The sequence below is a fragment of the Enhydra lutris genome, unplaced genomic scaffold (genome assembly GCF_002288905.1).
Source record: "Enhydra lutris kenyoni isolate GAN:26980312 unplaced genomic scaffold, ASM228890v2 scaffoldscaffold64, whole genome shotgun sequence".
NCBI lineage: Eukaryota > Metazoa > Chordata > Mammalia > Carnivora > Mustelidae > Enhydra > Enhydra lutris.
The window spans coordinates 5,049,490-5,193,668 of record NW_019154148.1 but is presented as its reverse complement, the minus strand read 5'-3'; the positions used below and the strand labels follow the sequence as shown (position 1 = coordinate 5,193,668).

Below are 144,179 nucleotides of genomic sequence, written 5' to 3'. Positions count from 1 at the left end.
CTTAATTTTTCCTGCAGAGCATGTAATCTAGCTGAAATTACTGTATGGATGTCAGTCTCCCCCTCGAAGACAAGCGCCCCAAGATCAGAGCTTTGGGGACATCGCTGCGGCTGCCCATCACATGGTATGCTCTTGGTCAAGACTTGTGGAAGGAACGGATTCTCCAGCTTCTGAGGACAAGGGTTTCTCCCGTGAGCTACTTAGGAGTCCAGGTGTCCTCCCCGAGGAGACTCTCTCTCGAAGGCTGGAAGGTGAGGAGGGGTGTCTAATGGGAAGGGACCCTGGAGGTCCCAATCGTGTCACCGAGGCTCCTCTGTCATACCAGACTTGCACGGTCACTGAGACGGTGACCATTCCAGCAATTCCCTACTGCCTGTGCCCTAACGGTCTTTGGCAAGAATGCACACTCACTCGAGAACACAACACACCGGGAGCACCTGCTCCTCAGTGAGGGAAACCAGAACTCCAGGCCCGAGTTCGGACGTCACAGACTCTGTCCGCCCTCCCTGGCTGCTGGCGCCTCACCCTGACCCTACAAACTCTACAAACGGGAGCCCATCATGTGGGAAGGACCATGGCAGGAAACCTGCATTGTGGGTCAGAAAATCTAGGTTTGAAGTCATGAGCACTGACACTCCCAGCCTGGTGACTTTGGCCAAACGTCCGACGAGCTTATTCCCTTCGCCAGGCAGGGGAGATGATGCCACCCATGTTGCAGGTTCTGCGGGGGCGCCGGCAGGATCTGGCCGCGGGGGAGCCCAGCCCACGGCTGGAGCCCAAGAGCTCAGCGCATGGCAGTGCCTTGTCATCCTTCAGACCCCATAGCTCTTTTCCCTCTCTGTCCTTCAGACACTCGAGAAAGAAGGATCTGGCAGCATGCCCTCTATGCTTTCTCATCGATATCTAGGCTTTTCAGGTTTGTTTTCTTAGTTTCACATAATCAGATGAGTTATGCCTAATCAGCCAGAGATGTGGTGTTCTCTGGATAGTAACAGCTTTCGATTGTGCAAACACATTGCCTCTGCTGCATTTTATTCTCAGCGCAAGCTGCTTGCCTCAGAATGTATCAGGAATTCTGTTTCTTAGCAACACCCCTCCCACAGGCCAGGGAAGACAGAACATAATTCCCTCTGGGCATTGGGAGTCGGCTTGGAATAGGGAAAATGTGGCCAATCTCCCCTTCGAGGCAGAATCAGGAATCAGTCGGCCACCTTTGAAAGACAATACAGTGGAGACCCTTCAAAGGAAAGCTTTTGAAAAGCTTAGCACATTGCTCATCCTGGTCCCTGTTGTTAGGGGGCTGATTTTTTAGAAGGATTACAGAATTTTAGTGTATGAGTTTGAGCCTTATTCTGCCTGATTCAAAATTAAGAATGAAGCTTTTCTGGTGCTGAGCTCTTTCCCATTACTACCTCCAAGTCCATCTTCCAGGAAAGTATAACAGCTTTCTTAGCGGCCGATATCGGCAGCCCTCTTCAATTTTATAGTCTGGATTTCAGAAAATAAAAATTTTACACTTGCAATCAAGTATAGGATAAGCTCGTCGTGCACGTCCAGTTCACCTGAAGGTTAAAATTCAAGCAAATCTAGTATTTATCTTCTCACCTACTTCTCCACCAGCTGGTGATATTAGCTTCTACATATGAGCAAATTATTATGTCCCAGGCGCTCTCTATTTAGCTCCTTAAGGGCTTTATTTCCTCCTCCTAAGATCCGTGTGAGATAGTTATTATCAATTCTCATTAACTGTAGAACTGAGGCTTCCAAAAGTTAAGTAACCGGCTCAAGGTCACCCAGCAAGTAGGAGACTCATTCACTTAAGTGATAACGTTAATCTTTACTCTCCTGTATTTTACTCATTAGTTCCCTTTGTGATTTTGTGTTCTGCTCATCGCTGCCTTTTACCTAGTCTGCGGCATCCAATCGAGGGAATAAATAAACCCATGTGTGATTTTTACATTTCTAGAAAAGGCAGCGTTCAGTTGTGCACGCTAAGGGCACGTGAACACATAATTACCACTCAACCCCTTGACGCTGCACTTGGACGCAACCTAGGGGATATACTGAATGAATCCCACCAGGAAACAACCAGCCAACAAAACAAGAAATTCCAATGAGCTCTGCCTTATTTTCTGAACCGACCAGCTTCTCGGCCACCAGCGTCAAGGCGTTTTGTCAACTGTTTGATGATCAGGGTAATTTACTATGTCTTCTCTGTGTCTGCGATTCTGTCATGTCCCCTGGGTAGCTAAGAGACCGGCAAAACAAATGTGGTCACGATTATTTAAAGTGTGTTCCCATCTGATGGGTCTAATTTTCTCTTAGACACCTGACGTTTGAATGGCTATCATATTCTATGACTAAAAACAGCCTTGTGATTATCATTTAATAAGCCAACCTTAACTTCAGCACAAATACGCCAGCAAATACACTCTCTGGTTGCTGTCGACCCAGGGCAACAAGCACGTTACCATTTCACTCTGCGTTCAATAGTGTCTTGAGAGGGCTCTATTTATATGTGTGTGTGTGTGTGTGTGTGTGTGTATAGATATATCTGTAGATCTCTAATATATAAAACATGTGTGTAGGGGCACCTGGGTGGCTCAGTGGGTTAAAGCCTCTGCCTTCGGCTCAGGTCATGATCTCAGGGTCCTGGGATCGAGCCCCACGTTGGACTCTCTGCTCAGCAGGGAGCCTGCTTCCCTTCCTCTCTCTCTGCCTGCCTCTCTGCCTACTTGTGATCTCTGTCTGTCAAATGAGTAAATAAAATCTTTAAAAAACAAAAACAAAAACGTGTGTATATAGTATATATCATATATAAATATATATTTATATACTTATTATATTAATATATTTGTGTATATATTTAACATAATACACAATTTATACATTTATTTATATATGTATTTATATTATATCATATACATATACATTATATATTTATTTTATATATTTATATAAATATGTATTTGTATATTATTATATGTGATTATAATTATATATAATTATATATATACATTATATTATATATATATTATATAAAATGGAATCCCAGAATTCCAGTATTCCGGCCCAGTGGAATGATGCAAGATCCATTAAATACACATTTCTCCTTCTTTCAGCTACCCTGAGATATCAGCCCACTGTTAGACGTGTATGACACTCTTAAAGGGTCATGAAATGCTTAGTGTTTCACAGACATGTAAATCAGAATAAAAACAGAACTTGTACTTTGAACACCCAAACAGCCCACGAGTGAATTTTTCTAGTAAAGGAGAGAAAACGCGCTATGGGAAACTTTCACCCCCTCTTTTGCCCTCGACGTTGCAGGCAGGCTCACGGGAATGAAGTCTATGGGCTGTGACGACAAAATGAAGACCTAGTACCTCTCTGTGGGGCAACAGATTCTCAGCCCCAGATCTTGGCCTCATTACAGGTTGCCCTAAGCAGCTTCTGTTTTCTACGGTGGAGGAGGGAAAATGATGTTCTCATTCAGAAGTGAGTCCCGTGGGCATGCCCAAGGTCGTCTAGGATTCTCAGCACAATTATAATTCCGTGCTTTTCTGATCCATTGACCAAGTGTAACTGACTACCAGCGAGAATATCAATATAAGAATGACCTTGACTCACCTCTAACTGACAAAACGGGACCCCCGCTGATCCCCCTCAGACTTGCCACCCATTAGGCTGAACATGAGGCTGGTGGTCTTTCTTACTGCAGGTGTTCTCTAATTACAAGCACCTAGAGATAAATCTACCACCCCTCCCCACCTCAAAAAAATTTTTGTTTTTTAATATATAGCCAAGCTGGAAGGAAAGAAAAATTCTCGGGGTGTCTGGGTGGCTCAGTCAGTTAAGTGTCTGCCTATGGCTCAGGTCATGATCCCAGGGTCCTGGGATCGAGTTCCACATGGATTGGGCTCCCTGCTCTGCCAGGAGCCTGCTTCTCCTGCTGGCCACTCCTCCTGCTTGTGCACCCGCTCTCTCAAATATAAATAAAATCCAAAAAAAAAAAAAAGAAGAAGAAGAAGAAGGAGGAGGAGGAGGAGGAGGAGGAGGAGGAGGAGGAGGAAGAGAAGAAGGAAAACTCTTTAAGTTTCAGAAATAAAGAGGGGATGCAAAGCCAGAGATTAAATGCATGAGCTAACACCAACCAGATGGTGGTAGGGGGTTCTCATGGCTGGGGACTGAGGGTTCCACACCCACAGAAGGCAGCTCCTTGAGTCCCATTCAGACCGGGAACTGGATCTGAATTTTTCACATCATGTCCGCAGCCCTGGAAGACTAGTCCTTAAGTATAGGAGACCAAGAAAACCTCAGCCTCAAGGAGCCTTTGTGGTATGTTCATTACTCCGCATCAGGTTAAATAACAAAAGGTTCTCCCGTGAAACTAACTTGAAGCCAACCCACTGTGCACAGGATTAAAATTAATTTCACCTTCTTCTTAGAGGGCGCTCCAGCTGAAACTTCAATGTGAAAATGAATTCTGGAACCCCTGGGGCCCTGGTGGCTCTGTAGGGGTATTTCCTAGATGCAGAAGTCTCACACCTGAAGAACTATCACCTGCTGAGGACAGCTGTAAAAATAACATTACCCTCTTCGGAAGGAAAAGAGGCGTTACCAAGAGAAAGCACCGTAGACCGGAGAATTTGCCCACGAACTTGAGACAATTTAACGAAAAGGAATCATGAAGTAGGAATGTTAACACAGGGGTCAGGAGAAACTGAAAAAGGAACAAGAATACTTGAACAAAAGGGAACTTCTAGAAACAAAAAGAGATGCAGTAAAATTTAAGAACTGGACAGGCTGGATAGCAGATGTATCTAGATACAGATGTATCTAGATAGACGTATCTATCTGTACTAACAGAGACGGTGAAGAGGTAAGAAAAGAGACGAAGAAGAGATCACAAAAGTCGAACAGGTCCCGTAGGAGTGCCAGAAGGGAAGATGGCAGAGAATGAAGAAGAGTCAAGTCAAAGATAGAACAGGGGATAATTTTCCAGAACTGAAGAAAGATACGAGTCCACGGGTTGAAGAATCACACTGAGTCCCAAGCAGGATAAATACATAAATCCCAACCTGGTCACATTGTCAAGAAACTGCAAAACACTGAAGACAGAAAATAACAGGGTAAACGTGAGAGAAAAAGACACCAAATCCATCACCCATAGTGGAACAAAGAATGACCGAACTTCTCACAACTTTAGAGGCCAGAAAACAATGGAAGAGTATCTTAGAAATGCAGAGGAGGGGAAACGCTGTCCATGGAAAAGCTGTTAATATACATGTTTAAAGTGTTTCTGCATGGGGTGCCTGGCTGGCTCCGTCGGTTAGGTGTCTGCCTTCGGCTGAGGTCATGATCCCAGGGTCCTGGGATCCACCCCCATACTGGCCTCCCTGCTCAGTGGGGAGTCTGCTTCTCCCTCTCCCTCTCCCTCTGCCCCTGCTCCTGGTCTCTCTCACACGTGCATACTCTCTTATAAATAAATAAAATCTTCCCCCCCCCAAAAAAAAAGTAAGCAAGAAAGAATTTTCCCCAAAAGGAAAAAAAATGGGCTGCAGGTAATGAATAGTACTGTTTGCAAGACTGGTAAATAAGCCCGTTGGAACACAAAGGAGAACAAGAAAGTGATTCGTGTGTATGGGAGGAATGTTAAATCCCAGCTGACCCGTCCTTGGAGGTGGGCAATGACTAGAAATTCCAGAGGGAGGGGACAGGTGTGCAAACATCCCAGGGCGTGCAGAGCTCTGTTAAGCCGCCGTACATGTCATATGGGTTTTCTCGGGCTGCTAGAGATTAACCACAAGCTTGGCTTCCAACCGCAGCGATAGACTACCCCCACCACCACCACCACCACAATTGTGGCAGGCAGAGTCCAAAAGCAAAATGTCAAGAGGATTAGTTCCTTCTGGAAGGTCTGAGGAAGAATCTGTTTCCGTGTCCCTGTCCCAGCTCTGGGGGGCTGCCCCCAGACCTTGACAAGCCTTAACCTGTAGCTACCGCCCTCTGATCTCTGCCCCCATCTTCGTATGACCTTTGCGTGTGGCTCTGACTTCACATGGCTTCACATGGCTTCCTGTCTCTCATAAGGACACTCTTCTTTGGATTTAGAGCCCATTCTAATCCAGGATGATCTCATCTTGAAACCCTTGCCCTATAAATATATCTGCAAAGACCCTTATTCCAAACAAGGTCACATTCTGAGGTTCTGAGTGGACATATGTTTGCGGACCACAATTCAAACTGGTTAAAAAAAATGTAAAAGTAGTCACTAACGAAGTTTTGTTCTGTTTTGTTTAAAGTGGAATGTAAAAATTCTAAACAAATAGAGGGAATAAGAAATAAAGAGAACAATCTCCCTGAAGGTAGGAAAGGAGACATAAAGACCAAGTAAAAGTTTGGGAAAAGATGATGGTTGAGGGGGCCTGGGTGGCTCAGTGGGTTAAGCCTCTGCCTTCAGCTCAGGTCGTGATCCCAGGGTCCTGGGATCGAGCCCCGCGTAGGGCTCTCTGCTCCACAGGGAGCTGCTTCCTCCCCGCTCTCTCTCTGCCTGCCTCTCTGCCTACTTGTGATCTCTCTCTCTCTCTCTCTGTGTCAAATAAATAAAATCTTTAAAGAAAAAAAAAAAAGATGATGGTCGAAATCCAAATGAACGAGAAATTACTTTAAAGGTAAGTAAGTTGAGACGCAAATGTTAAAAAGATTCAGATTTGGTTAAAAATGAAACAAACCCAAAACAACATATACCATTGCCAATGAAAATATTTACAGACCTGGGTAATATTCTCTTTACTATCTTGTCGGCACCGTAGCTTCACAGAAGTACTACATTCTCATTGGATTAAGGTCCTAGAAGCATTTTTACCTGGGTCAACATGAAGAACGGACTATAGGGGCACCTGGGAAGCATACTTGGAGAAGCGTCTGACTCTTGATTTCAGCTCAGATGGTAGTATCAGAGTCGTGAGATTGAGCCCGGCGTCAGGCTCTCTGCTCAGCACAGTCTGCTTGAGATTTTCCCTCTCGCTCTGTCCCTTCCCCCTGCACACTGTCTCTCTCTCAAATAATAAATCATTAAAAAAAAAAAAAAAAGAGCAGACTAGAAACAGAGGCTACAGAACGGAAAAAAAGGAAAAACACTGCTTTCAACTCTGCTTCCCCCCCATTCTAATGGTAGCTAAGAAGTCACTTTTTCTGGATCAGTTTCAGGATTGTTGAAAAGTAGTTTTAGATGGCTTAAAAGATTAACAAAAGGTTCAAGCTGTGAGATTTATTTTTTGATCCCTCACTCATCTTTATTCTTCTTCCAATTCTACATCTTAGTTAAGAGAAAGAAAAAAAAAATTCTCTGAAATTCCAGGCTACAGAGAACAGATCTCGTTACTGAGCCGGGTAGACTCTGACTGATTTTCAACCGTGGTGAGCACACATTCTGAATGCACAGTATGGGCCAGATTTAACGAGCTCGGAATACAAAAAAGGTCACTTCCATGCACGCACACACACATTCAAAGGATAGCTCCTACGATTTTATGTAAGAAAAAGTACACATTGCAAATAAGATATAAAGTACAAATTTTAGCACAATAATGATGTCAAAAAGATGAAGAAATTCAGCTGCACTGTGTACTTTTCCTCTAAACCTCATTTCAATCAAAAGATGAAAGAGCCAGTCCTAACCGTGTGAACTAGGGTTTGATGGGGGGTGGGGGGCAGGGGTTAGCGGGGAGGGAAGGGGCACAAGTAATATAGAAGCAATTTTCATTCAAGATCTCTCTCAGTTTTGGGGCGCCTGGGTGGCTCAGTCGTTAGACATCTGCCTTCAGCCCAGGTCATGATCTCGGGGTCCTGGGATCGAGCCCTGCACTGGGCTCCCTGTTCGGTGGGAAGCCTGCTTCTCCCTCTCCCACTCCCCCTGCTCATGTTCCCTCTCTCGCTGTTGTCTCTGTCAAATAAATCCGTAAAATCTTAAAAAGAAAAATCTCCATTTTTATTAAACCTGAAAGTCAGAAACAACCCCCCACCCCCCGCGCCGTGCTCTCCAGATCTGTTGAAAATTGGCTTTGTTTGCCTCTCCCCCAAAGACTGTTTCTATCCCTGGCTCACTGCATCAGGCTTGATGGTCAACTTATTTACTGAATGTTTGACTTTATGTGTAAAGTGCCCCCAAATTTATTTTCCTTCCTCCATAAAGGCTCTTTCTCTTAACTTTCTGATACATTGACAGGCTGGAGGAGTTAAGTTCTGCGAGTCGGACCCAAGGGTCCCTTTGTGTCGTAGTGTGTGCATGATACATTTAGTTGGGGCCTAAAGAAAAGCCATGTGTTGTGAGGATTATTACCACTTCCCTTATTTGGGCTTTCAGCACAAATTGCCTAAGGGGTTGGAGTATGCAATCATGGAGCATAATATCATTTGAATAAACACCCTTGAAAAGCTAATTCAAAGAAAGACTCCTCCCTAAACTTGCCCCCCACCCGCGGCCAGCCACCCTCGAACATCACTTCGTTTGTAAGGCCTATTCAAGTGGCCGGAAGACCAATTTCAGCAAGTGGAACGTGTGATTCTATTTCAGGAATCACAGCGTCTAAATTTAACCCGAAAAAGCGGGGCAATGGGCAAAAGCAGGGAGAAGATACCAGAGTCAGATCAGCTGGCACAGGGAGAACAGCGTGGGCTGGCAACAGGTTAAATGCTCATATTTCTACTTTTGTACATTATGTCTCTTCTCCGTTTCCTTGTTTTGGATGGTGAGCCACAGCTTTGCAGGCAGAATCTTCCATCGCACCCAAGTTCTGTTGCGCACGAAGGGTGCTGCCTTAAGTAACCTTGGAGAATGATCGTCGGATTGGAGACGGCAAGGCCGAGGATAGAGAGAAATTTTTAAAAAGAGAGAGAAATGCATTTGAGCCCTGTATTCTGTGAGGTCGATTTCTTGAGGGGGTACTGGATTAGCATTTCTGAAACTGCCTTAGATGTACACCAGGGTTGAAAAAAATAATACGTTATAGATAATAGGAGTCGGGTTTCTCACAGACAGAGAAAGAAGCTGCAAAGAAGCGAAGGGAGAAAGCTGGGATGAATTCTGGGGTGCTGGATGAGCAGCTGCAGACAGAAGCATGAACTCAGATTTATTTTTCAGCACTACAGACGGAGAGGTAACTGTAGATCGGGGTGTGTGCCTGGGACGATGTATACTCAAGCACTTCTGACCATCAAGTCTTGGGTTCTGAATACCATTCCCCAATAAAAGGAACGGGGCTCCTTGGAGAAACGGCGGGTTCTTTAGGGCTGGGGTGAACAGATGCAAGACGAGCCTGGTGTATTCTGTCGTGACAGAAAGTAAGGAAGCCTTGGGGCGCCTGGGTGGCTCAGTCGCATTAAGTGTCTCCCTTCAGCTCAGGTCATGATCGAGGTCCTGGGATCGAGGTCCTGGGATCGAGCCCCACATCGGGCTCCCTGCTCAGAGGGGAGCCTGCTTCTCCCTCTCCCTCAGCTGCTCCCCCTGCTTGTGCACGCTCTCTCTCTCTAATAAATAAAATTTTAAAAAACGAAAAAAAAAAAGGAAGGAAGGAAGGCTCAAAAGGAAAAGAAATTCAAAAAGATGTGGCTCCCAATGACCAAAGCTGGAACGATCTGAGCAATGAAACATAAATTATAGTATGCGATTATAACACACAGAAATACATATCCATGAGACTATGGTGAAAAATGACTAAATGAGGGAGAAGGGACAAATTTCCCTTCTATTAAGAATTCCAAATAACAGGGGCGCCCTGGGTGGCTCAGTTGGTTAAGTGTCCAACTCTTGATCTCAGCTCAGATCTTGATCTAAGGTCATGAGTTCAAGCTCCGCTTTGGGCTCCATGCTGGGCATTGAGCTTCTTTAAAAAAAAAAAAAGAGAGAGAGAGAGAGAGAGATAGAATTCCAAATAATATATGTAGATATCCCCCTCTAGGAAGTAGAGCTTAGTTCCCTTCCTCCTTGAGCAAGACTTGAGCTTAGCAACTCACTTCCAAAAAATAGCCTATGGAATGGAAAAATGGAAGGTGCCCAACAGAGAAAGAAATCTGGCAGATGCCATCATAACCAAATGTTCAAGGTTAATATCACCATGTTGGCATCACGTAACGCCGGATGAGACGTAATGAGAATGGTATAGCACCTCTGTGGTGGTCTTCCCTAGAAAATCACACCCCCAGGAAAACATGAGAAAATACCAGATAGATCCACACTGAAGCACTTTCTACAAGATATCTGACCCATACTCTTGAATCATATCAAGGTCTAGGAAAACCATCAGAGGTTGAGAAACTGTTACGGACAAAGGAGACATGATGACCAAAGGAAAGGTGGTATCTTAGACTGAGTGAGTCCAGGGACCGGAAAAAGGACTTCAGCGGAAAAACTGAAATACAAATTAAGTCCATAGATTTGGCTAACTGTATTGTACCAACGCTAATTTCTTAGTGTTGACAAACTAGGTTTCCATAAACAGGTACCGCGTACATCGGATGTTAGTGTTAGGGGAACCTACATCATAGGGACACATAGGAATACTGCCTACCACCTTTTCAACTTTTCTGTAAATACAAAATTACTCCAAAACATTTTGTCGGAGTATGCAAAGAAAAATATCCTATAATCCTTACTAATTGGTACACGTCACCTGTGAAATAAACAAGTCACAATTCGACTACGTACCGAGACCCTGAGAGGACTATCCCTAATTCTCCCTTAACACTCCAGTATAAACAGGTCACACTCACTTAAATTCATTCTTGACCTAATTCTCTTCTCAGCATCTCCTGAATTTTAGCTACCACCCACTATTTTAAGAATTTGCTTGTCCTGAAAGAATTTTGAGATTTAAAACGGAATGGGAGATCGAAAACACAACTTAGCATTAACTGTGTATAACAGGAGGCAAGAGGGGTGGTTTTCTTTTTGCTTAGCTCCCCAAGTCTTCCATAGTGAGTGGATATAATCATCATCATTTGGCATAGTGCCTGGTACAGCAGAAATTCGATATTATCAACTCAACAGTGCACTGGTATGGCAGGAACTATTAAAGAATCAAGGTGGAGATGGCTCCCAGAACCGTGCCCCAGCCTCCAGCCATAAAGGATGGGGCCCAGTGGGGGGTGCCATCAAGGCTCTGTGGACCAGAGGCTCCAGTGGGAGCTGATGATCCTCACGAAGTCTACCAACAAGGGAATTTCAGCCTCATCTCTGCAAATGGGTGGAAGGCATCCACAGAAGTCTGGGGAGCCCTGAGGTAGCAGCTTTTCCTGGGGTTCCGTAGTGGCCGCTGTCACAGCGTGCCCGTGGGGGGAGCCTCCAAGCCCTGCAACTCCCCACCACAGGGACACCACGGTCACAGCTGCCTGGACATCTTGGAAGACAGGGGAACTGCCCTGTGTAATGTCAAGACCATCCCACTCTCCAAGCAGAGCCTGCTGGGAGGACCCAACACTGGCAGCCCTTTGTGAACATAGGCATATGTTCATAGTGGTAAATATACGAAGATAGTGATAATAACACATATGAACATAGTGGTAAATTCTGGAAACACCCACAACTTTGAGGTACCTGCAAGAAACGTCCTCAGAGCAGGTGTCCCTGTAAGAGCCTTGACCCTGGCTGTCTGGCCTCACTCCTTATGTTGTCTTTGTATTTTTCCCTAGATGTTCTGTTATTTCAAGGTATGGTGCAATTTTTTCTCTTCGGTTTTTTAATAGTCTCCAGTTCAGCCCTTGTAATGAATATATTAAATAAATATATATATAACTTTTAGAAGATTTTATTTATTTATTTGAGAGAGAGAATGAGAGAGTATGAGAGGGGAGAGGGTCAGAGGGAGAAGCAGACTCTCTGCTGAGCAGGGAGTCCGATGCAGGACTTGATCCCAGGACTCCGGCATCATGACCCGAGCTGAAGGCAGCCACCTAACCAACTGAGCCACCCAGGCGCCCCTATGTTAAATAAATCTATTTTTAAAAAACAAGATAATCAAGGTGTCAGGTATATAAGTTTTTTACTTTTTAAAAAGATTTATTTGCAGGGCGCCTCGGTGGCTCAGTGTGTTAAAGCCTCTTGCCTTCGGCTCAGGTCATGATCTCAGGGTCCTGGGATTCTGCTCAGCAGGGAGCCTGCTTCCTCCTCTCTCTGCCTGCCTCTCTGCCTACTTGTGATCTCTGTCAAATAATTAAATACAATCTTAAAAAAAAATTTATTTGAAAGAGAGCTCATGTGTCGGGGAGGGGCATGGAGAGAGAGAGAGACGGAGAGAGGGAGAGGGAGAAAGAGAGAAAGAGAGAGAGAGAGAATCTCCAGCAGGCCCCACGCTCAGCACAGAGCCGAACACAGGGCTTCATTGCACAATCCTGAGATCATGACCTGAGCCCAAATCAAGACAATCTTTAACCAGCTGAGCCACCAAGTGCCCCGCAGTGCCTGCTAAGTTTTAGAACTAATTATCATCACAAGTGGTATCATCTACAGACACATTAAATTATAAGGAAAAAAAGATTTTAAAAATATCACTCCTAGGGTCAATTAGTCCTGGTTATCTGTTACGTAAACAAAGGAAACCGGCCATGAACAAAGCCGTATTTGGTCTTTTGGAGAAGAATAAAGTAATAGATAAGGCTCACATAGATATAAAATAACCAAGGAGAGACTTCACATTACAAGAGACTGATTACTGAGAAGTTGTGCATAAAACTTTTCTGTAACAGATAAAATCATTTTTTTTTTTCCATATTAGTTTCTGGCAATCATGACATATACTTTAAACCACTCCACTCCCTGATTCACACTAAAGTATACAGCGGTTAATAACCACCCAAGATGTTTTAGGGGAACTAAACACCAAATCCTTCCTCAATATGAATGTGTGTCTTAAATGTATGCTTTGTAAGTTTACATTTTCAATTTTTTAAAAAAGATTTTCCGAGAGAGGGAACACAAGCATGGGGAGTGGGAGAGGGAAAAGCAGGCTTCCCGCAGAGTGGGAGCCTGATGTGAGACTCGATCTCAGGACCCTGGGATCATGACCTGAGCCAAAGGCAGAGGCTTAACGACTGAGCCACCCAGGCGCCCAAAGTTTACATTTTCAATTTTTTAAGGCAGGGCTCTGTGTTCATTTTGCAAACCAGACATAATTATTAGATTAGGAAAATAAAACTGAGATAATTTTATTAAGCTGAGTTCAATTTAGAAGAGCAAATCTTAAAAGTACGTTTACAATAACACGGTGGCATCCAGGAACCAATGATTTTACAACTCCCACAACCCCAAATTACTTAAGCATGAACATTCTTGAGGGTGTTGTGCTAAGTGGAGTTAGTCAGAGGAAGACAAATACCATATTACTTCATTTCCACATGAAATCTAAACAAAGCAAACAGATTCTTAAATGCAAAGAACACACTGGCGGTTGCTGGGGGGAGAGGGGGATGGGCAAAATGGATAAAGATTAAGGAGAAAGAAAAAAAGGGACATTGATAGTACAGAGATGGAAAAAAAGGACAGAAAGTATCTTGAAGAAACAATATCCTTAGGACGGAAGACTTTTTCTTTATCAAATTCTCAAAAATGTAATTTTCTTATCCTTACACATTTGGAAGATTTCCTCTTGAACGCTGATGGTGGACACCCATAGAACCAAGGGATGGAAGACTAAGGTTTAAAAGGATTCTGTTGGGAAGATGACAAAGTCTGTACTTGTTACTGGTAAAGCAGTTTAATGATTCAAGCAGGGAAATCCTATACAGCTGGATATTTCAGTTTATGGTTAGAGGTTAGATATTCTAGTCGGAGCATTTTTGGACCTACTAAAACTTTTTGTATTAGGAAATTTACATACAAGACGACAAGGACTACCCAGATTTGACCATCGAAAAGTGGAAATGAATTGATGAAATTTACCTTCATGGTAAATTGTATTTACCTATTTTATAAATACTTTATAAATATTTACATATTTGTATTTAAATATGTATTTCTGACATACTTCTGATACCTAATACCAAACCAGTTAAAATACAAGAGTTAAGAGTTAAAAGCAGCCACTCTCCCATGCACTGAACAACAGAAGTCTTTCTGTAACTTAGTTTCTGTGGTCTTCACTGGAAAAGAAATCAGAACAAACTGTACAAAAACCATCTTTTTTTATATATAAGTATGAACAATAAATGCTATCTCTAACACTTTTCACGGACCGTAAATTACCAAGTAGGTATTTTTTAAAACAGAAGCACACCATCAAAGCATTAAGACGTCATCAATCAAAGATGAAGAGTTCATACAAGGGGTGCCCAGGTAGTCGTAAACCTGACTCTTGGTTTCAGCTCAGATCATGACCTCAGGATCATGCGATCAAGCCCCACGTAGGGTTCCATGTTCAGCACAAAGTCTCCTTGAGGTTTCTCCCTCTGCCCCTTCCCCCCCCCCCCCCCCCCCCCCACACACTGCTTTCAAATAAATAAAAACTTTAAAGAAAAAGAGTTAATACAAATACGCTTGTATTTGGTGCAAATTTAATTTTATTAGACCTTACAATGAATGTTGGCGTATCATTTTCCATTATGTGACAATTTATTGGCTGGCATCTGAATACAGTACTTCTGAAAAATACACAATGGGAAGTGACAAAAGGGAGAAACTAGTTGTTTAGTGATATATGAAGGCGGAAAAAAGAAGAAGAAAAAAGAAAAATGAAAAAAGGATGAGGACCAATTAGTTTCTTTAGGATCTAACTCTAAAATGGTTAAAGTTCCAAGCAATAATGCTGCTGTCGCAGTGTCCAAGAAGATGGTTATTATCTCATCTGGCCCCCACAATTCTGATAACTACAAGAATCGTTTTTCCTCTAAAAGTCAACCTAAGGTTTTAGCTGGGTGACAGGATTTTGAAGAGCGACCTTTTCATATATAATTTAAAGAATTTTCCCAAGTCACAGTAGATGGGGGGTCTCTAAAATATTATACAGTAAGGTAGTCACTTTACAAGTGAGCACGTAACTTCAGAGTCAGAATGGGCACCAGGCTTATTTTTTGCTGATTTGGGTTTTATGCCCCTGTCGGTTTACAGGTAAGAAAATGACTCTTTTTTAAAAAATCTAGAATCCACTTGTCTTTATAAAGTAGACTGGTATCTCATCTGAGCAAAACGACCATTTCTTTTCCAGGAATGATCACGAGTGGAGCATCTAAAATTCAGCAGGCCTCACGAGGCATTTTTACAGAAAGGGAATCAGAACTTAGAAACTCCAGCCAACATCACTCGCTACAGTGTGGTTTAGTTCCACTCACACCAGTACAAGTAGCTCATTAAGTATTACTCACTTGTGGTTAAAAAAAAGTAACAAACGGACATATCTTTTTTAATTCAGTCAACAACAATTGTGAGAATACTTTCTGACAAAGGCCTTAACAATGTCTGAGGTCACCTTTTATCAACCAACCTCCTCCAGAATGAAACTGTGGACAACTCTGAGCTATCAAACCACTCGATTTGTCAAGAGCTCCTAACAGCATCTGGGGAGATGGCAAACAGAGGAGAGTCGTATCCTAACTGAAATAAGGCATTCCAGTTCTCGAGACTGAAGAACACTTTGAAGTGATCCATCTTTAGCGGTGGAAAAATGCTACGTGAAGAAATCCTGAGTTCCACTAGAGCCGCACGATTTCGGTTCACCCGTTGGATAGTGTGAAGTGTGCAGTACCAACGAGCATGTGAGCCCTCTTCTCCCCGCCCGAGAAAGGAAGGGGAAACGTCAAATCACTGGAAAATTCCACTGCTCATCTTTTACCCCAAAATTACCGGGATCCACTAGTGTTGATTTACTGCACGTACAGAGTTTCCCTTAAAAAAAAAAAAAAAAAAAAAAAAAAAAAGGTTGCCCATGCATATGTACCAGAGGGTTAGAAGCAAATGATTTCAAAATGTTGATGTCTGCTATTTCTAGAATGTATGTCTAAATCACAAATGGTTAATATATGTGGCAGTCCAAACTTTTCACCAAATTTGCCCGCGGTAAATACGGGTTTCGAGGCTCTTCATCAAAAGGCTGGAGAGCAACCATGATCAGTTACATCCCATTCGCCCTTTTCGACAGTGAAATGCAATTCAGAACCTAGTAAAAACAGGATACCTTAAAAAAAAAATTAAACTTCAATTACTTACCCAGAAAGTAAGTCTAATGCTTTTTTATTTACTACTTTTCATCACGAGTTTTTTTTTTCTTGTTTTTTGTTTTACTGAATAAAGATGAAATAAACCTAAGGCGATTCTTTGCAGTGACGACTCTGTAAAGACCATGACATCAACCCTCAGGATAAAATGCAAGCAAAACCCCAAGTGGACCCAGCTCATTCAACTCACAGGTACACTTGAGTCTGTTTTTTCCTCAAACAGATAAGGAGCTTTTTATTCAGAACAATTTCATTAAGACGTTTGCAGGGCAAATGTGCCATCATACATTTTATCCTGAATAACAATAAAGTGCTGAAGGATAACTACCTGAATCTTTTTTAGTACTTTTCCCTTAATCTTTTCTTGAAAGAGCCCTTTCTGTGGCTAGCGAAACTGTGTGGAAGGAACCGACAGAACCCAACCAAAAACAAGACAAAACAGAAAACCGTAGGGAAAGAAGAGCGGAGCCAAGCTAACTTTCAGGAAGGGGACGGGAAGCACTGCAACCTTTTGTGTTTAACTAGGGTGACGAATAACCAAGACCAAAGTAATCCATGCAAGTTATTCGGAAAGGTATACCGAAGCTGGAAGGACGGACGGACACTGGTACTGACCTTGGATACTACGGCAGTAAATTGCATACGAAAATACCTTAATTATCCTAGATGCCTAGATCGGGCTTGGCAAGCACCATGCCACTGACATGCTGTAGCTCTTTTTTGTAACTAAAAGTGATCTGCGGTCCAATCGCGGAAGAGTTCAATGTGACTCGTTAAAGCTGCGTGATACACTCTGAGGTTAAATTGATGTGAATTCTCTACACCTAATCACATCATCAGCCCGAGCAGGACAACGCTGGCGGCATGAAAGGTGGGTCACTTTGTCAAGAGTCTTCCTTTTACTGCAGGATATATTAAGACAACAGACCTAAATTCCAACTGGGTTAATGAGTTAGGAGAGATTTGTTTCCCAAATTTAGCACACAATAATTTCAGTGGATTAGAGAGAGAAACCTCAGAAGAAGAAGGAAGAAAAAGAAAAAAAAAACCCCACAAAAACAAATAAACAGAAAAGCCTGAGCTCAGGTAGCTGACCTGTAGCTCTAAAAACTGTCATGCTACAAAGAGTACTACTTTCAAAAAAAGGAACTTTGTAACAAATGTAACAGGTTTTGAGTTGAAGTTGACCAACTGCTGCATAGAAAAATGTGCTAACATACAACAGTCAAGTTTAAGCCGGTGCATAGAGAAGATAAAGCACTTATGGTAATTGCAAATGGTAACAGGTCCATAAAGGGTGTACAACCTAGCATGGGTCCGTAAGGGGGGAAAAGATGGTAAGTAGAAATGGGGAGGAAAAAAAAAATCAAGTGGAAAGAGTGAAGAAGCTTGGACAAGAGAAGGAAGAAGCAGGAGAAAAAAAAAAAAAAAAAGACCTTCAATTGTATAAAATTCACAAACCAGTAAAGTATAAAGACACCACTGAAGAACAGTGAATTTTGTCCCAAACACCCAACAGCAAACAGAACCAGAATAGGTAAGCCTTTGGCAGACAATTTAAGGAATTCGAGTAGGACATTCCATTTCTCAATAATACACAAACAATATATTATATGGTGTATTTATATTAAATACTGGGAAACCAATCCTGGAAAGCTGATGCTTCTAATGCTTTAGCCAATGAGAGCACGAGGTGTCAAGCCAAGTGAATGCTGGTGTTCTCACAACAGTGCTCACTTACGAGGCAACTGTCAGCGATCCGTGCTTTCGACAGTGCGCCGAGCCAGGCAGATTATCATCTGTGAAGTGAAACAAAGGTCTCTAGCTTTTCTGGGATATGCCCTTTGTAATATATTCTATGATTCACTATGACGCGAGCAGCAAGACACTGCAGGGTGGTGTGATTGATGGGCTGGATCAAATTTTTCGCGATCTCTTTCTCATCCAGCAAGTCACTAGCAGTCTGCTTGTGCAAGTTTGTGGCATCGAAGTGTGCACCTGATTTAATAAGGAGATTCATGATGTCGGGATGGTTGTTCAGAGCGGCGATGTGCAGGGGGCTGTTGTCGTCAGAGTCTCTGACGTTCACGTCGGCGCCACACTCGATCAGTATGGCCGTGACCTGCAGAGACGGGAATTTACACACGGGGTAGCGCCCTACGCAGGTCGTGTTCTTGTCCACAGCCAGATGAAGGGGGCTGAAGTTATTCTTCCCCCTCGGATGCAGCTTCAGAAACCTGTAGATAGTCTGCTTTTTGAAGTGGTCCTGTTCTAGAGTACAAGGAACTTTCTCTAGCAAGCAAATCAAGTGCAAAATAATGGACAGAGCCTTATTTAACTGCAACGGGTCAGCTGGACACTGAGTTTGCTTGATAGCTCGCTCTATTTCAAGGACACTTTTGCACAGGATGCCCATAAGATCATCAAACGTAACGGTGGTGCCCAGCAGGCCTTTAGCCCTATCCTGGAGCATAAAGGAGAACAGTTCCGCAAAAGACAGCAAGCTGCTGGCGGTCATGGGGCTTAAAGGGTCCAAGTTGTTCTGCTGCATATCCAAAGCATACTTCCAGAGGTTGATGCATCGTTTGAAATTTCCAGAGTCCGCATAGACAGCGCCTCTGTATCTAATGTAATAAGAGGTATCGGGATGAGAGGGACCAAGAATACGTTCTCTGATCAATAGTGCCTGCATTCTCATCTCGTCGGGGTCGGCAATAAGACCTTCTAGCTCTTCCGCACTATTCACCTCCTTGGCATAATCGTAAGCCATTATCAGAGTTTGAGGTACCGGTTTGCTGATGATATTAGTCCTATCACTGTACCTCATGTTCATGGCCTTTTTCCAGTATTTCAAGGCCCCAAGCAGATCTCTCTTTTTGTCCACAAACGTAGCTCCCAGGAGCTCTAGAGCATTGATCCGTTCTGTCTTGCTGGTCTGTGCGTGGTGAGTCAGAAAATCCACAATATTTGTGTGACCGGTGACACTGGCCGAAAGAAGGGGAGTCATTCCATAACCATCCTTTTCCATCTTGGCACAATACATAAGCAGCATCTTCATGATGTCCAAACTCCCAGACTCTGCGCAATCATGCAATGCAGTATTACCTTAAGGAGAGGAAAGAAAGAGATAACAGATTTTGAGGGAGCAGGAGAAAATGGAGTACATGTATGTAGCTTAGGAACCTCATGAAAAGCAGACAGCTCCAGGCTGACCTTAACGGGACTTTTTTTTTTTTTTTTAAAGATTTTAATTTATTTATTTGACAGAGAGAGAGAGATCACAAGTAGGTAGAGCAGCAGGCAGAGAGAAAGGAGGAAGCAGGCTACCCGCTGAGCAGGGAGCCTGATGCAGGGCTCAATCCCAGGACCCTGAGATCATCATCTGAGCCTAAGGCAGAGGCTTAACCCTCTGAGCCACCCAGGGGCCCCTAATAGGACTTAAATTTGAAAACAAATGAGAAAAAAAAAATGATCCACAGCCCCCGGACTAGCGTGACACATTGCAGGGTTTAAATAAATACTTAAGTTTGTTGAATAAATGACCAAATTAGGCATGAAAAGATCAAAGTCACTAATGAAATTCAACATAAATCCATGTCCTCTTGGGTTTTTTCAGTAGCATTTGCAAGTGCATATTCTATGACTAAAAAGTGATGAAATGCAATTAACCAGCTAGTCAGCTTTGCAGACTGTCACGTAACTTTCTGGGTAAGGGTCCACGTTTATAAGTGAGAAATCTAATCTGTAACATCTGAGATTCTCCAGTTTGATTCTAACAGGAGTCAGAAATTGTTTTTTCCATATTTCTGATTGCCAAGTGAACTTCAGCTGCCTTAGTCAAAATTCTCGGTGACAGAGTACTTTTCCTCAGAAAGCTCCCAGGAGAAAAACAAGTCCGGTAAAATGTGAAAAAATATGTGGGTGGTTCAACTGGAAATTTAAAAGGAGACATCTGAAGTGTCCTTTGTAATGGATAACTTCCCACTGTAATTTAATTTTGTAAACATTTCTGAAGCCATACTAATTGTTCCAATGCCGTCTTGCTCTTCCCACACATGGATTCAAATGGACAACAGACCCTGGCACATCAGGAAACGCCCGTATGCAACATACCAAGACATTCTGAGCACACGAGTATTTTAGCTGCCAAAGTTTCATGCCAAACATCTTACTACTTATCGTAACAAAAATTATCACATAGACCTTTGGTATCACCCTACGGTGTTTACAGAAAATTTCAGCAGTGAGTCACCAGAGGCTGAGTGCAGCAGAGTTCTCGCAGGCTGGCACTGGTGTCTTTAGAAAGAGCTGCCTACCCGGGGCCAGCCCTCGGTGGACATCGGAGAGCTCGTCTGTTCCAAAAACTTGCCCTCCAGGATAAGGTGGAATCACAGTTTGTACAAACAATACAGTTTGTGCTTAATACCTGCTTTCCTCCCAGGGGTATCTCCAGGAAGGGTGCCCACCCTGAGCTCGGAGTCTCCTAATGGGTCTCCCCCGGGGCAGAAAAAGCCTGCAGATTCCTCTAAGCCTCACGGTGCCTTTCCCCTTAGGATCCAGCTCCACGTCCCTATCATACCGTAATTCCCATGACCAGCTGACTCACCTCCAGAGACAGGGAAGGCCTTGGGGGACTAGAAAGTAGCTGAAACCTGCCCACTTCCCATAACAAATCTGTGACTGAAATTTGAAAGAACCAGTTACTGCACCTTGGGACTTGACTCTCCCCAGGGTCATCCTGTGGAGACTTCCACAGCACCTACACAACTACAGCACTACCTGCACACATTTACTCTGACTCAGGATTTCAAAGTTCTATAATGGAATGGTGTTGGACGGACATTTTAGCCATGCATCTGTAAGCAAGCACTGCGAGAGCCCAGAGCCTCTCCCTACTAACACTAACGTTCATTTGTTCAAAGTAATTTCAAGTAAACACGGCTATTATGAAATGTGTTTTTAAAGCTCTTTTAAATTAAGAATCCCTTTTCCTCTAAGAGACAATATAAGAGAAACAGGAGATTTAGATGGCATTCTTCTCTGTACAATCACATAAAATCAAGAGTAAGAATGCAAGAGAAGCCAGTTTTTTAAACGACTATAAGCCAGTTTTTTAAACTACTGTATTAGAATACACCAAACACTGAAAAAAAAAAAAAAAGAAATGGTTTCTCTTAAGATAAAAAAAACCTACAGAATAGTTTCATATCTAGTAATGGCAGAAGCGGTATGATCACCCTCCCCCGTAATAACTTCAAAAGCTGAAAATTTTATTTTGAAAAATCTGTTTGACAGCATGTAAAGAGCTAAAAGGAGGACAACATCCAGAAGAAGAAAGAAAATCAGAGAAGTCCAGAACTAAGGGAAGCTTCCTCCAATGTCCTCTTCCGATTCTGGAACCAGTAGCTAAAACACTGAGTGGAGCTTTTGACAGCTAGGCAGGGCCAGAAGAGAAAACTAGAGTCCAGAACCCACTAAGAAGGGAACTTTGAAACCCCCCATATACTTTGAGTTAGAGCTCTGAAGAACTGCACCCTAGTCCTTAAAGACAAATTACAAACCAGCTATTGGAGGAACCAAAACCCAATTTAAGATCATATCAATACTGAACTAAAGAAATTCAGGGGGCACCTGGATTGCTCAGTCATTAAGCATCTGCCTTTGGCTTGGGTCGTGATTGGGTTGAGCCCCACACCAGGCTCCCTGCTTGGCGGGAGGCCTGCTTCTCCCTCTCTCCACTCCCCCTGCTTGTGTTCTCTCTCTCACTGTATCTCTCTCTGCTAAATAAATAAATAAGTAATCTTAAAAAAATAAAAAAAAAAAAGAAGAAATTCAGGATTGCTAGTTGAAAACAGACAAAAGCCAAAAGCAAATACAAATGCTACTTACAGAAAATATTATCTAGACAGTACCTATTTACTAGGGTTCAAATTATTTTTCATATTCTATCTAATGTTTGATACCCAATCAAGGAACCCCAACACAAAACCAAAGGAAGTAAGAGCTGATGGAAAAGCCCAACAGAAGATCCTGATCATACAGTCATCAGACACAGACTTTAAAACAGTTAATTATGCTGAGCTAAGTAAGAGAGATTAAAAAACAATTCTGAGAATTAGAACACTGGAAACTACAAAAAGGCACAAAATGGATGTTCTAGAACTGAAAACCTCAGTGGGTGGCTTTACAAGCAGATTAGGCATAGCTGAACAGAGAATGAGTGGCTGGAAAAATCCGTCAGATGAAAATATACAGAGAGAAGCATGGAGATGACAGGCTGGCAAAGCAGAGACAGTGAGAGACAGAGGGAACGATGTCAGAGGGTTAATACGCGTAAACCAGAATTCTAGAGGAAGAAAATGGGCTCAGAGCAATACATAAAAGATAAAGTCTGAGAATTTTCTGAAGCTGGTAAAGTATTAACGTATAAATTTAATAAGTTTTACAAACATCAAGAAAGAGAAATACAACGAAAATCCCCTCGAGGCACACTCCAGCGGAACAGCTCAGCGCTCAGGCAAAGGGAAAAACTTTACAACCAGAGAACAGGTGGAAGTGACCTACACAAGAGAAACAATTTGGCGAGTGGCAAAGCTCTCACCAGGAACAGGAAGCCAGAGGCCAACAGACTTGAAAGCACTAAAGGAGAATAACTGCCAACTGAAACTTTTATACCCAGAGCAAGAATCAATGTGAATGAAGTACTGTTTCAGGTGAGAACGAAACAGAAAACCCAAGGTATTTATTACCAGCCGACCTAGTACTGGCAAAAGGATGAGGAGGCACATGGAAGCACAGAGATACCGGAATAAGCATCAACAAGAGGGGTAAATCTGGGAGAAGAAATGACTTCAAAAATTAGCAAGCGTCTCATAGGGCTTGAAATACACAGACAAGTCAAATGCTTGACAGCAAGAGCATCAAGGTAAGGAGGGCAATTGGAATTAGAGTATTCTAAAGATTTTAGCATTGCTTGGACAGAGGGAAACTCAGAAATTTATGTTATTCCTTTGGTAATTCAAAGTAGTACAGTAACCACTCAAATAACAGAGGATATGCATCTCATCACTACATACCCTCTAATACAGAGAAAAAAATGAAATAAAAAATAATTCAAAGGCAGACAAAAAAAATCAGAGACAAAGAACACAAACCAGGTAGGACAAATAAAAATCAGAAAGTCAGAGATTAAAACCCAAATAGATCAGTAATTACATTAAATGCAAGCAAACTAAATGCTTCCTTAAAAGACACAAACTGTAAGACTGAAAATAGAAATATGTACAACTGCTTAGAGGAGACAAAACCTTCAACACAGGGATAGAAAAAGGCTGAAGTGAACAAAATAGAAAAAAATTATACCTTATTAGACCCTATGCAGAAGCGAACCATAAATAAGAAAGCTGTCTGATACAAGGAGACATTAAGGCAAAAGGCATGGTTAGAGATATAGGGAAACATTTTACAAGGATATAAATAAAATCCAAAACAATATAAAGATACAGTATTTCTAAATTCGTTTTTACCTAAAACACGGGTTTGAATTATGCAGAGCAAGAATCAACAGAACTACGAGGAGAATCAGGCAAACCCACCATCACTGGACACTTGAGCACACGTTTCTCAGTAGCGAAGAACAAAACCAATACCAGTAGAGAAGATGTGAAACCATGAACAAACTTAATTTAACTGAGGTATATAAAGGAACACTGGACTCAACACCTGTGGAATGCCATTTTCTTTCTAGGATATATGAAAAAACAGACACAGGGACCACATTCTGGCCACAAAGTGAGACGCACAGAAACGGCAAAGGACTGATACTACTGATTCTCTTCTAGGTCAACAATGCAAGGTAGAAAACACACACACCCCAACAGCAGCAACAACAAAACACTGGAAAAATCTCCACAGTTTTGAAAATTAAATACATACTGCTAAATAACCTATGGGTCAAAGAAGAAACCCAATGGAAAAAGAGAAAATATTTGTAACCGGATGAAAATGAAGACCTTAAGTAACAAATCCTGTGTGACATGGCTCAACCTGTGCTTCAACGTGCACCCTAGAGAAGAAGGGCTTTAAAAAGATGGCTCAGTTTCCATCTCAAGATACTAAAGGAGAAAAACATTAAATTAAACCCAGAGAAAGTTGAAGCAAATCATAAAAGCAAATGTAATGGAGAAGAAAAAGGTATCCATACGTTAGCACAGCATTTTTTCTCTTTTCCTGAGTCTTACATATCAGCAGTTGCCCCCTCGTTATCTTATATTCGTAACTAGGCAAAGCAGAGAAAATACTTCTACAAATAGAAAGCAGGGAAGTTGGCAGTAAAACAGAAACCCTTGTCTCCCAATCGCCAATGTAGTGTACTGTGCATTCCTGGGGTCATATTTTAAATGCTAGTCATACTAGAATCTGATGATTAAGTTCTACCTAATAGAAGCCAAACCTCATAATGGAACTCCCCCATCATGTGCCTTTCCAACTCAACTCCTTCCGTGCTTCCTCTAAAGATACAACTGAAAACCTTCAAGATGGCTTTCAAAATTCTACAACACTGCTTCTCAAAGCATTATCCCTGTAAGGCGGGAGGGCAATGAGGAAGAAAGCCAGAGCTTCAGAAAATGTTATGTGAGTAAAGCTTAATCTCAGTTAGTGGGAACACACACAAGTACACTATCAGAAATGGATTTGAGAAGACTGAGATCTTATTTGCCTACCCTACCTGCCCAGCCTCATGTCTCATCATGCCCAAAGTGAATGCTGCACTGTGAATCTCTCCAGGAGCTGGCCAACTTTTTCTATGAAGGGCTTGATGGTATTTTAGGAGGCTGTAATGTCCCCGCTGTAACCACTCAGCCCAGCCGTGGCCAGGAGTATCCATTGGCAATACATCCAATTAATGGAGATGGCCTTGTTCGAACAAAATGTGACTTATGGACGCTGAAATAGGGCCTCCAGGGCATCTTCATGTGTCATAAAGTATTCATCCTCATTAATTTTTTCCCCCAACCATTAAAATACAAAAACATCTTAGCAGTCAGGCAGAACAAGAATAGGGGGTGGGCAGGCTTTGGCTACTGGGCCCTAGTAGGCCAACACCTTCTCGGAGACATCGTCAATACCTGCCAATCACACAGCTGAGACCCTACTTACACTTTCTGTCACTCCATCCTAAGTGTCCCTCCCAGCACTGGGGAGAGGCCTGCTCACTTGCACCTCCACGCCTCTGCTCTTCGTTTTTCTGTACTCTTCTTGTTTTTCTGTAATTTTCTTCTTTACCATTTTAACTTCTTGTCCTTCAAGTTTCAACAGCAACTTCCACGGCCTCAAGACACTTCACTGTTTATAGCACACCAACTTGCATTTTGAGGATGCCTAGTGAATAAATGTGTCACTCATTCTGGTGGTTATTCCTATTACATGAACTATGATGATATTATGTAATACCTTTTAACAGTACAATGTTACTGCCACACACATCAGTTTTCTTACCTAAATTGGTCTTCTAGTCCTAAAGTCCACAGATCCTATATAGTTTGTCCTTTATATCCCAACTAGCAGTTACCACACTATTAAGGCTAAGGCAAGAGTCTTAAATTTTTAATACTTCATCATCACAAAAAGTGATTCAAACTTAGCTTCTGAGAATAAAATAAGTTTAAAAAGTAAAGTCTTAGGAGAGAGATCATAACTACTCTAACAAGCATATGACCATCACACTTTCACACCCTTGAAGCCTGAAAAAAGTTTCTGAATACAAATATAGTGATCTGAAAGGGCACGTGCACCTGAATGTTTATAGCAGCAAGATCCACAATAGCCAAACTAGATGCCCATCAACAGATGAATGGATAAAGAAGATGTGGCATATATATATATACACACGCACACACACACACAGTGGAATACTATGCAGCCATCAAAAAACCCCACGAAATCTTGCCATTTGCAACGACGTGGATGAAACTAGAGGGTATTATGCTTAGCAAAATAAGTCAATCAGAGAAACACAATTATCATATGATCTCTGATATGAGGAATTTGAGAGGCAAGGCATGGGGTCATGAGGGTAAGGAGGAAAAAAATGCAACAAGATGGGATCAGGGAGGGAGACAAACCGTAAGAGACTCTTAATCACAGGAAAAAATTGAGGGTTGCTGGAGAGAGGGGGAGGAAGGAAAGGGTGGCTGGGTGATGGACACTGAGGAGGGAACATGCTATGGTGAGTGCTGTGAACTGTGTAAGCCTGATGATTCACAGACCTGTACCCCTGGGGCTAATAATACATTATGTTAATATAAATAAATAAATAAATAATAAAAAATTTTAAAGTGCTTCTGAATTATAGCCTAGACCTTGACTCCAAAGTTTAGAAAAGAGAAGCTTCAGAAACAAGCGAAAAAAAGTTTATGAAAATAAAACGAAAAGTTTATGAAAATAAAACGAAAAGTTTAATTTTAAAGCAACTATAACTTTTGTCTCAGGTCCAAGTCTCTCTATAGAGACGTTTTGATAAAGTTAAAATCAGTCCACGGACGACTGTCACATGCTTTTCTCCCACATCTTGGTCATTTTCTCCTGTTAAGTGACAAGTACGTAGTCTCCATGAACTTCACAGATACTATGTCATCATTCTTAATGGCTTTATGGTAGAAGTTCAAGTAAGGAGGCATGGCCAAGTTCACATGAACACTCCCCTGGCCAATGGACATCTGCGCTGCTTCAAAATTTTCACTACTAAAATGAATGCTTAAAAACCTTTAACGACAGATAACAGGTGATTGTCAGGGGGTAGATTCTGGAAAAGGGGCTGACTGCAAAGAGGCATGAAGGAACTTTCTGCTCCATCTTTGTTGCACTGGTGGATAAACTACAGTATATGTTTATCAAAACTTACACAACTATATGCTAAAAAGGATGGATTTTATTGTGTATAAATTATACTTGAGGGGCACCTGGGTGGCTCCGCAGGTTAAAGCCTCTGCCTTCGGCTCAGGTCATGATCCCAGGGTCCTGGGATCAAGGTATCCGGCTCTCTCTGCTCAGCAGGGAGCCTGCTTCTCCCTCTCTCTCTGCCTACTTGTGATCTCTGTCAAATAAATAAATAAAATCTTTAAAAAGAAAATTATACTTCAATAACTAAATGACAAAAAAATTAATGCCTAATTTAGAACAAAATCACAAGTGTAAGACAGCATAAGATACATCTCCAAATCATTCCAAAGGAATCAGGCAATCTTTTAAAAAATCCACTTTTACAGTATTCTTTCTGGCACTAGAGTTAATTTTGAATTTTAATTTATATTACTTCTGTACCTAGGTATATAGGACATTTTTCCATGTCTGTTCACAAACTTTTTTTTTTTTTTATGACAAGTCTATTTACGTTCCAGTTTCTGGAGTTATTAGTCTGAGTTTCATCAGTTATCTGCTATATTTGCTCTATTAACTATTTCACTCAAGAGGGATATGCTTTCAGGAGGAAATGCAAGTTCTCATGAAAAAATGTAAAAAGATGAATTTAAAAATCAAGTTACTATGTTCTTGTGACCAGTCTGTGCTAAGTTACATGCCAAAGACCAATAAAATCATATTTATTTTTGCTAGGTAACATCAGTGATTTAGATTTTTGGTGCATAATATCGTATGTCAAATACTACTGAATATTCAACTCGAGCATTTTTCCTCAGTTACGTGCCTCTATGTTTCCACAATATAATGGAAGATTCAGTAGCTCTACCTCATAATGTCTTAATTTTGTATCCTCAGAGTGAGAAAGATAATTAAAAACAGAACTCATAAAGTTCAAAAATAAATACTACCAGGCATCTTAGATGAAATTAAGGATATTTAGCACTGAAATTTAATTAATCCCTTAAGAAAAAAAGAAAGAAAATAAACACTATCTTATACAACTCTCAGCATCTGACTCAGAACATGTTCATTTGGAGAAAAAATAAAATTTCTGACACTGAATTCATTATGGAAAATTCTCATGATTTCTCAAAAGACATGCTTGTTAAATGGACATGTCTTAAAAAACCAAGCTAATGGTCCATGAAGTGTTAATTCCGTTAAAGTACTTACACAGAAAGTTAAAATAGTAAGATCTAAATATACTAATTTTCAACTACATAACTTAACCTTGAAATAGTGCTAAGAAAATATGGAAGAATAAAAAGTAGCCATATTCACGGAGATGCTTCTGGGATGGATACTAAGGGAAGGAAATGACACCAGTGCTCATGGTTACCAGAGGGAGGTGGGTGGGGGATGGGGAAACAGGTGACAGGGATTCAGGCATGCACTTGTGATGAGCACCAGGTGATGGATGAAAGTGTTGAATCACTGTATTGTACATCCAAAACTAATATTATACTGTATGTTTATACTGGAATTAAAATACTTAGTAAAACAACAAACCAACAAAAAACATGGTAGTATTTCTCAAGAAGACCCATCTGAAAGCGCCAATCTCAGTTGCTGTTAATTCTAAAGAGACTTGTCATCTTTTGACAGCAGCCACATAAAAGATAGGGATTCATGTAGGTGCCTAACAAAGGGATCAAGATTTTCCTAAAATAAGTAATCCAAAAACACACCAGTATTTTGAGTAATAACTAGTTGGAGCCCTAAGAGTTCCAATGCTCCAAACCAAATGTTTGGGTTTGACTAAACAGTAAGTAAATGATTGTTTGCATAACATTGTTACCAATCGACTAACTACTTAAATCATATGAGAACGTCAACACATAATTTATAAATATCTCAATTTGGGTAAGATTACTTAGATACTCCAGGATCAGAATTAAGTCAGTTTCTAAGCCTCTCCCAATTTCTATTTTTAATGATACAAAAACGTTCTCTCAAGGGCTGTAAAATGTTTTACAAATACAAAATGTCTATTATAATTTAAACTGCTTTTTCTAGAAATATCAGTTCAACAGATTCAGCTACCTCGTAAAGTCCTCACACAGTTTGAGTTTTGTGTGGGTGTGTTTTAGTTAAATACAGTCGTGCTTCTCAAACTTTAATGTACACAATCACCTGAGGATCACAGTAAAATGTGGATTCTGACTCAGCCGATCTACGGTGGGTCCAAGGGACGCCTGTGCTGCTGATCTTTGTTACTTGGAGCACTAAGGAAATAGATGAGGAATATCTAACAGCTATATCATGTAATACGATAATAAGGTTAAAAGAAAGGTTAGGTCACAGCCTGTTTTACACCACACAGAAAATGAAACTTCACCATTCCTCTTTATGCTAAATGAGAACACCAGATGCCAGAGCATGAAAAGGGTGTGCTGTACAACTAGATTCCACAGTCTGACCCACAGAAACGTGCCTGTCTAGGTAGTAAAGGGTAGCAGTAAACCCTGCAGTGTTTTCTTAACGATTTTCTTGTTTAAGTCAAATCTAAATGAGCTACAGTTGCATATTTCAAAAAAATCATCTTGTAAAATAAAATCCAAGTTGTTTGTAACCAATAACTTCAAAAGAGCAGGGAAAAAAACCAATGTAAACTGGTGCAACCACTGGGGAAAACAGTACAGAGGTTCCTCAGAAAGTTAAAAATAGAAATACCACACAACCCAGTAATTCCACTTCTGAGTATCTCTACCCAAAGAAAACAAAAACACTACTTCGAAAAGATACACGCACCCCTATGTTTATGGCAGTATTATTTACAACAGACAACATAGGGAACAACCTAATTGTCTGCTAACAGATGAAGAGATAAAGAAAATGTGGTGTATATATATACAATGGATTAATATTCAAATATAAAAAGAATGAAATTTTGCCATTTGAGACAAATGGATGGGCCATAAGGCACCTGTAAGTGAAATAAGTCAGTCAAGCAAAAAACAAATATATGGTTTTGCCTATATGTGCAATCTAAAAAAAAAAAAAAAAAAAAAAAAAGAACAAACAAATCAAAACAGAAACTTGTAAATACAGAGAATTGGTGGTTTCCAGACAGAGGGTGTGAGGGAGGATGGGTGAAATAGGCGAGGGGGATTAATAAGTAAAAACTTCCAGCTATAAGATAAGTCATGAGGATGAAAAGTACAGCAGTACAGCATAGGGAATATAGCCAATAATTCTGTAATAACATGGTATGGTGACAGATGGTAACTACACTCATTATGGTGAACACTGCATATGTTTAACTCAAATTACTATGTTGTATACCTGAAACTAATACAATATTGTATGTCAACTATACTTCGATAAAAAGGAAGGAAGGAAAAGAAATGGGAGAAACATTTCATAATTATGTCAGGTTTTACCAAAAAAATTAAGTTGGTGACCAGTACTCATTTCACTCATTCCTCTTCTTTTTACTGGTATATCTGACACTCTTTCTGTTACTCTTAACTTCCTTCATTTTCTTAAAAAAATTAAATTTACTTAAAAAAAAAAAGAAAGTGAAAAAACAATCTACGGAATGGGAGAAAATATCTACCGATCATGTACCTGATAAAGGACTTGTAGTCAGAATATATAAATTACTCCTACAATTGAGTAATAAAACAATAACCCAATTTTAAAGATTTTATTTTTATTTATTTGACAGACAGAGATCACAAGTAGGCAGAGAGGCAGGCAGAGAGAGAGGAGGAAGCAGGCTCCCCGCGGAGCAGAGAGCCCGATGCGGGGCTCGATCCCAGGACCCTGAGATCATGACCTGAGCTGAAGGCAGAGGCTTTAACCCACTGAGCCACCCAGGCGCCCCAATAACCCAATTTTAAAGCATGCAAACAACAAGAAGACACTTCTCCAGGGAAGATAAACAAATGGCTAATAAACACATGAAGAGATGCTGAACATCAGAACCCTGAAGAAATACAAACCAAAACCACAATGATACCACTTCACACCCCCTAAGACGGCTATTCCCAGAGAAGAGTAATAACCCATGTTTGTGAGGGTGTGGAAAAACTGGGACTCTGTCACACTGTTGACAGGAATGTGAAATGGCACTGCCAAGCTGTTCCTTAGAAGGTTACACAGAGAGTTGCCATGTGACCCTGCAATTCCACTCCTCCATGAACGCCCAAAAGAAATGAAAACTTACAACCGCCCAAGAACTTGCACATGAATATTTTTATCAGCCTTATTCCCAAGAGCCAAAAAGTAGAACCAATCCAAATGCCTGTTAACTGATAAATGTGGTCCATCTACACGGGAGTTTATACAATAAAAAGACTAAAGCAATAAAAAGAAATCAAGTACTGACGTGTGCTATAAAATGGGTGAGCTCCGAGAACATCACACTAAGAGAAAGAAGCACACCACGAACCACATACTATGCTTGCATTTACACGAAATATCCACCACAGGCAAATGCAGAGGGACAGAAAGATTTAGTGGTTGCCTGAGGTTACTTCAGTCGCAGTGGGGGAGGCGGGGAAATGAGAGTCCGTATTACTGGATATGGGTTTTGTGGGAGGGGGTGATAAAAGGTGGCTGAGGCGACGGCCACACAACCCTGTGAATACACACTGATTTGAACACTATAACGGGTGAAGGGTATGTGAATTGTGTCTCAAAGCTGTTTTAAAATCAAGGTACCTGTGTTTCTGGTAAAAGTGCAAGTTTTGACCTTTAGAAGCAACCACTAAAGGTCTCTTACTGTAATAGACTTGCTGAAAATGCATAAAAAGAATTCTCACCTCTCCTCTTTAGCCTACTGTGCTTGCCATCCATTCTTCTTCAACTCTAGCTGGGACTTCTAAGAAGCCACTTCTAAAGACGGGGAGGGGCCTGCGATTCAACTGCAGAACAATGCTGATCCCAAGCATTTTACTCCTGGAATAACTAAATGGTGCGTGTTAAGGAAAGAAGTGAGAAGGGGTAGAGAGAAACACTTCAGGATATCCAAGGAGCACTAGAAGGCTCCTCCACTTAGGATGTATTTTAACACCAGAGACACTCAAGGACAGGAGTTCCAAAAAAAAAGGAATCAGAACAGAATCAAATACGAACTGTGCCACGGTTACCATGTGCCTTCCCTTCATTCATTCTCTGTGTGAGGCAGTGAGCTGGGAGCATATGGCAATTTAACAACTGAGGCCCTTGACGCTCATAACAAAGTTAAACGCTAAAAACATCTGCATCCAGAGGTAAGTTGAATTCTTATGACTCGGGGAAATCAGAAAGCGCCTGGGAGATGGGTCTTGACATCTAGTGGAATTTTAAGGCCAAGAGGAACTGAACTAAGGGATGAGGACTACAGCAGCCAATATTTAGTGTAACTGGGTGAAAATTACAAAATGTCAAAGCATCAACATTGTAATTCAGACTTCATTAAACCTCCCTTTCTGGGGGCGCCTGGGTGGCTCAGTGGGTTAAGCCTCTGCCTTCAGCTCAGGTCATGATCTCAGGGTTCTGGGATCGAGCCCTGCATTGGGCTCTCTGCTCTGCGAGGAGCCTGCTTCCCTCTCTCTCTGCCTGCCTCTCTGCCTACTTGTGATCTCTCTCTGTCAAATAAATAAATAAAATCTTTAAAAAAAACAAAACAGGGGCGCCTGGGTGGCTCAGTGGGTTAAGCCGCTGCCTTCGGCTCAGGTCATGATCTCAGGGTCCTGGGATCGAGTCCCGCATCGGGCTCTCTGCTCAGCAGGAAGCCTGCTTCCTCCTCTCTCTCTCTCTCTGCCTGCCTCTCCGTCTATTTGTGATCTCTCTCTGTCAAATAAATAAATAAATAAATAAATCTTAAAACAAAACAAAACAAAACAAAACTCCCTTTCTGGCCATTCTTCCCCAAGCATGGGGGACAAAGGCAAGACAGACGTTTCTGGCAGAGGTTCCTTCACGTGACTTCTTTACCTGGGCCTTTCCTCACCTCCAGCTTCCACCACGTATGTTCCTAATGTCTCGATAGCATTAGCCTCTGGAATGCCAAGGGCTTCCTGAACTGCCTTTTACTGAACTGTGTTTTAAGAAACAACGAAAATCTGATAAAGATGAACTCGGTGAGGGAACCACTTGTCCCCAACGGTGAGTGAAACACACTTCATGCAGTTGAAAGGGCAGGAGGGCTCAGGAACTACCTATTTTCTCCAACTCCAGCTCAATTCACAGAGGATTCACAGCTCCAAATCCAATCTCCAGGCCTAGTGGGACATGGAGGGTAATTCCCCACTGCACCCAGTCTACACACCTTCTATTCTACCCTGGGGACACGGAGAAGTGTGGCAGGGGATACAGAAAAGATGAACGTGCACACCTTGGAGGGGCAACCTGATGCGGCAGGATGAAAATGTCAATGACTTCAACCAATAAGTCATTTAAACATCATTATCAAAACAAAACACACACAGGCCACAGAAGAGAAGATTATTTAAGGCCCTCTCTCTAATTGTTCTCTGAAAGTAGCTGTGTGGAGGCTGACCAGCAGCGGAGAACACTGGAAAGTCAAGAAAGAATGGACAACTTGCCTCCAACACACACAGAGTCCTCAAGTATAGTGAAGCCTACCAATGGGACAAAGGTCATTTTCTTTGTCCCTAATCTTAACACCAACCGTTCTTAATTTAGAGGGGAGATTTTTCTTACCTGAGATTCCTCTGCACTTATAGTGCCTTAAAAAAGTAGTAGTAATAGGATTTCTTTTCACATTTTCTTGACTGAAATACATCCATACCCTAAAATGCCTATACTATGGGAGACAACTAATATAACATGCCTGCAGTTTGCTTTAAATGACTGCAGAAAACAAAAGGAGAGGAGAGAGAAATGTATTTTTTAAATATGTTTAAAATTTTTAGAAACAAAGTTTTAAAAAACTTTGGCAAATGCGGGTAACTACTGAAGCAAGGTGGTAAGTTCATAGTGGTTCCAGTCATATTCTTCTCTCCACTTATGCAGAAATTAGAAAATTTCTGTAATAAAAAGGCAAATAAACTGCCTGACCTAGCTCTCTCTCTCTCTCAAACCCTTTTAAAGCCAGCTCTACTTATGGGCCTACATGAATTCTCCCATTTCTGAAGACTAGTAATGCTCATTTTTCACGATTACGGCTTTAACTTCTTACTTCACATCTGCATGTACGGATTTTATTTCTGTAGTGAAAGAAGAACAAAACAGTTCTTGCCCTCAAGGAGCTTATAATCCTTTCCCTCTTAAATCCAACCTACTTCATTCAACAAACTCATTTCCCAAAAACCCACTATGGCCGGACACTCTAACACATGGATACAAACACCAGGTGTCTAGCCTTAAAGAACTCACAATGTAATAGAATTAGAATGCAGTTAAAAAGAAAGAAAGAAGAAAGGGAGGAAGGAGGAAAGAAAAGAAAGAAAGATCCCAGTTATTTCTCAGCTGAAAACTTCACTAGCTTACCCCAACATAAAGAATCAAACTTCTTTACCTAGAAGTCAATGTCCTTCATAATCTAGCCCTGAGTGCCCTTGGGTCCAAATATGCCGACTTTTCCACTTCCTGGCCCTCCAAGCATATTTCTCAATGTGCCTTTCCTTAGGCCATTTCCTAAGCCTTTAAAACTGTATCCAGTGCACTCTACAGGTCTGAACCCTGACAATCCTTTCAAGGCCCAGTTCAACGTCCCCATAAAGATCACACCCCTAAAATCCATCCTGCACAGGTTCACATTCTTCCTTCAGCAGTTAACAAACGCGATGTCCTGTACCTTCTCACAGCCTCCACAATGTTCACCACGGTGTCCTGCCTACAGAAAATGCACAGTGATTATCTTATTACCAATACCCTAATTACCTCTGGATATTTAAAAAGATGAACCCATGCCAGAGGGTAGCCTGTTCTCTGAGGGCCAGTCTTCCCAACCCAAGCCAGAGCAGCTCTTCTGCTGGTCTCTGGTACTCAAATCACTTTCAGCTGCTCAATTCCCAACAGAATCTGGGTGCAAAAACAGAACTGAAGGGCTAAAGTCTCTTACCATGGATCGTATTCTGAATCCACCAACATTAAAACAAAACGAAACAACAAACTAAGTGGAAGATGACGGTAACCATGATGTGGTGAAATCAATGTGGAAGCTCTGAGATGAGCTTGCTGAATCACTTCTCATTTGGCATCTACGTTTTTTGTTGTTGTTTTTTTAAAAGATTTTATTTATTTATTTGACAGAGAGAGGTCACAAGTAGGCAGAGAGGCAGGCGGGGGCGGGGAGCAGCAGGCTCCCCGCTGAGCAGAGAGCCCGATGTGGGGCTCGATCCCTGGACCCTGAGATCATGACCTGAGCCGAAGGCAAAGGCTTTAACCCTCTGAGCCACCCAGGCACCCCTGGGGTCTGCGGTTTTAAACAGCAACCCCACTCTCCTGTTTCACAGATCAACCACTGTGCTCAACTGGAGAAGTACTGGTAAACATCTCCAAGGTTTTCTCCTCTTTGTGAATGCCAGGGGAAAAGAGTGAGTGCAGAGTCCCCTCAAGTACTGGGATGGTTGGGGATAAGGTAATTCCAAAAATCAAACACAAGGAAGCACTGGGGCCACGCTCTGCATACTGTGGCGCAAGGACCTGCGGAGGAGCCTGTCTCTGCAACGAAGCTGTGAGCTGGAGAGCGAGGAAACAAGGACTGGTTATATGGTCTTACTCAGCTCTGTCTATCCTCAATCTAACAGCCTGGTATGCTGAGGGACTCAGGAAGTGCTCCCTCAATTAGGGAATGAATTCCACCTTTGGTTAAAACCTGTTCGAAATGCCAACAGCCTGTTAAAAAGTAATGGAATGTAGAAGTCACGTGCATTTGGTATTTAAGCACACCAAGCAAAATCTACTGGGGTTTTCCTTCTTCACAACCATTTCCAACAGCTGACATATACCATTTCCTAAGAAACGGTTCCATTTCATCCCTCATCTCATCACTCTTTTCTACTTCTTGGATAGAGCGAAAATGTGTGTGGCGGGGGTGGCGGGGGGGATATTCCTTTCCTGCTGCCCTATCAGATCAATCCTTCACCAGTGTTCCTGCCTCAGTTTTAACCGGTTCCTGCTTTTTTATTACACATTAACCTATAAAAAAAAATCTAGAGTCAGTGAGAGAGTGATTATCAAAGAATGGAAGCTTCGGGATCAGAGTGAGGGTGGGTGCATATACATCCTAATCTGCCTCCAATTTAATTAAGAGTCACTGTTGAAATTAAAAGGGACCATAACAGGTAAAAGCACTGCACACAAAATTATATATATATATATGTGTGTGTGTGTGTGCGCGTGTGTGTGTAAATGTATATATGTATGTATGTACACACACACACACACATATATCATATATCTGTATGGCCATAAAATTGAGACTATCTGAAAATAATTTTTTGAAAACTGTTTTCTCACGTTATGTGTAATTTTTTCGAAAGACACAAGTACTAAACACTGATGGGGCCAGGGGGTGGGGGAGGTGGAACAACTCTAGAATTAGATCATTTGACCACATCCTCACATACAAGGCTGTATGAGGATGGTGATGAAAGGAACATTCGTCCAAAAAAGCAAAGGTAATCAATCAAGTTAGATACCATTCAGTTCATTAGGGGGAAAGAGGAGGAGGAAAGGGAAGTAGTACTACTGTTCAGGGAAACAGTACTACTAGTTAGCTCTCCAATGACCCAAGAGTTTTTAAAACAACTTCACCTGAATACGTAAGCTCGACAATCTGTAGGTTATTAGGCTAATGAATGAAAAGCCCAAAACAAAGGAACAAAATATCCAACAAGCCTCAACAAACGGCCGTAACTTTTAATGCTTTCTCTACTAGTTACGATTTCAAAGCATTCCTCATAGTTAACATGGTCATGTAAACAGTAACTGTTCTCTTAAGACTAGCATTCTTTAAAGGAATGAATGTTTAAAACAAACAAAAATGTCACGCTGTACTCTAAGCCAACAAACCACCTCAAAGAGATGATCAGGAACAAATGAAAAAATGTCTAAGAAGGAACGTCTACGGAAACACGTTGTCTCCTACTGAAAAGCCAGAAGCAACAGAGAACTCCATTGCGAGTATGCGGCTATTAAAATTGGGGGCTAAAATTAATGCCATTAAAGACATTACTGATTAAGCTAAAAAAAAAGATTATAGAAGAGCATATAAAATAAAACACATACATGTATCAGTTATCTCTAAGTGGCATTTGGTGAGATTTTTTAATGTTTTCTCCAAAAAAAAAATTTTTTTTTACAGAAAATCACAATGAGCCCGCATCATTTTGTATCAAAACTTTGAAAGAAAAAAGATTCTAATAACTTGAGTAAATTCTGTCCAATAACTATGTCCTGTCCCATAATGGTGTACTTTAGCCTCTCTGAAAGGCAATCAGACACCATCACAACAACAAACGCACTCTTTGAGTCAGCAATCCCATTTATCAGTATCTACCCTACAGCTCTTCTCAACCAAGTGTGCGAAGACACACTTGTGTTCAAGAATATTTACAGAAGCATGGCTTACACTGGATATGCCCTAACTGTCCATCAACAGGGCCTAGATAAATTATGTAGATTCATACAATGAAATACTGTGCAGCCGCTAAACAGAATGAGGTAGCTCTGTGTGCTGGAGTTCAATGCCATCCAAGATAATCTAAGGTTTAAAAAAAAAAAAACACAACCGAAACTGCATGTATCAACTAACAGAAGGGAAAGGGGGAAGAAAAAGACAAGTTTCTGCGCAGACCATCTCCAGGACACACAAAACCCCATAAACAGAGCTTATAAAGAGTGGCTGCCAGTGGGTTGGAGGTCTAGAAGTCAGAGGTGGTAAGATTTGTCATTGGGAACACCATCAATCAATTTATATAGTTTGAGTTTTGTTTTTTTTTTTACCATATAGGTAGGCTACTTTTTAAGTTTTAAGGGATTTTCTTTTTTTTAATGGGGCAGTGAATTACTTTGCTGTTGTATAAATAAATACGCTGAAGGGGAAAAAAAAAAAAGATTTCCAAGTATCAAAACAGGCGATCAAAACACCTGTTTTTAAAAGTTTCAAAAAAAACCTCTCAACTATCATTTTGCTGCTTTAGGCTTATTACAATCCCTGAAAATTACACACAACTGTAAACCTGAGCTCTTCTTTTGGACAGAGGTGTTTACACTGTTGCTAGCCAACAAATCCACTTCTGTCTAACCTAGCGCTTGTCTGGCTCTCAGGATTGTAGCAGTTTTTAAAATCTCTTTTCTCTCCTGCTATATTTAATACATGTTCTAATGTGAAAGGATTTTCTATTGGCCACACAATAAATAGAGAATAAGGGAATGGATTTTCTCCTTTTCCACTGGTATTAATCCTTTCAGGTCAGTGTGGCCTGGCCTTCCCCGACAGAATAACAAACGCAAATGCCTAGCTAAGACACATAAGACAATGACTCACTAAATATAGTAGTTTCTACTCCACCGGTGTTCTTAGAAAAAAAAAAAAAAAAATCAAAGCTAAGAAAATACATTACACTTAAGTATATTCTCAAGTGGATTCAGTGCAAGCCTAAGGGCTCCGATCAACTGCCACTAACATGCCCTGTAACTCTGGGGAGCCCAGGAATTGGAAGGGCCTCCAAATCAGAGACAGAAAATGCTCCTTAACATCGTGACCGAGGTCCTTGTACCGCACTTGCGCAAAGAATTCTCAAACACGGGAGAAACGACCAACAAGGTTTGCTGGAAGGGACACCTCATCAAAACAGGTCAATGCTGACTGACTCAGCAGCCGCTGTTTATAGTTAGGGACCAGACTTCCTGAAAATAATGGTAAACACTTGGAAAGCCAAAACGAAGAAGTTGGACTCACCTTTCACACTTTTTCTATTAACATCTGCCCCCTTTTCAAGCAAATACTGAGCAATCTCTTTGTGTCCTTTGTAGCACGAAATCATCAAGCACGTATGCCCGTGTCGGTTGGATACCTCCAAGTCGGCTTTGTGTTCCACGAGGTACTTCACGATTTCCAGATGGCCATCGAAACAGGCAGCTCGAAGAGGAGTGGAATTGGTTAAAGTTGTGTTGTTGACAGACGCTCCATGGTTTAACAGGGACTGCACCACCTTCAGATGTCCCGCTGCAGAAGCGGCCCACAGCGGGGGAGCCCCCTCGATGGTTTCGCCATCAAAATTGACGGAGCCCCCCACTTCTATGGAGGCACTGCACTGTTCGAGGAGGAACTCCACCATGTCAAGGTGCCCATACCTGGCGGCCATCAGGAGTGGCGTGGCTCCGTTTGTTTTTTCCGAGATCAAGGAGGAAACCTCCTCTTTGGATTTGCTGGCCAACAACTTGGTGAGAAGCCGCAGTTTGCCATCCCGAGCTGCGTTAAACACTGCTGTCTTTAGATCCATTTATGTCCAGTGGAAAGGCTGCGCTTTCTTTATCCCTCAAAGCAAAGCTCTGGCTTAACTCTTATCGACACAGGCAAGAGTGACAGGAACCAAAGTTCACCGTCAACCGCTGCACCCCAAACGGATATAAAACCACGGAGAGTCTGTCGCCTTACTGCCTTCCGACATCTGACCACCAGAGCACCAAACTAGAAAAAGGAAAAGGAAGGGGAAAAGTAGCAGTTTCGAATTTTCCAGAGGTGAAGGCAAAAACACTGGGTTTTCTTAATTCTTACTCCCAGGTGGCAGGGGTTGGGGGGGTGGCGTACTTTAGGGACGACTCAAGCCACCCAAACACGGTGGGAAAGAACACAAAAAGGTGCACACCGACCCCAATGTTCTGCTGGCAGGCAGTTTCTCTTCTATATGCGGTAAATTGAACACTCCAGGCAACCGGTTTTCTCGCCTCCTAAGCAGCCAAGCTTTGTTCTAGTTTTTGCTCTGCACACGCCCAGGGAGAGTACAACCGAAAGAGGCAAGAGCCGCGGGTCCAGCAGTGTTTCTCTCTCTCACATCTGCAGAGGAGAGCAAGCCAAGGGCGCCAGGCTCGAGGCCTCGCGGTGTCCAGAATGGGTTTCGAGAAGGAACAAAAAGGTCGGACACAACAAACCGCGGCCAGCCAGCGCCAGAGCCCTCGCCCTAAAGGTTCTCTTTCCTTACAAACTACTCGAGGCTCTCAGGAAATCCGGCCGCCTTCTAGAGAACTTCGCCCGCCCCATTTCGATCCGTCCCCCCACCCCCCGCCAGGGATCGCAGGTTCCCCAGACCTCCGTGGCACCCCCCCCATAACCTTCACCGCCACCTTCTCCAGACCCGGGTAGCTCGTCCCCGTCCTCCCCGAGCGACCACGACCCCTGCCCGGCCGGCCGCCGAGCCCGGGCCTCCAGCCCGCAGCCCGCCTTCCGCGGCCCGGGGGCGCCCTCCTTCCCCTTCCCGCCCGGGCCTCCCCGCGGGAGCCTCAGGCCGCAGCCACTACCTGCCCGGGGGCTGGTCCTCTCCGCCGCCGCCGGCCGCTGGGGCTCGGGTCGCCGCCTTAAATGGAAACCGTTGTCCGCGCCGCCGCCCGGGCCGGCCTGCTCCGCCAGCAGCCGCACAGCTCCTCCATGCCCCGCGCCCCACAGGAATGAATCCGGCCGCGCCGTTCGCCCCGCCCCGCCACGCCGAGCCGAGCCGCCTCCCGCCCTCCCCGTCCGCGCGGGCTACAGCAGCTGCAGCGGATGCCGCGGCGGATGGTGTAATGGGCTGCGGGCCGGGGGCCGGGCAAGCCTGAGCGAGGTTTCACATCACTGACGCGGCAGCCGCGCCATTGGGCCGGGGGAGGGCGGCGGCCGCCGCGAGCAACCGCGTAGGGGCGGGGCGGGGCGGCCAGCCCGGCGGAAGACGCTCCGGCGTGAGGCACGCCGGGGGGCGTGGCCCCACGAGGGGGCGGGGCCGTGGGGCCCCATCGCCCCGCGTCTGCTGGGGTCGGTGGGGGTCGGTGGAGGTGGTGCGGGCGGGTCGCGGGCTTCTCCGCTCGGGTTTCCCCGCGCCTGTTTCTCGGGAGGCTGGTTGGCGGGACCTTCGGCTCCCACGGCCAGAACTTCCAGAAGGGTGGCAGTTCCTATTCCTCTCTCACACCCATAAATGCTCTCGGACTACTCTTTCTCTCCTTTGGGTAGAAGCACACCGAGCTCTCAGATCTTGGAAAAACAAAAGACCAGAAAAACACTGGAAACAGAAATAGGAGAAAAAGATCCGTTGGGGAGGCTGCCAGACATGATTTGTTCTTTCTTTCTTTCTTTTTTTTTTTTTAATAAGGACTCTAAAAGGTACAAAATTTACGAAAAGTGGTAAAATTTCAGAGCAGTGTTAAGTCAGCAAGGTCGAGCTCCTGACAACAGTAAAACCAGCACATGGAAGCAGCACGAAGAAAACTTACCACATTTATGACGTTAAGACAGGGGATGTAAGAAACTAGCTTGAAGAAGAGTGTAAGCATGTTGGGAATGACTCCGTAGTGAATCGTGATGAGTAAAGAGGGTTTGAAAAACTGATCAAAAAAATTTTTTTAAAAAGGGAAAAAAAACCTGATAATCTCTTGAACACTTTATTTTGGGGAACTTAAACTCAAACCCAGTTCCTTGAGTACCACTAGGGGAAAGAGAATATTAGGTTAGACAGATTATCGGACCCCAGCCTCACAAAAGTAATCATTATTTTTGAAGTCAGACATTTCTCTCTCTCTCTCTCTCTCTCTCTCACACACACACACACACACACAGAGAAAAAAAATCACAGCTTCATTTTTGCTTACTGACTCACAGTGTTGTTGATAAATTTATGTACTTTTGTAATTGATGTAGTTGGGTTGTAGTTGTAGTTATAGTTGTAGTTGACATAGTTCAGTGCATAACTGAAGTCTAATTTTCATACAACTACATATTTGCTTTTTCCCCTTACCATACTCTAAAGATTTCTCATGTTTTTACAGTCTTAATAATCATTTTTTATTTAGGTAGTCAGTACACAGGCTCTACATTGGTACCCCAAAATTCAGGTTACTAGCATTGAGAAGAAAATATAGAAGAACAGAATATAAAAGATCAGGGCAGCCTTCTTTAACAATCAACCAGCCCAGAAGACTAGCTGTTTTATCCTTAGTGTGCATGTCACAGTTCTATACTCCTAAGGTACGATAAACACCAGTCACAAACCCCAACCAAGACCTAGCCTGAGCTGATTTGTCTCTCTTACAAATTCAGTAAGATGATGTAAGTGACCCGCAAACCGAGATGTGCACCCCCTGGGGGATTTTCAAGGGGCAAGTGCACACTTAAGATCATTTTAAGATTGCTTGTTTTTCAATCTTCAACTTGCATCCATATTACTTCCAGAAACTGATTTGCTGCTTTAAAGAATGCGGTCAAGTTGTCTGCCTGTTTCCTTTCCCAACTGTATCACCACAGGCATACATTTTCCAAATTGCAAAAAAAGGAAGTGGGGGAGAGGGAGGCATAACTCTCATTCACTGAGAATCTTAAAAGGGTGCCTTATTCCAGGGTATAAAAACTTCAGGGAACCTGTGTCAGTTTTTTATCAATTGAAAAGACTGGACTGTGGAGAAAGTATATACTTCTAATGGCTGTGTAACCAATTCTTCTACAAGTCATATGATTTCCAAATAGTTGCTTTCAATAAAGGATGGCCTTGAGATCACTAAATGAGTTGTATAAGTTAGAAGGAGTTCAAAGAATTGAAAAGTTCAAAACGCCTTACAATCCCATCTACTTATTAATGGTAAAAACGGTCTTAGAATTTACAAAAATGAAAAACAGAAAACCCTGATGCTAAACTATATCTCTTTCTTGTAAGAAGTAGTATTCAACAACAAACACATGCAGTAATTGTAAAAAAAAAAAAAAATACTTAGGTCTAATTTTAAAACTTTGTAATATATTTCATATTATTTTGAATACTTGATTATTACTAATAAATATATCTCAATCTAGAAGAAGTGTTTCAGCACTTAGTCTTTTAGCCACAGGAAAATTAAAAACTGAAGTTTAAATGTATATATTTTTTCACTGCAGAGAAATATAGTAAGGTGATAGAAAAAATACATTCAAACACAGAAATGCATGAAATTAGGATATAATCCTCAAGGGCAAGAATGTGAAATGGAGTTATAGTGTAAAGAGAAAAATAAACTAGGTAAAATATACTGTAGGTAAAGAAGAGGCTTTTCTTATATTTTTAAAACGGTGAGTAGTAGGCATAATGTCTATGGTGTTTAGATTGTATTGGATTTATTCAAGAGAGTGACTATTCCATTTTAAAATGTCAGTGTTTACAGTATGCAGGAAATTGCATTCTTTGCAACTACTTAAACTTCGGATGAAATATTTTAAATGTTAACCTAAAAATATGCAAGAGGGTAAATAGTATGTCCTATAGTAAGCAGAAATGTTTAAGGACCCCTAATGTTACTCATCAATCCCCTATTGGAAGTCGTCTCCATTTCTAAAGATTGCAGCAATATTTGTTCTTCTAATTTTTTTTTTTTTTAGTTTTTACTTTTCTTAAAGAACATCAACTAAAATTACTTTATTTTGTCGTGGTTAAATGATCTTACATTCTTTTTTGAAACACCTGCCTCTTCTCAACCCTTTCTGAATAGAGAGGAAAAGCTTTTGGTTTGGCTGGGTTGGTTGGATAGGGATTGGTTTGGTTACTAAAGCTTTGGATTCTGGTTTAATCAGCAATTATTGTCTTCCTAAAAGCCTCAGAATGCTCTGGGGGGTATATACCAAGAAGAACGTTGGACTCAAGTTCTAAGGAGCCTTCAGATGGTGCAGTGGGAATCAGCGGACTGGAAAAATGGGGAGAGACCCAGAAGGCTGGGGCATAAAATGAGGAGCCACTGCCAGGAGGCAAGGTGAATACTTGGTCTGCTCTGAGGGGAGCCTGGCGTCACCTGTACCCACAGCTCTGATTCATCGGCCTTGTGGGAGACCCAACACTTTACAAATGCCTGGGAGGGTACCTCCCTAGGAGGCCCCCAGGACACTGGGAGCCCAGAGGCAGCATGACCCCATGCCTGAAAGGGTGATGGCGACCAACTGGACTAGCAGAGGGAGGGCGCTCTTATTACGAGAACAACACACACTTTCAGGCGTATAGGTTTTCTTCTTTTCATGTATTGCTTTGGGACGAATTTCCAGGGGCTGCATTATGGAATTTCCTTCTGGCTTCTCATATATATTGTCACTCCTCTTTCCCAAACAGTTGGGCCAGCAGCAAAAGAGTATGCTGAATTCGCCAAACCGGGCACCCACTGCAGATTACGTTTCTTCAATTCTTGCTAGAATGCGGAAAATGGTGCATCAAATTTCCCCAAATTTGCCTGGCCACCCTTGTGATTTGGTGGGGGGGTGTCCATATAATCTCCTGTAATTAGTAGGGTATTCCTTTTACAGTTTTCCTTCTGGAGATTTTTTTTTTCTTAAGTTTATTTTTTAATAATCTCTACACCCAACGTGGGGCTCGAACTCATGACCCCGAGATCAAGAGTCACACACTTCACTGAGTGTGAGGCAGGCAGGCGCCCCTCTCCTGGGGATTTTCGAGTGTTTACCTCTTGCTGGTCTCTGCTTAAACCAGAAACCTCCATGAAACAGTCCGCTTGCACGGTTTTGGTGATCTTCATTAATTTGGTCTGATTTGGGTGAACAAAAGAAGATACTTTTTGTTTTTAGTGACGAACTGAACAGCAGTTTAATTCAGAAAAGCATGAAAGGAACCTGTTTCAGTGAATAGAAAAGTAACGCGAAAATAGCACGGAGGCGCCCCACGTCATTGAGAAACCTATTTAATCAACACCGATCATGTCTGACCAGGGTGCGAAGGATTTTAATTGTTATAAATCCACTCATCGTATGCATAGTAATCGAATCGTATTGTGTATTCTGTTGGAGGCTGAGTGAATATATGATCCCTGCTTTCAAAGAATTCATGGTCTGTGGGAGAAATGTAGCTATAAACAGATCGGAGTGAATGAGATATGTATATAAACAGCCACGAGGGCCCAAGGGATGGAGCTGCCAAGGCTCCCAGACTCCTTGGGCGAGTCTGGGAAGGAGGTGTGGTTAAACCGGATCCCGAAGCATGAGTGGGAGTAGACCCAGCCAAAAGGCAGTGGGAGAAGGGAGGGAGCCCAATGGAGAAAGCAGGGAGCTGATGGCCCCTCCCTTCTTCCCCACTCACCCCCCAGACACAGGTGGGACCCTAGGCAACCTTCTGAATGTGCAAAGCCCTCACTCCCCCTCTCCCACAAAGTACATCAAAGCTCACCATTTCCAAGTTTTTGGAGGAGCTCGGCTGGGTGGATGCAATCTACTTAAAGCAAGAATACATCCAGGGGGTACTCACCTTTTCCAAAGGAAACTCAGGAGCTCCGATGAAGCTTACGGTGGTAGAAGTAAGACAGAGCAGAATTCTTTCAGCCAGAGATTTCCGGATTCCCCCTGTGTATTTTGGCCTAGCCTCTCTTTCCTTCCTGAAACAATGCAAGAGGAGGAGGCAGCAACTTGATCACCAAATTCTGATCATCTTCTCTTGGCACAGTCTCCCTCGCTGGTATGGTGCCATCATCTTACTCATCCCATTATCACAAGCTAGAAATCTTGTGTCATTGTAAAAGTATCTGTTTCTTTCCTCTGTTAAGCCCGTTTCCTGAAGTTTTCAGGGCCCTGACTCCAGCTCTCTACAAGCAATAGATGAGAAAAAGCCTGCAGATTCTCCAGAACTGGCTTCCAGCCTCTGATAGTCTCCCCCTGATACATCCCAACCCAGCCCACCCAACACTGTCCAGAAGTTCTGACCCAGCAGCCCAGATTTCTCAAGGAGGTGAGGATGTAATTGGTCACTCAGAGCAGGAAGTCTGTTCTGGGGATCTCGAAGAGCTTCAAAGAGGCTCCCAGGTGTGGGCAGATGATAGAAACCAGAGTCAACCCCAGATATGAAGCCACAGTCAGAAACACAGTCCTGTCCATCAAGGGCAGCTGGCAATGATCCCTGTGTGTTCATGACCTTTAGTCTCGGACCTTCTTCCTGCCCTGACCTCTGTCCCTGCCCCTGCCTGGCTGCCCATGCCTGTGTGGGTGGCCATTAATCAACCAGGAATAGCTGCTGCCTCACCAGGAATTCGCTGGCCTCAGCCCCAGTCCCGTGGACGAGTCTAGCAATTATCCGCCCTGAAAATTTATCCATCTCACCTCTTTTTTCTTTTCCAGATGTCAGCCTTTTAATTCCTTTTGAATATCTGAATACGTCCCTTTTTGCAAGCTAGGAAGCAGAATTAAACTAAGGCATTCTGGTCCTCTAGGGATTCCGACAGAGTCTTGCGATCTTCAGCAAAACGACATCATAATACAAGGTGCTAACAACGGGCTTCTAAACTCTAAATAATAACCACCTTCCTACATTGTTTTCCTTAGGAAGCAGCCCAAAGTCCAGTCCTTAAAGGCAGGATATACAGAACATCTTGATTTACAAAGTACGGGATGACCAAATGATAGGCTGGCTAATTTACGGGTAGACCAGATGCACGCTGACCAAGGACTGGTGAACAGGGAAAGTGTTTACCTTTCAGAAACGTGCTCTGAGGATGAGTCTTGCCTCCTGTGAATAAGGGAGTAGGTAGAAAAATATTACAGATGCACCCACACGGGCTTTTGATTTTGCTGAGGTCTTCCACTAGAACGCAGAGTCAGGGATGAGGGTAGAGGGACGATGCTTAGATTGTTTTCAAAATAAATGACGAGTAATAGGAAATTTGACCCACTGGATTCTTCCATTTGCCACAAGACATACTGCCCAGGTGGATGATGTTAAAAAAAAAAATTGGTGAACTCTGAGGGACGCCTGCGGGGGAACAGTTGGTTGAGCCCCTGACTCTTGATTTTGGCTCAGGTCTGAAGACCACCTCTCTCTCAGACACCTTACAACAGCATCCAGGCCATCATGACTGAGCCAAACGCGGTGGGGGGTGGGAGGGGGATTTCATACAGTCCTCGTAAGATGAAAATCCATCTCTACTTCCTGCAGCAAAATGGGCCTCCACATCATTGTTTCCTAGAGAATGGGACAAAGATCTTAAGAATATGGACCACCTAGGAAAGTTATTTAAGGGCCAGAGTCCTGGAATCCATTCTTGGAAATTCAGATTCACTAGCTTCAATGTGAAACACAAGAGGCCGCGTTTTTTTTTTTTTTTTTTTGATTTTTTTTATTTATTTGACAGAGAGATCACAAGCAGGCAGAGAGGCAGGCAGAGAGAGAGGAGGAAGCAGGCTCTCTGCTGAGCAGAGAGCCCGATGCGGGGCTTGATCCCAGGACTCTGAGATCATGACCTGAGCTGAAGGCAGCAGCTTAACCCACTGAGCCACCCAGGCGCCCCAAGAGGCTGCGTTTTTAACCAATCCAGGAGATGATTCTTCTATCCTCTAAGGTGGAGAACATGGTCTTATGGCTTCTTGTCCTCCAACTTTGTGAAGAGAATATGACATCACCAGTGTGCATCCCAGCCCTGTTTCTTTCCAATTACCTTAGCATCTACTCAGTAGGACTCACTGGAGAGAAAACCCAAGATAGCCATTAGCCAAGAGGAAATTCAGCCCAGGCCCAAGGATGTTGGCTACATGACTGGCAGATGACCCCACCGATGCCAATAAGAATTGCTTATGGGGCAATTTACCAACCTGGTTTACACCCTGATGAGCCACAATTTAAGTGAGAAATCCTGGCACTGAATTCTGTCGCTGCCCAGACTGATGTCACATAGGCTGGGTTCTTGTCAGTTGCGAACACATGAGACTCCACCCAATGTCTTAGGAGCCACACTTTTACGTAAGGAGAGGGAGGAGTCAGACCACTTCTAATCTGGTAGCATGCCCCACCCCGCCCTGGGTCCTGGGCATTCCTCCCTGCTCCCCCAGCCCTGGGAACAGAGCTACCACACCTGTCCCTCGGCCCCCGAATGATCTTCTGGTGCCTCAGTTTATGCAGAACCCTGGAAATGAATTTGGCTCTCACAACCCTCACCCCTTTGGTGTTTTCACATCCTGTCTCAGTTCCAGAATCTACTTCAAAGCTGCCTTCTCTCACACCCCCTGATGCACCCCGATACAGAAGCTCCCAGTTGCCTCCTTGGACACTCAGCTGGAAGGTCCCCTTCCCCCCATGCATTGGGTTGAATCATTAGTGATGATTCTCTCTCTGCCAAGGGAACAACCCGATTTCTAGAGTGGCTGCAACATCTTCCAGATGCTCACGGCTCTAGAAACCACAGGCCACCCTATGTCCTGCTGGTGGAATCCGCTATGTCCTAGTGTAGAATTCTGTAAGACGATTCTCCCTGAAGGTCTGCCCACCTCATTTCTCATCCCTGTGACTTCCTGACCATCTAGGGACCCTGTCCACGGATTCTGGGTCAGCCATCCCATCTTTTGGTCCTTCCTGTGAGCACTTGCATTGGTTCAACGCTGACCTCTCTCTGAAGAGGCCTGTGCTACAACAGAGTCACTTTCTCTGACACCTCCCACTTACTTCCTGCTTCTTTCTCCTGCCACCAACTGGTAGATCCACCATGACCTTGTGCCAAACCCAAATCTGAACTCAACCCTGACGCTGAGGATTCTGTTCCTTTGACACTTGCTGAAGCCACTCATGGACACGCCTTCGAACTCCCCATTCTTCTGATTAGAAACCCTCTGGCCACAGGCTGCCTGAGTCCTTAACCAAAGCTGCTGTGTTGCCTGGTAAGAGTGGGTCCCGTCTGGCTCTTCGAACCACCATCATTCTCTGCAGTGAAGTTGTTAGATCTTCAAAGCCTGGCCCATGCTGGTCAGTAGGCGCCATGCGAAGTCTCAGCCTCTCTTCCTGCCCCCGCATGGCCAGGATAGCCCACTGTACTTATAGTCCAATTTTGGGTGATGCTCCTGGTCAGAAGGGGAGAAGGCCCTAAGTGTCAGTTTTGTGAGTTCAGCGCTCTACCAGAGCTCCCTTGGAGAACTGTCTGAAGACGACATTGGTGGTAGATCTGTGTTCTAGATGGAACTTCCCCTTGAGAAGTATGGACCGAATCCTCGGGAGCAGGCTAGCAGAAGCGTCCTTGAAGCTGAGGGCCACTCATGACAATCAGTCACTTTCCTAGGATTTATTGTATTTTGGCTAAATCAGTCTGCTATTTTATTTTACTTTATTATTTGACCTAAGAGTTCTCCCAGGCCTTTTGGACAATTTTCAGTTCCTTAGTCTAGAGTACCCAGCCCAACAACACCCACACACACTGACCTTCTAGGTCCCACCCCACTGAAAGCAACCCGCAGATTAGTCATTCATGGAGCATAGGTATATTTCGCCCATCCATTCATTCATGGCTTCCCTCAGTCTCTTCGTCTCTCCACATGCATCTCTTTGCTGATATGCGCTATGCCCAGCAATGAGACCTGGGACACAGTGCGCATGAGCGAGTTCACCTCCCACGTGTCCACCTCCCATGTGTCCTCCTGGAGCATCGGAAGCAGCTCACATGGGTTCGGGGGAGAGCTCTCTGGAGGCAGGGTTGGTTGAAGTTGTCACAGAGGAAGAGGTGAAAAAAGTTCCAGGAAGAGTAAATGACCGAGAGGCAAGAGGGGGGCTGGGTGCTGAGGAACAGACAGAAGTTCCGTGTGGCTGGGAAACAACCCAGACAGAGGAGTGGTGAGGTGTGAAGGTGGAGTTCAGAAGGAGTGAGGGTGTGAAGCAGCTTAGGAAACCACGCAAGAGAAGCTGAACTTGAATGGTACGGCCATGCAGCTTTCCTGCACAAGCTGGGCAGGGCCGCGGTTAGCCTCTGCTGGCTGAGGGCTGCCCAGTAACCATGGACTTCTGTTTCTACTGAGAGCCAGCAGCAGAGGATGCTAAGAATGACCGGCTAAGTCCCTGGCCCCACAGCCCGGGGGCTATCCCGAATACAAGTCTTTCATCCAGGTCTCGAGCTCTGCCTTGCGGATCAGCGAGTCAAAAGCCTGATTTGTCCATATTCCACTTTCCTCTCTAACGACAACATGCCGCTAAGCAAACCCACACCCTACCTCTAATCCAAGGCATCGATCTCTTCAGTAGGTTCTGGGGCTAGAGTCCCATATTATTCCTTCCCACAAGAGCCCTTCCCCATCAAAATTCTGCCTCTTCTGCCCTTAGAATAAACAACAATATCCAGGGTGTGGGTTTTTTGGGGGGTAAAACCACCAGACTGGGTCTCCTAGTTAGGATCATGTAACTCACCACTGAGTCTGAGTCTGTTTCTACATCAGGCCCCACGCGGAACCATGGGCAGGAAGACTCAGCCTCTGCCCTAGTTCCCAGACCAAACCCGATGTGGGGGCGGGCAGATCCCCACCTCTTCACCTACTCCTCAGAAGGGAAGCCCCAACCTCAAAGAAGGGGAGCGCGAGCCAAGACCCGAAAGGAGGCTGGGAGGTTGTAGCCTCGTGAAGAGATGGGAGAAGACGTTCCAGAAATATGGAACCAAGTATTCGTTCCTCAGTTTCCTTCCTCATTAATGAGTACTAGGACACGCTGTCACTGATGAAAACAGTGAGCATTTTTTTTAAAGAATTTTTTTAAAGATTTTATTTATTTATTTGACAGACAGAGATCACAAGTAGGCAGAGAGGCAGGCAGAAAGAGAGAGGGGAAGCAGGCTCCCCGCTGAGCAGAGAGCCTGACGCGGGGCTCGATCCCAGGACCCTGGGATCATGACCTGAGCCGAAGGCAGAGGCTTAACCCACTGAGCCATCCAGGCGCCCCGACAGTGAGCATTTATCTCTTGTTTCTCTGTGTAAGGGGCTGTGCAGAAAAGCTCGAGGCTGGTTGCTTTATTGATTTTCCTAACACTGGACGCCCTGGGACACGGAGGGGGAAACTGAGGGATGGAGAGGTGGAGTAACTTGGACGAGACCACACGGGCAGTCAGCCAGTGGCAGGTGGAGTCGGTATCCAGACAGTCTCAGCGCAGAACCCAAGCTCTGGGCCATGGACCATGATGCTCCCAGTCATGCCGTCCCTGTCCCAGCCTCCCCGTGCTGTGAACCAGTGCCTCCCTCCTGCTACCTTTTATGTTGGCCTTCAGCCCATTTGAGTAAGATTTCATTCATTCGCTACTCAAAGATTTTTGAACAGCAGGAACAATTAAACATAATGTATACAAACAGCGATATGCACCTAGGAAGGAGAAACACGGGATGCCTGTGAGCGAGCACGACAGGGAGCTGACGTGTTCTTGGGCGTCAGGGTGGGTTGCCCCGAGGAAAAGACATCTGAGGAGAAAGCTGGAGGAACGAGGGTTAACTGGTGGGAAGGAGCAGAGCAGAGAGAAAGAGTGGGGGTGGGGGTAAGCAAACATCATTGATCAAGGGCCTGTTGCAAAATTAAAAACAAAAAGAAAAGCTGAGAAGAGCCCTGGGTGTTGTACGCAACTGATGAATTATTGAACACTACGTCTGAGACTAAGTATGTGCTGTATGTTGGCTAATTGAATTTAAATTAAAAAAAAAAAAAAAAGGAAAGAAAAAGAGCTCAAGGCACTCAGGAAAGTCAAAGAATGCCAACGTGAGTGGAACATAGTGGAGGAGAGAGTCTGGACGGGATAAGCCGCAGGAGTAGGCAAAGCCAGCCCGCCACCCACCTCACTCTAACCTCAGGAAGTGTCCAGACAGACTCATGATGGATGCAAAGTAGGTCTTGCCAGGCAGAGAATCAACTGGGTGATGAATGCAGTCCTAGGGCTTCCCAGGGCAGTCCTATTAATCTTCACAGAGGGAGGCTTTCCTCCCCTAACTCCCTACATGCTCTCTTGTGTCCTTCAGCTCATGCTTCCCTCCGCTGCCCAGAGAGGAAGGCACGTAGATCGGGCTGTTCCTCGGGGGCTTCTCACTGATCTTAGGGAGAAAGCTACAAGGAGTAATGTGGTTGACAAGGCACTCCAGAATCTGGCCTCCATCTGCCCCCGTCCTTGGTTCTTAACCATATTCCTCCTCCAAGCCTTCAGACCCGCCATCTTGGTATCCTGACCCTGCCTCCCTGGCACACTCTTGCTCTGAACTTGGCTTCAGGCCTCACACACCACCCTTTCCGAGGGAATGCCTACTTCACCGTGCTGCCTGGAGGCCTCTGAATTTTCCTCTGTACTTTATCTACCTTGAAAGACTAATTTGGAGCGCTCCTGGCTGCTGTCAGGCCTTCATTACTGTCTGCTCATCTGCGCGTTCCCTGGGCCTGCATCCCATCCCCTTCTGCTACCTGGTGACGAGCAGGAATGCCAGAACACAGGACACATGAAACAACTATTTGCCCAATTTCTTTTGTGATTCTGTGTGCTCTGGGAGGTAGAGGGGAGAGGATGTTAGAAGAACAAAGAACTTCTGTAACAGTGTCTCTATAACAATAGTGTTGTTCATGGAGTCCAGTTTCTCCTCATTATCAAGAATTCGCATGAACGGGGACACCTGGGTGGCTCAGTAGGTTAAGAGTCTGCCTTTGGCTCAGGTCATGATCCCAGGGTCCTGGGATCGAGTCCTGCACTGAGCTTCTTGCTCAGCAGGGAGCCTGCTTCTCCCTCTGCCTGCCACTCCCCCTGCTTGTGCTCTCTGACAGATAAATAACATCTTTAAAAAAATAAAAAGAGGGGCACCTGGGTGGCTCAGTGGGTTAAAGCCTCTGCCTTCGGCTCGGGTCATGATCCCAGCGTCCTGAGACTGAGCCCCGCATCGGGCTCTCTGCTCAGCGGGGAGCCTGCTCCCTCCTCTCTCTCTGCCTGCCTCTCTGCCTACTTGTGATCAATCTCTGTCAAATAAATAAATAAAATCTTTTTTAAAAAATTTAAAAAAATAAAAAATAAATAAAAAGAATTTTCGTGAATGAAGGATTTCAAGAATGACTTCCTCTGAAGAGCACCTAGGTCATTTGTAGCTGGCGTTCTAAAACTCTGCACTCTCCTTGCCTCCAGGCCTGAAAATTGTGTCCCTGCCACACTTTTACAACATTCCTAAGGCTACTAAGTTTGGGGAGTTAGCACACCTGCCGGATGACAAGAACACAGGCCTCAAAGGCAGAGAGTTCAGGTCAACACCCACGTATGGCGGGTACCAGGTGCAAAATAAGACAGAGTCCCTCTCCTCGGGCCCGACAGTCTGGTATGAGTGACAGACTTGTAACAGATCATTTGGATTTAATGGACAAGCTATGAAGAAAAGTATACAGAGAGCTACAGAGCCAACCACGCTCAACTAATCCTGTGTCCTCGGGCCAAACAGCGGTAGCTCTTGGAGCTTCAGTTTCCTGAACTGTTCAATGGGCTGAAAGTTCCTACCGCCAAGGGATTGCTTTGAGAACTGAATGAGCTAAGATTTGCAAAACACTCAATGTAGTGTTTTGTACCCAGGAGGGACTCAATAAAGAGTATCCATTCGATTATCTAAGAAGGCCAAACCCAGAGTTCTTGTCCTGTCCGTGCTGGCTAAATGTGTGTGTGTCTCCAACCACACGCTGAATCCTCACAGAGCCTGACACACGGTCGTAGCTGCAACAATGACCCACTGTCATGCTTGCCCCCCTTTCACAGGAGAGACTGGACCAGAAAATATGGTTATATTAGCACCAGTCCACGACTGCTACTGGAGAAGTGCCCCAGAGAACATTCTGTGCTGACAGGGGGCCCAGACCATTGTTTTATGAAGAACGAAATGTCCACATTATCACTGTCACATCTCCGCTCTGTCCTCTCCTCCTTCTGTCCACTAGTCCGTTTTCTGCTCTGTTGCGAACGTGATCTCTGGCCTGCTGTTCCAACACCATTATCCCCTCTACTCTATTCAGAAATCTCAAAGATTCCCTCTGAATCAGAATCGTGATTATGCTCTAGGTTTCACTTACTAGGTGGTCCTTCCCTTTACTCTGTCTGCTTTAGATACTTAAAGATCTCTCTTTTTGGCCTGTATCAGTCTTCTCACGACTTTGTCCAAGGGTCCCACCCAAGATGCTCTGCATGGAAGTGCTCTCCAACATTCTAGGATTAAACTAATGCCACTGCCCAAATTCCCCTCTAAAGAGCCTTCCACGTGGGGACACTGTGCCTAGTGTAGGTCTTGGTGATTTCTTATTTTATATTAGGAAGTTAACGACCCAGACACAAATGAGATTCAGTTGGCTTTTTCTTATTGATGAGATTTGACTATTCTAGAGAATCCCTGGCTGAAGGAAATGGGAGTGGACTTTGTTTAAGGCATTGATTGTAAACTTCTCTTTAAGTGCTTTGATTTCCTCATGTTTCGTTCTTGAGATAATCACCTATAAGATGACCGTTCCTGGTGGAAGTTCCTTACTTCAAGAAGTTATCGTCTTATGAGTATGAGCTCACTGCTGGTGGGGGAGTGACTCATAATCTGACATGTGGTGGTTAATATCACTGTGCTTGAAAACTGGGGGACCATTTTATCAGCTTTACAAACATTTGGGTTGTGTTATGCTTATCACTGTATCATGTGTTCCTATGTATCTGCCATAAATTCCTCAAGGTAGCTGAACTGTGGGCTACACAAAAAATCATATCATTGCTATGGGAGGCTGCATTCTAAGAATGACCTTCAGTGACCTGCCCCCAGAGGGCAGAACCAAGGGCTAAGAGGAAAAAACCAAGAACCTGGAGAGTGAAACAAAGAATCGGGGATGATTACTTCCAACCCTTGAAACCCAATGAAATTGGCCCATTTGGATATCAAAACTGCCTTAGACTGGGGCACTTGGGTGGCTCAGTCAGTTAACTGTCTGCCTTCAGCTCAGGTCACGATGTCAGGGTCCTGGGATCGAGTCCTGCTGTCGGGATCCCTGCTCAGTGGGGATCCTGCTTCTCCCTCTACTTTGCCTGTCTCTCTGCCTACTTGTGCTCGGTATCTGTCAAATACATAAATAAAATCTTTAAAAAAAACTCACAAAACTGCTTTAGACAGATAGTTCGTACATGCCTTCATTTACCCCCTTGCTGAACAGAAATGCCCGTAACTGTCATCTCTGGGGCATGTGTGGGTCAGAAAACTTGTCTCTTTAATTTCACAGATCCACAGATAAAAGGAATTACACTCAGAATTGTTTATATCCAGGAGGTTCATCAGCATCTGACTCAGATGGTGATATTTTGGACTTCTGAGCTGACCATTTTTGGACGAGATTTGGGACTCTGAACTAACACTGTAAAGGAATAAAACCCCTGGAAATCTTTGGAGGAGGTGCATGTATTTTGCACGTGGGACAGACATGAATGATTTGGGCTTGGAGGGTAGACAGAATCCCTCCACCCCAATCCCTGGCCAGTGTCCCTCAACCTTGCGCAATCATCTCACCTCTGAGTGTGTATGGGACATGTAAGCGCTACAAGTGTTGCTCCCATGATTAAGGGACATTAAATATCCACCGGGAGATGATGTGACCAGGCTTTATCTCATTACATAAGCCCTTTCCAAGCAGAGAGTTTCCTCTGGCTAGTGGAAATCAGAGAGGGTTGAAGTCAGAGAGAGTCAGACCAAGAGAGGGTGTGACTCGAGGGAGCGTCTCACTGGCCTCGAAGGATCCCTTTGCTGCCGTGTTCCCAGATTGCCTGTGAGAAGGAAGAACCGTGGTCTCTGGGAGTGGACAGTGGCACCCAGCTGCTAGCAAGAAAATGAGGACCACAGTCCTCTGGCCAAAGGTAACTGACCTCTGCTGACACTCTGAGTGAGCTTGGAAGCAGATTCCTCCTCCAGGGGAGGGAGCCACAGCCAGCGAAAACTCTGAGTTCGGCCCTCTGGGGTTGAGCAGGGGACCCTGCTCTGCTCTCTGGACCTCGGACCCACAGACCTGGAAGCTGACAGGTGGGTGTTACTTTACAACAGTCATTGTGACAATTCAGTATGCAACAAGAAAAAACTAACACCATTTTTTTAAAAGATTTTATTTGAGAGAGAGAGAGCGAGCAAATGAGCAGCAGGGGAGCGGTAGAGGGAGAGGGAGAAGGAGACTTCCCACTGAGCAGGGTGCCCGACGCAGGACTCAATCCCAGGACTCTGGTATCATGACCTGAGCCAAAGGCAGACGCTTGAGCCACCCAGACGCCACAAAACTAACACAATTCTTAAATCCACATTGATTCTGCCCTATCTAAGCTTGCCTTTGTAGAACTCAAGCCATTTATTACTCAAATCATCCACTGCTCATTGTCCTGAAGTTATGATGACTCAACAGCTAATCATCACTTATCCCCACTTCCAAACTCAGTCAAAGCACACAGTCCCATGTGCCTGAAATCCCTCGGGGAAATATTTGTTATAATCATCCCAGCCGTGGAACTGAACGAAGTCAGCATTCTATAGGTGAGAAGTCTTCTGAAGGACTTGAGTGACAGCAGAACATGGCGGGCCACCAATTGTTCATGCCAACAGAAGGGGGGGCGGTGGACAGGCACCACAAATCATGTGGGTGCAGGAGGCAGGTTGGAGGGAAGGCCAAGAGAAGACGTTTCAAGGATCCAGAGCCCCAGGTGAGATATTGGAGAAAGAAAGGCCCAGGGACATGAGCAAAGAGCCTGCGAAACTGGTCAGGAACCAGCCTAGGAAGACTGGGCTTCAAGACTCAGGTTCTAGCCAGGAGGTCCAAGAAGCCCACCTGGGGACTAGCCACAGGAGGAGACCTCACACTGGGTGCCCCCCGAAGTCATCTCATCATGGTGAAAGCCTAGACCTGAAAGGAGGAACATACAGCCCACGGAGGTGGGGGTTTCAAGAGATAGAAAGTTATCAAGAGAGTGAAGGTTTTTGAAGCGTGGTCCCTGGATCCGCAGTGCCAGGAGGCCTTGGGAGCTTGCTGCGACCTAAGGAATCAGAAACTCTTGGGTGCCGGGCTCAGCAACTGGCATTTTAACACACCCACTGGGGCACTCCGGGGTGCAGTAAAGTGTGAGAACCACACAACGGTGTGTTCACCCTTACTGTCCACTGACAAGCAACTTGAGGTCCGCAGAGCCAAGCCATGGGCCTCGCTTCCTCTGTTTTCCCACGAAAGCCTTTCTATCGGGACACACGGAAGGGCAAGGCAGCAGTCAGATGCTGTTCATTTTTCTTTTCATCTTGAGCATATCCTAAAGCAGACCGTCACTGAGGTGAATATGAATGCATATGAATTCCAGACAGGTTTATAGGGGAACATAAACGATTACTGCAGGAACACGTCTAAGCGGAATTATGATCCAGAAGGCAAGGGGGCGGGGGGGGGGGGGGGGGAACAATTAGCAACTTGCTATGGCCAGGCACAAAACAAAAAAGCAAAGCCATGAGAAAGCTCGAAGGTAATCCTCACCCTTGAGATCTCCCGCATGAAAAACAAAAGGATATTATAATGCGCTGTTTAGTTTCTCTGAATGAAGAAAATGGTCTTTGCCACAAAAATGAAGTAAGAAATAAAATCCTGCCGGGGCGCCTGGGTGGCTCAGTCGTTAGGCGTCTGCCTTTGGCTCGGATGATCCTGGGGTCCTGGGATCGACCCCAGCATCGGGCTCCCTGCTCGGCAGGAAGCCTGCTTCTCCCTCTCCCATTCCTCCTGCTTGTGTTCCCTCTCTCTCTGTCTCTCTCTCTGTCAAATAAATAAATAAATAATAAAATCTTAAAAGAAAAAAAAGAAAGAAAGGAAATCCCGCCTAAGTTAAAATCACATAGATTAGTGTTGCTGTATGCGTGTGAGAGACAGTTTGATGCCCATTTCGTATACATTTATTCAGCAATCCTCTATTCCCTTTATTATCCAAGTACACTCTTAAAAAAATGTTTTTTTCAGAAATGACATTTGCCAACATGCTTTTATTAAGGGTCTCCTTGAATAGTTCCTACATGATGTATTTCCCAACTTGCAAACCAGGATCGAACTGCTGCTTTTATTGTAATGATTACTGCTATGTCTTCAGAGTTTACCATTCATTTGCAAGTAGACATGTGGCTCTAGAATATTTCTAGAACCTGGCACCTGGGTGGCTCAGTCGGTTAAGCAACTGCATTCAGCTCAGGTCATGATCCTGGGATCCTGGGATCCGGGGACCAGTTCGCATAGGGCTCCCTGCTCCTCTGCTGCTCCCCCTGCTTGTGCACTCTCTCTCTCTCTGACAAATAAATAAATAAAATCTTCAAAAAATAAAATATTTCTAGGACTGAGAACTGAATTCACAACGACTGAGGCTCATCCTTGATATAGAATACCAGTCCCCATATGTTAATTAACAAGTTAGTACCATGGTTTTTTGTCATCTCTTGTCAAATATATAAACAAGAATAAATACCAAGAGAAACCAGACAGTCAAAGCATTTTCCAAAAGGTAACCCTGGATTCTTTTTTTTTAAAACCAGGAATGACAATGGAGATTTGACTGCCAAAAACTAAGCGTAGATGAATAGCATACATAGTGGGAATTCCTTTTTAATCTTTGGTACCAGGAAGAAGGAGATGGCCAGTCTATACTCTTCCGAGGAAAAAGTTTCATGCTCTTGGTGGGGTATCCCCAGGCTACCTCCTTAAACCAGCCAAAGACAATTCCAGAATTTCCCCAGCATGAACCATTAATAGAAACCACAGCATTCCCCTCTCCTTATGTATTTTTTAAGATTTTATTTATTTATTTGACAGACAGAGATCACAAGTAGGCAGAGAGGCAGGCAGAGAGAGAGGAGGAAGCAGGCTCCCTGCTGAGCAGAGAGCCTGATGCGGGGCCTCGATCCCAGGACCCTGGGATCATGACCTGAGCCAAAGGCAGAGGCTTTAACCCACTGAGCCACCCAGGAGCCCCTCCCTCTCTTTATATTAAAGCACCATCCCCTTACTGCCTTTCATGCTGAATTTTGAAAGCCAGCATTACACAGAGAATGGCATGTCTTCTATTGTTGCACTTGGCACTGAGAAGGAACAGAAATGACAGCCCCTGACAGAAGCTTGCCTTACACTCATAATGGGTCTGGGCTACTCCCCTACGAGACATAAATCACCTCACAGAACATCTACCTCAGCCAGTGTCACTCTAGGACCATGATAGAGTGGAAACAAAATAAGGCCCCTCCGTAATTTTGTTTTCTCTCCGTAATTTTGTCTAAGTAGAAATAAAAATAAAGTCACTGTGTCATCTGAAAATACCAAACATTGGCTAAGACGGACTGACTGCCGCTTATTAGCCAAGGGCAACTTTATCCTTGTTTTAACCTCCCCTCACTACAGGTAAGATTTATTGATTCCCAATTATGGAATAGGCCCTGCTTTCTTAGAGCATCTGACCCAGAGCAAAGCCCTGCCTTCTTTTAGAGTCCCCCTGAAAATTGCCCATTCCAAATCCCAATCCTATAACAGATTCTTTTCTTTTCTTTTAAAAGATTTTTATTTATTTATTTGAGAGAGAGTGAGCCAGCGAGAAAGAGCATGAGCGGCGGGCAGTGGGTGGGGATGGGGGGGGGGGGGCGCAGAGGGAGAAGCAGGCTCTACTGAGCAGGGAGCCCCATGCGGGGCTTGATCCCAGGTCCCTGAGATCGTGAATGACCTCAACCAAAAGCAGACGTTTGACTGAGCCACCCAGGTGCCCCTAACAGGTTCTTTCAAATACGCTTTTACGGAATGAAATGTTCCATCACTCCCTAAAATGTATGTTCTCCCTGTCTGCAGCAGGCAATAAGTCCAACCTGTCTAATTAACTACAGGAGCGTTTGCTTCCCTCATAAACAACAGATACATATTTCTTACAGTTCTGGGGGCTAGAAGTGTGAGCTGGGGTATCAGCACAGTGGAACTTGGGGGACCGCCCTCTTCTGAGTTGTAGACTGCTGACCTCTCACTATATCCTAACATGGCAGAGAGTGGAGCTACAGGTGCATTCCTGATGATCAGTTAGGATGTCCGTAATCCTTTAATGCCAACCATAGAATGAGTCTGGAAAGCAATGAATGATAGATTTGGGTCCTCATCTAATTCACCTAGTTGTTATTTTGCACTGTTTAATCCCTTAAGAAGTCAGATGGATTGACTATTTGCTTTATACATTATACACATGCTTAGATTTGGTCAATTTAGTTACGAAAAAATAGAGAATAGGGGTGCTGGGGGCTCAGTCAGTTAAGTGTCCACCTTCAGCTCAGGTCATGATCTAAGCGTCCTGGGATCGAATCCCACATCGGGCTCCCTGCTCAGCGGGGAGACTTCTTCTCCTCCTGCCTCCCATTCCCCCTGCTTGAGCTCTCTCCCTCCCCGACAAACAAATAAATCTTAAAAAAAAAAAAAAAAAAGAAAGAAAAGAAAAGAAAGAGAATTCCATATTATACTAATAATCAAATGCTACAAAATAAAAGTCATGAGAAGATAATTGTGACCAAAAAAGGCTACTGCTGAGCACTTACTACATGCAAATATTATACTAAGTGCCTTGTACAATTTAGCTCATCTAAAACTCAATAAATAGGCTGTATCTAGGAGTAACAAGTAAAAGTGGTTTAAAAAATGTAGGAAATGTATCATTCACGGTGTCCTCGGTGCTCGGTGACATTATTGGCTCAAGGATGTCAACAAGGATGGATGGCTTTGCTTCCTGTGCTTTCTGAAGCTTTCCTCAGTGTGTCGATGCCATCCCTCTTTTTGCCCACAAGCCGGCTAGAATAGTACTGGGCTTCATGCCACATGAAAGGGGAGAGACAGAAGGAGAGGGAGAGAGAGAATCCCAAGTAGGCTCCAAAACCAACACGGATCCCATTGTGGGGCTCGATCCCATGACCCTGAGATCATGACCTGAGCTTAAATCAAGAGTCAGATGCTTGACCGACTGAGCCACCCAGGTGGTCCTCTAGCTTTAATTTGTATCAGAGAAGAACTGTTGCTCTCACTGAGTGGCACTGCTCAGGACTTGGTCATGTGTCCAGACACCAGCGGCAAGGGGGCAACCAAGAACAGGAGTATGTAGAGTTTTCCGCCTCAGTAATCGGTCATAGGAGTAATCGGAGGTGGGCTCCATCAGCGAGGGAGGGAGAGGCAGCAGCTGTCAGAAAGGGGCAGCATTGTTCCCAGGTGTTACAATTATCTCCATTTTATAGGGGAGTCACGTTCAAGCTCAAAGAGGTGAAGTAATGGACCCACAGCTACCTGGGTAGATGGTACGTTGCTAAAATTCGAATCCAGCTCTGTAGCATCCCAAAGCCCTCCTTCTTTACCGGCTGGGACGCCATGTCAGATGGACCCAGGTTTGTAGCTCAACTTTGCTTCTTTTCATCAGTGGCTTCAATCATTAATTATTTTATTAATTAATAAATTAAAATTAATTAATTAAAAATAAGTTATTAATTATTTGATTATTAATGAATTATTATTATTGTCCTAACCTACTCCATTGGCTGTGGTGAAGAGTAAGTAGATGATGTACAAAGTACTGAGCACAGTGCCTGGCCCTGTTATCATCACCGTCTTCATCATCAGTCATCAGCATTATTACCACAGCACACTAAGGATGCCACTCTCTAGCTGAAACTTCGAGGTGGTTGTTCAGTCCAAGAGCTCCTCTTCCATCCTCCCCAGTACCTGGTACATGGCATTTCCTCTGTTACTGTGGCCATACTTCTCCTTGACTTGTGTCTTCCACTCATAGGAATGGTCCTTGAGAACAGAGACCATCTTCCTTATCTTTCTATTTTCAGCCTCTTGCACAATGTTTGGCATGTGGTATGTGCTCAGTAAAAGATTCTGAATGGCGGTGAGGGTAGGAATAGCCCTCTATGACAGTTAGGAAGGAGGAGTCCTATTTCTCAATCTGAGAAAAATCAGCACTTCCCAGAAAAATATGTGATCACAAATATACGGGGACATCTAAATGAGAGGCTCAGCACTGAGTGGAACTGCCTATGTTCAGAGAAAAAAATTTTTTTGAAGATTTTATTCATTTATTTGAGAGAGAGAGATAGCAAGAGAAAGCAGGAGCAGGGAGAAGAAGAAGAAGCAGGCTTACCTGCAGCAGGGAGCTGACACGGGGCTCGATCCCAGGACCCGGGATCATGACCTGAGCCGAAAGCAGACACTTAACCAACTGAGCCACTCAGGCGCCCCTTTTTTTGTTCAGAGAAAATTTGTATCCTCCCAAATCCACAAACGGAAAGGCTGCTAGTCTATAAGTCTTCTTTCGATTCAAACCTTGATGTATGTTCGTTGATTAAAATTTATAGTGGTGTGTCTACAAAATTTCAGCTCAAAGAAGTCATTCAAGTGTCCAGAAAAAAAACATATATATCATAAATTTGAAATTCTTAGAAAAATTAGGAAGAACATTTAGAAACTCGGCAGTAAAATACTTTGAGACTGAGAGGAAAATGCATTCTAGAACGATTTCAAATAAAACCAAACTTAAGAGAAATGTTCATTTCTGAACGTTGCATTCCAGTTCTCGCGTTTCCCTGTCATCTGAGGACAGTAACCGTAATTCCTCAGCACAGGACGTGGAGCCCACAGTGTACAGCACTCACCTCGAGAGCAGAGAGATGCACTGTGGGACGCGGATGCTGCTCTGCGTGTGAGAGATTTCAGAGGTAGTGAAAATCAGGCAGCCATCCTGCCATCCTCCCCGGCTCACAATCCCCCTCAAAAGCACAGCTTTAGCTTCTTTTTCCTCTTGTTGACTTGTGGGTGGTTAAAATTTTTTCTTTGGACAATAAAACTCTAACTATAATTGATTTCTCGGGGCGCCTGGGTGGCTCAGTGCATTAAGCGTCTGCCTTCGGCTCAGATCATGATCCCAGGGTCCTGGGATCAAGTCCTGCATTGGGCTCCCTGCTCAGCGGGGAGTCTCCTTGTCCCTCTCCCTCTGCTGCTCCCCCTACTTGTGCTCTCTCTGTCAAATAGATAAATAAAATCCTTTTAAAAAATAACTGATTTCTCTTTCTTTGTTGTTTTGGTTTGTAACAAACACATGGTCAAGCTACTGGCAAATAAAATTGTTGAATGGCTATTCTTCATTTTAATTATGCACATTTACCTTTACTAGAGTGTTTCCTGGGAAAAAACTTTTTCCTGCCAGCCACCCTATTTAAAGCTATGATTTATACATATCAGCCATTAATTAATGGCACCATGATTTCAATAAGATTTCCTTCAGGCAGGGCAGGTCTATCATAAATAATACGGAGGGACATTAGCATTTGTAGGCTGCTCCGACTTCAGAAAATATTTCAATCACCAATACACCTCCTATGACTGTTATCCACTGCAACCTTGTGACACATGCAGATTGTAAGATCTCCATGTACAATTACATCATGTATAAAAGTCTATTGCTTCCTAGAAAAAAGTTGGAAAATACAACAAAACACCAAGAAAAAATTAAAATTGCCCACCATCCAACCTTGTAGGTGGCTCATGCTAACATTTTGGTTTACTAAACTCTTGTCTTTTTTCAAAGTATATATAATACATACTCAGTAAACTTTTTTCCCCCTACAGTCAACTTTTAAAGCAAATTAGGGCCATACTAAATATACATTGGTTTCTTGCTTTTTCACTTAAGCTTATAACTGGGATTTTTATGTTAATAAATATTTATGAGAAGAAAAAATTTTGAGTCGTGGAATGGTACTTCAAGACAAGAATTACCATAATTTAATCAAATCTCTACTGCTGTACATTTACATAATTTGCAATTTTTGTTATTACAAAAATACTATAATAAATCTTTTTATACCCAGTATACACAATGTTTTCTATAGATCTCTAATAATTTGCTTGCTTTGGAACATAATTACTAGAATGGGCATTTTTGAGTTTTTTAATACATATATTTATTGCTTTTTATTAATTTTCTTTTTTAGAGAGAGAACGAGTGAGCTAGGGGAGAGGGGGAAGGGAGAAAATCTTAAGCAGGCTCTGAGCTCAATACAGGCTTTGATCTCAACACAGAGTTTGATCTCATGACCCTGAGATCATAACCTGAACCAAAAATCAAGTTGGACACTTAACCGACTGAGCCACCCAGGCACCTCTTAATTCATATTTTTAAATTTAAAGCGATTACTATTAATTTTAGAGACATAATCACAAAACACGGATTTAAAAAGTTTTTCCCAAGTCCTAAAGTAAAAATTTTTGGTGCACCAGTCCAAGACCTGTTTTAAACTCTGACATATACAATGTACACAAAACCTTGGTTGGCGTTTTTGTTAAAAGTTCCCAGGACGGCACATCCATGTTGCTTCTTTTTGTTGTTGTTTTTAAGGGCTTTTTAAATTATTATTCATCTATTTGACAGAGAGAGAATTAGTGAGGGAGGGAACACAAGCAGGGGCTTGGGCAGAGGGCAAGGGAGAAGCAGACTTCCTGATGAGCAGGGAGCCCAGTGTGGGACTCGATCCCAGGACCCTGGAATCATGACCTGAGCTGAAGGCAGCTGCTCCATGACTGACCCACCCAGGCACCCATCATGTTACTCTTTGGCATAAAATGTTCTTTAAGGGGAAGACACCCATCTTCAAGATATCAAATATCCTTAAACTAAGCTATAAATATAATGTGGTCCTCATAAAAGTAACAAAAGGACTTTTGCAGGATTATAAGCATATTTTAACATTAATCTATTAAAACTAATGTTTTAAGAGTAAACATGCAAGTAGAGGAGAAGAAAATTCTGAAAATGAGCATTTCTCGGATACTAAAGTATATTATAAACTGACAATGATTGAAACAGTGAGACGAGTAGGTGTGAATAAATGGACAGATTAACGGAAAACACTATGGAGTCTAGGAAGAGGCCCAAAATACATCCATGAACACTTACAAGGTGAAGGGATGGCATTTAAAACTATCCGAGAGGGTGGGGGCACTTGGCTGGCTCAGTTGGTGGAGTTCGTGACTCTTGACTTCAGGGCTGTAGGTTCATGCCCCAAGTTGGGTGTAGAGGTGACTTAAAAATAAAAATCTTGGGCGCCTGGGTGGCTCAGTGGTTAAAGCCTCTGCCTTCGGCTCAGGTCGTGATCTCGGGGTCCCGGGATCGAGTCCTGCATCGGGCTCTCTGCTCAGCGGGGAGCCTGCCTCCTCCTCCTGTCTCTCTCTGCCTGCCTCTCTGCCTACTTGTGATCTATCAAATTAAAAAAAAAAAAAATCTAAAAAAAAAAATCTTAAAAATATAAATGAAAAATCAAAATAAATAAAACTATTGGGGAGAGACAGAGGATCACAAAAGGATGTTTAGAGCAACTAGAATAAAAGTTATTATACCAACTTCACGCCTGACACCAAAATAAATTCCACAAGGATTAAAGACTTCAATGTGGATGATAAACCCATAAAGAGGCTAGACGAAACCAGATGATAATGTTATTTTATTTATTTATTTCTTAAAGATTTTATTTTTAGGTCATCTCTGCACCCAACATGGGGCTCGAACTTACAACCCCGAAATCAAGAATCACATGCTTTTCTGGCTGAGCCAGCCAGATGCCAAAGGAAGATAATTTTAATTTTAATATCTTCACATGGGAGAGAGCTTCCTAAAAATGAAAACAAACAAACAAACCCTAGGGAAAGAAAACTCAGGAAAAAAAATAAAGGAATAAATAAAGGAAAAAATTGATGAATTCTATTACTTACAAATAAAAAATGTTTACATGGGGAAAAAAACTACCCAAAGCAAAGTCAAAACTACACTGAGAAAAATATTTTCAACTTCAATCACAGACAAGGGCTAACTTACCCAACACATAAAGAGCTTATACAAAGCCATATGAAAGACCAATAATCCAAGAGAAATGTGGGCAAAGAGTGTACACAGTTCACAAAAAATGGAACACCCAGACTCTTACCCATGTTTTCTTTCTTAAAAAACACAATTAAGGGGCACCTGGGTGGCTCAGTGGGTTAAAGCCTCTGCCTTTGGCTCAGGTCATGATCCCAAGGTCCTGGGATTGAGTCCCACATCGGGCTCTCTGCTCAGCAGGGAGCCTGCTTCCTCCTCTCTCTCTGCCTGCCTCTCCGCCAACTTGTGATCTCTGTCTGTCAAATGAATAAATAAAAATCTTTAAAAAAAAACAAACAAACACAATTAACACTTCAGGATAAGATAGTACTTTTGAGATCTATTTTTTTTTAAACCGATTAGATGGGCAAAGATCACAAAGTTTCCTGACCCTCTCAGAAGGACCTGGGGAAACAGACCTTCTCATATAACGTTGGTGGGAATGTAAGTTGATGTAGCTTCCATGAAGAGAACTTTGGCAGCGTCTATTAAAATTTCACACACACATGCTCATTAACTCAGCAAGCCTACTACTACGCTTTTATCTTACTGATATAACCATTCGTACATGTGCAAAATTTCACAGGTATAAAGTTGCCATAGGAGCATGAGAAGAGCAAGAGACTGGAAACAATCTAAAAGCTCATAAATAGGAACTGGCTTAAATAAACTCTGATCCATTGAAACAATGAAATATTAGATGGTCGACAAAAAGAATGAAACGCGGAAGCTCTTCCTGTATCGATAAAGGGATAGCTTCTGAGATGGACTGATTGACAGCTATGGATAGGTACATGTGTAATATATGCGGCGATGTACACGTGTTAATGGTGTATGCATAGCATACCTTTGGGAGAACTCCCACGGGGCTGGAGTTGGTTAATATTAGTTGGCTTCAAGAATAGAAATGAGGGGCACCTGGGTGGCTCAGTGGGTTAAAGCCTCTGCCTTCGGCTCAGGTCATGATCTCAGGGTCCTGGAATAGAGCCCTGAATCGGGCTCTCTGCTCAGCAGGGAGCCTGCTTCCTCCTCTCTCTCTTCCTGCCTCTCTGCCTACTTGTGATCTCTGTCAAATAAATAAATAAAATCTTAAACAAAAAAAAAGAATGGAAATGAGATTGCTTCACTCTACTCTTTGAATTTTGAAACATCTGAACGTATTATCTGTTTATAAAATTAAATGGAACGAAACTAAACTTTTTAAGTAAAGTAGGTCTCTGTGACCACAGAAAATAGCTTGGGTCCTAACAAGGCAGCCTGAAGAATGATCTTGGCAAAAGGAAAATGATGTTCCCCTAAGTCCCCGACTGTCGGGCAGTCTGACTTATCCGTTGACCATCTTATGAGCAATGCTTGAATATCCCTGGCAGCTGGGGCAGGTGCAGGGTTACTCCCACATTCTTCTCCTGGTCACTAGCACTGCAGACCCTACTATAACACAGTTCGCCTGACCCATGGATGAAGGGCTGGGAGCCTTCCAGGCCTTCAGCAAATATAAAATCCAGTGAAACAAAGTAGGTATTAGAGTCCCTGGGGCCAGCGACTACCGATCCTCCTTGTCACCTCCCACTTTAGGGCACAGCCCCTAGGTTCTCTCCCTTGGCTTTGATCCAATGAATGGATATTGGGACAGCATCAGCCACCAGACATGGCAGCCGGCATGAGGCCCCCAATGAGGGGAAGGCATCTTTTTTTTGCACTTGACATCTTTTTTTTTTTTTTTTAAAGTTAAAAGCAATAAATCTGTTCTTGTTTAAGTGGCAGATGGATTGTTCCTTGGTTTTTTGGCAAAGTTTTCAGAGAAAAGTGAACCCATATGGTGTGGAAGGGGCGGGGGGAAATAGGGCAACAACCAAGATCTGGAGCTAACTGCTTAGCTAATCACTTAGCAGTCGGCCAGAAGTCATGGGCCGGATCGGGACGAAAGTGACTTCCTGGAATGCCTCACCCTGTGTCCGGCGTTTTCCCCGGGTTGACTCATTTACTTTCCACAGCAGCTCTAAAACATGAACTTAGATGATGTGGCCTCACGGGCTGACCTGTTATCAAAATACACGGCATTCTAGGTCGTAGGAATTTTATCTGTAGTACCATTTGCTCATGAAAAATAATTGGCGTTACAACGAGACCCTCTTGAAACTCACAGATCAGAGTGTACGTGAACGTCTGTGTTTGCTCCCCGAGTTGATGTTTTGTGACACGGCAGAACCACTCTGTCTTCCTAAAGGGACAAAGAAACAACCCACAGTTAGACGTTCCCTGAAATAAGCATGAGGCCCACTTATCCTGGTCCTCTCCTCCTTCTTCTTTCCTCTAAATCAGTGTTCCATTTACCATCGGTGACCTCTAGCGCGCGCAAAGAAAACAAACGAGGCAAAGCGACATGAAACAGGGGTCCTAAGCAGAACTGAGGACAAAAGTTCAGCCTCGTGAAGACAGAAGACTGAGAAACATTAGGAGAGACGGCTCCGTGGAGTCAGGACACATATTTTCCTGACTCCCAGGCGTGAGTTATTCACAGTAGGCAAAGACGACTAAAAATAGGGCAACCTCACCGCACACAGACACCAGGTTTTAACTTAGAAATTGCTATGGTTTTTTCCTTTTTTCTTTGCAGCACTGACCTCTCTCCTAAGAGTCTCCCACGGTGAAAAAGCAGGCAGAGCTGCTGAGAAACAGCATTCCGGAGCCTAACCACCACCAGGCTTTGGAGCCAGACCATGGGACAGTCTAAGGACTCCATCGTCTTCCAGCCTGTGAGTCTGGGACTTAGGACTTAGTCCAGCCTAAATTTCCTGGGACTCACATTGCACACGATCAGAGCAGGCATTTAGAAACTACAGAATATTGCACATAATGTCAGTTCAGTGCCTGAGACCATAGGTGATAAAAAATGAAACCTATTATTAGCAGATCTTTTTCTAAACTGTCAAGTCTTTCTCTCTCTGTTTTTCATTCCTCAAATCATTGTTGCTTAAGGAAGTTCCTATAGCATTGAACACGACTGCAGGTGTTTGCTAACTGAAAAACAAAACGATTATTAGCTATTTCCAACACACAGGAAAACACAGAAAATAACATACCGGCACCTGTGTACGTATCCGTTAAGAAAGAGTGCCACCTTGTGTGTTTTAAGACTTTATATACACAGTTATCAGATGGTCTATATTATTTTATAGTTTGCTGCACCCTCCGCAGCACTGTGTTTTGGGGACTTAACCCAAGTTGGTATATACAGCTTTGCTATTTTAAATGCTCTAAAGTCATCAGTTGTAGGTACCCACCATGATAGATCTCTGAATGCTTCCACCGTTGGGAGACTTTGATTGCTTCCAGTCTTTCATTAGTAAAAGAACATTGCAACAGGCATCCTTCTTATACGTGTTTCTTTCAATACTTGTGGGAGACTTTCTCTAGGGTACAACTCTACAGCTCCAGGAGAAAAATCGCCTGGTTCACGAGATCACCCCATTTTCAACCTCACTCACTACTGCCAAGCTATGTTCCAAACCACTACAGCATTGTATTGTTGCAGTTTGTGGGGAGGTGGTGGGTGCGTGGGTGGGTTTGTTTGCTCTTCATTCTTTACTGAGCTGTATCTCATACACCATAAAATCTACCCATGTAAAGTGTACAATTCAGCAGCCTTCGTATATTTGCACAATTTGTGCAACCAACATCACAAGATAATTTCGCATTCATGTTTTCATTTATAATAGAGTGAAGAAATCTGTAAAGATGCTTACCCATCCTGGCCAACATGGCCACAAAATCCCCTGGGAGGAGCTAGTTGGTGGAGATTTCCTTGTTTTAAACCTGCTGTCTGAGGAGGTAGCTGGCAAGAACTTTCCTAATTAGATTATGCAAAAGGAAAAAAAAAAGAAGAAACCACCTCGTTAAATGCAGGTTCCTGTTACTTGCTAAAAAAAGCATTCCTATTTATTCACCTCGAGTAAAGTGACTCAGAGCTAACTCTATTTGAAGACAAGGAGAGGAGACTCCAAATGAAGGCGTTATTCACCACCCCCCACCCGCCCCCCCCAACAATTCTTGCTCATGCCAGAAAGGGAAGGAGGTGTGAACGGAGTATGGATGTTGGAGTAAACAGTTGTGAAAGCCAGTTCACTGGCAAAGGGAGCATCTCTCTTATTTCTCCCCACAGCTTCACTTGTTGGGCTTTGGATCAAGTAATTTTTAGGGCTCTGAGTTACTCATTAATGGCACGTTCAAGTAAGTACCCTTTACTCCAACTCTTTAACTTCATGTATTAATGTGGATCGCCAATTAGGACTTAGACTACACATTTAAGAATATTGTTCTTGGGGTGCCTCAGTGGCTCAGTGTGTTAAAGCCTCTTGCCTTCGGCTCAGGTCATGATTCCAGGGTCCTGGGATGGAGCCTCACTCACATCAGGCTTCTGCTCAGCCGGGAGCCTGCTTTCTCTTCTCTCTCTGCCTCTCTGCCTACTTGTAATCTCTGTTTGTCAAATAAATAAATATTAAAAAAAAAAAAGAATATTGTTCTTAGGCAGCTGTGGAAAGTTCAAAAATCGAAAGCATCTCTCCACTCGGAGGCAACTCTCAAGAAACCTCGGGTTCAAGGACAACGTCCATTCTCTTCTGCTAGTTCATTCCTGTCTGTCCCTGGCTTAAGGAAGTCCATTTTCAGAGGCTCTGGTTTCACTCTGTCAAGGGTGTGGCAGCTTTCTGAAATTTCCTGCTTGCCCTTTGGACCTTCCTGCAAGTACAGCAGGAGAGTCACGTAACTGGGACGTTCTGGACAGCCCAGCAGCAGGTGGCAGGCCAGGCTACATGCAGGAGGAGACGCAGGGATACAGGGACCCGCTGCCGGGGGGCCGCTGTGGCCGTGGCTTCTCCCACGCCCTACCTGGGCCAGCCCCACCCCAGTAGTGGCCCCACAGACTTTACCTGAAGTCGGAAGGAGCTGGACTCCACTGTGAATTGCGACTTGGGGTTTCTGGACCTGCACCGAGCCAATGTCCCCACAGTGGCCGTTTATGCTGAACCACCGTATGTCCTCGGCAGCTCCGGGTCCCAGGTCAGACTTGTCTGTGATGAGTCTGTGAAAATCACTGCAGTGTCCTGTGCGGAGGGAGGTGGTGTGGCAAAATCACCAATCGCATGAGAATTTAGTCTTTACTATTGGGGGATTAAGTGACTCGGCGTTTTCAGACTTTGTCACAGTGCCCACCGTCAGCAGCCAGCTTCAGTCCTCTCGGAAGTGGTCCTAAGTCCTGTTAACTAGTTGGATGGATCCCTTGCCAATGCACAGAGGCCGGGGGCCCTTGGGAGAGGTCAGGAAGGTGCCCCCCCACACCCCAAAGCTCTGTACAAATGAAGGACTCAAGAGGGGAACAGCTCTGACCCGAACGGCAAGGCACTGAGGCCAGCCAGCAGCCTTGAGCTCAGGGTAGAAATCCCTGGGCAGGGCAGGAAGGAGCAAAGCAGAGGACTGTGTCATTTGCTCACCACCCTATCCACCCACCCCGAGGGAGAAGAGTCTAAGCTTCACCCAGCCAGTACTCCCAAAGGAGGCAAAACTGGAGTTCCTGAGTCCCAGAAGGGAGCTGGAGGTGAGTGGGTGACCCACCTCAAATTCAAATGTATAGGAAATGGTGGGTATTCATCCTTTCTGATGGCTGAGTCAGATCCCATTGTTTGCATCAACATGGATGGAACTGGAGGGGATTATGCTCAGTGGAGTCAAGCAGAGAAAACACAATTATCATATGGTTTCACTTATCTGTGGGACATAAGGAACAGCATGGAGGACAAAAGGAAGGAAGGAAAAAATGAAGGAGGGGGGAATCAGAAGGGGAGATGAACTGTGAGAGACTGTGGACTCCGGGAAACAGACTGAGGGTTTCAGAGGGGAGGGTTGTGGGGGAAAGGGTTAGCCCAGTGATGGGCATTAGGGAGGGCACAGATTGCATGGAGCACTGGGTGTTCTATGCAAACAATGACTCATGGAACACTGCATTAAACATTGATGACAGACTGTATGGTGACTAACATAATAATACTAATAATAATAAAGTGTATAGGAAACGTATCCACCTCTTCTGAGTGTTAGAAGCAACAGAACACAGGGTAGGAGGTGTGCCCTGGGTCCTTGCCCTGAACTGGCTTCCGGGCTGGCATTCCCAGACCCCGCTTTGCTGCTCTTGGAGCAGATGGCCCTACTCCTCCCACCTGCTACGGTCATGGGGCCCCCCCACTCTGGCCTCCTGCCAGGCACCAGCCTGTCCACAGGCTCGACCACCATCGATAGCTCACACACTCCTGCCTTCTGGGGCTCCTCAGGGTTTGGGATGGGATCTGTAGTGCATGTTGTGGAGACAAGGCTGGTTTTCTTTCTTTACAATCTGCTCCCTAAGAGTTCCCAGGGTTCCAGAAGTAGGGTTGCAGGCAATCCTATTTGCCCTCTCCCTGCCCCCCCCATCTTACTGCAGTAGCATGGCTGAGCGGGAGGTCCCTCCCCTGCACCCCATGTGCTTTATTTCATTCAATCCTCAAAATAATCCCACCAGCCAGGGATTCTTAGCTCTGTTTTTGGATGAGGACACGGAGACCCAGGAAGGTGAGGGGTCTCGCTTAAGATCACAATCTATCGAGGGCAAGGGTGGGGGTCTGAGTCCACAGCAGTGGTGTTTCAGGGGGTGGGTGAGGGGTCCACCGGGTGCAGGTACAGAAATAAGTGTTAAAAAATAAAAAAACTCTTAAAAAATTAATTAATTAAATTAATTAAAACACCAGGATGCCAGGGTGGTGTAGTCCATTAAGCATCTGACTCTTCGTTTCGGCTCAGGCTGTGATCTTCGGGTTGCTCCGCGCTGGGCATGGAGCCCACCTGAGATTCTCTCTCTCCCTGTGCCTCTGTCCCTCCCCCCTACCCTCTCACTCTCTCCTTCTGTAAAACCAATCAATAAATTTTTTAAAAAATAGTAAAACCAGCTAGAAGTCAGATGGCTTTTTATCATCACCCCATGTAATTTTCAATAATGCAGTGAGGACACATGGGTCCTTGCTTGGGTGAACCGGTCGTTTCCTCTCATGAGACTGAGGCTCCCCCAGCTTTATCAATGGGGCCTAACGCCAGAACAGCCAGGGTTCAATTCTGAGGAGGCTCAGCCGGGTCACTGACAACGGCAGGACCAGAGGATAAGAAGAACCTGGGTTATTTTTATTTATTACTGTGGTAAAATACACATAAAAGTCACCATTTTAAGCATATAGTTCAGTGGCAGTAAGTACATTCCAAACGTCGTACAACTCATTTCCAGAACCTTTTCATCACCCCAAATAAAAGCTCTGTACCCATTAGGCATGACTCCCTATTCTTCCTTCCCTCCAACCCCCAGTCACCTCTGTTCTTCCTATCGCTATGAATTTGCCTGCCCTGAGCACCTCATAGGGCAGAATCATATAAATAGTATTTGTGTTTCGTGTTTGTGCCTGTTTTTTCTTTTTCCCCACTTCACATGTTTTCAAGTTCATCTAACGTTGGAGCATGTATCAGAATTTTATTTCTTTTTAAGGTAGAATACTATTCGGTTGTTTATAAACTTAGGGTTTTTAATTTTTCTGAAGATTTTATTTATTTACCTGACAGAGAGTGAGAGATGGTGTGCACAAGCAGGGAGCAGCAGGCAGAGGGAGAAGCAGGCTCCTGGGCTGAGCAGGGAGCCTGGTGCAGGACTCAGTCCCAGGACCCTGAGATTGTGACCTGAGCCGAAATCAAGAGTTGGATGCTTAACCAACCTAGCCACCCAGGCACCCAAGAACCTGGGTTTTTAAGGACACCTCGGAGACACCATACCTTAGGGGACCTCTTGTTAAGTTAGAGACCCTTACCTTAATGGTGTAGGTCATGTGGCATTGGGTTTTCTGTCTCCTACAGCTGGAAGAATCCCAACTGACCTGTTAGGCACAACTCAGGTTCTTCTGTGAGGTTCCAGGGTGGGCAGTGAGGCCCAGAGGGTCCTCCCCATGGACACCCTTCAATGTGTGGCAGAATGTTAGAGAACTTCCTTGTGTGTGCGTGTGTGTGTATGAATCTCATCTACACGGATGTGTACACACACACAAACACACAACTAAGGCCACACCTTGCCTTCTTGTCATCCTCGGTTTAGTTATTTGGTAATTCTTTCTAAGGCAGTTAATTTCAACATGCATCGTTATTCAGGACTTCACGTTTTTCTTCATCACAAAAAATATATTTCACTCCAGATTGAAGGAGGCGCTGTGCCTGGTACTCTAGGGACGAGTACAGACGAATGCCATTTTTTCAAAATACTTTCCCACGATCTTCCCTGGAGTTGGAAATAATCAAGGGTAGTCAAGGGCAATGAATAAAAACATTTATTTAAAAAACACCATCGAGGGCCCATTTCAGCAGCACATATATTAAAAAAACCACCCAGCGCCCATAGCTCCCACTTTGGTAATAAGCAGAAAGGGTGGGTTAATGCTGTTTTACTGTATGAAATTGGAGACAGACCACAGGGGGGGGGAAAAGAACACCATTAAAACTGAGAAAGAAAAGTAAGTAGTAAGCGACTATGACAGAAAGGGACTTTAAGAAAATGTCCCTGCACGACGAAATCGATCTCTTCTTCAAGGAGTACTAGTGAAGGAGGAGGTTTAACTTACTTGCAGGATTACGGGAAAAGTTCCTCATGGAACATTTGGTGATGGCTATGGAGAGGTGGATGGAGAAAGATGTGAGCAGACCCCAGCGCCAGGAGGAGACACGCAGAAGTGAGGATAAGGAGAAAGAAATATTAGGCAGACCGTCTTCGCTCAACTGTCCCTACAAAAAAATGTATTTTAAAAGAATCTGAGGAGGCAAGTATTGTAATTCTCTTGGTACTATTAAAGTGTAACAGATAGCATCAGAAATCAATTATGCTGTAAACACATTAGCGTTTCCTTTCATTGGGAGCTGATCTCACGCCTCCTGAAACTTATTACACATCACACTACAAAATTATTATTATTATTATTATTTGCTTGTTCCCTTTTCTGGTTCCTACTTGTTCACATTCTGAGAGAGGACAAAGGCCCTTTAGAGCTCCATCAATTCAAGCCTTTCATTTCACAGATAAAGGAGGGGAAGGTCACATTCAGCCTTGGAGGCAGAGACTAGACTGGAACCAGGTCTCCTGGTCCCCCAGTGGGCGCTTTCCTAGTTACCTGGTGTGACTCCCGCCCCATCCCATCTCCCATCCATACCTGATGGCTCTCCTTCAGCCACAGGTGGCGCAGGAGAGCAGGAGGGGAAGCAACAGGGCTTTGTGGGCCTGTGTGGTGTGCTGGGAGTGTGGGACACAGAAGAGGAGGCCACAGAATGCGTCTCCTGCTTCCATCCTGAGTCTAGGAATAACCAACAGCATACATGCACACGGTCAGGCTACTCTGATCACCGAGCTGAGGAACACTTCCTGGTAGGGCACTGGGAGTGAGAGGAATTTCTCAAGGCTGTCCTAAGAGAGACGAAGGAGAACTCAGTCAGGGACACAGAACTGTTCAGAAGCCCCACACATAAAGCCCTAGTTACGGATAACATCACAAGAGCTTGAGGCTCCAGGGGACCTCACAACATGGCTCCCCGGCGTCCCTAACAACAACGCCAGCAAATGGGTGGCTAGTCAGGGCTAGGCACTGTCTCCAAATCCCCCAAGTCCAGCAGAAAGAACACAGTTGGCTGGATTCTTGTAAAACACCCCACCGTTCTCGCATCAGCTTTTTGTTTCGCAAGTATCACTACTCAACGTTCTGAATGTTCTCATCGGGCTCTCTGTATTTCTGGGCGATGATACCAGTCACCCTGGCTGCGACATTTCTGTCTGGGGCCTCCTCAGGAAGGGTGGTCAGATCTCCCGGGGACCTTCTCTCCTGCACATCCTTTGCGAACAAAATGAAAGCATCATTGTATCTGTACAACGTCTCCCACAGAAGTCTATGTTCAAGGACAGATACCAGGGCTATGAACTAAGGCTATCCTTTGTGATATGCGTGGACCAGGAAAACCGTGAGAGGAATGTTCTCGAAGCTTGGACAGTCTCAAGTTTATCCAAGGCATCAAAGAGCACCTCCAAAGTCTATACAATGTCCTGCAGAAACGTCTCGTGCTTGAGCTCCTGTGTTTCTGTAAAATTCTGCCAACCTCTTGCCAGAAATGTGCTTTCTCATGTAGAGATGAGGGGTCGGCTTTCCCAGACGAGAGCCAGCCGCGTGCTGGAGGCTCTGTCTCAGGCAAGGACCTGCCTGCGGAGGCTACTTCGGGTGTCCTTCCACAGAGACTGCTGGATCTGATACACGGACTCCTGAAAGATTCTCTCAACTTGGGTGGGGAAGCCACGGCTGTCCTCTTCCAGGGCGTTGATGGTCCGCAGAGCGAAGGGGGTCCTCTCGCGGGGCAGGGGGTTGTGGAGAGGCCGCATGGGGATGACCGAGTTGTACTTGTGCTGCCTGTTCACTGAGTTCATGAGCGACGTGTAGAACTGGAACTTGCACCAGGTGTCTCTTAGGAAGTTCTCGGTCAGCAGCAGGATGGTCCACGCGGACCCATTCACGGCGTCGTCCAAGTTCTGTAGATGCTGCCGGCCGGAGGGCATCTCGGCAAAGATGATTCCGGGCTTGATGCCGAAGTCATTCTGCAGCAGGTTCTGGACCCTGAGGGCTTCATCTGTGTCGTCCTCCGCGTGCAGGATCACGAACTTGAGGAACACCTCCTCCTCCACCTCCTCCTCCTCCTCTTCCCCCTCCAACATGTCTCCCTGGCCCTCAGCCCCCTCATGTTCCCCAGCAGGCACCGGGGCCGGGGTCGTGGGGCTTGGCTCAGCCAGATCGTGCATGGGGTGGTCGTCCGGTTTCTTGGAAGCTGACTCCTGGAGTCCCTGACTCTTTTCCACCCCGGGGCTTTTCCCCAAGGAGAGAGAGAGAGGGCAGGGGTCTATTTTAGACTTCCCGACACCCATCATCAATATCCAAGGGAGAGGAGGACAGCTTCACTTCTTTCTTAACATTTCTTTTCATTCTACAAGGAGAAGAAATAACACAGCAGACGAATGTTGTAAATGTCATCCAAACGTTACAAACGGAAAAAAAAATTTTTTTTCACTCAACCTAAAAGCCTCCAAGAGACTGTAACATAGAGGTCCTAAGAAAAAAATGCAGATCGGATCTTGGGGTAAGATCACCCTCCATGAGTTTCACGAGGATGACTGCGGATGGTCAAGGGGGAGTGGAACAGGGAGTCAGTGTAACGCTAACAGGAGACATTTGGAAGTCTGACATGGAATTAGAAACCTCCAGAACAAAGTCAACTGCCTTGGTATTTGAGGGAGACGAGTCGGTCCCATGCCAGTCTGTCCATATGGAGTTTAAATCCAACTTCTTCATTATCGAGTTATTGTGTAAACTAGAAACAGAAAAGTTGAGAGCAACAGAACACTCAAATAGTAAATAGACAACTCATTTTCATATCAAACACAATTACAAAACAGGACACAAATAAGATGACCAGCTGGCATCGTGACTAAGTCAGCACAAAGAGAAGATCTGAAACGTCAAACGAAATGACGTGCGGGGTTCACGGCCTTGGAGCTCTTCTCCCTGGCTGGGGTCAGGCACTGGTGTCGGGGCTGGTGAAGCAAAACCTTTTCTAGCTAATCCTGGGAATGGTTCAAAAGACTGAGTATTTACCTCGGGAAAAATTCACTTCTGGGTTCGGGAGTGACTCTGGAAACAAAGGCTAGGGATCTCCTCCAGTGAAATCAACAGAGAATCATTAATGTCTATCCTCATTCCATTATTTTATTTCGTTTATTTATTTATTTTTGTAACAGAGAAAGAGAGAGAGCGCACACGTGAGGAAGAGGGAGAGACTACCAGGCAGGCTCCACACTGACCAGGGCTCGATCTCACAAACCCCCAATTATGACCTGAACTGGAATCAAGATTCTGATGCTTAACTGACTGAGTCACCCAGATGCCCCTCCTTCTATTACTTTTAAAAATTTGGAAGTCAGAGTGGAAGAATTAGATCAGCTGCGAGAGAAAAGTGCTTCACGTGAACCCAGTTTAAACAAATCTTCAGATAATGTTGGCAACGTTATTAACAGAACCCCCAAACAGGCAGTTTCAAAAAGGATTCTTTTATCCAAAGATAGAAAATTCAGAATAGATAAATACGGGTTTCCTATTTCCAAAAAAAGGGGAGGGGGCTTTATTCCAGAGCTTTTAAATTTATTGTTCCTGAACAAAGACTAGAGTTCAAGTCAAGAATTTAATTAGGCTTGGGATCATAACGGCATCGATAACACAAGCTTACGAGTACCAAAATAATTCAAGGTTAAAGAAAACCGCTCAGCAAAAATGGTGAAGAACTGTTACGGGGAGAAAAGATGAGGAAAAACAGAACATTTCCTTCTAACGTACCTAGGGAGAGAAAGGGTTTGCTGCTGCTCTGAACAGTGAAGTGACTGCTGGCTACCCCGATGAATGTATTATGTCTGTACTTGAGGTTCTACTCCACAGCCAAAGCTGGTGCAGAAGCTGTTGTGACAGCTTCTGAGAGATACCTGAAGGCATAATTCTAAAATGCTAATACATACATCCCCAATGGCAAAACTGACTGAATTTGGAGACTCTTCACTGGTTAGGATTCACTGCTGACTCCGTTGTGTCACGAAAGAAAGGTGTCACTCTGCAAAGCCGCAGAGAGAAGCTTCTCCTGTATTAAAAAAGTAAAAAATCGTTGAGCGATGTAAAGAATCGTTGAATCGCTATATTGTACTAACTAACACAACACTGTGTGTTAACTACGTCACAATTTCAAAAGAATTGTTAAAGCGTTCAGAAGCATTTACGGTGTGAATTTAAATGATCTTCACTTATGCACTGAGATTAGTTTGTTAAACCAACTTAACACCATGACCTTCCTCGCTAGCCACTACAGGTCAGTACACTCGAAGTAAGACAACAGCTCTTCATAAAAAGTGTCCCAAACTACTGGGGTAAAATGATGTGTCAAGCCAGGCTCAACGAAATCTCTTGACGTGAACAAAAATAAATAACAAAAGGAAAGAACTGCAACTTTAGGTCTCATTTTTCTTTCTTTTTTTCCTTAAAGATTTTACTTATTTATTCAACAGACAGAGATCCCAAGTAGGCAGAGAGGCAGGCAGAGAGAGAGGGCAAGCAGGCTCCCTGAGGAGCAGAGAGCCCGATGCGGGGCTCGATCCCACGACCCTGGGATCATGACCTGAGCCGAAGGCAGAGGCTTTAACCCACTGAGACACCCAGGCGCCCCTAGGTCTCATTTTTCTTAAACACTGATCAAAAACAAAGCAAAAGCCTCCAGAAATCTTTGACAGTGCTGTTCCAGGCCCCTCCTGAGCCCTCCTACCCAGCCCAGAGAGAAGAGAGTGCGTGACAACATCTGGAAAACTTCACTACCACCTTCCATGTGGAGGGGAAGAGCAAGGAGCCGGCCTAGGGGAAGACATGTGGAAAGCTGTGAGGTGGAGGGCAGCCTCTGCTGGCACCATGGTGGTTCCTAGATGGGCAAATGGTCCCCATCCTGGACTGTGGTGCTCAACGCTGGAAGGATGGGAGAGAACAGGATTGTGCTCCCACCAAGCCACTGACTCTCTCTACCAGAGGGCTTTCCCACAGTGCAAGGCAGGCATGGAGGGCTGATGGAAGGAGCCTGGGAAGCCTCTGGAAGGTCCCCTCCCCATCAGGGACAGGCAAATGTGGGTGAAAACATTTCTGTGAAATGGAAGGAGTATGAAGGTGGCTGCTGAGGAGCGGCACACAAAATCACTAGTCACGGAATGAAGACATCTGTGTATATATATGTATTTTCATTTACTTTTTAAGAAAAGGTAGTGGCTAAAATACCTAATGACTTTGAAAATGTTCACAGGGAAAAATCTCCTTTCCCCATCCCACCTGTTATCTTCACAGCCTCCTACCGGCGACCACTTCAATTAGTTCCTTCAACATCCTTCCACTGTTTCTTTATGAATATATGTATTTTTCTTTTCTTTTCATAAAAAATATCACTGATATATATGTATAAAAAACACACACACACTGCAAAACAGGAGACAGAGATACACTGCTTTTCCCTTTAAGACTAGAACCTCAGGAGGACCTGGGTGGCTCAGTGGGTTAAGCCTCTACCTTTGGCTCAGGTCACGGTCTCAGGGTCTTGGGATCAAGCCCTGCATCCGGCTCTCTGCTCAGTGGGGAGCCTGCCCCACCCCCACCTGCCTCTTTGCCTACTTGTGATCTCTCTCTGTCAAATAAATAAATAAAACCTTTAAAAAAAAAAAAGACTAGAACCTCAGAGCTTTCCATGGCAGCAATGACTTTTTTTTTACAACACAATCTTGCAGCACGTGGTTGTACCATAATTGTCCCCTGTTCTCAGATATGTGAGCTGTTCCCAGTAAGCTACTAGGACGAACAACGCTGCAGAGAACAGTTTTGTATAAAAGTCATTCCATTGATGTGCAGCTTCATCTGCAGAATAATTTCCCCAGATGGGATTTCCACATCAAAGGACAAGTGCATTTGCAATAATGAGATATTAGGCCAAATTACTCTCTGAAAGACTGAAACTTGTGTGTGTGTGTGCGCGCTTTTAACTTGATAGAATGACATCCTTACCTCTACCCCTCGTCCCAGAAAAGATCTAAGACCGAAGCTACTGATCACCGCTACAGACAACAGCCCCACTGAGCCAATGACATCCTCTCAGGGCAACGATCCCATGGAAAAACTCAACCCAAGAGAGTGGAGCTCTTGAGCTGAAGTTCTCAAGGGAAGATCAGCAGGTCTTAGATAAGGAAGGAAGCAGAGTCCAGAATGTACCCACCTCATATCTAGCCCAAGAGGGTCCCAATAGGATCCCCCACATTAAATAGGAGTAAGGTGAAAAGAAGACTGACAACTGTGCATTCTTGGCAGGTAGCCACACAGACTACAGGAAATGAAAACGAATATTAAGAATAGCTTGCAAACGCCAAAAATACTCTATTTTCACGAAGACTATGGAGGGCGCCAGGGGGGCTCAATTGGTTAAGCAGCCAGCTCTTGGTTTCAGCTCAAGTCATGATCTCAAGGTGGTAGGATGGAGCCCCACCTTGGGCTCTGCACTCAGCAGAGATCCTCTCTCTCTGGGTGCCTGGGTGGCTCAGTTGGTTAAGCATCAGCTCAGGTCATGGTCCCAGGTTCCTGGGATCAAGTCCTGCATCTGGCTCCCTGCTCAGTGGGGAACCTGCTCTCCCCTCTCCCACTCCCCCGCTTGTGTTCCCGCTCTCGCCTTTTCTCTCTGTTAAATATAAAAAAAAAGAAGAAGAAGAAGAAGAAGATTCTCTTTCTCTCCTTGGGCTCATGTATGCACCTGCTCTCTCTCTCAATAACCTTCAAAAAAAAAAAAAAGGACTATGTGCTCTGGAATCTGACTGCCTGAATGTAAATCCCAGTGCCCTGCTCTAAAACTACTGTGTGACTTAGTCCAAGTTACGTGGCATTTTTGTGCCTTAGTTTCACCACGTATAAAGCGGTGACAATTCCGGTGCCTTGAAGGTTTTTATGAAGATCAAAATGGCCGAGAACCGTTCTCATACATGTTGGCAGCCGTTATGGTTATTAGAGACATAACAAGGGAGATAAGGAAAAATTTACACCAACAGTGTGTAGGCTCTAGGACGGGATGGCTCCAAGTGCTGTCTGGGGACAACGGCCAGTCTCTGGATGGTCTGGAGCCAGCCCGGGACAAAAAGCAGGAGACTGTGCCAGGATATAAATCAACCAGGTAAGTGCTTTTCAGTTCAGCTAACATTCTTCTCAGAGCAAGACATTCTTTCTTTTCTTCCCCTCCCTCTTTCCCTTCTTTCCTTCCTTTTTTCTAAGATTTTTATTTTTAAGTAATCTCCACACCCAACATGGGGTTTGAACTCATGACCCTGAGATCAAGGGTTGCACGCTCGTTCGACCAAGTCAGCCAGGCATCCCTGCAGGACATTTTTGATGAAGGAAGTCACACAGTTTCCCTTTGGTGCACCCTTCTTGTATTATCACAGACAATCACTCTAAGGGATGAAGTCCTCAGACACCCTAAAGAGACTGTAACCAAAGAAACAGAAATAAAAGCGGGGAGAACAGAATCACATGAAGAGAGAGACTATAGATGAATCGAGGGTCCAACACCCTTAGGAAAGAACAGAGAAGGCAACGAACGGAATAAACATGATAAAGCCATAACAGCAGAATATGGTGGAAAGGCTTGGAAAAAATCAGAGAATATAAAATGACAGTAAAGTCATTTAAAAAAAAAAAAAAAAGCTATGGAGATTGGGAGGGAAAAAAAAAGCAGAGTAAAAACCAATGCTTCGGGGCACCTGGGTGGCTCAGTGGGTTAAGCCTCTGCCTTCAGCTCAGCTCATGATCTCAGGGTCCTGGGATGGAGCCCCGCATTGGGCTCTCTGCTCACCGGGGAGCCTGCTTCCCCCTCTCTCTCTGCCTGCCTCTCTGCCTACTTGTGATCTCTGTCAAATAAAAAAAAACCAATGCATCTGAAATAGAAAATCCGATGAACGTAACACAAAATTCCAAGATAGAACAGATTCGCCGCCCTCCATCAAATGCTCAGCCTCACTGATCACAACCAGACAGTGTGTGCCTTTTCTGATGCCATTCGCCAGCCAGCAAAACGTATGACGCAGTCTTGCCAAAAATGTTTAGCCTGACTCTGACCAAGTCTTTAGACACAATTACCAGTTTACAGAAATGAGGAGGACATGTGAAACGTCCACCAAGAGGGGAAGGGAGAAACAAACTGTGTGATGTCCAGACCGTGGAAGGCCTTGCTTGGCAACACGAAGGAGAGATAAACGATAAACGCCCTGACGTGGGTAAGTCCCAAACTCATTATGGTGTATGAAGGAGGCCAGACCGGAAAAAAAAAAAAAAAAAAAAAAAGATTTTGATTCCATTTATATCCAGATCCAGAAAATGCAAATCGATCTACAGGGACTGAGAGCATTCCTTCAGACCTGTCAGAAGGGAGCTTGATCACCCCTCTTCTGCATAGTGTTTCCTCCTTGTCTACATGGCATCCTTTTTTTTTTTTTTTAAAGATTTTGTTTATTTGACAAACAGGGACCACAAGCAGGAGGAGTGGGAGAGGGAGAAGCAGGCTTCCCGCTGAGAAGGGAGCCTGATGCTCAATCCCAGGAACCCAGGCCGAAGGCAGACGCTTAATGACTAAGCCACCTAGGCGTCCCTAAATAAATTTTTTTTTTTTTTTTTTTTAAAGATGGCTGTTTGCTATAGAGAAAGAGCTAGTGGAGAGGGGCAGTTCAGCGATGCTGGAAAGACAAGGACTGCTGGAGGGATGGCTTGTATAGGGAAGCGGGGGGATCCGGTGGGCCAACAGAGGGGTCTGCCTTTGTTGGGGAGAAAAGTGACCATTTTCCCCAGTGAAAATGAGAGAGGGCGGAAGAAACAGATACAGGTACAGGTACAGATGGGTACGGCGGGGGACACCCACGTTCGTTCCCTTCTGACTGCTTCAACAGTCTCAGTAAAATAGGAAGCCAAACCACTTCCTAAGGACTGTCCCAAACCTCTACCTCGTTTTGGTTTTTTCTTTTTTTAATTAGCATGATGAAGCTATATAGCCCTTTAACCGCACAATTTCTTTCTTTTTTTAAAAGATTTTATTTATTTATTTGACAGATAGAAACCACAAGTAGGCAGAGAGGCAGGCAGAGAGAGGGGAAGGGAAGCAGGCTCCCCGCTGAGCAGAGAGCCCAATGCGGAGCTCCATCCCAGGACCCTGAGATCATGACCTGAGCCGAAGGCAAAGGCTTTAACCCACTGAGCCACCCAGGCTCCGCATCATTTTGAAACATGAACAGTACAGGATGGAACCAGTTAAGGGGAAATGGCTGTGTCCCCAAGGCTATCATCCTTTCTGGGCCCCAGGGCGGGTAGGAACCCCAGCAGAGGACTTCCAGGCAGGAGGAGAGCTCCGGGCATCAGCCAGGGACGCCCCTCCCAGGACAGCCTCTCTTCCTCAGAAACCGCCCAAGGGTTCCTCGAGGGCACCTACTGCCATCAGATCTCTCGACCCTATCCCTGGCTAAACGCAAACAGCACGGCGAACTTTCCTTTCATGCTCAGCTGACTTCTCTCACCTGGCCTTTGGTGAGGGTTAATTTTCTGCGCTGGGGCCCGGCTGTAGTTCAAACAGCAGTCCGGATGCCGCGGTGAAGGTATTTTTTAGATGGGCTTACCAGGTAGAGGGGTGTCCTGGGAGTCAAGCCGATTACCCCCCGGACTGCGGGTGGTGACAACCTTCAGAGCAATACAGCTGGTCCGCAATTTATGATGGTTTCACTGACAATGTTTCGAATTCACCGCGCGCAGAAGTGATACACACTCAGTAGAAAGCATACTCGGAACTGAGAACCCTCCTCAAGAGTGTGCTGCCCCAGGGTGAGGAGTTCACGTGTGCATTTTTGAAACACTGTGACCACGTGGGAAGAGAGGCTCCCAACAGCAGTGAGAGAAAGAAGGAACCATTATCATCTGACGATAAAATGCATGCACTCATACAATTCTGTCTGTTCGCGTATCTACCCCAGAAAAAGCTTACTGCGGAACTCACTGCCTCTGACACAAGGTTATTTCAGACGAAGGCAGCCAGAGCTTGAACCCTCCAGCCAGCGAGAGCCGCCTTCTTTCCCATTTGAACAGCACCATCTGGTGGCGAAAGCACGTAACATCAGTGGTTCCTTGTTCAATTAGGAAGTCGTTAGCAGGAAGTGTGGTGGGAAACCTACTCTGCATCAAGACCTCTGGGTTTCAGGGATGTGAAGCCAGGCTAAGGCGACAGTCACCGCGCTGGTGCTCCATCCAGGACAGGGGGCACTGCAGAAGCGCTCAGGAGGGATCCCTGCAGCAGAGGAAACTTGCGTAAGGCCGAGGGAGGTGGACGCTTTCGGGGCGGGAGGGGCAGCAACTGCAAAACCACTGGGGCGCCACAGAGTGAAGTGCTCTTGGGATTGGTCCCTGCTGGGTGCTTCTAAGGCTCAGGTATGTGGGGTTGGGAAGAGGGAAGGTACCAGTGAGATGTAAGGATGGAGCTAAACAGGATTAGTGAGTGAGGGGCCTGACATATTCTGTTGAGGACTCTTGTGGGTTTGTTTTGTTTTTTTTTTTAAGATTTTATTTATTTGAGAGAGAGAACATGAGCAGAGCAGAGGGGCAGGGGAAGATGGAGCAGGCTCCCGGCTAGTGCAGAGCCTCATGTGGGGCTCGATCCTAGGACACTGGGATCATGACCTGAGCGGAAGACAGACACTTAACCGACTGAGCCATCCAGGCACCCAAAGACTTTGAATGTGATCACACTGGCAGACAGAGAGTCCCTGGCAGGTGGTGAGCAAGAGAGACATGGTCTGACTTGTCCAGGATGGCCTCACATCACGCAGGGCAGGAAACCAGGCTGCGCTGTATGGAGCTCTGCTCTGGGAGAGCCTCCTGCTGAGAGGCTGTGGCAGGAACCCAGGGGAGGACGCAGAGCCCTGCACTGAGGAAGGGAGGGGGACACACAAAGGTTCGCAGGGAGGCATTGGGGGCTCATAGTTCAAGAAGCCGATATGCCTCCCAAGCCAGTGCCCTGTGTAGCCTGGTGAGTGGTGCTGCCATCCACTGATGGGAGCAGGGTGGGGGTGCGTGACCCATTCCTCTAGTCTGGGACACAGGGAGCTTGCCCTATGACCTAGAGGGGGAGCTGTCCAGGAGGTGTTCACACTTGTAGGTCCGGGGCTCCGGAGGTGAAATCCTGAGCACCTGGGAATATGCAGAAGGAGAAGAGCAGAGAGCTGAAGATAGAGCTGATGCCAAAGGGGCGTCTGGACCAGGAGGAGCCAGGTGGGAGGGGGAGGAGTGGCAATAGTGTGGCAGGGAAATCAGACCTACGGTGGGACTGGGAGCCAAAGGAAGAGAAGGCTTCCGACAGGGGTCAGCACCCACAGTACTTAGGACCTGGAGGCCCCCGGGAGCAATAACAGGGGAACGGCAAACTCACAGAAGGAGCCGTGTTGGGCTCGGGAGTCTACAGTGGGTGGGGCATGGGGAAGGGGAAAAGCCTTGCTAAGACAGGGAGAAAGGCCAGCAGCTACAAGGCAATGCAGGGTCAGGAGACGTCATTAGGAGAAGAGTAACTGGGAATGCTCAGAAATGGAGAGGATTTGCTCGTAGAGAGAGGATGACAGATATGGGTGTGCCCTGGTCACTGGGCAGCTCGGTCTCTCCTACTCTCCCTCGGGCCACCCCACTCCTGAGTGTTTTGGGTCCCGGGATAACACCTGTGATGATGTTATGACCTATGGGACTTCCAGGGAGAAAGCGAGTGCCCCTTGTTTCTAGGAGGGGTAGCTGAGTTATACTGCGAGACAGCATCCTGCTGCTGCTGGTGCTTTCTGGAAGCACGAGTATGCGAAGATGGGGGAGAGTCTGGAGGTGAAGCCGCCAGTGGGGTGTTCGGCAGCAGAGCCTGCAGACTGGCTCATCCAAAACGGACTCTGACTTCCTGGCTGCAGATCTCCGGTACCTCCTGTGCCACCAGCGCTAAAAGCTGAATTTCCCAGGCTTCCCCCAAAAGGAAGATCCCAGGTATAACATCAGTTCTGCCAATCAGAGGCACTTACATGTCTGAGTTAACCACGGGCAGAGAGAGGCAGAGCCCAAGGCAGCGGCGCTGCTGGTTAAGGCTCCCAAGCCGGCAGCTTGGTGATCTGGCAGGAGCGCCCGTGGCAGGAGCGCCCGTGGCAGGAGCCCAGCTCTGCTAGACCGAGACTGCTAAGTGCTGCTCTGAGGTCTTCCTAGAAACCCAACCTGGAGTCTAGTTCTTCAACTCCCCCCATGATATTCTAAGTCCCATAATATCCTCAAATGCATACCCTTCTGCTTCAACTACCTGCAGTAGATCCTGTTCTACACAACCCAGCCGTGATGGACAGAGCATCCAAATTCACGACAAGGCATGACGGCAGAGGTCAGCAGCCAAACACGGCCCGCCACCTGTTTTTGCAAATCAAGTTTTATTGGGAGAAAGCCATGCACATTCACTGATGTATTGTCTATGGCTTTTTTTTTTTTTAAGATCTTATTTATTTGTCAGAGAGCAAGCGAGCGAGCACACGAGCAGGGGGAGCAGCAGGCAGAGGGAGAACCAGACTCTCTGCTGAGCAGAGAGCCCGATGTGGGACTGGATCCCAGATTCCTGGCATCATGACCTGAAGTAAAGGCAGATGCTTAACCGACTGAGCCACCATGTGTCCTTCTATGGCTGTTTTTGTAAATAAAGTTTTATTGGAAGAAAACAATGCACATTCACTCATGTGCTGTCTATGGCTAATTTCACACTAGAAAGGCAGAGCCAAGTAGTTCCAGGGGAAACCATATGGCCCATAAGAGCCCACGATATTTACTCTTTGGCTCTTTCCAGAAAGTTTGCTGAACTACAGCAATTCCCAGAACTACATAAAGCATGGGACAGCTGAGCTCCATGAGGCTGCCAGGATGCCAAAGAAAAGACCTATGCCAGCCAGAGGAGGAACACGTGGACTCTTCTTTGACTTCTTTACACTGGAAATCTTTTTAAGTCCCACTCGGGTATTCAATAACTTCAGGAATACGATAAGTAGAATCAGAAGCCACTCGATCTTATACTGTAATAACATTATTGACGACTGGCCGTCATGTATTCATTTTCTTCTTTTGGGGGTTGCGCAGAATCCGTAAGGATGGCAAAAGCCGACATCAGTAAAAGGGTTAACTGTCATGTATTCCCCATTGATATTTATTCATGGTCAAAGGGAACCGGTGCCTGCATTTTTCATTTTGGGTACCAGGCTTGTAAGAGAAAGGTGTTATAGGAGCCTAGCCCCCTAGTACTGTGGCGTCATGCGCTGATCACAACTACAGTTAATGACGTGTACGTGTATCTGCTTAGTTTCTCATTTTTTCCCCCTAGAATGTAAACCCTACCACAACAACACCCAGATCTGTCCTGTTCTCCGCTGTAACTCCAGGGTCTAGGGCACAGCCAGCATTCAAGAACACCCTCCGAAAGGAGACAGCATTCCAGATATAAGATTAACGCAGCCTTCTAGGTCTCGAGGGAGAGCTAAACACAGACCGCTTTACCATCATCTTCACTATCACATAAATTACTAACTCAAGCAGAAGAGGAACTAGCTAGCCCATCCAAACGTACCTTGTTTTAAATGAGCCATGATGTTGCATTAAAAAAAAAAATGATGTGAATATAAATAAGGTACATTCAAGATACTTCCGCTTCCACTCCTATGGAATTTGGATGCTCTCCCATGCATTCACCTCTGAGCTGTTCCCAAAGTCCCATCCATCTATTCCACCTCCAAAATACATCTCAAGTCTTCCCACGGTCCTTCTGCACCCCGCTTTGGCTCTGGATCAACACATTTCCACGATCCTGCTTCCCTCTTGGTCTGGTACACGCTCTTCCAGCCAGCCTGCTCCTTTGCCCGCCTGGCTGCCACAATGATCTTCACGAAGAACACCCGTCAATGACATTACTCCCCTTTACAATTCTGCAAGGGCTTCCTACTGCTCTTAGACTTAAAAACAATTTTTTTTTTTAAGATTTTATTTATTTATTTGTCAGAGAGAGAGAGGGAGAGAGAGCAAGCACAGGCAGACAGAATGGCAGGCAGAGGCAGAGGGAGAAGCAGGCTCCCTGACGAGCAAGGAGCCCGATGTGGGACTCGATCCCAGGACGCTGGGATCATGACCTGAGCCGAAGGCAGCTGCTTAACCAACTGAGCCACCCAGGCGTCCCTAAAAACAATTTTTTAAAATTATGCAAGTGTCAGATGTACAGAATTATAATTCAATATCTATATGCACTACAAAGTGACCAGCACCTGAAAGCCTAGTTATCTCCCACAGAATTTCTTAAGAAGGCAAACGGCAAGACACTGCTTGATCAGGCTCCTTCCTCCAGCCTCCTCTCATGTCTCTCTCCCCATGTTCCCCCAGTTCCCTACACATGGTCTCTTTTTTCAGTTCCTCAGGTTAGCTCAGCTTTGTCCTCTCACAGGATCTCTGGGAACGTGTCATTGCAATTCTGACGTCTGAGGCAGAGGACTGTATTTTCTTATTATTAGAGAATGTGGACACAGTATCAGAGGCTAGTTGAAGTTCTACTGGAGGTAAACAATCGAAATGTCCACATACTGGTGAAAGACAAGCATAATTAGAAAAAAGTCAGGGCTCCCTCTCCCACAGCCCCTCCCCTTGCTTGTGCACGCTCTCTCTAAATAAATAAAATCTTTTAAAAAAAAGTTTGCTGGAAATAATTTTAAGGACCTGAGAAAAGGTTTCTATAAGTGAACAAAAGTAGCCTATACAGTCTGATCTCATCTATAGTATGATATCAGCTTTGTGAAACATGCTGTAGAGAAAACAGATGGGAAAAAAGTACACCAAAAAGATATCATTGGTTATCTGTGTGTGGTAGATGTGTGAATATACATATATCTATATGCATCTCTCTATATATCTTCTTTTTCTACAATGATAATGCAAACAGTGGGGGGGAGGTTTTTTAGTAAGTTAAAAAAAAATGGGGGCACCTGGGTGGCTCAGTGGGTTAAGCCTCTGCCTTCAGCTCAAGTCATAATCTCAGGGTCCTGGGATCGAGCATCCACATAGGGCTCTCTGCTCAGCAGGGAGCCTGCTTCCCCCTCTCTCTCTGCCTGCCTCTCTGCCTACCTGTGATCTCTGTGTGTCAAATAAATAAATAAAATCTTCAAAAAAAATGGTTTTCAAGGTTTTTATAGGTTTAAATAGAAGTCATATGAACTTGGTGTCCAGATATATTGCTTATAGGCCATATCTGCACATTCCAGATGGCTTTAGCCCATCTCCATGATTAACTGTCTGCTCTCCTGTTCTGTTTTTTTAAAGATTTTATGAGCAGAAAGCCTAATCCCTGCTCACCGTTTTTTGAATGTGTATACAAACTTCCCCAGAGTCCAGGATTGCTAATTCTAAATCAAAACAGGGCCCCTCCAATTTCTACTTTATGGTAAAGCACCAGAAGGCAGAATATGTACCTCCCTCGTTCTGAAAACAGGTCCTTAGAGCAAGTCAATGTGTCATCACTTATAAAACAACAGAAACGAACGCAAAAACTTTTGTTTCTGCAAGGTATAAAAACAAAAATACATGCACGGATCTTCAAGGGCACCTGCTTTTTAGCTGTGTGGCCTCCTTTCTCCGCTGCTGGGAAGCTCCAGGTTAACGAGTGCTCAACACAGCAGCTTATGACAGATGTTCTGATTTTAACGTCACTCCTGGCTTCGCCTTAACTGACCTGTTCTTATCTTCAGTTTGTTCTGTACTCCGAATGCCCTCATTGGAAATGTTTATTTAATCCTCCATTTTACATATTTATTCAAGCACCTGAAATCCCAATTCTGAAATGAGAGCTTTTGTGTCTTCTCTTTTAAAAGGGAAAAGGGACAGCTGGGTGGCTCAGTCCGTCAAAAGCCTGCCCTGGGCTGAGGTCATGATCCCAGTGTTCTGGAATGGGATCGAGCCCCACCCACGTCCGGCTCCCTGCTCAGTGGGGAATCTGTTTCCCACTCTCCCTCTGCTGCTCCCCACTGCTTGTGTTCCCTCTCTCGCTGTGTCTTTGTCAAATAAATAAAATCTTTAAAAAAAATTTTTAAATAGATAAGTAAATGAAGGGAAAGTAGGTACACATGCTACTGATGTCACCACAGAACTAGCTCCTCGGGAGGAAAGTGATAAAGAAGCATTAAACATTAAACAGTCTTTTATCCCCCAAAAGCCTTTCCTAATAATAAAAATATTGTTTTTCACTTCTATCCCCACATACCTTAAAAAGAGACCTGAATTTCACTACAAATTCTTGATATTCTGATACTGACTTAGTCACCACACAACTCAGAAACATGTATAATATTCCCTGAACAAGTGCCTTCGTTTTCTTCTTCCCATTGAAACTACCTATTCCTGGGACATCTGGGTGGTTCAGTCTGCTAAGCGTCTGCCTTTGGCTCAGGTCATGATCCTGGGGTCCTGGGATCAAGTCCCGCATCAGGCTCTCTGCTCAGCAGGGAGCCTGCTTCCCCCTCCCCCTGCCTCTCTGCCTACTTGTGATCTCTGTCTGTCAAAGAAATAAATAAAATCTTAAACAAACAAACAAAAAAACTACTTATTCCTGGTGCCATTCAAAAAAACCTCCAAATGAGCAACTATCATTTCCTAATGAGATGAAGGAATTGAAAAAAAAATTATTGCACATTCCTTTCAGCAAAGTGAACATTTTTCTTTCATTTTCTATATTTAAAGGAAAATCTTCTCCAAATCAGGAAGCACATTTTACAAAAACGCTGACTATAACAACAAACTGTACATCTTATCAAAATGGGGCTCAAGACAAACATGGTTGTGCATTTTTAATATTAGAGAACCCTAGACGCCAACAAGGGCTTAAAGGGGCCCACGCTTCGTGGAACACTAGAGAATAAAAATCAGTATCTAACAACAACCGGCACCAAAGGTCAGGAGCAAAGGGCTGTTACAATAGCCAAAAAGGCAGTAATCCCAGATAGCATTTCTTTCTTTTTTTTTTTTTTTTAAAGATTTTATTTATTTATTTGTCAGAGAGAGAGAGAGAGAGAGAGAGAGTGAGCACAGGCAGACAGAGTGGCAGGCAGAGGCAGAGGGAGAAGCAGGCTCCCCACAGAACAAGGAGCCCGATGTGGGACTCGATCCCAGGACGCCGGGATCATGACCCGAGCCGAAGGCAGCTGCTTAACCAACTGAGCCACCCAGGCGTCCCAACCAGATAGCATTTCAACAGGGAAGCGAGGTGAGTGAAGGTCGGCAGCCTGTGAGGGTGCAGCCCAGGCCCACTGCAGGCAAAAAGAACAGCAATGAGGTCAAGGTCACTAGCGGAGTAAGCAAGGACCAAGGGGAGAGCCGAGATCAGAAAAGTTTTTGGAAGTTCGATCACACAGGGCTTTGAAGCCATCGCAAGAGTCCAGTTTTCATGATTTTGATCAGAAGGTACCAGAAAGTTTTGAAGGGAAGTGAAAGTTCTGATGATATAATCACTGCTGTCTGGGGCTCCTGGGTGGCTCAGTGGGTTAGGCCTCTGCCTTCGGCTCAGGTCATGATCTCAGGGTCCTGGGATCGAGCCCCGCATTGGGCTCTCTGCTCAGCAGGGAGCCTGCTTCCCCCTCTCTCTCTGCCTGCCTCTCTGCCGACTTGTGATCTCTCTCTCTGTCAAATAAATAAATAAAATCTTAAAAAAAAATAATCACTGCTGTTTGGACAGAGACCATAGAGGAAGGAGAGCAGACGCAGGAAGACCAAATCAGAGACTTAACAGTCATCTAGGTAAGAGGTTACTGTGGTTTTTGTTGGAGAGGGGCTGAGATGTGGTCAGATTGGAGATATTTCTTCAAGGCAGAGCTAGCAGAATTGGCTGGCTGCTTGGATGTTGGATCTGAGCTAAGAAGACCGCAGGAACCTCGAGTGTGGTAAGGAAGGTCAATGAGGGAGAAACAAAAGGGCGGACTGGGTGGGTGTGGTACCCCCCAGATTCTGTCTGGACATCCTAAACTAGAATGCCCATCAGACTTCTAAGCAGAGCTGTTAAGGAAACAGCTAGAAATATGCATCTGGAACTCGGGACAGAAGGAAAGTGAAACACTGGGAGGCACCAGCTTATTATGGATGTTATTTACAGTCCGGAGAGAGGACTGGGGATGGAAACTGCTTTGGGACAAAGTATGGCTAGAAAGAGACTATGTCCAAGCACCCGGCGCTGCGGCTCGCCCGCTAACATTCAGCTGCTGGGAAAAGAAACAGAAACCTAGAGACGCAGGAGGAGGCGCCGGGGAGAAGGAAGGAAATGCGGGACAATGTGGCGACCTGGAAGCCAACTGAAGAAAAAACATGGAAGACGAGGGAGCAACCAACCGCGTGGTGTAGGAAGGTGAACACCTGCACAGACCCCAGACTTCACAAGGGCGCCGGAGGTGGTGGAGGCAGTGGAACCTGACGCTAGGGAGCAAGGCTTCCATTCAAACAGAGTGCTGCTTTTTGTTTTGTTCTTAAATAAAGGGACAGCTGGGACCTCGCAGAGGACGTCTGGGCGAGGGGGTGTTAAAGGACGAAGAGGTTTAGGAGCAGGTCCTTGTTAAATAAATAAAAGCATCACGAGGAGCAAATGATCACAGACCAGGTGCCCGTGACTCCGCCACCTAAGCGTGACTTCAGGTTCTGCACAGCGGACGCGCGAGCGAGGCGGTCCGGTATCAGTGAGACAGAAAAGGCAGTTACTCGGCTCCGTGTCCGGCCAACACGCTCTTCCGAGCGTTCAAGGGCCTCCTCTCCTGCCCTGACAGAGTCCTTTCCCCTCTTCCGTTCACGGCCTGACAACGGGCTCACAGCTGCCGGTCCGAAGTGCTCTTATCCAAACCCGCTTCTGGCCAAGACGCCGGCCAAACACGAAAACCCAAACCGAAAGTGTCAGCATGGGTTCCGCGGGTCCGGCTGAGGCTGGCGCAGGACGTCTCGGCCGCCTGCTTCTGTTCTGAGGTTTTTTTCCCCAGAAATAGCTGGTCAGAAGGAAACTGTGAAGCAAAGCAGAGGGCTGCGCGGACTCTCACAGCAGAAGGAGGAAAGCGCCCGCCGGCCCCAAGCCCCGCTGCCCCGCCGCCGCTCCCGCCCCGGGGCCCGCTACTCGCCTGCACAGCGGCGGCCACCACCGCGCCCCGCGACTCCCTAGTCTTCCTCTCCCCACGGGAGAAGCCACCTGCGGCGACTTCACGCGCGCCGCCGGGACTGAGGGCGCGCGACCCCGCGCGCAGGCCCCGCCCCTCGCGTGCCCACGCCCGCCCCTTCCGCGCGCCGCCTGGAGGGAGTGGGGCCCAGGTCCCGCGCGCAGGCCCCGCCCACTCCGTGCCCACGCCCACCGCCCCGCGCGCCGCGGGGAGGGAGCGGCGCCCAGGTCGGGCGCGCAGGTCCCGCCTCTCGCGTGCCCACGCCCGCCCCTTCCGCGCACCGCCTGGAGGGAGGGGTGCCCCGGTCCAGCGCGCCGGCCCTGCCCCTCGCGTGTCCATGCCCACCGCCCGCGCGCCGCCGGTTGGGCGGGGTGCCCGTGTCAGCCTGGCGCGTCCTTGCGGGTCGGCGCCAGGATGCGAGCCCGCAGAGCGTGGCCCAACGGCAACCTGGCCCAAGAACCCTCCTGGGTCTCTGCTTGGAGGGACGAGAGGGCCGGAAGTGGTGGAGCAACGGCAGTTGCGTGGGGGGGCACTGTCCGCGAGGCCAAGGGCACGCTCCATGCGTTGTTGCTGTTGCTTTTTAATGTCCCCGGGCGTCCTGGCTCGGAGGCAGTGTGCGCGGTCGATGCCAGTGTGTCTGCTCTGTACAGATCTGGTGTTGGGATGAGGGCTGCAGCCGCTGCCTTCGCGCACCCCGGACAGGACTCCCTAAACTCTGAAGGAAAGAATCCCCAGGCTTACCCAAACCCTGTACCCTTCCCGAGGTCCTGCCGCTCTCCCGGTCCTCAAGGCTGCCCCCTGGCTTCTCCTTTCCCTTTGGGGCCCTTTCACTGACTAGTGCTGTCGTCCTCCACATCCCTGGGCAGGGATGCGCGGCGCATCAACCCTTGGGAAAAAGCCAGTTTCCTCTCTAGGGTTTCTTCCGCCCAAACGAAACAGAATGGAATTCCGCTGAATATGAACGGAGATCAAAAATGCAATCAAAAATCATAAAAAGCTTTATAAAGCCAATATCTAATTCTACCCTATCTCAAGACCCCAATCCTACTCGTACCCTATCAACCCAGTTCACCAATCCTCTCTACCTCCATTTTTTAATACTGAGGAAATCCCTACTCCCTGCCAAAATTTCCTCTGCTTGTACTTCACCTGACAACCCTTCAAATCAGTGCTTTTCAGTTTTTTCACTGAAATACCACTAATGACAAGTTTGAGAAACATTTATTTTCCCATTCACCACCACGTGGCATGCATAAATCAACCCTGAGTCACCAGTGTCAAGGGCAAATTTACTTGAAGTGTTCCATTTTATATTTTAAATTGACCCAAATTTGCATTGTTCTTCATAAATATTCATGTGATATACTAAGAAAATGTGTTAAATTGGCTATGATTTTAATTGGTTTTCTCCTCAAATTATCAAGTATACATTTCAAGAAAATGCACCAGTCATTTATGCCACAAATATCCGGTATCATCTCTGTAACCGGCAGGAGGGATATAGCATCAAGAAGACATACGTGGTGCCAGTCCTCATGGAGATTTTGAATTCTAGTCCAAAAGAAAGACAAAAGAGTAAGAACAAGTAAGGCAACTCAAGATCAGGTCATTGGTCATGGTGAATGAATGACTGATATGAGCAAAGTGGAAAGAGTGCTAATTGAATCAGGGAAGAGATACCTCCTCCCCACATGTAAAATGTTTCTCTTGTGGCTTCACACCCGTGAAATGTTTGGCATTAAATGCTGTGTTTTCAAGATCTTGAACCTCTGACCTCTTTAGCTTACTCCACCATTTTCCTGGATATCTAACGTATGCCCAGCATACCCATACATAACTAGGTAAGGATGGAAATGACTTGAATATGATTAAGGAACTTGACCTGATTGACATTCATAGATTATGGCACTCAATACAATTTTAGGATACATATTCAAGTACACAGGGAACATTAACAAAATCAGACAGTAACAAAACTAGACCATATTTTTGGCCACAGAGCACATCTCAACAAAGAAAAATCAAAACAAATTAAAAAACTGAAATACAGATTTTGGTCTAGGTATTACTAAAAATACCATATATTAAACCTTGTGGGATACAACTAAAAATATAACTAGAGGGGAATTTTTTTTTTAAGATTTTGTTTATTTATTTGACAGAGAGAAAGTGCGCGCACAAGTAGAGAGAGAGGCAGGCAGAGAGAGAGGGGGAAGCAGGCTCCCTGCTGAGCAGAGAGCCCCACATGGGGCTCGATCCCAGGACCCCGGGATCATGACCCAAGCCGAAGGCAAAGGCCCCAACCCACTGAGCCACCCAGGTGCCCCTAGAGGGGAATTTCTAATCTTAAAAGTATGTATGTATTAGAAAACAAAGCCAAAAAAAAAAAAAAAAGAAAAGGAAAGAAAAGAAAAAGAAAAACAAAGCCAGAGAATCAACTTGCTAAACATCCATAACAAGAAATCGGGGGTGGGGGGGGCAGGAAATTAAATTCAAAGAGAGAAAAAAAATGTAAATAATGAAAATAAGACCAGAAGGCAAAGAAATAGAAAAAAGTAACTGAGGATCAACAAGAGTAAAAGATGGTTCTTGGAAAAGACTAATAGAATTAGTAAGTACTGGTAAAACTACTCAGGAAAAAAAAGGGACAGAAAGACACAAATCACACTAGAAGTAAAAAGGAAGCACTGCTACACTACAAATTGTAAGAAATTTAAAAGATGAAAGATATTATTAACAACTTCATTCCAATAAACTAGGTAAAATGAGCTGGGAGAGACAGTTATCATGTACCTCTGCCTCTCATGTTCCTGCGTGTCTTGCTGGGTTCATCGAGAACGCAAGACCCTGACTACTCCTTAACTGAGCCATTTCCCAGGCTGGTGTTTATAGTGAGCAACCTTGAGACATGAGGGAATGTCTCATTCCAGGACAAAGAACAGGCTTGTTTACTGCTTGCTTTAAAAGTGGTGGGTTCAAGTTCCATGTTCTTCAGACATGACCCAAACCCACTGCGTGTGTAGCACCCACCTAAGCCTCTTCGTGTCACCCTCATGGGACGTGTGACCAAGAAGAACCACTGCAAATATGCTGATGGTTACACTTGTTGCTGTGCCATGGGTAACCAAGTCCTTTGTTTCTGTGCCGGGAGTCTTGTGTTTTCTGACAGCACCCATTAAACAGCACCTAATTACTAATTTATTAGATAATTTATTAGATAGATGGTAGGTGGGCTAAAATCAAATTCCAGACCTGAAAAAATGGACAGCTGGGATTCTAGCGATGATAGAGTGAAGATGTCAAATCTCACTGTCCCCACTGCCCAGCGCGCCAAAAAAAAGTAAACTGGAAAAAATTGCCAAGCAATCATTTGAGGACTCTGGAAATTGACCAAAGGCAAACAACTGAGAATCACTTATTCATTTTTCAAAACTCTGCAAATTGTGGGCAGGAGTAGTGGGAGTCTGTTGCATTCTTTCCAGGAGCTTTTCTGATCTCCCAAACCCCACAGACTCCCCACCTGGGTTGGGGCCACACTGGGCCAGGAGCTCCACTGCTGGAGAGAGCTAACTTGATTTGCAATGGATGGCAAAAAGTTCATTCTTAATGGCGCTGGCAATAAAAATTGCAAACTTGGGAGGAAATGAATGGGGAAAGCCCACAGCTCCGCCAACCTGAAGCTGTGGTCTCGCCTGAGGTGAGCAGTAGACCAGCGGACTAACCATAAATTTAACAGGGAGACCGTGGAAACGAGAGCCACTGAGGGTCAGGATAAGCTCTTCCCATATCTCTGCATGGCTGGGAGGCTACCTACATACACACAGGGGAGACACCAGCCTGCCCCCGTAGCTTTCTGCCCTTGAACCCTGGTTCTAGCACTAACCGTGTGACTGTGGGCAAGTCGACTCAACTGTTCTGTGTTTCGGTTTCTTAGCTGATACCATGGGGGAAAAAGCACTGTTCAGAGGAGAAAATAAATTAGATCGCCTGAATGTAGAATACAGAGGAGCAGTCACGTAGTATTACAAAACAGTTTACCATGCTTCTCAGAATGTGGTATAACAACACTTCATCAGAATCCTTGCGGGGCGGTGGGGGGGGATTCCAAGACTCATTCCAGAACTAATGAATCAAAGTCTCAGGGTCAGGGGAAGGAACCTGAGAAAGGTCAGTATTTTACAAGTAGACTAGTTGATTCATCATCTCCATGTTTGAGAACTACTACTTTCAGGTAAGATATTCTAATTTTCTGTTTAGGGTCTGTGTCCAGAGAAACTATCATATTTATGCCAGGACCCCCATTGCCTATCCCACAGTAGATATTTTGTCAAGCATCTACTGAATGGTAGGGAGTTTTATCCTTAAGCTAATTGACACCCAACCCTCCAATTCTTGCAATGCAGAATAAGTAACAAATTGGGCTTAGACTCTAAACCTTTTTATTATTTATTTATTTATTTATTTTTAAAGATTTATTTATTTATTTGACAGAGATCACAAGTAGGCAGAGAGGCAGGCAGAGAGAGAGGAAGAAGCAGCCTCCCCACTGAGCAGAGAGCCTGATGTGGGACTCAATCCCAGGACCCTGGGACCATGACCTGAGCCGAAGGCAGAGGCTTTGACCCACTGAACCACCCAGGCGCCCCTAAACCTTTTTATTAATACAAAAAAAGCTAAAATTACTCTAATATTGCACAAAGCAGTGATCCTTTAAAACTACTTGAGTCATAGATTCCTTCAAGAATGTGATGAAAACCACAAACTCTCCAGAAGACTAAAGATGTACGTAAAATCTTATAAATCATTTCAAGGGGTTTACCCCATGTTAAACTAACCTTTCACGTGAAAACTGACCTGTCCATCTCCTGGAACAAGACAGTAAGTTCTTGTCTATCCCCAAATCCCTATTTCTAGGGGTAAAGCACAGAACATACTTGGCACTGAAGAGATAGTTGTTGAATGAATGAAATGAGTCACTCACTGAAAAATGGGTACATAGCATCTGGGGTGGAGGTTACCTGGAATTCCTTCCTTGAGTCACCCAAGGGTGTGGTGGAGAATCAACGAACAGAGGTTACATGTCTTATTTAAGAGCAGGTGTAATCTTGGATTTCTGGAGGTGGTAATGAGAAAAGAGGTCATTTGGACCAGTGTTCTCACTGAAGATGAAACATGAGGAAACAGTACGCATCTGCTTGAAGACATAAAAGATAGGATTTACCAGGACAAATTAAGGAAGAGGATTAGAGTTCAGCAAACAGTGCCAGAGCTCTTTTGCCCCTGTCTAAAGGAATTAGTGGAGAGGCAGAGGTGTATTTTCATCAACAATTAAGAGTGGAAAGGGAATGGTTGGGTTTGGTCTCTACCCAAAGACTGGAGCCCAAGGGTTGTAACCTGGAGTGGGGGTACAGAGTGGAGTGTAGTGGATCATCTGGAGGGGGACAGAGACTCTAAAGCCTGAGGTTCCAGACTGCTAATGACCTTAGGCACTTGGCAGAGAGAAACAAAAACCTCTCAAGGAAGATGAAATCACCCCAGGTCTCAAATTATTCTTCTTTTTTCTTTTCCCCCCCAGGGTTTCCAAGCAAACAATTAAAGACAATGCCAAGACAGCACTGAAGACCAGTGGCATGAACTAGAGACAGCAGAAACAGAACCACAGCGGGCTGTAGATATTGGAATTATCAGACACAAAGGAGAATGTATGGAAATAAAATCCTCGCTTCAAAATGCAGCAAGGAACTGGAGACCATAAAATGTCACAGAGCAGATAAGAACCTAACCAAAACCAAAACACAGACACAGAATTAAAAAATATAAAAACAAATTACAAAACTTAATGAGACTAATGGCCAATTAAATATAGCTGAGAAGTGAATTCATGATTTATAGTCACAGCAAAAGAAACCATGCAGGATACAGAGAAAATAAATGTAGAACATCTAGAAAAATGAGGATATAGGAAACACACCAAAGAACGTCTAACATGTGTTTACTTGGAGCCCCAAAAGTCAAAGAGAGAAAACAGTGGGCAGAAGCGATATTTAAAAGATTGTAGTCAAGAACTTCCCAGAACTGATGTATCAATCCACATAGCAAGATGCCAAACAAAATCCAAGAGGAAAAATACAATGAAATCTTCACAGTTTCTAAAACTGGAGAAAAGTAAACACAAAGAAAAAACCTTGAAAGCAGCCAGAGGAAAAAGATTCCGTTAGTTTCAATGGAGCAAGAGACTAATAGTTAACTTCTTCATAGCTATGATACTGAAGCCAGAGGCAATGGGAAGATAGTTTCAAGATCTTCACCCCCAAGAGAATTCCCTTTAAGAGTGAAGGAAAAAGGGGTGCCTGAGTGGCTCAGTCGGTTCAGTGTCTGCCTTCAGCTCAGGTCATGATCCCAGAGTCCTGGGATCGAGCCCCACATTGGCTTCCCTGCTCAGCGGGGAGTCTGCTTCTCTCTCTGCTCCTCACCCTCGTGCTTTCTCTCTCTCACACTCTCTCTCTCTCTCAAATAGATAAAATCTTAAAAAAAAGGCGGGGGGGGGCGGAGAAAAACAAAGACATTAAAAAAAAAAAAAATTCAAGTGAATCTGCCACGAGCCAAACTACACTAAATTGTTCCAGATGGTAGCTCAAAGACACAGCAAGAAAGAGAGAGCAAAAAAGATGGCAAATATATGGGTAAACCTAAATGAATACTGACTATACAAAACAACAGTAATGACATATTTAAAGAGATACAAAATATATGACAACATATAAACTGAGAGGGAGGTAAATGGAGTCACAAGGCAATTGTCAACAAATGTCAAAGAATTCTGATTATGCAGAGAATATATATCATTATTAAACAATGTTAATGTTATTGTTATTAAACAACGCATTTATCACTTAGCTTGCTATGCCTGGAAATTGAGACCTCTAGTTCCAAATAGTATCTGTGGGTCAAATACAAATAAAAATGAAATCAGAAAATTCTTTGAAATTAATGAGTAATTAAAAAACAGATAACCAGACGTGCAGAATGGAGTCTGTGATAGGCAGAATTCCAAGACAGCCTCTGCACTCCCTCCCCATCCCCATAGTCATACCCTTGTGAGGGCAGAACCTACCAACTTTCTTCTTACCAACAGATTGGGCAAAGGTGAAAAGATTTTGGAGATGTCGTTAATGTCCCTATTTTGTTGGCTCTGAGTAAAAAGGGAGCGCCTTCTGGGTGGTTGTGACCTCATCAGGTGAATCCTGGCTGGCCTTTTCTGAAAGAGGCTCAAAGCAGTGTCTCTCTAGCCGGCCAGGAAGCAGCATGCTGTCAAGTCCTGATCCACTTGTATGGAGAGGCAACCTCTAGTGGCGGAGGGCTGCAGGGAACTGAATTTTGTTAGCAACCTGCTGCGTGTGGAAGAGGACCCCAAGCTCCAGCTGAGAATGCAGGCCAGGTGACTCCCTGTGGCATTCTTGTGAACCCCTGAACACAGAACCCAGCTAAGCTGTGTGCAGGCTCTTGACCCAGAGACACTAGGAGATAAGAGAAGTATGCTACTGGGGACGGGCAAGTTTGTGGTCACTGGTCACAGAGCACAGAAAATAAACATACAGCTAAAATCGCATTTAAAAGGAATCCTAGTTTTGTTTTGTTTTTAAGATTTTATTTATTTATTTGATAGACAGAGATCATAAGCAGGCTCCCTGTTGAGCAGAGAGCCCGATGTAGGGCTCGATCCCAGGACCCTGGGATCATGACCTGAGCCGAAGGCAGAGGCTTTAACACACTGAGCCACCCAGGCGCCCCTGGAATTCTATTTTAAAATATGTATTAGACTAGGAAGTTGAAAATCTGAGCTAAATATTGCTAAGTAATGCAGAAAAGTGACAGATTATTTTGTTTAGTTGAAACTTGGGCTAATTCCAAACTTTGTACAAATATGCCAAGGAGAGGTGACAGCCAAAATCTTGAAGAAAAAAGGTATAAAGACTTGTTTTACCAGACATCAAGAATTTTAAAGTCTTTAGTAATTAAGGCAATATGTTACTGATGTACAGACAGACTGACCGATGGAACAGAACGAAGAGCCCAGAAATAGACTCCGGTAAATACAGGCATTTATTGATGACAAGAATTGGTATGGCAAATCAAAACAGAGAAAGATGAGCAAGGAATTAAGAAAAAAATGAGAATAAGGTTATATATCTTAGCCTGTATGTAAAACTTGATTCAAGTAAAAAACAAAATTATACTTAATTTAGAAAATGGTACAAAAGAAGATATTCGTGACTCCAGGATGGAGAAGTATGTCTTCAACAAGACACAAAACCAACAATAAAAAAAAGCTGATACATTCCATTAGGTGCAGAAAGATAAACAGACTGTTAGAAAATATTTGAAACAGTTATAACCAAAGGTTTAGCCTCCTGAATTTATAAGGGAATCCTGTGAACCAAAAAAAGTCAAAACAATCCCTTTTTTAAAAATGGGCAAATGATTTCAACTGGGACTTGAGAGCAGAGGAAATCCAAAGGGTAAGCAAAGCTGTGAGAAGAAAACAAATGAACCTCATGGAAATGCAAATTATGCAACACCAAGTAGAATACCAGTTTCTTTAAAAACATATACATGTATCTAAAAAGGTAACCAATATACATTAAAATGGTGGATTCTACAGGTGGATTGTAGTCTTTGCCCTATTACTTCTCAAATTCTTAGATGTTGCCTTTACAGTATCACACGCCCAGGAGATGTTTCAAAGTCTTCAAGTCTAACAATGCCAAATGTAGAGCCTTCCCCTGCTGCTGGTCAAAGCACTGACTGCTACAATCGCTTTGGAAAAGTGAGACATGACCTAGTAGAGATGAAGATACACATACTCCATATGCAAACAGTTCTACTCTTGGATGAATTATTCTCAAGAGATCCTACACCGGGCACCCAGGCAGCTCAGTCGTTAGGTGTCTGCCTTCAGCTCAGGTCATAATCTCAGGGTCCTGGGGTCGAGCCCTGCGTCCGGCTCTCTGCTCAGCGAGGAGTCTGCTTCTACCTCTCCTTCTGCCTGCCTCTCTGCCTACTTGTGCTCTCTCTGTCAAATAAATAAATAAAATCTTAAAAAAAGAAAAGTGGCTTGAAAGAACTACTACACAAAACTGGTAAGAATAAAAAGAAAAATAAGAAAACAATTTTCATTACTATCAGAACATTAGTTATGCCTAGTGGGGAAGGACAAGGATGTGGTCAGTTCAGGACACACAGAAGCCGACTACAGTGCTGGCAATGCCGCATTTAACCTCAGCACCGGTTATATGAATGTATGCTTTAAATTATTTCTCTTTAAATTATACATATTTAATGACTTCTATATTTTGTCAGATTTTACAATTTTAAGTTGAAAATCTTATTCAGGCAATATAATACCAACTCTTTAAAAAATATACATACACGTATCGATAAAAGTAACCGAAATACACCCAAGTGGATGGTGAATTGAGTGGATTTTACTCTTTGAACCACTGATTCTCAAATTCTTGTGTTGCCTTTTCTTTATTAAAGTAGTAATCACTAGTAGTTACCAGCGCTAAGAGGTTGTACCAGACCAGAGGTATTTTTCGTCTATCCTGATTCCAGCAAGTAATCTGATCACTTCTAATATATTATGGATAAAATGGAGAGATATGGACTGAAAAACAGCGCATTTGGTGGTGTAGGGATAACATCCTTATATTTCCTCCCCAAATTTGGAAGCAACCATGACAGAGAAGTTAGATCAAACATCACGTTTATTATTAACAAAGTTAACATGTGTTTTCAATACGTAGCAACGGAGACTGGCTAATAGTCCATATCCCTGAATTAGAGATTAATCCATGTAATCACTGGCCTAGTTAGACAACCATGGGCTTCCCCTGTGGGGAGACAGAGTTAAACTCCTTGGGCAGTAAGTCTTTAGATCCATTACGTTCTCTTTCACTTTGAGCATCCTACAATGTCTTAAGACTCCAAGTCGGTTCACTACTTATGTAACATTAGTTGCCCATAGAGCTATCCTGTCTCCCTCAACTAAGTTAAGCTCCTGGCGGTCTGGCTGTCTTACTCATTTTTGAAACTTCTAGCAGACTATGAAGTACATGGTAGATAAACACTTTCACACTTGTGTTACATATCATCTAAGAGCCACAGAACAGAGGCTATAGTGAGAACCTTAGAAACTAAAGATCAAGAGACTAGAACTGGACCAATGAGAAAAATAGAGCTATTTATTAAGTACTTCTATGTGATAGGCACTGATGCTAAGTGTTTCACAAACACCTCCCATTATAGTAGAAATTACCTTAGCAATAGATGAAGAAACAGAAATACATGGAGTTCATAAAATCCTTTGTGTGAGGTCACACAACCATGATTTGAACTTGGCTGTGACTCCAAAGCCAAAAAGCCCTGACCCGCTGTTGAGCTATACTGAAATCAAGCCAGCGAAACCTTTGGAGATCTACCCCTAGTTGGGGTGTGGAAGGCAGTGCCAGAGTGGCTGGAGAGGGTTCTGGAGCCGGACTGCCATGGGTCACACCACTGATGCTCATGACTGAGATAAAGGAAGGCTCCTTAACCTATTGTTGCCTCCATCTCCTCATCTGTGAAATGGGAAGAATATCCTTAGTTCACGGGATTATCGCTAAGATGAAATGTGTTGCTACAAGTAAAATACTTAGCATAGCACCTGACACAGGGTATGTGTTCAATAAATATTAACCTAGGTTTACTGTTCCTTCTCTGCTACTTTTGTTGAATTTTGCCCAGGAACCAGAACGTCTCCTATGACTGCATTATGAAAGGGAAGAAAAAAAACTTGAGGAAACTTGGTATCGAACAACTGCAGTTAATTTACTTAAAATAAATGAAGAGCTTTTCAGGGAACAGAGGGCTTAACTCCTTTTCACCCAAACTTTCAGTAAGAAATACACAAAGGCTAAAAAGGAGGTAGTTTAGAGGTGGTATTCTTCTTTATCTTTCTTTCTTGGCCAGCCCCTGAGATGTTTAAATGAAATACCGAACAAAAATCACTCTCTTGGGTGCCTAGGTGGGTCAGTTGAGCATCTGTCTCTTGATTTCAGCCCAGGTTATGATCTCAAGGTTGTGAGATCGAGCCCTGAGCTGGCCTCCACACTGGGTGTGGAGCCTGATTTAAAAAAAAAAAGAAAAAAAATCACTCTCACTACAAACTATAGCCCAAGCTGCAAGTTTGTAAGGAGCTTTAAAAAGACAAATCCTGAGAGAAACAAGTGAAGTCAGTTTGTTGAAAGATTTTTTTTTTTTATTCTACAAGAATTGATTGGTGCGATCCCAGAGAACCAACATCTGGTTAGAGAAATTTTTCTTTTCAGAAGTAAATGAAAACCCCCTTTGAATTATTTATATATTAACTTGTTTAATTTTTTAAAACAATAGTCATAGGGTCTGCTTTGTCCTATTTAACTACAAATGTTACACATTTACAAACTGAAGCAAAAATGGATGTACAGAGATTTAAATGAAATCTTTCAAAGATAAAACTGCTTTTTCACTGTATTTTCAAAGTCGATTATCTTATCAGTCAGGATGAAAGCTGTGAACCACAAACCATTTGTTTCTTTAATAGAAAAAAGAATGTTTAGATTATTAGCAAAGTAATATCTTAACACAGTTGGAATTTTAGTAATAAACTTATGTATCAAGTCCCTTTCCATTGTTTATTTTACTTTAAAAATATATACAGCTAGTGATGTTAAATATATATTCTGAGCCATCTGTCTAAACATAAATATTTGGGAAACTCAAACTGTTCCAACAAGTTATGAAAGGATTAAAGAAAAAAGATGAGCTACAAATTACATAGTAGGAGGAAGAAAGAAAAAAGGTCTTGACATTTAGGTCTGGATAGAGATGTATTTTCTAATTTATCTATACACACCCGGTTCAGTACCGACAGCCATCAAACTTGAACCAGTTATATACAGACGAGACTAAGCCTGTACTATCCTCTACAGCAGGTGACGGGGCGATTTCAGAAATTTTAACAGGTCTCAAGAGTGCCATCAGAAGTTATTTATGGTGGTAGTCCAGTATGATGAGGTTTTGATAGGCACAGATCAAATGACTGCATTACTTTTGCTAACTCCGGGCACTGATGGTACCCAGCTCTGCTTCGTTATGGTGTTAAGTGTCTGAAGGCGATAGAGCAGATAGGCAATGAGAGAGAAGGACACTGGACATACGCCCTTGCTTATCAGTCACATTAAAGCTAGCGCTGAAAATGTGCCAATCTATGTAGAGGGACACTTACAAAGCTGCAGGACAAATCTACTGCAAGAACCCAAACAGATAAATCTGCAAAATCTTAGACTTCCATTGCTGATACACAGTCTAAGGAGCTGCTACTTGGTCTTAGAAATTTTTAGAATTCAAGGGTTGAAAACGGGTTCGTCCCTTGCTACACAGTGGGTATCTGAAGTTAGCAAGCATGACAACTGTGAATTCGTTTTGCTCTGACATGCAGAAGCATATATGCTTTTCGAAGACGGTTAAAGACAGCTTAGCATTAGGAATTAATTTCTAGTCTGCAGTGCTAAGTGGCTCGAACTGCTATTCAATCAGTATGCTAGCTTTGTGTCACTTACCAGAGGTGTCTCTACAATAGGACAGCCTTGTTTAGCACTCCACAGTCTTGGGTGGGGGAGGAAGGGAGGGCAAAAAGCTGCTGCATTTTTTTTTTTTTTTAACAGCAGAAAAGCTTTAAACACCTATAGTTTCGCATTTGTCTCGTATTCTCTTCTGGAACACCTGAACAAATCTTATTTCGATCAGCTCAGTCTACACAAATTATAAAATACAAACACAGTCTAAACCCTATAGTGTACAGAATATGCACTGTTTAATATTCATTAAATGCAGTACAATTGATGAAGATTATCAAATAAGAAACACACAGCATTCTAAAGTTTTAAATCATCTTGGGGTGGCTAACCAGAGATTGTACAAATTACATGTGCAAGACAAAAACCAAAAACCAAACCAAACCAAACCAAGAAAGAGAGGAAAAAAAACCCAAAGAAACTGACTTCTCACTGCATCACACCCATCAGGATAAAATATATGGCACTTTTACTATACAAATATTACAACTGTTAATTTAAGCCAGGAATGACTCAGACATTGAAACCACATTAGGGCCCGAACCAGCCAATCAAAATGTTAAAATGAAACAGACCACCTTTTGTCTCTGTAAAAGCACTGAAAATGTAATTATGTGCCGGTAACTCACTAAAACTTTTCTCATTTCATTTGCCTCCCATTATAGAATCATATTTTTCTGTAATTACTCTACCTGTTTAACAGTCTAATTTTTAAGGCCTGTATAAACTGTTACACTATTGAAACATACTATTTTCCCTGTGGTAAGAATGTCTTCATGAAAAAAAGAACATATCTGCTTATAAGTCATAGAATAAACACAAAAACCAAAAATCTGACATTTCCCAAACTAGCAAGAAATAAATTATACCATGATGCATCAATTTAAAATTATATCAATATTAACTAACATTTCCACGGTGGCTCCCCCCACCCCCAAATTAAACAGTGCAGAATAGGGCCTGGGCTACAGTTAATCACGTTTGGTTTTCTGAAAAACAAAACTTTACTATAAACAATTAAAAGGTAATTTTCTTCCTCCACAACACACAAGACATTAAACTGAAGGTTTTTAAAATATCCACTACCTATAAGAAAAGTACTTTTAAATGGCTAAAAGGAATCAAAATACCAAAGTTTAGTGTGCGAAGAGTAGATAGAAACAACCAAGAAAAGATCACTGGTGCTGACTATTTAACGTGGGGAGCCCAAAATAAGTTCCAAAGTTTTTCTACCTTTACAAATAAAAAAAGGTGTCCTTTCCACAGTTTGGGGATATGCACGGTACATCACCCCCCAACAAGTGTATGAGGAAGGTTTAAAAATGTTGCCAATATTAAGTTCTTCGGTACCTACAATTAATTAGAGGACAGCAATATTATGGTGGCAATGGTGTGTCAACTCTCAAACCGTAGTTAGGATCCGACTCGAGTTGTGGTGGTTCTTTTATCTGAGAAAAAGCTTTTCAGGAGAAACACCTGCCCTATGCTGACCACCAGGAGAATGAGGGCTTCTCCTACAGACCAGTAGGCCACTCTGGTATTTAGGTCTTCTGCTCGGCTTCGGCCTTGAGCTTCTCTCAAACGGAAGTGAGTCTGATAGTCGATGACAGACTTTAGAGCTTCGTGAATGGAGACACAGGCAGATTCCATCTAAAGAGAAAGATTTCCAGTTAGTATGTGTAACTCATCTTTCAATCTTATCTCCATTCCTCATTTGATTAGCCGTTACCGAAGTGGCTCTGGCTCGCTCACTCGTGCAGGCCAGTGGTGCTGGCCATGCCGCCCTCCTGGCCAGGCCCCCCGAGGGCAACTCCTGAGGCCGGAGATTCAGGGAGGAGGCGGTTGCTGTAGCAGCGCTCAGGTGCTAGATGGAACGCTGAGCTAAGAGCGGCAGGAACACTTAACAGTTACGGTTGGTGGTGACAGAATTTCAAGTTCAGGTTCCTCCATGAGGAAGACTTAGGAGGATGAGAATGGCAGGTCAGTAAATTTGATGAGTAAGAAGACAAATCAAAACCCAAATGTCTACAAAATAAACCAAGTATGACACAAAAATAGATTGAATCAGTCAAAGTTAACGATTTTAAAAGCAGTTGAGTCTGAGAGTGATCAGTCAGAGCATCAAAGTCTTTCATTTTTTAATTTACCCATTTGCTAAATATGTCTCCTTCCTCCTGCCAGTCAGCGGAACCTATAGGACCGTTCTCAAAGGGAAGAAGTTCCAGCTTCACCATGTCATCAGTCTGTAAGCCGTCACCTGACGGCACCTCACCTCTCTACACGTTCATCACGTGATCTGCTTCGAGAAGGGTTGAATGTCTAAACTTTCTTTTATACAGCAGAGTTTAGTATTCTTCTACTGCTGAAAACTTAATTCTAGTGATGAAATACACACTTTATTATTTTTATATGTTTTATCATATAATTATATATTATTTTATATAATATATATTAACTATCTATATATTATATTAGTATGTACTATTTAATATTATATAATATTTATACAATTATTAAATTATACTTATTCTATATCACAAACCATATATTAAGAATTTAAAAAAATAATCAGGGTTTTTTCCCTCATCACTACGGAAGGAACGTATATTATGCACAGCCATACAAAGGAAAAACATTTTTATGACACAGGTCAGTGACAAGGACCACTGAGTGTGGGAAGCACGGGGAGGAAGGTGGTGAAGATTACTACTTTCCTGTATTCTGGAAAATTCTCCACTAAATGAAGTTCATCTTAGCAACCTTCCAACATTCCTTTCTGTTCCTCTCTCTCCTTTTGGATCCCAAAATCGTTAAGCTAACTCAGTCACTATAATACCTCTACGTTACAAAGTTATTTGGTCTCACGTCTCCTAACATGTTTATAACTTTTACAGCTTCTTTTACTTCTTTTACTCCTTTTACTAATAAATCCACAGAATCTCTCCAAAGATTCTGGGAATATTTTTTTCCTGCTTAATTTTAATGAAGGAATACAGACACTGGAAAAGAATTCAAACATTTAACAAAGTTCTTCCAAAGTAAGTATGAAAGAAATCATTTATAAAAATATTCCATTAAAACGGTTCTAACAAGCGCGAGAACTTATGTGGTCCACAGATTGCAGGTGTCTATTAGAATACCCGACATCTTTGTTATTCTTGTTTAGGCCCCGAGGAATCAAAGATTAGCAGAAATGTGCTAAAATGAATGCCTTCTAATTTGTGGTAGGGGGCTACAGATGTGCTTCCCCCGATCTCTACTTTCCAAGCATTGTCAGAATGATATGCGAGCTAACCCTGGAAGTATGCACAGAAGTAAGGACCTGACACAAATTCAGAATGTTTAAGGACTCCCTGAAGCCTGACATAGAGTGAGGGTTAAGAAGTGCTGGATGAAAGAAAATCACACAAATTAAGGGACCAACAAAAACTATTCATATAGTTTTTGAGACAGAAAATGTAGGGAAAAAAGGGAAACCCTAAGCAGTTATGTTCATATTCAAGTTCACATTCAGAAGAGCACAGTCCAATGAAACCTCATGTCAGTAAAGAACCCACGACTAATCTTGTTTCACCAACAAGTATTCCTCACCTATTTTCCTCCCCGCTCTAATTAACTTAAGGCAAATCCCTTGTGTGTTATCATTTCAGTGATACTCTAACACTTTCTACTCATTTCTGAAAGGCAACCCTGAAAACTGTAACCCCAGGGGCATTATCGCCCATAAAATAATCAAAAATAGTTTTTAATATGTTTCAATTGAAAGTTAATGTTCAAACTTCCCCAAGTATCTCAAAAGAGTTGTTTCCAAATCGGAATCCAAACAACTTGGACACAGTCACTTGGTTGGTGTGTCTTTTAAGTCTACTTGAATCTTTAGGTTCTCTTCCTGCTTCTTTCCCTTCCTGTCTGTTGGAAGAAATGGGTCCACCGTCCTGCAGCATTTCCAACATCCTGGATTTTGCTGACCATGTATCCTTATGGTGTTCCTCCAGCCTGTTTTCCCTGTAAACTGGTATTGGAGCAAGAGACTTGAAGGGATTCAGACACAATGTTCTGGATGGGAACACTTCCCAGACAACGCTATGTACGTCCTCAATGCAAAGACACACAGAAGACACACAACGCCTAGTTATCTCTCCATCTGGGATTGGTCATTAGGTTGAGGTGGTGTCAGTGTGATCCAGTCACTGGAAACCTCCCCTCAGCCTTTCACCTAGTGGTTTAGCAGGGACCGGTAATCCCGGTCTACTCCAAACCCGTCGCCTTCCTAACAGGTGGAAAACAGGAATTTATAACAACTCTATAATTTTTCTGCATTTACCAGCTGCTAATTTTTTTTTCACTTTAAGGTGTGAACTACCTGCTTTGTAAGTATCACTACTGTATGAGGGACTTATTCGCTCTTTGAAAGGAGAAAAGTTAAGACTAAGAAAAAATTAAAAATGTGAGATGAATAAATGGATAAAAAATACCAATTGTTGGGGTGTCTGGGTGGCTCAGTGGGTTAAGCCTCTACCTTCGGCTCCGGTCATGGTCTCAGGGTCCTGGGATCGAGCCCCACATCAGGCTCTCCGCTCAAGAGGAAGCCTGCTTCCCCATCTCCCTCTGCCTGCCTCTCTGCCTGCTTGTGATCTCTCTCTCTCTCTCTGTGTCAAATAAATAAATAAAATCTTAAAAAAAAAAAAAGTAATTCCTCATTGTACTATTAAAAACAAATACCAACTGCTTTATTACCATGTATTTCTTATATTTATCTATTCAGGCTTTTAGGGCAAGCTACCTTCCTATACAAATTAAAATTCATGAAGGTTAAGTTATAAACAAGGGCCCCAAAGATAAATCTTCTTACAAAGCAAAGTGTTGGGACGCTTGGGTGGCTCAGTCGTTAAGCACCTGCCTTTAGCTTGGGTCATGATCCCAGGGTCCTGGGATCGAGCCCTGCATCAGGCTCCCTACTTAGCGGGGAGCCTGCTTCTCCCTCTGCCTGCCTCTCCCCTGGCTTGTGCTCTCTCTCTCTCTATCAAATAAATAAATAATCTTTAAAAAACAAGACAAAGTGCCATTCTTACAGGATGCTAAAATTCTAAAAGCACGAGCATGTAAATACATCCTGTTAATGCTTACAGTAGGTTTAGGAATTAAGGCTCTTACACATTATTCAAAACTGCCTCTATGACTTTGGCCAACAGACTAACTAGAACCTGGGAAGAATGAAATACCAGTTTAAGGTCCTAACAAGTAGATAGTAAACAATTCCTCTGGATACCCAACTGAGTCTCTTTTAGATACAATCTAAGCTCAGACTACATTTAAACTGGAAATTAAAGAGCCCTTCTCATCACCTGAGCAGCATCTGTTCATTGACTTTCAATTTCTTTCCTTATCTTTCTCTCCTTAAGGTCTTCTTCAAAATAAAATCCAATCTACCTTTATCTTCCTTAACTTTTTTTTTTTTTTTAAGATCAATTGATTTATTTTAGAGATGGAAGGGGCAGAGGGAGACAGAAAATCCTCAAGTAGACCCCCAAGCCAAGTGCAGAGCCCTACTCAGGACTCAATCCCAAGACCTTGAGACCCTGAGCCAAAATCAAGAGTCAACTGCTTAACCAACTGAGCCACCCAGGCGCCCTTTACCTATTTTCTGTTAGATGACTTACCACTAATCTTTAATATTTTACTTTAAGTTACAGCAAACACTATTCTAATAGCAGCATGAATTGACACTAAACACTGGTATAACACTGCCTGAGGCGTATTTATGCATCAATTAAGGCATCATTTTATTTCCAGTTAATGAAATCATATCCCTCCATGCCTTCACAATGTGGGAGCACTGTCCAGTCTTCCTAAACTTCTTTTCCCACTGAAGCGATCCTCCTATTTCAAGGTTTTTCTTTACACCTTAAAGTTCATAACATCCTTTAACAGTGGTTTTCACCAAAAATGTCCAAAGTTCTATGTGAAAGGCTTAATCTACTGTAAGAACTAAGATAGATCTTAAAGATTGTGTAAAAGCCTCAAACTTCTGTGTTCGTCAGTAAGTTAAGGCATATTAATTTATGCTTCCCCCTCTTTAAACACACCACTATATTGCTGACGTTTTATTTACCTGAGTAAGAGCACTGACTCGGTTCTCGCTAGGAAACAAAGGTGGGTCTTCTCCAACTTGAAAATCAAAATAGACGGTTTTGTGTGTGAAAGTAGAAAATTCATTGCTGAAACAAAATTTGTATGTCCCATTTTTGGAGGCTGTGAAGGTAAAGCTATCATACTGTTTCTTCATCTCTTTGTATAACACGTTACCATCAGGATCTTCTAGTCGACAGTCTACATCATAGTGACCGCCAGTAATCACCTGTAGAGAGAAGGGGGAGAAAGGAACACATCATTGCAACTAATGAGTTTGAGAAAGTAACCAGATTTCCTGTTAAAATGACAATAAGGCTATTGGCAAAGGTTTTTCCCTATCACAGGCAATTTTACTTTTTTTTTTCAATCCAGCAGGGGATGGAATTTGGGAGGCAGATGTCAGTTCAACTGAAGCTTTATAGAAACCAAACAAATTTCCTTATGACGAGAGAGGGACTAGCTAACCAGCCAGGCAACTGTTCTAGTAAAGGGAGGGAATCACTCGATTCTCCCAATGACCCTATAAGAGAGGGATCTTGGCTCTCCATCTGACAGGCTGAGAAATGGAGTTAAGACAAGCAACCTACCCAAGAGTGCTCATCTAGCAAAAGGCCGAGGCAGAACCTGAATTCTAAAGTCAGATTCTTGTCCCTTAAGCTCACGGTCATGTAATATTCTCCCTCCCCAAATCTTCTCCTGTGATTTCCTCTCAGCACCATCCAAGCACACACACAGATAATTCAGTAAAGTAGGAAAGCAGACCGGCCCCTGGCATGACACCCCAAGCATGTTTCTATTACAGAACTTCAACTCATTTTACTGATGAATTACAGATGGGTTTGTTTCATAAGTGCTTCTATAAGTCAGTTATATGGAATGTGATACATATTTTGTTTTGAACTACATTATGAACTGAATAGACTTCTGGGGTATCTAAGAGTTTATCATTATTTTACATATTTGTTCTCCAAAGAAACATTAAGGACTAAACTATATTGTCTGTACACTTGTGATTAAAGCAAAAACAAAACAGAACAAAACAAAAGCAAACAAATCTGCTTATCTGGAAAGCTTGTATTTTAGAACAAGCTCGTTTGGAAAGAAAGCTGGGGTGGGGGAGGTAAATGAAATGTTCTGAAGAGGATTCTGGAGCTGTTTTCAAGGGCTTATACTCAATCAGTTACAGTTGATAGGCCATCAGGGTTGCACAGATGGGCAGGAAGAGTTTTCCTGAGGTAATGGGATAGGCATAGTCAGAAAAGGATTAGGGAGGAGAAAGGCCTCCTTATAGGAGGGAGAAATAAGCAGGAATAGAGAGGGAGGGGCACAGGACATAGGAAAGAAAGGGTGCAAGCTGCAAAGTTGGGAAAGATATGAGAGACATGCATTTGAGGGCTCCCAAGCACCCGAGATGGGGACGGGGGTGGGCACAAGCCTGTACTTTCAGGCTTGAACCCTCTTGGTTAGCTTAATATTGACTTTATAGATTTGTAGGACAGAGATCCAACTCTGCACTTCAAAGAAGGACTGGCTGCTAATGTGACCTTTTGTCATGTAGGAGACAAGACCAATAACTGAACTAACTACAAGATCATTATGATAATTAAATGAAGTATAATTATGTACTGAGGGAACTGCAAAAATAGACATATATTAACATAGGGATATAATGTTTTGACATAAAAAGCGTCTTAACAATTAGACATTTACCACTCCTCCAAATGTCAACCTTTCCTCCAAGTGAAAATCATGACTTTAATAAAGATTTTATTTATTTATTTGACAGACAGAGATCACAAGTAGGCAGAGAGGCAGGCAGAGAGAGGAAGGGAAGCAGGCTCCCGGCTGAGCAGAGCCAGATGACCTGAGATCATGACCTGAGCTGAAGGCAGAAGCAGTTTTTTATAAATCCAAGTGTTCACATGTGGCCGCTGTATTTGATCATCAAATGTATACACAAATGGACACAAATGTGTACACAAAGGGCCAGAACTGATCATCATGCCACTTCTCCTCCACCAAACTTTAAAACAAATAATCTTATTTCAGATTTAAAAAGTACCCCTTCACAATCTGTGTGGTCACAGAAATTAGAAACTGGGAATCATCCCGAAGTGTCCCTACTTGTCCAGTTCTCACAGAAATCTCTTGACGTTACTGCCTCTCTCAAATTCATCCCATCTCTTCCATTCCTAATCCAAGGCCTACCCTAGATAGGACTAAAGGCACAACTTCCTAAAAGGTCTTCCCACAACCCGATCTCTCCTCCCTCCAACCCAGGGGTTCATTCTCAGCCTCAGCTCCCTTAGGGCTGGATAATTCTTCATGGGAACGGACTGGGTGGCCCTGGGCACCGCAGCCTGTTGAGCAGCCTCTCTGGTTTCCAACCCCCAGATGCCAGTAGCCTCCCCAATCCCCACATGTGGGGGGGGGGCAACCTCCCCACCTCCCCATCCCTCATTCGCTTAAAACCTTTTCTCAATTCCTGTGACCTCCAGAAAAGTGCAAACAATGCCAAACTACGCCTCTGCACCTCCTTCAAGGTAGCCTTGGCACCTCTTTTATACCCTTCCTCACTCTGTGTTCCAGAAATAGCAGAGGGCCAGAAGGTCTCTGAACCAGTCTGTTCTACACCTGCATGAACAGCCACAGGTTAAACAGGTGCTGTCTGTTAAAGAATCAGGACCCACAATGGCAATGCTTACCAATCTACAGCTTATTACAGGAGAAAAATAGAAACTACCAGAGTCAACAGCTGTCTCACAGAAAGAGATTGGGAAGTTAGGTGTGGGTTCCTTCGTCCTCCCTCTGTGAGGGCTGAAGCCGGACACAGACTCTCAGATGAGGAAGCACCCAAGTGTGCAAAGAACCAGTGAGCCAGTGAACCTTGGAACCAGTGAGCCCCAAAAGGAGGCCTGGCTGGGTTTTTTTTTTTTTCCTATTTTGCTGGTCACATCGAGATATTCCTACCTAGTAACCAGTCTCGACAGCACAGCCTTTTAGGGAGGCAGTTTCAGCAAGAGCGTTCATCATCGATCTGTTACCCATAAACAGTGCTGACAAACTGGTAGGATCGACCGCTAGTGCTACTGGATCCACAGTTACAAAGCAACACTAGTACTCACCGTATTTCGTGGGGGCTCAAGCTGATTTCAGGAATTGAGTCTCACAGTCTACCTGCCTAGGATGCCCTTCCCCCTCTGCCATCTTGTAGAGTAAGTTCTGTATCTCCTAGACACAGCTCAAACATCAGCCCCTCAGCTACCTTTCCCTTGAGGATCCCTCTGCCTTTGGCCAGCACTGTACCGAGCGTGCACTTTCGCTCTTGCCTTTAACACTGCATGACGGTAACGTATCCATGGAAGCTCCCGGAGGTCAAGGTCGGTCAGTCTTATTGATCTTTGGGAAGTGGTGTGTGTCTTAAAGGAGTTGAGAATTTAACCTGGGACTGCATACTGATTCTGCTCCTGGCTAAGTTTTGTGACCCTGTTTAAAGCTTCCAAAGCCTCAGCTTTGGAAGTAAAAAAGAACTGTTATCTATATTCTGCTACATAAAAGATCTACTTTTTTTTAGCCTAGAATAGTAGTGGTAGTGTTCTCAGCACCAAGCACAGTGTCTGGCACTGACACGTGAAACACACACTTCCATACTGCCACCCTGCCATCTTCTTTTCCGTACCCTGGTTCTGATCCATAGAGTTAAACAAACCAAAGGGTGATCCTTAGCCTCCCTCCCTTCACTCACAAAAGCCAAATCACCACCAAGTTCTTGATTTCACCTACTAACTTCTCTCCAATCCCTTCACTTTCCTCCTTCCCCACAGCTCCCATCCTAGAAGGCTGACCCACTCTAGTACTCTCCGCATCGGTCTTCCACAACCACTCTCCAACACTCTAATATCTCTACCTGCACAAGTAAATATCCACATAACTACCCAAAACACCTGGATCACAGCACTGCACTGCTTACAACCCTGAGAGCTCTCCCATACTCTTAGGAAAAACTAAAATCTTTAACGAGGCCAGCAAGGCACATGGTCTGGCCCCTGACCTCCCTTCCTCTGGCTCCTTATTCCCAACTATACTGGATCTCTCAATGGTCCTCAAATACCCAGTCACTCCTGGTACATACCAAAGTATGTACAACTAATCTTTTAGAGTTGAGCTTAAAATCACTTTCTAAAGGAAGCCATCCTCGCTCCCAAAGATAGATCATTTAACCTCCTATTTTCTGCTCTTAAAGCAGTCTTTTTTTTTTTTTTTTAAAGCAGAGTCTTGATGAATGGGCAATTACTAAGAAAAGAGTAGGATGGGGGTGGGGAGGGAAAGGGTAGGATGGGTAGGGAATCAAAAATGATGGCAGTGACCCAAGCTTTTTTGAACCACTTCTGTAATCACCAGCACCTACCACTCAACAGCTACTCATATGTTAAGGCAGCCTACCAAGGAAAATAGAAATAAAGATTGTTGTAACAAACTTAATAAACTACATTCTGTGAATTAAAGCCCGTTTTCTATAAAATCCCAAAGACAAAAAGGGGCCTCTCACCGATCACACCTCTTCGTTCTACACCTTTGGCAGGTGCTCACCCGGCCTCTGATGGAGCTCTTCCCATGAGAGGGGGCAGAATTCACCTAAAGTCCTAGTAACATCAGTGGGAAAAGACACTGGCCGTCCTTCAAATCTGATTAAACTGGAGGTGCGGGTCAGGGAGAGCAGGGGACGGGACACTGAGCGCCACAGAACAGGAAGAACTTTTTCTTAAGAAAGGAGAGTCTTTCAAGGAGGGAAGTTCGACTGGCGTTGAAATGCAGGCCACCGGAGCATGGAAGGACAAGTAACAGCTACAGGAAGCATTTCTGGAATCCACGCATTTTCCTATCTGGTCTAAAATGGCCCTCGCCCCAGGTTTAGAACAGGACAAGCCAATGCCCCGCATCGGCTACCTAGGATTCCTGACTCGGCCAAAGAACGGAAAAACCACGGCAGGAGGGAGGCCGCAAGCAGGATGCAGCCCCGACCCCGGAACCGCGAGCTGAGGCCCCTGGACTTCGAGAGCACGGAGTACCTGGAACTCGAGGGTGCACTTGGTGCCCTGCGTGATGTCCTCGTAGAAGCACTGCTTGGCATTGTCCGGCAGCTCGAAGGTGATCTCGGAGGCGCCGCCGGGCCCCGGCACCAGCAGCAGCAGCGCGAGCAGCCTGCAGCCCCAACGGCCCGCGGCGGCCGCCCAGCGCTGCGCGGACCCCGGCCCCGGCATCCCGAGGCGACGGCGGCGGCCTCAACGGAGCTGCGGGGAGACGCAGGGTCAGGTCGGCGCCGACTCGCCGCGCGCTGCAGGCCTCAGCCCGGGCGGCCCGCGAAGACGCACGGCAGAGTCGCTCCGAGCCTCGGGGAGATTCGGGAGGAGGAGCTAGCCGCTGGGTGCCGACGAGCGGTGCGCAGGGACCCGGGCCTGGCGCCGGGAACGACCTACAGAGCGGAGATAAGGCCGGCACTGCACCGGCGGAAAAGGCCCGAGATGGCCGGAAGTAGGGCGAGCGCCTGGAAAAAGGGGGCGGGGCCTGAGGCACCTGCTCCAGCAACCCGGATGTGCTCTCCCCGCGCAGAGGCGGAGAGGCGTTGGAGTGTGTACGTGGAAGCTCGCGAGACGTCGGCTTCGCTGCGGCCGGCTCGGGAGGCGAGGGGCGGGGCCATCGTCCTGAACGTGGCGGGGCGGGGCCAGAGAGAAGGGTGTGTCCCGCTGGTGTCTCGGTGGGGCGTGCCGCCTGCAGGTACCACGTCAACCGCTCTGCTTCAGCGTTTCCATCTGTACAATGAAGACAGTACTACCTTACCCAGCATTATTACAGGGCTTCAGTACTTGCAGAGGGCACCTTACTTTTTGGTATTGTAAGCACTCAATAAGCTTTTGTTAAATAAAAATAAACGTCATTTGAGCGCTCCTTATCAGGCACCGTGCCAAGCGTATTACACAAGTCCTTCTGCGCAGTCAGGTATGATGACACCTATTTTCATGATGAGTAAATTGAGGATCCAAAAAGTTGAGTAACTTGACTATGATCACAGCCTGGTTTGTGCTGGAGTGCTTTTAAAAAAAACTCTAGGTGGGGCGCCTGGGTGGCTCAGTGAGTTAAAGCCTCTGCCTTCAGCTCGGGTCATGATCCCAGGGTCCTGGCATCGAGCCCCGCATGGGGCTCTCTGCTCCGGGGAGAGCCTGCTTCCTCCTCTCTCTTCCTGCCTGCCTCTCTGCCTACTTGTCTGTCAAATAAATAAATAAAATCTTTAAAAAAAAAAACACCAAAACAAAACTCTAGGTAATAGTGATAGTAACAAACGTGTTGATTTCTTAAATTATACATTTTCTTGTGCATATGAACACATCTTAGGGATCATGCCATTTTTAAAGAAATGACCATGGTGAGGCTCAAGCACTCAAAGATGATCAGCAGAAGGTGGTAGAGGGCTTTATGAGAAGTAAATAGGGTGAGGTGGGTAGGAGCCAGGCAGGGAAGGGAGGGAGGCGGAGGAAGAGGCCTGGTGGGGGTGAGGGGTGTTGGTAAGGAAGGAGATGCAGGACCTCCAGTGGCCTCTGGTACCCAAAGCCTCTGCAGTGGGGAGAGGACCCCCAAGGAGATAAGATCTGGAGGAGATTGCATCTTGGTGAGAACTGGGCCAGAAACAGAAGCATTGTTTGCGTCTGGAGAGGAAGAAAGAATGAATTTCAAAGTAGGAAACATGGGTTCTATTTTCTTTTCTTTTCTTTTGACATTTTGTTTATTCATTGGACACACAGAGCAAGAGAACAAGCTGGGGGAGCAGCAGAAGGAGAGAGAAGCAGACTTTCCAGGGAGCAGGGAGCCCGATGGGATCAGGGGCTGAGCTTAAGGCAGATGCCCAACTGGACTAAGCCACCCAGGTGCCCCTCCCACTCACCTGCTTCTAAAGTGTAACAATATCAGAGGTTGGTGAGCAGCAATGTTGAGCAAGAAGATCCCTCAAACACTGCTAGTCATGTGTAAAGTGATACAAACGTTGAAGAGTGTGGCATTACCTAGGAAAGCAGGAGATACATACATATGCCTAGAAATTCCACTTTGCATATATTTTAAAGTGTATACCTGAGAGAGTGCTTCTCAAAGTGTGTCCCGAAGACCCCTGGGAGCCTCTGAAATCCTCCCAGTAGGGTCTGAGATTCTCTGAGTGGAGGCTTTTTATTCATCATGTATCTCAACCGAAACAACAAAATAATGGATTGAAAGTAAAAAAGCAGATGAGCACTTAGCTTATGAATCCTGATATTAAAAAGATTTACAAAAATAAGGAGCAATATCATTCACCACTAAATTTTTACTCGGGACATATGGCTATTTTTCATTTAAAATGTGTTATTTGTGTTGACATGGATAGCAGGTTGAATTGTGTCCCCTAAAAACATATATCTGAGTCCTAACTCCACATCCCCAGTGAATGAGACCTTACTTGGGAATAGGGTGTTTTTGCAGAAATAATTAAGGATCTCGAGTTGAGATCACCCTGGATCTTGGAAGGTCCCTAAATCCAGTGACTGGTGTCCTTATAAAAGAAAGGAGAGGGACATTAGAGATACACACACACACACACACACACACACACACACACGGAGGAGGCCATGTGAAGTCAAAACCAGAGATTGGAGTGATAGGTCTACAAGCCAAGGGATGCCAAGAATTGCCCACAGCTACCAGCAGCTAGGAGAAAGGCCTGGAACTTTCTCCCTCAGAGTCTCCAGAAGGAACCAAATGAGAGATTTACTTGGAATGCAGTAGAAACTCTGTACAATTGTCCTTTAAAAGACTACCATTTTTTAAAAAGTTACCTTTTTTTTAAAAAAGATTTTATTTATTTGTCAGAGAGAGAGAGAGCACAAGGAGGGGGAGCAGCAGGCAGAGGGAGAAGCAGGCTCCCCGTAGAGCAAGGAGCCCAACATGGGACTCGATCCCAGGATCCTGGGATCATAACCCAAGCCGAAGGCAGACGCTTAACAGACTGAGCCACCCATGCGTCCCTGTGCTAGTATTTTAAATGGGAAAAATACTCATTCATGCCTTGTCCATGAAAAATGCGGCCAAGTTTCCTACATATCAGTAACATCGCTTTTCAACTCCTGTAACAATTTATTAAGTGCATGACTAAAGCATTTAAAAAACTTATTGTTGGGGCGCCTGGGTGGCTCAGTGGGTTAAACCTCTGCCTTCAGCTCGGGTCATGATCTCAGGGTCCTGGGATTGAGCCCCTGCAATGGGCTCTCTGCTCAGCAGGGAGCCTGCTTCCTCCCTCTCTCCTGCCTGCTTCTCTGCCTACTTGTGATCTCTCTCTGTGTGTCAAATAAATAAATAAAATATTTAAAAAATAATAAAATACTTATTGTTCAGTTATTTGACAGTTCCTGAGCTCATGAACAGTATGTGTGTATGCAGCACTCAAGGAGACTATACGGTATCGGATACGGATTGTGCTTTCCTTTTACAAGGCAATGAACGGCACACTGCAAGGTCAAAAAAGGACATACTCTGTTGAAGATACATAATAACACGTAGGAAAAGAAAATTGGATAAAGCGAGGAAATTAAAAAATAGCTACTTTCTAACCGCCCCAGGGAGGTTTGTGGGTGTGAGGGAAGAGGGATTATGGTCTTGGTGGAGGTCTGGCAACTGGTGAGGTTTGAGTGAGAATGGACTAGTGAACAGTGAAGTGGGCAGTAGGTGCCTGCTGGAGGTTTATCCGGGTCGAAACTCAAGGAATAGTTAGTCTTCTCAACGTGGCAATTAAGGCTCAGTCAGTGACTGAGAAGCGCTGCCTGAAACACTAGGACAAAACCCCAAACAGCCAATAAAACAGCTCCTCAAAATGGCTAGCGTTCCCTTATCTTCCTGCTAGGCAGTTCCCAGGAACAAAATCATGCCTGGAAATGCAGTTTTGAAGTGATGCTTCTGCTCGTGTCACGATCACGGTCACTGACACCAACAATCATTTCCTGTGTGTGACCTAAAGTATCTTTTAAACATTTGGCACTGAGTATTTATTCTCCTTCCCCTTTCTCTTTTTGCTGACCAACAGTGAGGTGAACCAGAACTTCACGTTCTTTCACATTTTCCCTATATAATTATAGCATATATATATTTATATTTACATGTGTATTTACAGGGCTCTCACCTTAGCAATATCTGTGACTTTTGACTTTGAGATGATCTCTTCCCCTGAAATGTTGTTAGCCAGCAACTAACCAGCAGGATCAATTTCTCAGAAGACATTTTTATTTAATGTCCTAGTCTTTTGGGTTGCTGTAATAAAATACAACAAACTTATAAACAATAGAAATTTATTTCTCATAGTTCTGGAGGGTAGGAAGTTCAAAATCAAGGTTACAGCCTGTTGCCTTCTGGCATAGGCCCTTTTCCTGTATATAGCCTGTGCTTCTTTCTCGCTGTGTCCTCACACGGAGGAATGGGCAAGGGAGCTCTGTGAGGTCTGTTGGATCGGAGCACTGATCTCATTCATGTGGCCCTTACCCTCAAGACCTAATCACTTCCCAAAGGCTTGACTTCCTAATATCATTACTTTTGGAGGTTAGGATTTCAACATAAGCATTTTTTTGATGGGGCCGGGGTGGGGGGTGGTCACAGAAACATTCATTCCATAGCCATTAAAAATCCAGAGCTGATACCCATAATGGACAAACCACATAAACAAAGATTTATTTATTTGATATATAGAGAGAGGGAACACAAGAAGGGGGAGTGGGACAGGGAGAAGCAGGCTCCACACTGAGCAGGGAGCCTGATGTGGGGCTCCATCCCAGGACCCTGGGATCATGACATGAGCTGAAGGCAGATGTGTAACCGACTGAGCCACCCAGGCGTCCCTAAAATACATATTTTGGTTGGCAGGTACCTGCAGATTCATTAGAGTGGGCTTTGATTTAGAGTGAATTTGGAGTAAAATTGTCTGCAGTCCTCAGATAATGAGAATTCAGAAACGGAGGGATCCCTGCGTTTTTTGCCCAGCTCCCCACAGATGGCTCCCTAGTAAAGACTTGGAGAGGGACATTAATCTGTTATTCTTTACTGTTCCTTAATCTATCTGAAGAGATAGCCACAGATTTGTTCCCAAGGACGCACAGCCAGACTCTTGCAAGTTCCCAAATCTTCCAGGATTGTACACAGTGTATAATTTTTCCAAGGTGGCACTAAATCTATAGTATAAATTGGTGTGACCTCTTCAGAATGTTGCACCCAGTGACTGCCTACTTGATAGGTAAGAACACACCTGCAAGGAAACCCTGATGTTGGCCAATCACTCGAGTCTCCCGTGTGTCTCAAGAAAAGGGCAGATGCTCAGAAGCCCCTAGTCTTCAGAAGTCTCTCCCTAGGGGAGATGCAACAACAGACTGCGTGGAGGCCAGAAATCTGCTCCACCGTACTGTCAGCGATCAGAAAGCACAGAAGCCAGGGCCAGGTTTTCCCCTCTTCAGAGACGTTTCTCTACATTGTAGAGTTAAGATTTTAGGTTTGGAGCCCACTCTTAGGGCGTGATATTTTAAATACACAGGGAAAATGTTTTTGTGTTTCGAAAAATTGAAGTTGAAGACAGTCATCCACACACCACCTTCCTTGAGAACATCAGTTTTGCCTTCTACCCCATATGTGGGAAGGAATGGAGGAAGACACCTTCTACCTGGAAGCGCACAGGTGTCACTGTGCACACGCAGGGCTCTGCCAGTCCTTACTCCCCTTCATCTTTTAGTCCTTAGCCACACCAACACGATGCCGGCCATCAGGGGGTGCTGCAGCCTTTGTAATATTTCTGCCCAGGCACAAACCCTGGCGCATTCCTTTCTCTAGGGGTTTTGCGGTCCTAGCACATTAGGGTAAAAGTGGTTAGTGTGAATGGATCACAAAGCTTCTGGAAAGCCATGTGATTATATTTGGATGTTTTCCCAGGGCAGCAAAGAACCCCTGAAAAGTTTGAAGCATGAGAATATTAGGATTAGGGTTAGGACCGTAATTGGGATTAGGGTCATATTGTAAAAAGAGCATTTGACTGCCCAAGACTGGATGAGAGAGGTAAAGTATCACCAGCTGAAAGACCGGTACGGTCTCCCCGAGAAAAGATGGTGGGGACCAGAAATCAAAGCGTGTTGGCTGATGGCTGAGGGGTAACTGTTGGGAGGGGTATAGGATGGAATATGGTAGAGTGACTGATTACAGGAGGAGGAGAAAAGCTACTGGCCAGGGTGACTGAGTAGCATATAAAAGATGCTGGGGGGGAGAGGAGTCAAGATGGCAGAGAAGGAGCAGGCTGAGACTACTTCAGTTAGCAGGAGATCAGCTAGATAGCTTATCTAAAGATCGCAAACATCTACAAATCCAACGGGAGATCGAAGAGAAGAAGAACAGCAATTCTAGAAACAGAAAATCAACCACTTTCTGAAAGGTAGGACGGGCGGAGAAGTGAATCCAAAGCGACGGGAAGATAGACCGCGGGGGGAGGGGCCGGCTCCCGGCAAGCGGCGGAGCAACGGAGCACAAAATCGGGACTTTTAAAAGTCTGTTCCGCTGAGGGACATCGCTCCAGAGGCTTAACCGGGGTGAAGCCCACGCAGGGTCAGCGTGGCCTCAGGTCCCGCAGGGTCACAGAAGGATCGGGGGTGTCTGAGTGTCGCAGAGCTTACAGGTATTAGAACGGAGAAGCCGGCTACAGAGACAGAGCCGAGGAGTGAGCTCTAAGCTCGGGGTTACCTTGAACCGGTCGCAGGCTCGGTCAGCTCGGAGCGCGGCCGGAGGCAGGGTGACGGGAGTAAATCGGCGCTGTTCTCTGAGGGCGCACTGAGGAGTGGGGCCCCGGGCTCTCGGCTCCTCCGGGCCGGAGACCGGGAGGCCGCCATCTTCATTCCACCCTCCGGAGCTCTACGGAAAGCGCTCAGGGAACAAAAGCTCCCGAAAGCAAACCCGAGCGGATTACTCAGCCCGGCCCCGGGTAAGGGCGGTGCAACTCCGCCCGGGGCAAAGACACTTGAGAATCACTACAACAGGCCCCTCCCCCAGAAGATCAACAAGAAGCCCAGCCAGGACCAAGTTCACCTACCAAGGAGTGCAGTTTCAATACCAAGGAGAGCAGCGGAATTCCAGAGGAGGAGAAAGCAAAGCACGGAACTCATGGCTTTCTCCCCATGATTCTTTAGCCTTGCAGTTAATTTAATTTTTTTTTCTTTTTCAATTTTTTTTCTCTTCTTCTGCTAAATTTTTTTAACTTTTACCCTTTTCTTTTTTAACGTTTTTTAACTAGTTTATCTAATATATATATATGTTTTTTTCCTTTTTATATTTTTTCTTTATTGGGTTTCTTTTTTTAATTGTTTCTTTTTTTTTCTTTTCTTTCTGAACCTTTTTATCCCCTTTCTCCCCCCTCACGATTTGGGATCTCTTCTGATTTGGCTAAAGCATATTTTCCTGGGGTTGTTGCCACCCTTTTAGTATTTTACTTGCTCCTTCATATACTCTTATCTGGACAAAATGACAAGGCGGAAAAATTCACCACAAAAAAAAAAAGAACAAGAGGCAGTACCAAAGGCTAGAGACCTAATCAATACAGACATTGGTAATATGTCAGATCTAGAGTTCAGAATGACGATTCTCAAGGTTCTAGCCGGGCTCGAAAAAGGCATGGAAGATATTAGAGAAACCCTCTCGGGAGATATAAAAGCCCTTTTTGGAGAAATAAAAGAACTAAAATCTAACCAAGTTGAAATCAAAAAAGCTATTAATGAGGTGCAATCAAAAATGGAGGCTCTCACTGCTAGGATAAATGAGGCAAAAGAAAGAATTAGCAATATAGAAGACCAAATGACAGAGAATAAAGAAGCTGAGCAAAAGAGGGACAAAAAGCTACTGGACCACGAGGGGAGAATTCGAGAGATAAGTGACACCATAAGACGAAACAACATTAGAATAATTGGGATTCCAGAAGAAGAGGAAACAGAGAGGGGAGCAGAAGGTATATTGGAGAGAATTATTGGAGAGAATTTCCCCAATATGGCAAAGGGAACAAGCATCAAAATCCAGGAGGTTCAGAGAACCCCCCTCAAAATCAATAAGAATAGGTCCACACCCCATCACCTAATAGTAAAATTTACAAGTCTTAGTGACAAAGAGAAAATCCCGAAAGCAGCCCGGGAAAAGAAGTCTGTAACATACAATGGTAAAAATATTAAATTGGCAGCAGACTTATCCACAGAGACCTGGCAGGACAGAAAGAGCTGGCATGATATATTCAGAGCACTAAACGAGAAAAACATGCAGCCAAGAATACTATATCCAGCTAGGCTATCATTGAAAATAGAAGGAGAGATTAAAAGCTTCCAGGACAAACAAAAACTGAAAGAATTTGCAAACACCAAACCAGCTCTACAGGAAATATTGAAAGGGGTCCTCTAAGCAAAGAGAGACCCTAAAAGTAGTAGATCAGAAAGGAACAGAAACAATGTACAATCACAGTCACCTTACAGGCAATACAATGGCACTAAATTCATATCTCTCAATAGTTACCCTGAATGTTAATGGGCTAAATGCCCCAATCAAAAGACACAGGGTATCAGAATGGATAAAAAAGCAAAACCCATCTATATGTTGCCTACAAGAAACTCATTTTAAACCCAAAGACACCTCCAGATTTAAAGTGAGGGGGTGGAAAAGAATTTACCATGCTAATGGACATCAGAAGAAAGCAGGAGTGGCAATCCTTATATCAGATCAATTAGATTTTAAGCCAAAGACTATAATAAGAGATGAGGAAGGACACTATATCATACTCAAAGGATCTGTCCAACAAGAAGATCTAACAATTTTAAATATCTATGCCCTTAACGTGGGAGCAGCCAACTATATAAACCAATTAATAACCATATCAAAGAAACACATCAACAATAATACAATAATAGTAGGGGACTTTAACACTCACCTCACTGAAATGGACAGATCATCCAAGCAAAAGATCAACAAGGAAATCAAGGCCTTAAATGACACACTGGACCAGATGGACATCACAGATATATTCAGAACGTTTCATCCCAAAGCAACTGAATACACATTCTTCTCTAGTGCACATGGAACATTCTCCAGAATAGATCACATCCTCGGTCCTAAATCAGGTCTCAACCGGTATCAAAAGATTGGGATCATTCCCTGCATATTTTCAGACCACAATGCTCTGAAGCTAGAACTCAACCACAAGAGGAAATTTGGAAAGAACCCAAATACATGGAGACTAAACAGCATCCTTCTAAAGAATGAATGGGTCAACCAGGAAATTAAAGAAGAGTTGAAAAAATTCACGGAAACAAATGATAATGAAAACACAACGGTTCAAAATCTGTGGGACACAACAAAGGCAGTCTGTGGGACACAACAAAGGCAGTCCTGAGAGGAAAATATATAGCGGTACAAGCCTTTCTCAAGAAACAAGAAAGGTCTCAGGTACACAACCTAACTTTACACCTAAAGGAGCTGGAGAAAGAACAAGAAAGAAACCCTAAACCCAGCAGGAGAAGAGAAATCATAAAGATCAGAGCAGAAATCAATGAAATAGAAACCAAAAAAACAATAGAACAAATCAACGAAACTAGGAGCTGGTTCTTTGAAAGAATTAATAAGATTGATAAACCGCTGGCCAGACTTATCAAAAAGAAAAGAGAAAGGACCCAAATAAATAAAATCATGAATGAAAGAGGAGAGATCACAACTAACACCAAAGAAATACAGACAATTATAAGAACATACTATGAGCAACTCTACGCCAACAAATTTGACAACCTGGAAGAAATGGATGCATTCCTAGAGACATATAAACTACCACAACTGAACCAGGAAGAAATAGAAAGCCTGAACAGACCCATAACCAGTAAGGAGATTGAAACAGTCATCAAAAATCTCCAAACAAACAAAAGCTCAGGGCCAGATGGCTTCCCGGGGGAATTCTACCAAACATTTAAAGAAGAACTAATTCCTATTCTCCTGAAACTGTTCCAAAAAATAGAAATGGAAGGAAAACTTCCAAACTCATTTTATGAGGCCAGCATCACCTTGATCCCAAAACCAGACAAGGATCCCATCAAGAAAGAGAACTACAGACCAATATCCTTGATGAACACAGATGCAAAGATTCTCACCAAAATACTAGCCAATAGGATTCAACAGTACATTAAAAGGATTATTCACCACGACCAAGTGGGATTTATTCCAGGGCTGCAAGGTTGGTTCAACATCCGCAAATCAATCAATGTGATACAACACATTAATAAAAGAAAGAACAAGAACCATATGATACTCTCCATAGATGCTGAAAAAGCATTTGACAAAGTACAGCATCCCTTCCTGATCAAAACTCTTCAAAGTGTAGGGATAGAGGTCACATACCTCAATATTATCAAAGCCATCTATGACAAACCCACCGCAAATACCATTCTCAATGGAGAAAAACTGAAAGCTTTTCCGCTAAGGTCAGGAACACGGCAGGGATGTCCGTTATCACCACTGCTATTCAACATAGTACTAGAAGTCCTAGCCTCAGCAATCAGACAACAAAAGGAAATTAAAGGCATCCAAATCGGCAAAGAAGAAGTCAAACTATCACTCTTCGCAGATGATATGATACTATATGTGGAAAACCCAAAAGACTCCACTCCAAAACTGCTAGAACTTGTACAGGAATTCAGTAAAGTGTCAGGATATAAAATCAATGCACAGAAATCAGTTGCATTTCTCTACACCAACAACAAGACAGAAGAAAGAGAAATTAAGGAGTCCATCCCATTTACAATTGCACCCAAAACTATAAGATACCTAGGAATAAACCTAACCAACGAGACTAAGAATATATACACAAAAAACTATAAAGTACTCATGAAAGAAATTGAGGAAGACACAAAGAAATGGAAAAATGTTCCATGCTCTGGATTGGAAGAATAAATATTGTGAAAATGTCTATGCTACCCAAAGCAATCTACACATGTAATGCAATTCCTATCAAACTACCATCCATTTTTTTCAAAGAAATGGAACAAATAATCCTAAAATTTATATGGAACCAGAAAAGACCTCGCATAGCCAAAGGAATATTGAAAAAGAAAGCCAAAGTTGGTGGCATCACAATTCCGGACTTCAAGCTCTATTACAAAGCTGTCATCATCAAGACAGCATGGTACTGGCACAAAAACAGACACATAGATCAATGGAACAGAATAGAGAGCCCAGAAATAGACCCTCAACTCTATGGTCAACTAATCTTCAACAAAGCAGGAAAGAATGTCCAATGGAAAAAAGACAGCCTCTTCAATAAATGGTGTTGGGAAAGTTGGACAGCCACATGCAGAAAAATGAAATTGGATCATTTCCTTACACCACACACAAAAATAGACTCAAAATGGATGAAGGACCTCGATGTGAGAAAGGAATCCATCCAAATCCTTGAGGAGAACACAGGCAGCAACCTCTTCGACCTCAGCCGCAGCAACATCTTCCTAGGAACATCGCCAAATGCAAGGGAAGCAAGGGCAAAAATGAACTATTGGGATTTTATCAAGATCAAAAGCTTTTGTACAGCAAAGGAAACAGTTAACAAAACCAAAAGACAACTGACAGAATGGGAGAAGATATTTGCAAATGACATATCGGATAAAGGGCTAGTGTCCAAAATCTATAAAGAACTTAGCAAACTCAACACCCAAAGAACAAATAATCCAATCAAGAAATGGGCAGAGGACATGAACAGACATTTCTGCAAAGAAGACATCCAGATGGCCAACAGACACATGAAAAAGTGCTCCATATCACTCGGCATCAGGGAAATACAAATCAAAACCACAATGAGATATCACCTCACACCAGTCAGAATGGCTAAAATGAACAAGTCAGGAAATGACAGATGCTGGCGAGGATGCGGAGAAAGGGGAACCCTCCCACACTGTTGGTGGGAATGCAAGCTGGTGCAACCACTCTGGAAAACAGCATGGAGGTTCCTCAAAATGTTGAAAATAGAACTACCCTATGACCCAGCAATTGCACTACTGGGTATTTACCCTAAAGATACAAACGTAGTGATCCAAAGGGGCACATGCACCTGAATGTTTATAGCAGCAATGTCTGCAATAGCCAAACTATGGAAAGAACCTAGATGTCCATCAACAGACGAATGGATAAAGAAGATGTGGTATATATACACAATGGAATACTATGCAGCCATCAAAAGAAATGAAATCTTGCCATTTGCGATGACGTGGATGGAACTAGACGGTATCGTGCTTAGCGAAATAAGTCAATCGGAGAAAGACAACTATCATATGATCTCCCTGATATGAGGGAGAGGAGATGCAACATGGGGGGTTAAGGGGGTAGGAGAAGAGTAAATGAAACAAGATGGGATTGGGAGGGAGACAAACCATAAGTGACTCTTAATCTCACAAAACAAACTGAGGGTTGATGGGGGGAGGGGGGTTGGGGGGGTTATGGACATTGGGGAGGGTGTGTGCTATGGTGAGTGCTGTGAAGTGTGTAAACCTGGTGATTCACAGACCTGTACCCCTGGGGATAAAAATATATGTTTATAAAAAATAAAATTAAAAATATATATATATAAGTGAAAAAAAAGAAGAAGAAATTGCTAATATAAAGTCATGTATGATATGAAATAATGAATGAATGAAGAAACACAGGCAGTTGCTAAATATGAGAACCTCAAACAATAACAATTCTTATTTGCTAGGCTTTTATAATTTCATATTAAAATGAAGCAGTACTATTAAAAAGGAAAGAAATGCTAGATAGGTGTCAATAGAGATAAAAATCTGTTTCACAGATGTCAAAAATATGTATCTTGCAGAAAACATGTTCATATTTTGAAGACCTTGGAAAGTTTGTCACACATAACAGGAAAATCTGAGTCTTTGAAATGTGTCCTTTGGGAGACTAAACATTTGTACATCGTACACAGCAGATACTTCATTATACACTGTTATCTCCAGGCTTAGAAAATGACAATTTTATTCAAAATGAAGTATAATTAAGTCACTTGCTAAATAAGGCCAAGAGTTCAGCTAAAGCTTTACTAATAATTTAGAAATTTTATAAAATGTGTTATAAGCTCTAAGATATCTCTCAGAATTGATTTACGCTGTGTTCTATAACAGAAGAGAAAAATCAATTGTGAGTGGAATTATACCCTCCAATGTAATGAAGCACCATATAGGGTCACTCCAAAAAGGATGATAGTAATAGAAGTACAAAGTTGCCTTCAACTTGTATCGAGCAAAGAAAACAAAACTTTGTAGCTTTGTTGTTGAGGTTTCTAGACAAAACGTTTCTCTGAGGATTGGGAAGGCAAAGGAAAGTAACTCTTTTATATCAAAAAGACATTTGTTTATTCCATTTATCAAGTTTAATCACCAGTCTGACGTGGTGTCACAAAACTATTTCAATATGGAATGCAAATAGTTTTTGATTCAGGGGCGCCTGGGTGGCTCAGTGGGTTAAGCCTCTGCCTTTGGCTCAGGTCATGATCTCAGGGTCCTGCGATCGAGTCCCGCATTGGGCTCTCTGCTTGGCAGGGAGCCTGCTTCCCTCTCTCTCTGCCTGCCTCTCTGCCTACTTGTGATCTCTCTCTGTCAAATAAATAAATAAAATCTTTTTTAAAAATTTTTAAAAAAAGATGCTGGGGGACAAATATGGAGAGGGGGTCGGGGAAGAGAGAGAGACAGAGATTTGATTCATTGACTTTTCCTGAGGTTAAGGAAATGTTTCCCTAAATGAAGCCCTACTCAGGTTTTCACAGCAATACTCAGGAATTCAACGACATCCTGGTGATGCTCAAGAAGCTGGAACAGCCTGGCAGGAGAGCGGAGAGCGATTATCACCGAGAAAACTGTAAGGGGGCATTCTGTGAATGAGAATGTTGGGTTTCTAGGCGCTGTGCTAGGTGCCTGGTTATAAGGTTGGTAACTGACAACATTTCCAGCACGGCTTCTGACCTACGGAGGAAGGAAATACTGGTTTGAAACACCAAAAAGTCAAGCATCTTTATTTTTATTATAGTTTCCTCCTCTTAAAACAAGCACATTAAAAGACAGACAACTGCCTTTTCTCTGCTGCATTATTTGGCACATAATAGGTGTTAAATATATCTTGGTGAAAGGAGTGGGTGGATGGATGGAGAATAAGAATGATAAGTGTTTGGACACAGAGCACCCAGCATTCAGGTCCCAGTTCTTTCCTCTTGTATTGTTATACATGGCAATCTTATTTATTTATTTTAAAAGATTTTATTTATCTATTTGACAGAGCGAGCGAGAGAGCACAAGCCCGGGGAGCAGCAGAAGGAGAAGAAGCAGGCTCCCCACTGAGCAGGGAGCTCGATGCGGGACTCAATCCCAGGACTCTGGGATCATGAACTGAGCCAAAGGTAGGGGCTTAACGGACTGAGCCACCCAAGTGCTCCTGGCAATCTTATTTTAACTACTGGAAAATGCTAGGATTATAGAGCATGACATTTTCAAACGACTGTGTTTACTGGCTTACCCTTAATTGGATATGATCGCCTTTTTCATATGTAGGAATATTGTGGTTGGAAGTAAAATTACGTTGACAAATGGAAAGGAACAGTTGCAAATGGGTGATTAGGGCAGGAAGCAATTGAAGAGAATCTTAGTTCATTTGCATTGTGCTTAACTAGCGAGGCTAACAACATTCAATGTCCTTTATATCACATTGTATAATTGGGTGGCAAGAACTAATAATAAAACAATGTCTTTTAGCTTAACATTTAGCTTAACATTGGCACTTGGAAAATAACATTGGCCGTGGTCTTGCTGAACGAGGCAGACACTATCGTATTAACTGAAAAGAGCCTGGTTAGAATATCCTTCAGTTAGATCACCATCTATGAGCCTCTAACCTACAAACTATTCTGGATTACACTACTATATAAAATACATTAAACAGAAAAGAGAAGGCTAGTCTGTCTCTAAGCAATGGTCTCATTCTATTGTTGTCACATCTATTTATCTAGAAATCTAGGAATCATCCAGGATTTCCCCATTTTCCTCGGTATTATTTTGATTTAGTATTTTTTTTTAAATTTTTTTAAGATTTTATTCATATGACAGACAGAGGTCACAAGTAGGCAGAGAGGCAGGCAGACAGAGAGGAGGAAGCAGGCTCCCCGCTGAGCAGAGAGCCCGATGTGGGGCTTGATCCCAGGACCCTGGGATCATGACCTGAGCCGAAGGCAGAGGTTTTAACCCACTTAGCCACCCGGGTGCCCCTTGATTTAGTATTTTGATATTGAGAAGGAGCTCTGATAACTTCCATCTGATGCTTCTTGCCATGTTGCCAATATTCCTTCTGTGGGTGAGGAGGTAACCTAGAAATGTTATCAATTGTTGTTGCTACACCAGCCCTATAATCAGGAGCTGAGAAAATGACTGCAGAATGTATCTTGAGGAGCGCTTTGGTGGCTCAGTCGGTTGAACATCTAACTCTTGAATTTGGCTCATGTCATGGTCTCAGGGTCATGAGATCAAGCATCCACCTTCCCACTCCCGTTCCCCCCATCAAGCTCATGCTTTGCAGGGTGTCTGCTTGAGATTCTCTCCCTCTCCTTCTGCCCATCTCCCACTCACACTTCCTCTCTCTCTAAAAATAAATGAATAAATCTTAAAAAAAAAAAAAAGAATGTATATATCTTGGGCTCAACTGGGCTTCGGGTGAGGCCGACTTGAATCGAAGCCCTGTATTCCTTGACCTGCTCTGACTGATGAATCACAGTGATGTTTGGAGACCCTGGAATGAGTGTTAGCTAGCTAGCATTTAATAATCCTCAAAACTGAAATTATTATTCCAAGTGTATGTTTCCAAGGTAAAATGGCCAAGGTCCTAGGACAGAGGCTAGTAATATGATCAGGGAAAGAAACTTTCCTAAGGATATCCAACAACCCACTCAAGACCTTCTAGGGTTGGGAACAGATTCGGGTCTGGAAGTGGATGAAGGTCGCTCTTAACATTGATCCTACTTGGTGGCTGTGACTACATAAATCAATTAGAACTTCATATATTGCTTATTGGTTTTATTCTTGTGGACGCCATGAATTAACCACAGTGAAATCTCCGCATAGGACACCCGGTTTTAGGTGCAGTTAACAAGATCTGTCTGTTGCCTAGTATACGGAGCAACGATATACTGTAGGGCACTGTCTTCAGGGACCCTCCTGTCCCCATGAGCTTAGGGAGCCCATTTTCCTTCAGCTTTTCCCACCAGTTTTCCCAGCTGACTAGGACAGCCAGTAAGGCATCCTTTAGTAGTGCAGATTATTTTCTCTCCAATCTATCCCTCCTGGCAGGGCTACAGTCTTCAAGGCTGTTTTGGTGACAGGGGAGTTTGGAGGGATGATTTCATATACCAAATCTGACATGGATGTCCTCTGAAGTCTTTGAATTCATTCCACAGCCTCATGCAAAGAAACTTGTTGCCTTTCGATACATTGGTTCATGGTCAGCTTGTAATTGCCTGTGCAGTCATCAAACTTTGAGAATCAGAGGTGATTTCCTGAGCCAGCCCAAAGAACGGCAACACCCACATCGAAATACAAGCTATGGGAAAACTGAGCTCCTTCCAAAGCCATTTCCACGAATATTCTCCAAAGTTTACATGACGTGAGTTAGTAAATTCTTGTAATTCTTTGTAATGTAAAACTCTCATTTTCCCTACTCTGGTTCTTTACCTCACTCTGTCTCAGTTTGAATTCTGGTCACCAGCCAAACCACAGTGGGGACTTCCGGTAGGACTGTTCACTTTCTTCTGTAAGGGAGGTGAGCCTCAGGAAAGGTAAGCAGGAGCGTGTATTTCAGATCAGGGAGGGGGGGGGGGGCGCCTCCTGGATTCTCCAATCCTGATAATTGCTTTTCTAGCCATCAGCATCCTCATTTTCCCACACTGTTGTCCTGATGTCCTTAAAAGACAAGGAGAGATGCTGAATTCAGCTATTATAATAAGGTGAGCCCAATAATTAATTTCTGGGCTTGGTTTTCAGGTTTAATCAAGCAATAGAAAAGTTTAGAGTTTCATGCCGTGCTTTGAGGGAAACGTTTTACGATCTGAATGGGACTCTCTTTCACTGTATTATCTGCTTCCTTCAAGAACAGGTCTCCCACCTAGTACCCTAGACATTTGCCCCAGACATTTGCTATCTCACTACTGCATTCCGTGGGCAGTCGGCCTTGCAGCCCAGAATCTGAATTTTTGTCACTTCACCCGTTTGACTTTTTAGGAAATATGAGTGAAATATACTTTAGTAATCATTTGGATGAGCTGGGGCTTGTGATTAAAAACAAATGAATAGGGGTGCCTGGGTGGCTCAGTGGGTTAAAGCCTCTGCCTTCGGCTCAGGTCATGATCCCAGGGTCCTGGGATTGAGCCCCATGTCAGGCTCTCTGCTCAGCAGGGAGCCAGCCTGTTTCCTCCCCTCTCTCTGCCTGCCTCTCTGCCTATTTGTAATCCCTGTCTGTCAAATAAATAAATAAAATCTTTAAAACACAAATGAATAGCATGTTAAGTTATTGGGCATTTTAATGTTTATGCTGACTATATATGAGCTCTTGGACTTGTCTCCAAAGGTCCTGACAAAATGATGACGGGCTATCCCTCTGAAATTATTGCTCATTAGTGTGATAACATGTGCTCAGAAAGTTCATCTCATAATTGCCCTTATTCATTTCACTTTAGAATATGATATCCATAAGTTAAAAAGAACTCTGATCATATAATGACTCATGCTTTTGTTTCTTTTAGCCTTATGCTGATGAAATCTTATTAAATTTCTTCAACTTGTGTGACTTAGAATCTGATCCCCATCAAGCAAAAGCACAGAAGGATCATGTAATGTAGTTCAGATAATCACCTTTGGAAAATAAATATCATTAGACAAATTGCACACAAACCTTTCTGCAGGAAAAAAAAAAAAATTCTGCTTTTTGGCCATGCCCAGATGGCAGTGAGTGGCTATCTGTCCAAAATACAGATTTCTCAGCCAACTAAGCAAGAAGAAAAATATTCACCAGGAATATCACCAATGTTATATGCAATATTGAGTTCATGTTTCATATTTTATATATTTATTTAATTCCAATGGAGACTAGGGAAAGCTTTTATTTTGAAGTTACATCATCTGTGATGAAAATTAACTCAGTTTTCATTCCTTGCTCCCTGGTTCCAGGACATGATGTTCATCTGGAGATGAGGTAAATTTGTTGAGCTTTCCTAATGCTCAAACCGTAATAGGTTTTTAAGTGGCTTTTACTTTTTATTTTTTTAAAGATTTTATTTTTTAAAATTTTAAGTATTTAAATAATTATAAATAATTTTAAAATATTTTTAAAAATCACGAGCCCGAGGTCAAGAGTCACTCGCTCCAACCGACTGAGCCAGCCAGATGCTCCTTAAATAGGTCTTTAAAAATAGAGTAGGATGCAGTTTCTGAATTAGCCTCTACCATGCATATGTACATATTTGGTCTGAAAAATTCACGGCAGAAGTAGGACAAGGGAGAATAAAACAACAGCAAGATAGTGTTTCAAAGGTGAGGATGATAGAGAAAAGGCTAGGGTCCAGAGAGAAATCGCACCTGGGCTTTCTTACTGCAGAGGAATATAAGATAATATGTTATTTTTATACAGTGCAGGTCTAGATAACATTGTCCTATCTATGCTACTATATAATCCTATGCTTTCCCCAAGCCCACCCATAATGATACTTTATACTTATTTATAAAAAGAAACCATGGGGGGGGGGCGCCTGGGTGGCTCAGTCAGTTAAGCCTCTGCCTTTGGCTCAGGTCATGATCCCAGGGTCCTGGGATTGAGCCCCTCATGGGGCTCTCTGCTCAGCAGGGAGCCTGCTTCCTCCTCTCTTTCTGCCTGCTTCTCTGCCTACTTGTGATCTCTCTCTCTCTCTCTCTATCAAGTAAATAAATAAAGTCTTTAAAAAAAAAAAAGATTTTTAAAAAAGAAACCATGCTTCCAAGGACTAAATGTAAAAATAAATACTATAGTAGGTAGACTAGTCCCTGGGGACAGAAACCAAAACCAGCAATCGCTTTCTGAGGGATTTCGGTCACCCTGTGAGGTCCTACCACAAAATGACACAGGACTGCAAGGAGCATAGAGGATTATAAACCTTTGGGCAAGGTAGAACGGAGAATTAAGGTTGGGTACAGAAGGCAAACCAAGGAACACGTATGAGGAAAAGCCTGGATTTAACTCACATGCCAAACATCAGTGTGGTCCCCCCCCAACCTCAAAGCTGTAGCCTTAAGGAGCCAACGCTCCAGGAAGAAAAGATTCTCTTAGGCGTCCCCTTTGTTACTGCCCGTGGCAGATTCTTTTGACTATACTGGCATGGAAAAGCTTTAGATTTAAGAATGGAGATGATTTATTTTTTAGGGTTTTTTTTGGGGGGGAGGGAGGGCAAGAAAACATGCGTGTGGGTGGGGAGGGGCAGAGGGAGTGTGCGAGAGAGAGAGATAGAGAGAGAGAGAGAATCCAAGAAAGCTCCATACCTAGGGCAGAGCCCCACTGGGGGCCAATCTTACCATCCTGAGATCATGACCTGAGCCAAAAATCGAGGCAGAAGCTTAATGGACTGAGTTACTTAGGTGCCCCATGGAGGGTGATTATTTTAAGAAAGAACTAAAAATCTTTGGAATGTGAATAGTTAGATTTTTTTTTTTTTTTTAAGAAAGACAGGGAAAGAGAAGGGAGATTATAAAATCATGAAACTTATTTTCTTGCACATGCTGGCAAATTTATTTTAAAATAATCACATTTAAAGCATAAGGAATACAGTCAATGGTATTGTGACAGTGTTGCGCGCTGACAGGTGGTAGCCGCCCTTGTAAAATCATTACAGGGGTGCCTGTGTAGCTCAGTCCTTAAACTTTGGCTCAGGTCGTGATCGCAGGGTCCTGGGATTGAGCCCCGAATCAGGATCCCTGCTCAGCGAGAAGCCTGCTTCTCCCCCTCCCACTCCCCCTGCTTGTGTTCCCTCTCCCCTTGTGTTTCTCTCTGTCAAATAAATAAATAAAATCTTCATGAAAAAGTCATTACATTATACAACTCATATATGTATGTTCCTCTGTGTAATGGACATCGACTCAACATTTATATATATTTTTAAAGATTTTATTTATTTATTTGAGAGAAAGAGAGAGAACACAAGCGGAGGGAAAGGGCAGAGGGAGAGAGAGAAGTAGGCTCCCTGCTGAGCAGGGAGCTCCATGCAGGACTTGATCCCAGGACCCTCATATCCTGACCTGAGCCAAAGGCAGACGCTTCAGGTACTGAACCACCCAGGCACCTCTCAAATATTTATATTAAGATCACAAACCAGGGGCGCCTGGGTGGCTCAGTGGGTTAAAACCTCTGCCTTTGGCTCAGGTCATGATCCCAGGATCCTGGGATGGAGCCCTGCATTGGGCTCTCTGCTCAGCAGGGAGCCCGCTTCTCTTCCTCTCCCTCTGCCTGCCTCTCTGCCTACTTGTGATCTCTGTCTGTCAAATAAATAAATAAAAATCTTTTTTAAAAAATCGCAAAACCAGGTTGTTCTTAAAATAGGATATGTAACTAATTTCAATCTGGACTACAGGTTTTATGTGCTTGATTCATATAGAACACATTCATGGTGTTCGTGTCTACTCTGGAAATGGAGAAAAGTCATCGGGAAACAATACAGGGATTAGGTTACAAATCTTGGTGTAAACACCGTCATTAACGGGAGCTCTAATCGCGTGGAGGTATTAAAGGTATAAACAGGAACTGGCATAAGCAGGTCTCCACACTCACTTCCTGATCAATTAGCGGGTGGAGCCCATTTATAGCACTTCATGTATGCCAAGACCTAGCTGCTTTCCCTTCATTATCTTGTTTCTTTCTTAGGGCAGTCCTAGTACCTGGGAACGAAGGTGACTTACTCTGAATAAAGGGAGGTTTAGAGAGGTTAACTACATCAACTAGGTTTACTGAGGTCACCCAGTTAATTAGGGGTAAAGCCCATTTTTTGGAAACCAGGTCTAACACCAGATTTTACACTCTTCATCCTATAAGGCTTTTTAAAATGTTTTCTTAAGGGGCGCCTGGGTGGCTCAGTGGGTTAAGCCACTGCCTTCAGCTCAGGTCATGATCCCAGGTCCTGGGTTCGAGCCCCGCATCGGGCTTTCTGCTCGGCAGGGAGCCTGCTTCCTCCTCTCTCTCTGCCTGCCTCTCTGCCTACTTGTGATTTCTCTCTGTCAAATAAATAAATAAATAAAATCTTTAAAATGTTTTCTTAAAAAGCAAACAAGAAGGTGAAATCAATATGCTCTGCTTCCCTTGATACCATTAGAAGCGTGTTCCTTGGTGGAAGTATGCATGCACACACACGCACACACACACACACACACACACACACACACACGCAAGGACACACACAGACACGCACCTGGCTCTTACTGACTTCCACCCAACCACTTCCAGTCGTGAGTGAATCCCTTCTCTCTACCCTTTTATGGTCTGTCTTCCTTTATTTCCCTTCCATCAGATTCTGCCCCTGCCCAGCTCCTCCCAACCCTTTCACTTGAATCCCTCCATTATTTCTCAAAGCCACTGGCGGTGGGGGTGGGGCGTGAGAGAACCTCCCAGCTACCTCTCCCAGCCAGGCCAAGCCTCCATGTATCCTAGCTGAGGATCCTTGCTTCCCCAGCAGCTTTCTTGACTCCTTCCCAAAGCCCCTCTCCAAGCCCTTAAGCAGAGATGCCCAGAGTCAATGTCAGCATTGTTTTCTTCTGAACTGTGGCTCACCCTCTTCCTTTGGATCCTTCCAGGCATACCTTCTCCATCTGTTTTCTTTTCTTAATGAGGTCAGGAGGGAACACAAGGGAAAGGGTGCAGGAGGAAACATTTGTGGCATTTCAGTGGTTTCTAGAGTGTGTCACACTCCCAGATAGAAGTCTCACTAAAAGAATATTCAGCAAGTGGGGCCATTCCAGGGGTATTCCCCGCTCTGGGCGCCTGAGCTTTGACCATATTAGGCAGGTAAGGCCCATAACTATGTCCTGACTCCATAGTGCTCTGGGTGAAGGGGTGAGAAGGGCAGGAAGGTTCTTAAATTCCAGCTTTCATTAAAATAGCAACAGGGTTTCTGAGAAACTACTCAATCCACGCTGTAGAATAAGAATGAATTTAACCATAATCACGTACAATAAAACAAATGCTTTAAGTGTTCCTGATATTAATTTCTAATATCTTTATCAAGCAAGAATTGCTTTAAAATTGCGATTGCTAGGAATGACTAAGAGAATTGCCTCTGTTTTGCTCTAGTCTAAATGTCTATTCTGTAATATATTGTCCAAAGTCTGCTTATCTTTTTTTTTTTTTTAATGATACTCAGGCTGTTCCCATGTCTTACTGGAAAGTCATGTTTGTCTGTGTCAGGGCTCTTGTTCCTAATCAGTAAACTCCCTCTATCTGTAGTTGCTTAAAGTTCAGATTTGAAACAACAACAGAGTTATTACCATAGAATCGCCAATGTTTGTTTTGAATAGGCTCCTGAAGATGTCTGGGCTAAGTACTTTCCATTGGTCACTGTTTCTCATAATCTCAGTTGGTCAACCAACTAAGATTATTCTGTCCCCATTTACAGGATCACTCGTTTCTGTTTCTCTCTAGGCACGCCCTTCCTTCTCTCTCTTCCAGGATGGCTTTTTCTGCTTCTTCCAGCACCAGGGAGCATCCTGGCACCCCTCCCGCCCCAGCTGTGTACCCCTTGTAATTCATTCATTCAGCGAAGAGGTTAAGTCTCTATATGCTACATCCCTGTTTGCAGGAGAGCGAAGAAACTGGTCGGTGGAAATCAGGTTTCCGCCCTGAGTTCAAGGAACGTAAGGAGTGGGCCAACATGGCGGCCAGGTTACTAAGACGGAGGTGAGGGAAGTTTCTTGGAGGAGGAGCCTTGGGACAAATGGCTTCTCTCGGATGGTATGGGGGGGGTGAGAGGTTTCCTGAAACCTCTTCCTTCTGCCTGTTCTGTCCTTTGAGCTTCTGTACCTTTTGGCAGGACAAAGAATTTTCTGACTAAAGCCCACGCTACAAATTGATCAGCCATTGGGCTTAACGATGGACTCCAGGATATGTCCTGGATATTCTCACAAAACATGCCCCTAGGAAGAGCTGCTCAAGGGTATGCCTATTAGCCATGGGGTCCTCTTGCTTTAGAAGCAGAAGAGGAGAACCAAAGAGGGGAGACTCAAGCCTCTTTCTTAGAGAGTCAAGAATGAAAGAAAAAGCAGTTAGGAGATATTGTGGGTCTCATCCCTCCCTCTAGCTAGTAATTTTCTATCAGGGCTTAAATTATATCCAAGGGAAGCTCTCTCCCCCACAGAGTGCAGGCCAGAAATCAGTCAGTTAATAGAGGAAAAACATTATTTATAAGGGATATTATGAAAAACACATATACTATACACATTTTAACTTAAATCCCAATATCACATCTTTATAAATGTTTTGATGTAGATTTAAGCCTTTTAAAATATAGATAGATAGATAGATAGATAGATGATGCCTGGGTGGCTCAGTCAGTTAAGTGTATGCCTTGGGCTCAGGTCATGATCCTAGGGTCCTGGGATCGAGTCCTGCATCAGGCTCCCTGCTCATTGGGGAGTCTGCTTCTCCTTCTGCCTGCAGCTCCCCCTGCTTGTCCTCTCTCTCTCTCTCTATGACAAATAAATAAATAAAATCTTTTTAAAAATAAATAAATACAAATTAAAAAAATAAAAAAGTATGGAATCATTGCTTGGTTTTCTGGTCTATATTTCTTACCTAAACCACATCCATTTTTTATGATCTCCAGATCTGAAGTGGAATAAACACCTAAAGATGTGGATGACACAGACTGAGTTCAAATCGGTGGGTGCTTGCTACTTTTCTCCCTCTTTCAAAAACAATTCTTTTTTTTTTTTTTAAGATTTTATTTATTTGACAGAGAGAGATCACAAATAGACAGAGAAGCAGGCAGAGAGAGAGAGAGGGAAGCAGGCTCCCCGCTGAGCAGAGAGCCCGATGCAGGACTCGATCCCAGGACCCCGAGATCATGACCCGAGCCGAAGGCAGCGGCCCAACCCACTGAGCCATCCAGGCGCCCAAAAACAATTCTTTAGTGACAGGTCTTCATTGAATCTTTCTCAAAGATTCAGTTTCGTTTTCATAGAAATAGCAATTCTATTTTTGCCCTCATATTTCATTGTTAAATGTAATAGTAAAAATTTTTTTAAAGATTTGACTTATGTATTTGAGAGAGACCATGAGCGAGAGCACGGGCAGGGGGCGAGGGGCAGAGGGAGAGGGAGAAGCAGGCTCTCCCCCGAGCAGGGAGCCCAATGTGATGCGGGTCTTGATCCCCAGACCCTGGGATCATGACCTCAGCCTAAGGCAGACACTTAACGACTGAGCCACTCAGGTGCCCCAATAGTTAATGAAAATATGTAAATGGAATTACAAGTACACCAGCACAAACAGGTGTGGGAACAAACCCAGGAGTCCCTTAGTGACCCTAAAACCCAGCTGGAGAACGTGGGGAAGCACTGTGCACAGAGCAGTGTGTTGCAGACTTTCGCATGCATCAGAATCACCCACAGGCCTGTTAAAACACAGGTTGCAAAGGTTCAGCTGGTCTGGGTTAAAGCCTGCGAACTTGAATTTCTAACAATTTATCAGAGAATGCTGATGCTTCTGGTCCCGGAGATCATACTTGGAGAACTGCTGTCCTAGAGAGTAATCTGGTAGCTGGGGTGGGCAACAGTGAGGATATTTTCAGAGCAAATGACGTAAATGAATTAAATGAAGTTTGACGATGAGAGCTGCTCCCGTCCTCACTCAAAATGCTTATCCAGGTGTTCTGTGTTTTGTGATAGACTGTCAGTCTGGGCTCTAGCCCTGTCTCCACCAGTAAATGACCATGTCATCTGGGATGGTCCCTTTGCTTTGACGATCCCTTTGCTTATCTGTAGAAAATGGGTCTGATAATTTTTTTCCCCAGAGATAAAGGGCTTATTACTTATTGCACAGCAAGCAGCACGAACATCAACATGGCTGTGTGGTTCCCCTGTGCCTCCAGGTCCCATGGCCATGATGTGAGCCATGGTGATGCTACACACGGAGTGGTTTTGAGTGACCTCAGAGGAGCACTGGGCTTGGAGCCTCTGCTGATTTTATAGCAGGCACTAAACAAGTCTGCTCTTGGTCGAAAGGAATGTGTTAACGTATCCCTCCGGTTGACCAGCTGTGCAAGATAATCCTGAGAATTGGCCCCAGGGACAGAGTAGGGGGGTCTTGCAGTCTTGGCACCTCCCCTCACCCCCCACGCCCCCCAGCAAAAAATGTACGAGAGGCCCAAGAAGAGCTATCTCTCCCAACACTGCACACTTGTAAAGAAAAGTGTGGACAAGCAACATCCAAGCACATTTATTTATTTACTTATTTTTCCCAAGCACATTTATATTTTACATTTACATTTATATTTTACAATTTAATACTCATTGCCAAAATGCTCTTCAGAAAACTTGTACCAAGTTACATTCTCACCAAGACTGCACGAGAGGGCCCATTTCTCTATGTCCTAATTTAAATTTAAAAATTTAAAAAAATATATGTATAGAATCACTGCTTGCTGTTCTGCTTCATATTTCTTACCTAAACACTGGGTTTTGTCAACTTTTCACTATTTGCTAGTTTCAGAGGCATAAGGTAAATTCTTGTTTCATTTGGGTCTCTCTGACCAGCAGAGACGTTGAATGCCTTTTCCTACTTACTGGTGGGCTACTTCTCTCTCTTCTCTGTGAACTGCATATACTTGTTTTCTCAAGATATGTTGGTTCTTCTTCTTGGACTTATGGCCTCCTGGACCATAAGTTTTAAGCTTTGAGCACCTACCGTGAACAAAACTCTGGCTCGGCCTTTGAGCTTTGCCAGAGTAGGTGGGGGGACACGAACCACACTCCAGAATAAAGGAGTTTATGACACTAGCCTCTGAATGATCATGTATTCCTTCAGCCATCACCGATACAGGAATACCCAGACATAGACACTGTCCTGAAAGCACTGAGTGTGGTGAAGAAAAGGCAAATAGCATGAGGAGAGTTAACAATAATAAAGGTAGATACAGGGCGCTGTGACAGCAAACTAGGAAGTGATAATTTTATCCTTTCTCACTTAACATAGTTTTTGTGCATAATGACAATACGTAAGAAAACATAAAAATCTATAATTCTAAAACTGTAAGATATTATTATTAGAGATAGCGTAATACCATGAGAAAGTTACAATTTGGGGCACCAAACCTACAAGTGCTCTTATTCCATTTCAGCCACTTACTAGCTGTGTGATCTTGAGAAAGTTCCTTAATAATATCTTCCCCATAGGGTCAGTGTGAGTTATGAAAATAATATAAATAAAGTCATGCTTTA

The 144,179-nt window shown here is 44.0% G+C and overlaps 3 protein-coding genes across 4 annotated transcripts; all 3 read right to left on the bottom strand.

Annotated features, from left to right (window-relative positions):
• Positions 1 to 17,625: 17,625 nt before the first annotated feature.
• Positions 17,626 to 40,664, bottom strand: LOC111158903 (fem-1 homolog C). 2 transcript variants are annotated; one of them, XM_022521223.1, is made up of 3 exons: positions 40,546 to 40,664; positions 38,987 to 39,718; positions 17,646 to 19,308 (listed from the first exon to the last, which is right to left on the bottom strand). In XM_022521223.1, exons 2-3 carry the CDS (start codon positions 39,528 to 39,530, stop codon positions 17,999 to 18,001), a joined length of 1,854 nt encoding a protein of 617 aa, XP_022376931.1. In that variant the 5' UTR covers positions 39,531 to 39,718; positions 40,546 to 40,664; the 3' UTR covers positions 17,646 to 17,998. The 2 variants fall into 2 exon arrangements, with proteins under 2 accessions (XP_022376932.1, XP_022376931.1); XM_022521224.1 differs by lacking the exon at positions 40,546 to 40,664 and having other exon boundaries at positions 17,626 to 19,308; positions 38,987 to 39,742.
• A 33,012-nt stretch (positions 40,665 to 73,676) lies between these two features.
• On the bottom strand, positions 73,677 to 84,833 carry LOC111158884 (toll like receptor adaptor molecule 2). The gene is made up of 2 exons (XM_022521182.1): positions 84,788 to 84,833; positions 73,677 to 76,959 (listed from the first exon to the last, which is right to left on the bottom strand). The coding sequence occupies exon 2, from the start codon at positions 76,901 to 76,903 to the stop codon at positions 76,172 to 76,174; it is 732 nt and encodes a 243-aa protein (XP_022376890.1). The 5' UTR covers positions 76,904 to 76,959; positions 84,788 to 84,833; the 3' UTR covers positions 73,677 to 76,171.
• Positions 84,834 to 106,544: 21,711 nt separating this feature from the next.
• Positions 106,545 to 118,129, bottom strand: LOC111158885 (transmembrane p24 trafficking protein 7). The gene is made up of 3 exons (XM_022521183.1): positions 117,678 to 118,129; positions 112,589 to 112,834; positions 106,545 to 108,126 (listed from the first exon to the last, which is right to left on the bottom strand). Exons 1-3 carry the CDS (start codon positions 117,867 to 117,869, stop codon positions 107,890 to 107,892), a joined length of 675 nt encoding a protein of 224 aa, XP_022376891.1. The 5' UTR covers positions 117,870 to 118,129; the 3' UTR covers positions 106,545 to 107,889.
• Positions 118,130 to 144,179: the final 26,050 nt, after the last annotated feature.

Excerpts from the sequence above, each read along its gene's own strand:
- LOC111158903 (XM_022521223.1), bottom strand. The coding sequence starts at position 39,530 with ATGGATCTAAAGACAGCAGTGTTTAACGCAGCTCGGGATGGCAAACTG. Across the intron at positions 19,309-38,986 it reads TAATAGAAAAAGTGTGAAAG|GTAATACTGCATTGCATGAT; the intron begins GTGAGTCCAACT and ends CCTCTCCTTAAG.
- LOC111158884 (XM_022521182.1), bottom strand. The coding sequence starts at position 76,903 with ATGATGGGTGTCGGGAAGTCTAAAATAGACCCCTGCCCTCTCTCTCTC.
- LOC111158885 (XM_022521183.1), bottom strand. The coding sequence starts at position 117,869 with ATGCCGGGGCCGGGGTCCGCGCAGCGCTGGGCGGCCGCCGCGGGCCGT. Across the intron at positions 112,835-117,677 it reads AGTGCACCCTCGAGTTCCAG|GTGATTACTGGCGGTCACTA; the intron begins GTACTCCGTGCT and ends TTCTCTCTACAG. Across the intron at positions 108,127-112,588 it reads GAGTCAGTGCTCTTACTCAG|ATGGAATCTGCCTGTGTCTC; the intron begins GTAAATAAAACG and ends CTTTCTCTTTAG.